Source organism: Papio anubis, chromosome 9 (genome assembly GCF_008728515.1).
Source record: "Papio anubis isolate 15944 chromosome 9, Panubis1.0, whole genome shotgun sequence".
NCBI classification, from domain to species: domain Eukaryota; kingdom Metazoa; phylum Chordata; class Mammalia; order Primates; family Cercopithecidae; genus Papio; species Papio anubis.
Genome location: NC_044984.1, coordinates 13,872,008 through 14,016,186, shown reverse-complemented (window position 1 = coordinate 14,016,186; position 144,179 = coordinate 13,872,008). Strand labels below are relative to the sequence as shown.

At 39.7% G+C, this 144,179-nt stretch overlaps 4 protein-coding genes and 3 long non-coding RNA genes across 12 annotated transcripts; 3 read left to right on the top strand and 4 right to left on the bottom strand.

Moving 5' to 3' along the window:
• Nucleotides 1-3,464: 3,464 nt before the first annotated feature.
• Nucleotides 3,465-27,400, bottom strand: PDE6H (phosphodiesterase 6H). Of its 2 annotated transcripts, none has more exons than XM_021922075.2 (4): nt 26,907-27,400; nt 8,334-8,508; nt 6,936-6,976; nt 3,465-4,456 (listed from the first exon to the last, which is right to left on the bottom strand). In XM_021922075.2, exons 2-4 carry the CDS (start codon nt 8,465-8,467, stop codon nt 4,380-4,382), a joined length of 252 nt encoding a protein of 83 aa, XP_021777767.1. In that variant the 5' UTR covers nt 8,468-8,508; nt 26,907-27,400; the 3' UTR covers nt 3,465-4,379. The 2 variants fall into 2 exon arrangements, with proteins under 2 accessions (XP_021777767.1, XP_009178547.2); XM_009180283.4 differs by lacking the exon at nt 26,907-27,400 and adding an exon at nt 13,725-14,496.
• ARHGDIB (Rho GDP dissociation inhibitor beta) lies at nt 25,042-45,342 on the top strand. 2 transcript variants are annotated; one of them, XM_009180282.3, is made up of 6 exons: nt 25,042-25,270; nt 36,146-36,338; nt 36,860-36,943; nt 38,831-38,907; nt 41,957-42,020; nt 44,638-45,342. In XM_009180282.3, exons 2-6 carry the CDS (start codon nt 36,158-36,160, stop codon nt 44,835-44,837), a joined length of 606 nt encoding a protein of 201 aa, XP_009178546.1. In that variant the 5' UTR covers nt 25,042-25,270; nt 36,146-36,157; the 3' UTR covers nt 44,838-45,342. The 2 variants fall into 2 exon arrangements, with proteins under 2 accessions (XP_009178546.1, XP_021777766.1); XM_021922074.1 differs by lacking the exons at nt 41,957-42,020; nt 44,638-45,342 and adding an exon at nt 40,269-41,670 and having other exon boundaries at nt 25,065-25,270.
• Nucleotides 45,343-47,352: 2,010 nt separating this feature from the next.
• Nucleotides 47,353-75,196, top strand: ERP27 (endoplasmic reticulum protein 27). Of its 2 annotated transcripts, XM_003906053.5 has the most exons (7): nt 47,353-48,643; nt 49,010-49,110; nt 52,073-52,210; nt 66,479-66,595; nt 70,233-70,358; nt 73,558-73,755; nt 74,466-75,196. In XM_003906053.5, the coding sequence occupies exons 1-7, from the start codon at nt 48,550-48,552 to the stop codon at nt 74,511-74,513; spliced, it is 822 nt and encodes a 273-aa protein (XP_003906102.1). In that variant the 5' UTR covers nt 47,353-48,549; the 3' UTR covers nt 74,514-75,196. The 2 variants fall into 2 exon arrangements, with proteins under 2 accessions (XP_003906102.1, XP_021777764.1); XM_021922072.2 differs by lacking the exons at nt 47,353-48,643; nt 49,010-49,110 and adding an exon at nt 51,241-51,935.
• LOC108580906 lies at nt 58,366-62,853 on the bottom strand. The gene is made up of 3 exons (XR_004176011.1): nt 62,765-62,853; nt 62,265-62,369; nt 58,366-58,474 (listed from the first exon to the last, which is right to left on the bottom strand). It is a non-coding gene; the product is annotated as an uncharacterized LOC108580906 (long non-coding RNA).
• An 11,783-nt stretch (nt 75,197-86,979) lies between the features above and the next one.
• Nucleotides 86,980-94,586, bottom strand: LOC101015861. Its single transcript, XR_002515564.2, has 3 exons — nt 93,647-94,586; nt 88,196-88,288; nt 86,980-87,222 (listed from the first exon to the last, which is right to left on the bottom strand). It is a non-coding gene; the product is annotated as an uncharacterized LOC101015861 (long non-coding RNA).
• Nucleotides 94,587-104,992: 10,406 nt separating this feature from the next.
• MGP (matrix Gla protein) lies at nt 104,993-109,188 on the top strand. The gene is made up of 4 exons (XM_021922071.1): nt 104,993-105,357; nt 106,840-106,872; nt 108,037-108,112; nt 108,800-109,188. Exons 1-4 carry the CDS (start codon nt 105,297-105,299, stop codon nt 108,939-108,941), a joined length of 312 nt encoding a protein of 103 aa, XP_021777763.1. The 5' UTR covers nt 104,993-105,296; the 3' UTR covers nt 108,942-109,188.
• On the bottom strand, nt 108,068-143,553 carry LOC108580905. 3 transcript variants are annotated; one of them, XR_004176010.1, is made up of 6 exons: nt 142,946-143,553; nt 140,898-141,030; nt 139,602-139,810; nt 137,240-137,315; nt 109,336-109,506; nt 108,068-108,166 (listed from the first exon to the last, which is right to left on the bottom strand). It is a non-coding gene; the product is annotated as an uncharacterized LOC108580905 (long non-coding RNA). The 3 variants fall into 3 exon arrangements; XR_002515561.2 differs by having other exon boundaries at nt 140,898-141,025; nt 142,946-143,552; XR_002515560.2 differs by lacking the exons at nt 137,240-137,315; nt 139,602-139,810 and adding an exon at nt 115,393-115,449 and having other exon boundaries at nt 109,336-109,521; nt 140,898-141,025; nt 142,946-143,550.
• Between the last annotated feature and the right edge of the window lie 626 nt (nt 143,554-144,179).

Genomic DNA, 144,179 nt, shown 5'->3' with positions numbered 1-144,179 from the left:
AAAACATAGTTCCTTTCCATTTCCCCCTTTAAAACAATTCAGTGTCATACTTACACAGTTCTCATTATATTAGTTTTATAGCGCTCAATCTTGTGTGATCACTTTTTTCTCTTGTGCTAAATATTGGTCTAACTGATTATTCCTCTGTGCGTGTTTTCCCTCCACTTCTTTAGTTGTTGAGAAACTCCTCCTCCTTTGTTTTATGAAATTGTTTATGATAATTTTTGCTTTCTCACAGCACAGGTCAAGTGCACAGTGGCAATTGTTTAGACCACTGTGCCTATTCAGCTAGGGTGGAGACTCAGGAGGAACGTATTCTCCTTATGCACTGCTTTTTCTGTCTGGCTGTAGTGTGACTGAGGTCTGTGGAGAACGGGAGTCACTGCCTAGCTCACCCGCACCATTAATCTCAACTTCTACCCAATGCTGAAACAAACAGGGAAGAGGTGGAGGATTAGCCAGCTCCTGCCTCCACCCGCCTCTCACCCTCCCTGGCTTCCTCCTACTCCAGTTAGAGGAGGCAGCAGAGGCCAGGGAGTGTGACACAGGCTACGGAGGGATGGTGATTGTGTGAAGCAGTGGTCATAATTGTGGTACTTGTCCTGCTCTATCTTACTGGAATTGCTTCAGTCCAACCCTTGTCTCCTGAGCTCTCTGACATCCTCTGGGTTAGGTCTCGAGTAGTGAGGCACATCTATTTTATCAGCCAACAAAACCATGTGAGAGTCAGAACACATACATGTTAGCCTTTGTTCTCCCACTTATTACATGTGGTATTGGGGGCAAGAAGAATGGGTTAAGTTGGTCACTGGATCACTGGGTGGTAACAAGTTAAGAGTTAGCTAATTCCTAATGTGTAAAAGGTAGGCTTGGATTACATCAGAGTTTTTGAACTGGCACAAATGGAATAACCTAGGGCCCTTATTTAAAAATATAGATTTCAATATCTCTCCCTTGGAAATTCTTACTCAGAAAATCTGGAGTGAGGCCCAAATTTTATGTGTTTTTAACAAGACACCCTCAGTGTTTCTTATTGTCAGAAAAATGTCTGAAGATTTTTTTTAATTCCCCAAACCCTTAAACTGTATGATAAATTATTTCTGCTATTGTTCTCTTTTGCCTATTGGGTTCTTCCTATTTAACACTGCTCTTCCTCCACTCCAGCGTTTAGGATCAGAATCAGCTGTGTAGGTTTTAGACATATGCATGCTATTTCCCAACTCCAACTAAAAACCACTGGCTAACAAATACTATCTGCTCTTCAATACTGTTGCTATAATGGAAATATATATTTTTTGCCTCTTCACATCCACTCTCCAACCCTCTCCACTTGCTCTTGGCTGAAGAAGGTGAACTTTTTAAAATTTTATTTTATATTTTAAGTTCCAGGATACATGTGCAGGATGTGCAGGTAAATGGTAACAGGTAAACGTGTGCCATTGTGGTTCACTGCACCCATCAACCCATCACCTAGATATTAAGCCCCACATGCATTAGCTGTTTATCTGATGCTCTCTGTCCCCCTGCCCCACTTAGAAGGCCCAGTGTGAGTTATTCACCTCCCTGTGTCTACGTGTTACTGGAGAAGGTGAACTTTAATGACTGCATTAAAGAGATTCTTTGCCCTCTGATTTCCAGTTGGGTTTAACCAAGGGGAGGCATCAACAGGGAAGTAGAGAAGGGGAGAAGGACAACATTGGAAGGAGGAACAACCCCTTTACCTCCTGATTACTTAAAGGATCACTGTATGTTAACTATGTCCCTCTGTTGCATCCCACAGCCTTGTCAAGGGCCCCTCCTTTAGTATTAGAAATGTTATTTCAGGGTTGCTTCAGGCCCAGGTTTGGAGATGGCCCCCACGCTGTTGCTAGCCCCAAGTTACTGTACTAGCCTTTGTAGATTGCCACTAACTCTTCCAAAGCCTGTGTAAATAGTACCTTTGTTAAACCTTTCCTCAATTACCCCGTTTGGGGTTGTCATCTCTTTGCTGCCAGGACTCAGATGAGGACAATGACTTACTTTATCTCTTTCATATGTGTTGTCTATACACTGAGGGGCTTCTTATTTCTTATTTAAAATAATAAAATGATATGAATAGAAATAATAGGATTCTAGATATTGGAAGGGCTTTAAATTATGTCTACTCCAGCTTACCCCCAAATGCTAGACCCTGGCATGAAAGAAGTTTGCTTCTTCCTGCTTCATCATTACCTTTTTTTTTTTTTTTTTTTTTAGACGGGGTCTCACTCTGTCACCAGGCTGGAGTGCTGTGGCACAATCTCGGCTCACTGCAACCTCTGCCTCCCCAGTTCAAGGGGTTCTCTTGCCTCAGCCTCCCGAGTAGCTGGGACTACAGGAGCACGCCACCACACCCAGCTGATTTTTTTTGTTTTGTTTTGTTTTTGTTTTTTTAGTAGAGACGGGTTTTCACTATGTTGGCCAGGGTGGTCTCAATCTCCTGACCTCATGATCTGCCCGCCTCGGCCTCCCAAAGTGCTGGGATTACAGGCGTGAGCCACCACACCCGGCCTTCACCATTACTTTTTAAAAAGATCTGGTGTATTCAGGTTGTTACAGCTGTGGACCATTACAACTTCTCAAATATTTGCTGGCAATGAACATTTTCTTCTCTCAGCTAAATGTTTTCAGTTCCTTCAACAATTCTTCATGTAGTGTAGTTTCTACATCCTTCTTTATGTAGCCTTTGGATACATTCTTTTGAGTGCATTCTGTTTTGTCAATGTCATTGCTTCATTTTTAAAGAAATATTTGAAAAGTGAGCCAAATGTGAACCAGTCTCACCCAGCTGGAGAAGAAGCCAGTCCTCCCTAACTGGGATGAACCGAAGGCACTGGCCGTCAAATGGAGCAGCTAACTTGAAAGGCAAGGGTTAGCTTTGGCAGGAGAGAAAACAGGTGCCTGGGTGGAGGCAGGAGTTCCTGCTGAAGGAGGAAACACACATTTCCACTGGGCCTCTTGGCACGTCATGGTTCCACTTTTGAATCTATACCTCAGTTTTTCTCTTGTACTTCTAATTTTCTGGCCAGAAGGTAACCTGATCATTCCTGCAAAATGGTTAACACAGGCCCTGTAGCAGCCACAAGTTTTTGAGTGCTGCACTCCTCTAAGACCACGAAGTCACAGAATTTATCACTACCACGAACCTTAGATTATCTGGTTCAGGAAAACTTGAAGGTCAAAAGGGTGAGATCTTTGCCCAAAATCATATTGCAATTTACTGGTAGAGACAGGATTAGAACCTGAATCTCTTGCTTCTCTATCATCCTGTCTCTCTCTTCGGTTAATTTACTCCATTCTTTTACCACAGATTTCAAAACTGAAATGAAGAAATTCATACTGTTAGTTCCAAAGCATCCAAGTCACACAGAGGCAGCATTTGAGTTGCACAATTGCCTTGAAAGTATTGGGAAAAGATAAGTATGAGCACATTACACTGACACAACTTCAGGGGTGAGGCAAACCATCATTTTATTTAGAGGGTCAACTGCCTATCCTTTGTATATGAGTCTAAACCTTATAGCATATAAATCTTTTCAGTTGACAGTTTAAAGGTTAGATTTACTACAGATGTGCACAAAGCAGTCAAGGTATGTAACTCCCGTGACTCCCATTTTAAGCCATTGGACAAAATAATTTCATTGAGGGAATGCTGTAGAAGGAAACCTTCCTCAACCAGAGTATTGAAAAGAAGGCTCACATTGTCAGAATTCCGAGTTTAAATCCCAGCTCCTCGCCAACTTAGAACTGCACAACTTAGAGCTGCATGAGACTTCTGGAATAACCTAGCTCAATAGAATTTAGACCCAGAAAGTATACAATTTACAAACTTACAGAATTCAAATCTTCACCCTATGCTGTTTTGTAAGCACTGCACTTATTTCCTGTATGACTGTGCCTTCTTTGTTTAATTGGTTCTCAGAACACAGCATCAGATATTTCCATGTAGCATTTAATACAACTTCAGCAACATTCAAGGTAAATATCTCCTTTATTAAATAAGAGGAGGTGGGGAGTGACATAAATGTAATCTTAAAGGTCTCCTATTAATCATAGTGAATGCCTAGCAAAAATAGATTTAAAGGGCTTACACATAAACAAAATGTAGAGAAATATTGATGACCTCTAACTAGCTGGTAGGAAAAGGTGGTTAAGTGTGAAATGCATCCACTATTTTAAGCTGTACTGCAAGAGAGATTCTGACAGTAAGAGAACTCTTAGTAGTAACTGATAGGAAATGACCTCGAAAGTCAACAAAACCACTTCCAATCAGCTGAATTTCAAGACTCCGGCAGATCATCAGGGCAAAAGTAACCAAAATTACAGCAGATGTCGTTGAGAGTGGCAGAACCTCTGGCACCTCAAATAATCCCAAACTGAGCGAGCTCATGCAATTCCAGGTGGCTGAATGCCTCCCACGGACAAATCACTGTGATATCTGCAAGAGATGGAAGAGTATGTAAGCCAACCTCACCCCAAAAAAAGTCTCTTCACAGAAAGATGCCGTTCAGGCACAGACACTTCACTCCTCTCTCCTGCTCATTATCCCCTGACTGAGAAGTTACCTAGAGTGGTCCTGCGGCCCAGAAAGGATCAGGCCAATTGCTTAATTGTTGCACCAGGCATCTCTGTTGGTTTCATTCTGCTTCCTCTTTGGGGGGGGTGACCCACAGCTTTTGACTGAGGGGTTCCCTGGGGGGGTACAGCCCACTGATCACACAGAGTCTCCCCAAACCACAACCACTAAGGAGGAAGCAAAAGTGGAATTCTAGTCAGGCCAAGGGTTAAGATGAAAAAGAGGAACACTTTGAATCTCCATGGTCTAGGTATCCATAGTCTTCCCTACCAATCTAGATCAGTTTCTTCTCTAATTATTCTTCTATTCCTTTACATTTTGAACTGCCTATATCCAATCACATATTGAAAAATGATCACAAGGCATCTTTTAATCCAGCTTCTTGTTTTAGAAAGTAAGATATTATTATCCTTCAGTTACAAAGAAGCTTGCTGACACCCAGAGAGATGAAATAATTAGCAAAAACCACATAGTTGTAGAGCTGAGACCAGAACCAGGTCAAAGACCTCAGACCTTCGCTCAGTATAAACCTCATTACATTATTCCAAATATACAGTTAGAGTCAAGCACATCTTCCAGATCCCAAAGCAAATTTGCTGGTCTTGCATGCACCTTGCCAAAATACAGAAGCAGTTGATCTATGAGAATAGCAAAATTGCTTTATAATGTGGCTGGAAAATTTATTCGAGATCCCAGGATTGGTATTTGGCTGCAGAAAGATACACTGAGGATTGCCTGGGAAGGACACTGATTACTACAAATGCTACCATTTATCAAAGGTGTGTTGGATGAGTTGAAAATATGTCCAGACAAAAGCCTGCACATAAATATTTAGGGCCATTTTATCCATTGTTGGCAAAACTTGGAAGCAACCAAGGTATCTTTCAATAGGATAAAAAACTGTGTTTATCTCTACAATGGAGTATTATTCCATGATTTAAAAAACCGAGCTATCAAGCCATATAAAAACATGGAGAAACCTTAAATGAATATTGTTAAATGAAAGAAGCTAGTCCAGAAAAGCTATATACTGTATGATTCGAACTATATCACATTCTGGAAAAGGTAAAACTATACAGACAGTAAGAAGATTAGTGGATGTCGAGGGTTTAGAGAGAGAGAGAAGGGTGACCTGGTGAAGCATAGGGCAGCAAAACTATTCTGTATAATACTATATGTACTACAGAATGTACTATAATGGTGGGTACATGGTATTTATCAAAACCCTTAGAACTTTACAACACAAAGGATAAAAACCCTAATACAAGCTATGGATTTTAATTAACATACTGCATCAATATTGGCTCATCAAATATAATCACACTAATACAAGATGTTAATAATAAAGGAAACTATGTAAAAGGGGAGAGAGGTGGTAGACAGGACATATAGGATCTGTACTTTCTGATGAATTTTTCTGTAAATCTTAAACTCCTCTAAGAAATAAAGTCTATTAATTTTAAAAAAATATGGCAGGGCACGGTGGCTCAAGCCTGTAATCTCAGCACTTTGGGAGGCCGAGACGGGCGGATCACGAAGTCAGGAGATCCAGACCATCCTGGCTAACACGGTGAAACCCCGTCTCTACTAAAAAATACAAAAAAAATTAGCGAGGGTGGTGAGGCCTGTAAAGATCCCAGCTACTCGGGAGGCTAGGAGACAGGAAGGAGATAAAGCGTGAACCCGGGAGGCAGACTTTGCAGTGAGCGAGATCCGAGCCACTGCACCTCCAGCCTGGGGCTGACAGAAGCGAGACTCTGTCTCAAAATGCAGTGATTGCATTCATCGTATGATACATAAAATGGTATGAATTTTTTTATAAAATATATTGCAGGCATTCACTATTTAAGATCCTCCTCTGGGTGCTAGAGGATGTGTAAAAGAGGAAATTGGTAAGGAAGTGGTCTGCCTGGTAGAGTGGAGAGATCGCCAGACCTCACCCTTATTTCCAATAGTTCACTTGGTAGCCTCAGACAAAAGACTGTCAATTCCTCTATGTCTCAGATTTCTGTCCTGAAAAATGAAGTTTGGTTAGATGAATTAGGAGAATCTTTCTACCATAAACGCCTGTAATTTATCGTTGTATGCCCTCAAAGGTTGTTCGACAAAACAAGAAGGTTTATGAAATTTTGGGCCTACCCTGATTTCTTTTAGGGGTTTCGTATCTGGGCACACATGTACTTATTTCGGAGGGTAAATTAAATCCCCACATTTCTATGTCTTCACAGATCTTCTGCCTTGGGTATTTCTCATAACTTTCAACTGCCCCTTGAGGCCTGAAGCATATAAAAAGGCAGAACTCCAAGTGCAAATTTCTCACTTAAATCAGTGGATGGCTTACCTGTTCCTAGCCCCTCCATTCCTGGAATGTCATCTCCAAATCTATGGAAAAGAATACAAGGGAAATTAGCTGAGATCAGAGCAAAAGGATTTTGGAGTCACTCACGTGGTGAGTTTCTTGATTCAAAGGGGAAGAAGGAGAGGTTTAATGTTTTTATTTGAGAGACTCCTTTTGTTTGCACTGAACTGGAGCAAAGAAAATGTCACTCAGGCAGATTTTGGTATATCCCAGTGGAGAGATTTCTCTCCTGTAGGAACTTAAGCTAAAACAACTAAGGCCGGGCGCGGTGGCTCACGCCTGTAATCCCAGCACTTTGGGAGGCCGAGGCGGGCAGATCACGAGGTCAGCAGATCGAGACCATCCTGGCTAACATGGTGAAACCCCGTCTCTACTAAAAATACAAAAAAAAAATTAGCCAGGCGTGGTGGCGGGCGCCTGTAGTCCCAGCTACTCGGGAGGCTGAGGCAGGAGAATGGCGTGAACCCGGGAGGCGTAGCTTGCAGTGAGCCAAGACAGAGCCACTGCACTCCAGCCTGGGCTACAGAGCGAGACTCCGTCTAAAAAATAAAACAAACAAACAAACAAACAAAACAATTAAGAGTCAGAAAGAACTATCAGTGGGACAACTTAGTCAAATTTCGCTTTTTATAGTAAAAATTGAAATGAGAAAGCAATACAAGAGGCATTAAAAATGATGAATTCATCCATTTGTTTACTTATTCAAAATCATTAACTAAGCATCCATTATATACCAGGCATTTTGTTAGGCACAGAGAGTTAAGAAAAAAAACAGACAAATTTTCTGAGTGGTCTTAGTCTCGGAGAATAGATAAAAATAAATAAATATAAGATACGATAATGTAAGCTATGACAGCTGCATGTACAAAATGCAAACATGAAAGTAATGATAGCTTGTTAAAGAGAGTCAGTGGTAGCTTCAAAACGAAATTAGTATATGAGCTGTGTGTTGAAAAATGAATAGGATTTAGCCAAGGAGAGGAAGAGGAAAATAAAGAACTGAGGATGTAAAATTGGAAGACATAAATATAAGCTATATTTTCTGGAAATGGTCAGTGGTTCAGTGTTACAGATTAAAGCAGAGGTTATGTTAGTAAAGAGGAGTGGTCATAAAAAGCCTGGAAGGCAAAGTCAAAGTTTATTGTAAAAAGCCTCCATTTGCCATGTTAAATTCGGCCACAGACCTGGAAGTTGCAAAGGAAAGAATTCCAGCGATAAAGACACAATTCATCAAAGATGGAGTTAGAGAGGAAAAGAGAGGATGGGATGGACATTTTTGTAAGTCTGTTTAATATTGTGAGCACTAATTTCTCAAAACAAAAGCCATCATGTGGGAAGAAAGAAAGTAATAGAAAGTTTTTCTTTTCATTTTGGTCTTACCCTTTCACACCTTTCTTTGGAGGTTTACTCTTGAATTGGCGAGTCTGCCTCTGCTTGAACTTGGGAGGGCCTTTGCGTGGGGTGGCAGGACCCTGGTTTGAAGCTGGAACAGCCAGAGCAGTGTTGTCACTCATTTTAACAGCCCCCAGGCAGCTAGCGTTTCCCCTTCAGCCTCCTTAGACAGTGAAAGATAAAAAAAAGAAGATCTTTCAAGTCATGGGGACCATTGGTTATTAGATCTTTATTTTACATTGGAGAAGAAAAGTATTTCAAAAGGAAAGCTCAGTATTTTGTATTGATACAAAAGGGGAGCAGTTAGATCATCTTTAAAAGGGATCTTTAAGAAAACAGAGTATAAATCAATGCAGGCACTTAATGTAAAGGAATGTAAACTTACACGCTGCTGTATTACTTACACAATCTATCAGTTACGTAAACAGACAATTGATACATTTTAAAACTCAAAAATCTAGGTGGATATGCTGTTCCCATAGATCTGCCACTGAAAAAAATTTTTTAAATAAATAAATTAAATTAAATTAAAGCTTCACATTAGGTATAAAAAAATTTTTTAAATAAATAAAATAGTTTTGCCACAAGTGTTCTATGTGAATTTATTATGATGCTGTACTTCTCTATGACTACCAGTTCTACCCATTATAAAGAGAGGAAAATGGACTCAGTGATATCTATAGTCTTTTATAGCACCTGCGATTTCTTTTTTTTTTTTTTTTTTTTTTGAGACGGAGTCTCGCTCTGTCACTCAGGCTGGAGTGCAGTGGTGCGATCTCGGCTCACTGCAAGCTCTGCCTCCCAGGTTCTCGCTATTCTCCTGCCTCAGCCTCCCAAGTAGCTGGGACTACAGGCGCCCGCCACCACGCCCGGCTAATTTTTTTGTATTTTTAGTAGAGACGGGATTTCACCGTGTTAGCCAAGATGGTCTCGATCTCCTGACCTCGTGATCCACCCGCCTCGACCTCCCAAAGTGCTGGGATTACAGGCGTGAGCCACCGCACCTGGCCAGCACCTGCAATTTCTTTAAGCTTTACATTTCCATCCAGCTGTAAAATAACCTGATTCTAAATGTTTATTGAGCATTTTTTATGGCCTCTGTTGTTTTTATATAGTCCTTCAAGTCCTTATAGTCTAAGATAAGATTATTTTGTTTAATCCTCACATGAACCAGAAGCTTTTCTCTAGTTCTGGGAGATGACAATGTAGTTGTCTGGACAGGAGGACCTCTGGAGCAGGGATACCAACACTCATGAATATATTCAACACATCTTAAAACACACACACATAGAGAAGTTAATGAAGGATGATTACGTAATGTATTTGTGCTTCAATTCTACATCCAGACATAAGGTTCTTCAGCCCCCATTGTTCACAAATCTTTGATGCTTTCTTCTATCCACACCATGGACCTATCCAATATGGTGTTCTCAGACTTTAATTTGGCTACAGAAATGCCCATTGCCATTCTTCAAATACAAATCAAAGAAAATTATTGAAAAAGATAAATTTAAACAATTAATGTGTCATTTTGGATGACATTATTTTCTTTCTTCTTTTCTTTCATAAGGGTTAACAAAACTTGCCCTTGGAAGGAAGATCCCGAAAAGCCCCAAAGAAATCCGCATTGCTTTCACCTCTTATCCTGAGCCCATCTCTTCCATAAAATCTGGTGTGTGCGGGCTTTGTCTCCATAAGATTCCTTATTTCACCCATTACAGATTTATGCTAATTTTTTTTTTTTTTTTTTTTTTTTTAAGAGAGACAAGTTCTTGCTCCATCAGCCAGGTTGTAGTGCAGTGGTGCAATCTCAATCATAGCTCACTATAGCCTCAAACTCCTGGGCTCAACTGATCCTCCTGCCTCAGCCTCCCAAAGTGCTAGGTTTACAGGCATGACTCATCACACCAGCCTATGTTAATATTATTAACTGCAGACCTCCCTGACAGTCTTTGGCTCATGCTAACAATGACTGTCTTTACTGGCCACACTGCATATCCCTCAAACCTCATATTCTATAACTTCCAGTTCATACTGTTTTCTTATTTGTTTCAAAATTGGGTTGCAATTATTATCGTCACCTCCAAGATTTTTCTCATATTTAAATTCTGATTATTACTAAATTATTATCCTTGCCAGTAGCAGGGATGGTGAGATTGGCCAGGACCCTGGACCACTTGCTCATGCTATGATTCCTTCTGCTGTCCCCTACTGGACTAGCTTCATGAGGCCGCCCTTCCAGTCTCAGAACCTACAACAGTGCATGGTGTATAGTAATTATGCCATATATATCATATTTGTCAAATGAGTTAATAAATTAATCTAGAAATTGAACAGGCCAGGCGCCTGTAATCCTAGCACTTTGGGAGGGCAAGGCGGGCAAATCACGAGGTCAGGAGATCAAGACCATCCTGGCTAACATGGTGAAAACCCGTCTCTACTAAAAACACAAAAAAGTAGCCGGGCGTGATGGCGGGTGCCTGTAGTCCCAGCTACTCAAGAGGCTGAGGCAGGAGAATGGCGTGAACCCGGGAGGCAGAGCTTGCAGTGAGCTGAGATCGCACCACTGCACTCCAGCCTGGGCGACGGGGCGAGACTCCGTCTCAAGAAAAGGAAAAAAAGAAAAAAAAGAAAAAAAAAAGAAAAAGAAAGAAACTGAACAAATACCGTAAACCTTAAGTCATGAGGTCCTGACCCTTTGACTTCTCCGTCAGAGCACAAAGAACTCATTAGCTTTCAGGCTTTAGGAAATGCACTGCCAGTTCCTCTGCTCACTAAATTCAGTTCCCATTCTGTGGGCCCTCTCTACCCCTGGTCGACAGGCAAACTTTGTGCTTGTCCCAAGTGTGGTTGGGACCCTGGGAATCGCTGGTGAGCAGCCAAGATCAGCGCTGTGCTGAGTGGACCACCAGTAACTGACACATCCCAGCTCTGCCAGAGTCACAGAGGGCAGCTCTCAGATCAAGGTTTTTGAACTGCCCAGGATTTTCAAGGTAGAAGAAATCAAAAGTTTCTTTTCTCTCATCTGAAGAACCTATTAGGGTCAGAATTGTCAGATTCAGCAAAAAAATAAAAAATAAAAAAATACAAGGCACCCAGTTCAATTTGAATTTCAAAGAAATAATTATTTTTAGTAAAGTATATCTCAGCCGTTTCATGGTACGTATTTATACTTTAGAAAGTCATTTTTCTCTGGAACTCAAATTTAACTGGCATCCTTCATTTTATCTGGCAGCCCTACTAAGATCCAATTATTTTGGATCCAGAGTTCTATAATGTAAGGGCCTAAAGTGACCCTCATTGGTCAAATTGCCCTTTGATGGTGACATGGTAGAGAGTACACTCTTTAGAATCAAATTGATAGAGTTTTAAGTTCCTACTCCATAGAACTGGCTATGTGACTTAGGAGAAATTTCATAATCCTCTGGGGGTCTTATTCCATCTATAAAATGAATCAAATCATACCTTCCTTTTAGGGTTATGGGGAAATTTTAGGAAGACAATATGAGTAGAGTGGTACAAAGTGTTAAAAAAGAGCAAACATATGCTAGACCTTGTGAGAGAAAAGAAAGCCATGCAAACAAATCTGTGGTCATGACACTTGCTCACCCGGACTCTGCACCTCCTTCCTCTGGGCCAACAACTAAAGAGCGCTTGCCATACACCAGAGGGGCAATTGTCTTCCGCCCTTGCTGGGTAATCCTCTGCTTCCTTCAAACACCCCAACTGTTAACTTATTTCTGGTCTTAAAATGCTGTCTTAAGAAGCTTTCCTTGAATTCCTTTGACACCCCTAACAGCAACCCCAAAGACTTTAAAAATCACATGTGACATCCATATTCCCCTGGTGATACATCCCCTTTTTTCTTGCAGGTTTCTTCTACATGTTTACGTAATTTTGAAGTTACACCTCTAGGCTTAGACAGTGTTCATGTCAGAGTTTGATGCATTATATGAAAGAAGCCTTCTCAGAAAGAGTTACATAACAGTTGCCAGGTTAATCCCTTGATCCTAATGGTGCTCAGGATTTGCACTAGGTAACCAGAACAGTCGACTAATCCCTCTGCAGTTTCTATCATAGATTTACCCTCCAATTCTCTCTGCAAAACCTTTAGGAAGGGTAGAACACTTCTGACCTTTCCCTGCATTGGAAGCCAGTCCTGTTTGCCCATAAACATCACCAAAGGCTAACCTCATCCTGACCACACTTTTCTAGAAATTCCAAGGGCATCTGGAGCTGAGTAACCCTAAATGTATTATCAGACTTGATTTTAGCTGAAAGAAGTTTCACATTTTTTTCCTCCAAAAGCATCAAGCAATTTATTCTTTTGTGAGGCAGAACATTTTCCTGTTTTTAAAGCAATGTTAGCCCTTCCCCTTTTGAAGATTACAAACTGTTTCTCTGCAGAAATAAGTGGATGCGGCAAAGTAATATTTCAAGGCATACTTTTGTAGGGGACTGGGGTTAGGGTCACCTTAACAAAATTAAAGATTTGTATAAAGCAAAAAATCATCTTGTGTTGCTTTATACAGCAAAGCCCAGCCGTATATAGTGACAGGGGATGATCCTCTGAAAAGCAGTTTTAGAAGGTTCCTGAGACAGTCTCTCTGATGCTGCTGTTACCACCTTACCCTTCCAATTCTCTGTTTCTCAGCAAAGATATAGACAAGGCCATTGTCAGTGGACTAAGGAAGAGGCTGGAAGGAGCTAGGGAGGGAAGTACTGTTGGGGTTGAGCCAATAAATATCACCCAGGGTCCTGCTGAGGCAGAGAAAATCAATAATTTGAAAAGCAAAGCAAGACCCAAACCAAAGCCATAAAAAAAAATTACCAAAAATCCAGCCCACACCCTGCTTCAGAATGGAACAAACAAACACTTTGACCTCAAAGGGAGAAGGCTCAGCCACCTGCACTGCCCTGCGGTCATTCTCACGCTCGCTCTCCGCTCCCCTTCTCCTTTTCCTCACACTCACATCAGCCTACCAGTGCCTGGGCCAAGTTTGCAAGCACATCCTTGGAGTAAAGAACTGTTTTCTCTGTGGTTATTTAGTGCCACAGATCCCTCCGTCTTCACAATACTGTTTGCTATGAAGCTGCAAACAGGGAGGTCACTATTGGGCTCCTTCTAAATGAATTCAGTAATCAAGTTTTGCAGTGACCTTGTAATAGTCAACTTTCACTTATTTGCTTGTCCCATGGCATAACAAGAAGGTCTGAGTGTATCTCCTTCATGTTCTTTCCCATTTTCATCCCCAGCCACAGCCCAGGCCCACAGGTCCAATATGTTTTCTTCTCCAATTTTTCTTTTGGAGCCTGATCAACCCCCCAAAGCCCTTCAATTACTCTGCTCAAATTCACCAGAAGTTCAGAAATACTCACGGAGCTGAATGCTGTTCCTATCAGCTGCCCCGCTGCCTTCTTTGCAAAAGACAAAAGGATCTTTGCATCCTGACTTATCTCTCTGTAATACCCTCATGCTGCCTAATCTCACCGTCATAAGCTCAGAACAGCAACCCAGGTGCAAAGAAGTTAGAAGAACACGGGGTGAGGCTGGGACAGGCTTAGGAGGTTTCTGATAATTACAGGCCCTTTCAAAACTGACTTAGGTTCACTCTAGTCAATAAACAGGTATTGTATTCACAAAAACACAAAAAGTGTTGATATCCAAGAGTCAATTTCGGTTTGTGATTTAATATCTTCTTTTAATTCTCACATTTAGTTTTCGCTACTCCCATTTCTTCCCTTTCCCTGACAAACACACACCGATGTGCACAATCACACCCACACACATACACAGGGACATAATTCTTATGGGGCTCTAGGTAACTGGAGAGAACTGAGGGAGCCACGGTGCCCCCTGCTATAGTGGGGACATTGAACATGCGGGCAGTGACATTGGGAAACACACAGTATCTCTCCCTAACTGGTATTGTGTGTATTTCCTCAGAGAGATGGAACCTCAGAGTCAAAACTGATATCAAATTCGGTGATATCTGACAGAGAAAGGGCCCATATGACAGCTAGGAATTGTTAACTGAGGACACTCATTTGAGAATCGATTGCCAGATCTTTCGTACCTAAATGTTTCAGGGTGTAGGGTCTGGGGAACAAGCCAATTTACTGAGACTCCTTGACTCGGTCTTCCTATTATATTGATCCACTAGTATTAATTATTAATAGATTAATGATTACGTATTAATTAATATGTAATTAGTATTAATTGACAATACTAAATAGCTCTCAACAGATATGCTAGTTATCAGTAAGTTATTTTGATAAATTTATCATAGAAAGATTAAGTGATGTATTCAAGGCTGCAAATAAAATTAATAGTGGAGCCAGGAACAGGGCCCAGGTCTGGAAACACCTTGTATATTCCATTGTCTTTGTACTATACTATATCAAAGCAGACATGGACCAAGATGTCTGTTTGCTGGTCACTTCCATCACTTCCATGCCTTACCAGTGAATTTCAGTGTTCCTTCCCCAGTTGTTACCTGTTAGAGAATTACACTCCATAACATTATAGAGAAAGAAGGTCAACTTATCCTTTCTAGACAGGGAGAGATTCTTAACTTGCAGCCCTAAGCAAATTACATGAGCAACTAAACAGCTCGAGAGTCATTCATATGCTCTCCCATGGTCTTTACCAAGATTCCTCTGAGTTTTGAAGGCAACGAATACCTTGCAAAGCCAGGACAGTGTTTGGTCTCTGGATGGGTCCTTCTACTCCCTCCTCTGTATCTCCATGATCATTCACATCTTCCTTTACTGTTACATACCAGGCACATGAATGTTTAGATGCTTATCTGTCAAACTTTTACGTATTCTTAATTTTCTTGATGAAAGAATACAAATTTTAAGGACAGTGGAAAGTGCCATAAGCTGAGTGAATGTTCTAGAATGCTGTTACTCAAACTGCAGCAGCAACAACACCATCTGTGCACTTGTTAAAAATGCAGGATCTCAGCCCTGCTCCATACTTACTGAATCAGAATCCGCATTTGAACAAGGTCGAAGGTGATGTGTTTGCATATTAATGTTTGAAAAGTACTGCACTAGACCCATATGCAGGCTTGGGTTTACCATTTATCTGCTATATGGAAAAACTGTCACCTCTCTGAGTTTCAGTTTCCTCATATGTAAAATGAATGATTTAAAGTGTCAGGGTCCTCAATTTTTTCTATCCCACTACACTTGAGAAAGATAATCTTGCGATTCTCAATGTTGAATATGGGGGTGGTTGTGCCATAAGTCGTCTTCCTCCAAAGGAAATCCAGGAGAGAGAAGAGTGAGAGGTTAGGGGTAGGGAGAAAGTCTAGGTGTATAGTTTGAAAAATTCTCCTAAAGCCACTCTAATATGGTTTTCAGGGGTTTAGAATTAGAAAATTCTTAAATTACTCTACAGTCTTAAAAATCTATGTTCCTTCTTGTTTTGGACCAAGTAAAGTAGACACATATCCTCTCATGCCTCTTGCTAAGTACAACTAAAAATCCTGGATATAATATATGAAAAAAACATGGAATATTTCAAAATATTTGAGAGAAGAAAAAACAAATAGAGGCTTTAGATGCAAGGAACAATATGGCAGTAAGTTTCCTGAATTTTCTTTTTGTTTTGTATATCCTGATGTAGATGCAGGAAAAGACAGTAACCCAAAAGCACCAAGAGGAGTGAAAAAACAAAAAACCTCCCCAAAAGCCTGTTTTCTCTAGACAAGTGACCAGGAGAGTAGCAAACTAGCAAGACAGAACACATTTAAACAAAAACCACCCTACTCCAGTCAAATACCATGGAAAAAAACACGACATGACTCAGCAAAAGCTGAGTGGAGAGCCAAGACTTTCATCTTGATTCAGCTACCGCGGGGTGACTTTCTCCCACCCTAGCTGAGTAGCATCAGAGAAAGCCACATTGGGATCTTGGGCTTTCACCTCCAACCAGTCATAACAAGGCCACCTTCTTCTCCCTACCAGACTGGTACCAAAGAAGCCCGAGTGGGAAATTTCACCTCCATTCAGACATAACACAGCATGTAAAAAAGCATGAAATAAAGATGTTAGAGCTGAAAAATAGAATAACCAACATAAAGAACTCAATGGATGGGTTCAAAAACAGAATGGAGAATAAAGAGGAAAGAATCAGTGAACTTGAAGATAGAACAATAGAAATTACCCAATCTGAACAAAAGACAGAAAATAAACCCACCCACCACAAAAAAAAGGAATAGAATCTCACAGATCTGAGAGACTAAAGGACCTAATATTTATGTCATCAGCATCTCAGAAGGAAAGGAGAAAAGACGTGAAGCTTAAAAAGTACTTGAAGAAATAATGGCTAAAAATTTTCCAAATGTAGTGCAGGACATAATTGTGTAACATCAAGAAGGTGGAAAACCCCAATGGGAAAAACTCAAAGAAATCTACACCAAAATACACCACGGCTAAACTTCAGAAAACTAAAGACAAAGAAAAAAATTAGAAAGCAGTGAAAGAGAAACAACACCTTATCCGTAAGAAAAATAACTCAACTGACAGCAGATTTCCCATTAGAAACCAGGGGGACTAGAAGGATATGGTATATTTTTCGTGTCCTGAGAAAAAGAACTGTCAACCCTGACTTCTATGTCATGTGAATTTATCATTCGGAATAAGGGGAAATTAATGACATCTTCAGACAAAGGAAGACTAAGAGAATCTATAATCAGAAGACCTACTCTAAAAGGATGACTAAGGAAAATTTTTGAAACAAAAAATAAATGATAAAAGAAAGAATTTTAGACTATCTGAAAAGAAAAATGGAAGATAAACTCAACCACCTTCAGCAAGGCTTGGTGGAGAATGAAACATTGTTCAAGGTACTATGAGGTTCTAAGGGTCTGGTCATCATCTTGGATCAGGGATTCATCCACTGTTCCCTGTTTGAAGTGGCTGCTCTTCCTGTCTCTACTACTGTGACTCCTACTGACTCTCGGGGGATTGGTGTAGGCTGGGCAAGCAACAACCAATACACACTGCCTCTGTTGGACGGAGCAGTTTTACCAGATACCTTCATAGCTCATTGGTTAGTCTAGTGAGGGCTGATTTCTGGTCAGTTTATCTCTCATCTTATCAACCAGGTAATCAGGCTATATGACTATAAGCAAAATGACCAATCTCAAAGGAATTCCTCCAAAAGAACTTTGGTGTGTTGAACACTCTAAGCTTTCACAGAAGCAAGAAATAAAGCTAATGGGAACCTCAATATTGATACATTCAATAACATAAATAAATCACAGAAACATTTTGCTAAATGAAAAACTCCACAGTCAAAAGGCAGTATACTGTTTGACTTCATTTGTTACATTCTAGCAAGCCTAAACTATAGGGTTGGAGAATAGATCACTGATTGCTAGGGACTGTGATTGAGTGGAGAAGTTGACTCCAAAGAGAAAATTCGAGAAATTTTATGAGCAGTGATGGAATTATTTGAAATCCTGATCATAGTAGTAGATACACAACTCGATGTATTTGTCAAAACCCCTATGTCCATCACAAGGAGTAAGCTCTACTGTATGCAAATTTTACAACTAAATATAATAAAATGATTTTTTAAAATCTGTATTCCATAGCTCTATAACTTTTGGTTCTTGATCCCTTCTGGCAGATGGAAAAGTATTATTAATTATATATTGGAAAGTAGAGTGCAGGTGCTAAGTAATTAGAAAGTAATTAAAAATTTAGCTGTCCTTTAGCTGCTTATGCAAGTGCTAATCTCTAATCTTTCTTTAGTGCTTCTTAAAATACCAGTGAGTGGGAAGACACATTAAAGTCACATTTCCTCCACATTTGGAATCTCCTAGACTGAACTTTCCACTCTGACTAATGCATAGTGGACTCCAGAGGAGAACACACTGGACATGAAAAAGGAATGTACAAGTCTGGCCCCTCTTTCCCTAAATACCCTAGGTTTGATTCTCCAGAAAAACACTAATCTTGGAAAAGACTTATGAATTAAAAACACAATATTCTTTTCCAGAAAACAGATAAGAGGAAACACTTCCCAACTGATTTCATGAGACTTATTTCACCCTAACACCAAAACCAAAGACAATTAAAAAGGAAATTACAGGCCAGTATGTCTCATAAATTGAGATGCAAAAATTCTTAACAAAATATTATCAAATTAAATACAGCAATGTATAAAAAGAATAATACACTAGGGTCAAGTGGGATTTATTCCAGCTTGAAAGGCTTATTAAATATTAAAAAATTAATCAACATAATCCATTATATTAAGCTAAAGAAGAAAATCGTATGATCATATCAATTGATGAAAATATGATTAATAAAATCCAAAACCTATTAATGATAAAAAAAAAACCTCTCAGCAAATTAGGAATAGAACTAGGAATTCTATGAGAATAGGATTCTCACTAAGAAAACTATGAAAACCTACAGATCAATGAAACAGAGTAGAAAACCCAGATATAAACCTACACAAATATGCCCTATTAATTTCTGACAAAATAGACAAAAGCAATTCAATGGGAGAAGGATGGTCTGTTCAACAAATGGTGCTGGAAAGCATAGACATTTTGTCTATGGATATCCATGAATCAAGAGGAGGAGGAGAAGGAAGAGGAGGAGAGGAAGAATCTTAAACCTCACATATTATGCACCCCCAAAACTTCACACCTAGTACAGAAATTAACTCAAATGAATCACAGACTAAAATATAAAATGTAAAACTATGAAACTTTAATTTAAAAAATATGAGAGAAAATCTCCAGGCCCTTGGACTAAGTGAAAAGTTCTCACACTTGCCAGTGAAAACACAATCCATAACCGTAAAAACTGATAAATTTGACCTGATTAAAATTAAAAATATTTGCTCTGTGAGAAACTCTAATGAGGGAATTGAAAGACAAATTACAAATTGGAAGAGTGTTTGAAAATCCTATACCCAACAAGGGATTTGTACCTCAAAAATGTAAAGAACTCTCAAAACTTGAGATTAAAAAGGCAACCAATTCAATTAGAAAATGAACAAGAAACATGTGTAAGCATTTCACTGAAGAGGATATGTAGATTACAAGCACACACAAAGATATTCACCGTAATCATCCATTAGGGAAATGCAAATTAAAACCACAATAAGAAATCACCACACACCTATGATAATGACTAAAAAAAAATAGTGTAACACTAAATGATTGCACAGATATAGGAAAAGATGGATCACTTGTGCATTGTGAGTGGGAGTGTAAAATGGGACCGCCACTGTGGAAAACCATTTGGCCAGTTTTCCTAAAAAGAAACATGGATTTACCATGCAACCTAGCAATTGCACTTTTGGGTGTTCGTCCAGGGAAGTGAAAACTTGTGTCCTCAAGTGTTTACAGCAGCTTTGTTCATACTAGCCCCAAACTGGAAACTATCCAAATTTCCTGTAATGAGTGAATAGTTACACAAACTGTGTTACATTTATACCATGAAAACACTGCGCAGCCGTACAAAGAGATGAACTTATTGACACCTACAACAACTAGTATGAACCTCAAGGAAATTATGCTAAAGGAAAAAAGCCAATTACAAATGTATGTGTGATTCCATTTACATAATATTCTTTTTAAAAATTTTTATTTTAAGTTCAGGGGTACGTGTGCAGGTTTGTTACATAGGTAGATGGGGGTTTGTTGTACACATTATTTCGTCACCCAGGTATAAAGCCTAATATCCATGAGCAATTTTTCCTGATCTTCTCCCTCTTCCCACCCTCCACTCTCCAGTAGGCCTCAGTGTGTGTTGTTTCCCCCTGTGTTCTCATCATTTAGCTCCCACTTATAAGTGAGAATATACAGTATTTGGTTTTCTGTTCCTGCATTAGTTTGCTAAGGATAAGGGTCTCCAGTTCCATCCATGTCCCTGCAAAGGACATGATCTCCTTTTTTATGGCTTTTTTAATGTTCTTTTTTATGGCTTCATAGTATTCCATGGTGTATATGTACCACATTTTGGTTATCTAGTCTATCCATTTATATATTTTTAAAATTAAAAAATGTATAGAGAGGGTGAACAATTTAGTGGTCACCAGGGGTTAGGGATGGGTGTGAGGAGGTGGGTGTGGCTACAGAAGGATAGAACAAGTAAGCCTCACGGTGATGGCCTGTGTCTTCGTCGTGGTGGTAGTTAGAAGAAGCTTCACATGCAATAAAATCGCATAGGACTACACATACACACACACACACACACACGATTGCATATGTAACTGGAGAAATCAGAGCAGGTTCTGTGAATTGTATCAATGTCAGTTTCTTGGGTTGATATTATACACATTTATGCCAGATGGTGACATTGGTGAAGACAGGGTGAACATTTCTTAACAACTTCCTGTAAATCTATAAGTATTTCAAAGTATAAAGTTAAATTTGTTATTCAAAAATTCATAAGAAGGATACATAGCAACTTCAACATATAGCAATCAGATAAATATTTGTTCAAAGCTGAAATATAGGTGACCTGACTCAGCAGGCAGAACTGTTTCCCGTCTTCCTATACTCCCCTCTCAAGCCATTCCTCCTTTGCTTCCTTTGTAGGCATCTCTCACTTCATCTTTTCTAAATGCTGAGGTTTCCTAGTATCTTGGCCTTTCTCGTTAATTCCATTGGTATTTATTGACAGTATACTATGTTTTTAGTCAGTGCTCTAGTCTCTGGGACACAGCAGTGAATAAGACAAGGTCCCTGACCTTATAGAGTTCACAGCCTTGTGGAGACATGGATAGCAAACAGAAAAATAATACATGGGAAATATGTCAAGGGATGTTACATGCTAGAAATAAAAATAAAGCAGAATGATGAAATAGAGGCACTATTTTAAATATGGTGGTTTAAAAAGACCCCTCTGAGAAACTGACATATCAGCAGAGATCTGAATAAAGAAAGAAATGAATCAGGTATGATTATTTAAAGGAAGAACATTTCTGCAAAAAGAATGATCTCTAAAATGGGAACCTGTTTCTCATGAAAGGATTAGCAAGAGGGGCAAGATCTGGAATGGAGGAAACAATGGCTAAGCGTTAGCAGATGAGTCTGGAGGATTGCAAGTGGCTAGATCATGAGTATGTTAGAATTCTAGTGCTACATGACAAATTACCCCCAAATTTAGCAGCCCATAACAATAGATATTTCTTATCTCCCACAGCTTCTATGGGTCAATCAGGAGTGGCATAGCTGGGTGGTTCCTGATCATATCTTCCATGAGGTTACAGTCATGCTGTCAGTCAGGACTGTCATCATCTGGAGCTGAAACCTTCATTTCCGTGATGGTTCATTTAGACAGCTTTTGGTCCTCACCACATGGACTGCTCCACAGGGGGTTTGAGTGTCCTTATGACATGGAGCCCTGCTTCCCACAGAATGAATGATCTAAGAGAAATCAAGAGAAAAGATACAATGTCTAACAGCCTTGGAAGCAACATGCCATCATTTCTGCCATATTCTATTAGCCACACAGAACAATCTTGATACAATGTGATCAGGGTTGAATACCAGGATCACTGGAGGCTGCCTTGGCAGATGGCTACTAAAATAAGCCAACTTTCAGCTATGGGTGAAAATAGAATTTTATTTTAAGTGGATGAAAGATCCCTAGAGGTCTGAAAACCAAGGAATGATGTGATCATGAGCATGCTTTTTACTCTGTTATGAGAATAAAGGGCAAATGAGACTATTATGGAAATAGAAAACATATAAAGAGAATGCTATAGAAGTCCAGTAGAGGCACAATGATGGTAGGCTAGGGTGCTAACCAAGGAGGAGGTAAGAAGTTGTCAGCAGGTTACTCACTAAAAGTGAAGCTAACAGGATTTCCCCATGCTTGGCCAACTTCTCTTTTTACACTCCTTCTGGGTAATCCCATCACTTACATGGTTTAAACCAGTGTTTCTAAAACCTCACAGTTTACCTGCAGAGCTTTTTAAAACATAGATTTCCAGGTTCAACCCTGGGGAGAGATTCTGATGTAGGAGGTTTGGTTAGAGACTTTGCATTTCTAAGGAGTTCCTAGGTGATGGTGGTCTGCTGGTACACAGGCCACACTTTGGGTGACCTGGTTTAAATTACTATCCATGTAATGGATGATACGTAAATTCAGGCTTATATATTTCACTATCTTTCAGAAATCATCTCCGACAAATGATACCATTTTTTTTTTCAAACTCAGGACAAGACACGTCCAAACATATGTCCTTATTTCTCCTAATACATCTATTTCTTCTTTTGTATTATCTATCTCACTTGGTGGTACCCCCAAGGACCCAGTCATTCTAGCAAAAAAATCCCGAAGTCATTCCTGATTCCACATTCCTCCTCATCTGCATCCTTCACATCCCACCAATTACCAGGGCATGCCAATTTCACCTAAATATTTCTCAAATCTGACCATTTCTGTCTATCTCATTGTGAATGTTCTACTTCAAGCCTAAACAGTCTTCTAATAGATTTTATTCACATCAAATCCAACCACATCAGTTTACCAGAATAAACTAGTGAAATGCAAAACTGATCATATCCATCCTTTACTTTCAACGGTTCTCCATCACTGATACGATCTAGGCCGTGGTCCTTATTAACACGGTGTAAGAGGTCCATGGTGATCTGAACCCTGTGCCTGCCCTGCTCCAGGTACATTTCCCATTCCCATGTAACTTCCACTTTACATTCCAACAATCTTGAGCTGCTTCCTTATAATACCCTGTGTATCCCACATCATTTTGGGAAGCCATGGCCATGTTGCTGCTCATGTTTCTCCTCTACCTCAAGTGCCTTCTCTTCCACTCCCAACCCTTCGCACACCAACTACTCAACACGTACTCTCCCTCTTAACTGAGCACAGTGGTCACTTCCTCCAAGAAGCCTCCCTTGGTGTCCTTACATGTACTCTCAAAATACACCATGTGTTTCTTCTTTTCCTATGCTCACACACACACACACAAATTTGTTTACTTCTGCCTTCCCCATTACATCTTTCAGCTACTTGAGGTCTAGGACTGTGTCTTGTTTATTTCTGTACCTTTCCATGGGTCCTTGCATATGACCAGGAATTATTAAGTATTTTTTGATAATTAGACTCTTTTTAGAACTTCCTAAAATTATGAATGCTCTCCCATCCTCCAGTACATACATTGATCTATAATAAAATCTGTAAAATATGTACTGATTTTACAGATTTTTCTGGGAAGGGGTGCTTCCATACCCTCCAATATACACTGGGCTCGTGGTAGGGGGTGGGGGGGAAAGCCAGGTTTGCCTAGTGAGGTGTTCCTTAATAGCATGAAAAATGAGTGATGGGATATAGACCATGAATTTACCATTTTTGACTTTTAAATATTTCTTGTTACAATTAATGTATTCTGCCTATGTTACTTTCATTGTCTCCTCGGTAGAACATAAGTTCCCCAGGGCAGCAGAGATGTCGCCTGCGGTCTATTGCTGCACAAGGGAACTAGAACAGTACTTGGAAGAAAAGAGGTGCTAGGTAAATATTATAGAATGAATAAATGTGTGCCCTCTTGAGGGTGCAGAGCTATAGAATGTACTGCCTTCTGTGTAAGTTAGGGTTTGCTTTGTTTTTACAATAAAGTTATCTACATTGCTTCAAGGGCTATATTGTGTCTATATTATTTTAAAATTTATAAAATGAAGTGGTATTAGGTTTTTAGTATTTTTGCTCATTTTAATTATATACTACTTTTCTTTTCATATTTTTCTAGGCTAATCTCTTTTCTCGCATGAAATGACTACCACCACGCCCCTTGATTATTTTGATTTCATTGACTCTAAGGAGAAGGCAAACCCTGTGGTATCAATTTACAAAGGGAGATGAAGAAGATGCAGTACATTTAGGTGAAAACAAAATACATGTCAGTTTCTCCAAATTTGTGTGCTTAGTCAGTTCTAAATATATTGATGTAGTGTAAATACTGAATATTGAAATATTAACCTAAATAAGCATGTATTATTGTTAACAGCTCCTGGAATAGACAGCACAAATGTGACTTGGCTGCTTAAAAACTGTTCCTCAGATGATTTAAACACGGCCTCCGAGACTTGTTCCCATTTAAATTACTTCATAAACCATTTCCTCAAATATGGTACAAAGTCTATTTTAGCGCTTGTTAAATTGTCACAAATTCTGAGTTAGAAGACTATGAATTAATGAAGTTTTACTTCCTTTTGCAATTTCCTAGGTTTCATCAAAGATAGTACTTTCGCTTGCTTGTTTCATTTGAAGAAAAATCAGCAAAAACTATTAGAAACAATATTTGATTGTTTGTAGTGCAAAACGAAGCTTCATCTTGAAATTATAACCAACAAAACTCCCAAAATCTGTTTAAGGACACATTTTTAAATTTAGGACCAAGTACATGCCGTTAACAATCATAATTTCTTAACACTCTACATTCACTGCCAGCAAACTTTCAACATATTGGTTGATAATGAAGCTGGCGGGTACCGAGTGGGAACAGAAGTGAGAGGTACAAAGTAGAGCGCGTGTGAATTTATTGCTACTGGTTTCAGGCTCCTTGCCTCCGTAGGCTTATGCACTGAAATGACCTGATTATCAGACATACCCTCACAATTATTCATAATACCCATAGCTATAGGCTCCACAATCTTGCGTGTACATTCATGCATCTCCGCGTCACACGGGCTGTCATGCTCGCACATGTGCCATTAATTGACAAGAATGCTGCTCAAGTTGGCTGATCAAGAGATAGGCAGTGCAAAGGAACAGGATTTGAGACAGCCCAGGGTTTCCTCTTCAAGTAGGTCTAAAGCATTTTTTTTTCTCATTAACTTCCTTCCTGTTCTAACTGCCAGCACTCAGAAGTCAGAGTTGAGAGACAGAGGCACCCCGGACAGAGACGTGAAGCCCTGAATGTAAGTTCAAATACCTCGGGCTGGGGAGGCTTCAGGTGGGCGCAGAGCAAAGTCGGAAACCTCTCGACGGGGCTACAGCCCTGGACAGTTTATTATTTTTTTAGACGGGCGGTTCTGCTTTAAAACAAACTTTATGATAAGAAATTGCTAAGGAGGCTGCAGAGAAGGGGAAGTTAGAGCAGGGAAGGGTAGCAGTGACTCAGGGGAGGAGGCTCAAAGAAGGAGGGTACAGGGTGCGCTGCAGCCCGGGAGGTGCAATCCTGAATATTCTGGAGAAGGGCTCTGAGAACACCACCGGGAGTGCCTGGAGGGGTTTCCTGCAAAGTAGGAGCAGGCACCTGGCCAGGCTCGGAAGAAAAAGACTGTAGATATAAACTGATACGGTCTGTGCTGGTGGATGATCTGGGGTGGAGATATGTGGTTTCCTGTTTTTAAGCAGGCAATGTAAAAAGACTGGTTGAAAGAGAAAAAAAAAAGTTCGAAGCTGTCAAATATTAAACTGTCTTCCGCTAAAGAATTTTCTGGTGATATAAGAGAAACGCATAATGAAATCCTCCCTTAGAGTGCAGGGAATTTAGCCCTCCAAGAGGAAGTATGGTATAGCACATGGTTCTGTACTCATGAGTCATACAGTGATAGAATTTCTACCACTGACAAAGACTGTGTATTAAATTCCTGCAGTCGGATAGGCAGAAAGATTGCTGCTGCTGTTGTCAAAAATAATAATAGGGCTGAGCGTGGTGGCTCACGCCTGTAATCCCAGCACTTTGGGAGGCCGAGGTGGGTGGATCACCTGAGGTCAGGAGTTCAAGACCAGCTTGACCAGCATGGTGAAACCCGGTCTCTACTAAAAATGCAAAATTAGCTGGATGTGGTGGTGCATCCCTGTAATCCCAGTTACTTGGGAGGCTGAGGCAGGAGCATCGCTTGAACCCAGGAGGTGGAGGTTACAGTGAGCCAAGATCACGCCATTTCACTCCAGCCTGGGCAACAAGAGCGAAACTCTGGCTCAAAAAATAAAAATATTAGTAATAATAATAGCCCTTTACATATGAGATAACTAAAAGCAAACATGGAAAACACCAAATCACATATTAAGAGACAGGTTTTAGAAAAATTCAAGGAGGCCCAGCTAGGACAGCTTATCAGTGGGCCTTCAAAATGTCAAGGTCTGAATTTCAGCCACCATTAGAAGAAGTTCTTTAGGTATGACCTGAAATACTTTCTTCCCTTTTAGAGGACTTCCCAGCCAGCATGTTTCATAAACATAATCTATAATTAAACTCTAGACCTATGGTAACTTGGGGTGTGGGTCCGATAAGCCCTGGGCAGTTCTTCATTCAGAGTGGGGAAAGGCAGACTGCTCTCACCCAGAGGGCTCATGGTCACCCCTTCACACAGAGACCTAGAGCCACTGGAGTCAAGGTTGGCCTGGCGATCCTCATTGAAGGGACAATCAGGCAAGGGAGATCAAGAGGACCATGTCAGTCTGTTGGTTCGGGGAGACGGGGGCAGAAGTTCAGTCCCTAGCAGGCATCGTGAATCTTGCCATTGGCTTTGTGTTTTTTTTAATTTGTAAGAATATATTCCCTCCCAAAGCAGATATAGCACAAGCTTAGTATCAAAAGCATCTTACTCTTTTGTGAGATGTGTGGGAAATTCCAAGAGAAGAACAGTTCTTTCTCCATCCATGCTTCACAGATGCAAAACGTGAGGACTAGCCGTGCTGTCACTGAACAGAAACAGGCAAGCATTTTTCAGGCCTCAACTGGAATTTGGTCCTTCCTTGCTTTGGAGAGAGAGCATGAGTTTGTCGCTAGGGAAGGAGGCTCTGAGCAACATCAAGGTTCTGTTTTCAGTAGACGCTCAGCACCACAAAGTCATTCTGAGGGAAAGATGTGGGTCTGAGCTCATTTGGGGGAGCACAGTACATGACAAACATCAGCTAGCAGGAAAAGAGAAGCCCTGGGGAGTCGAAATTATGCAGCTAGAAAAAGAGAACCAACATTTGTTGAGTGCCTTCTATGTGTCAGGCCTGGTGATAGAAACTTTCAAATTTTGTTCCTGAGAAGAATGCAGAAGTGTTCAATAATTTGACTAAAATTACATATGGATACAAAAAGGATCAATAGCCACAATGCCTCTGAATTGCAATTCACAGGGCGTGGTGGTGCGTGCCTGTAGTCCTAGCTACTCAGGAGGCTCAGGTGATTCTCCCACCTCAACCTCCTGAGTAGCTGGACTATAGGTGCGCATCACCACGCTGGCTAATTTTACCATTTTTAGTAGAGACGGAGTGTCTCCATGTCGCCAAGGCTGGTCTCGAATTCCTGGGCTCAAGCAATCTGCCTACCTTGGCCTCCTAAAGTCCTGGGATTAAAGGCATGAGCCACAATGCATGACCTATTACTATTTTTCTTGAGACGGGTCTCGCTCTATCACCCGAGCTGAAGTGCAGGGGCATGAACACAGTTCACTGCAGCCTCAACCTCCTGAGGCTCAGGTGATCCTCCCACATTCTTAGGAAGAATCACATGGAAGAAATTTTCTCCAATTTCACATTTTGAGAGTCCTTATTCCCGGTTTGTGTTATTGTTGCCTGGGATCCTGTATTCAAGTCTACACTGGCATACCCAGAGATGAGTCTCATGTTGCCCATGAAACGTCAGCAACATTTAGCCATGCAATAAGCACATCCTGAATCACTCTGTGTCGTGTTACTCTCTGGTGTCCTCAGCCAGAGAGTGCATTTTACCACTGGTAAAAATTCACTTGGGCTTTCTTAAAGAGCCTGATAATCTTAGCACAAATGGTCATAAAAAATTCTCTCTCACTTCTGTCTAACTTTTCATGCTAATTTAAAACTTTTGTGAATATATTGAGATACCAAAGGCAATGGCTTCCTTAATGCACAGTTTTCTTTGAGGATTATTTAAAATAATATTTGTATGGCATGACTTCACACATTGGGCACTCAGCAAAGCTCACTGGATCTCTTGAGTTCTCTCTCTTTGTGCATGCGAATGTGGGTTAGAAAAACATGCTATGAATGCACAGGCAAGACATAATAAGTTGTTTCTCTCACAAAGAGAAATGGTAAGAAATTACATTTCTACTAATTTGAGCCGTTCTCTGGACTGATCACAATATTTATTGTCTCTTACAAAATAATCTTGTCTTTGGTTTTTCCCATCCAGTTTTGAAGTTTTCGTAGTCCTTCATGGGGCGGAGGTGGTAGAAAGCAGCACCGCAAAGTGGGGAGTATGGATTCCTCCATGTCACCAGGGACAGGGGCGGTGGGGAGAGGGTGGAATCCCTAACCAAGAAGGCTTCTGGTGTCCTGAGAGACAAACTTGCAATCCCATAATACGCCAAATCGCCAGGCAAGCAGCACAGCACATTCAAATCCTTGACTACCTCTGAAATGTCACCAGTGTTTTAGAGATGGCTCCAGACCTGCACTGGACCCACAGCCCATTTTGGGGGAAGTCAGACATATCCTAGTCAGCAGGGAAAGTGGAGATAACAGGAGTTACAGAGAATGCTGATGCTCACATAGGAACTTCTCTGATAGAAATCCCCTACTTCTGGTACTTCCACATTTCTCTCTCTCTCCCCTCTTTCTCTTTCTCCCTTCTCCCTCCTCTCTCTCTCCTCTTTCTTCTCTTTCTCTCCTCTCTCTTCCCCCACTTCTTTCTCTCTCCTCTCTCTCTCCTCTTTCTCCTCTTTCTCTCCTCTCTCTTCCCCCACTTCCTTCTTTCTCTCGCATCTCTGTCTCTTCTACCTAATACGTGAATACCCATGGCCCGTGTGTCTAGATGCATAATCCAGTACAATTTTGCAGATCCAGCTTTGGGCCGTGAATTAAGTCTCCGTGGTATTTTGCTCCAGAGCCAGAGGGAATTCTCTTAATTAGCTGTGCCTGTGTTCACTGACGTTTCTCATCATTCACAGAGTGACCTCTGGCTTCAATGGAGAAAGGGAGCAATAAATAAAATCTAAAATTAAATTGTTTACATGGAAGTTTTTAAAAGAAATATAATATAGTCTCATTTTAGGGTGATTCAGTTTTTAAACAATCCTTGCAATTCCCCAGAACTTCTTGTCTCTTTAATACTCCTCAAAGACAAAAATCTATTTTTAAGGAGGAAGGAGTGGGGACAGAGTCAGCTCCCATCCAGGGGAAAGCATTTGGTGTGGAAGCAGTTAGCTAGCTTCACTGAAGCCTTGTGACAAAACAGACCACATCAGGGCAGGGAAGGAAGAAGAGGAAGGGAACAAATATTCATGGAACATCTATTCTTGATCAGTATAGTCCTATAATTTTTCACATGTCTTCTCCAATCTTTCATCCCCATAAAGAAGAATATCCCCATTTTACTGGTGGTAAAATTGAGGCTCAGTGAAATTAGCAACTTGCTTGAGTCCTGTAATAATGCAGAGCCTAGTTTTGAATCCCTGGTGCATCTAACTCAATCTATGTTCTATGAGACATGAAAGTCGCCTTTCTCTGAATTACCCAGGTAATTTGTTTAATCTAAACTTAGGAATTCTACCTTTTCTTGTCCTCAGTCCATTTAGAGCTGCATTAATGAAACAGATGATGCTCTATCCTGACATGGGTGTAAATTTTTAAGTGTAATTCACTTGCAATGTCTTGGAAATTTCACTGAATTTGCAAGCAAAAACATTGATTTGTGTTATGTCATATGCACACTGTGAGTAACCATCCTAATTTAATTTGACATTTTAATTGAGGCTGAGGAGATTAAGTCCCCATCTCAGCACATCTAATGCTTGCCAGTGCTTTGCTGAATAGCGAACATGGGGATGTGAGGGCTTCACTGTGAAAGTTAATCTGTGTGGGCATCTGTGAAGCAGAAAATAGAGAAAACTGGAGTAGTAAGCCTGTGGGAAAAAATAATATGGGCTTTGGGGCCTAACAAATGGGGCCCACATTAATCTGGTTAAACATATAGTTGTTAATTCTCCATTTCATTTTTCCTGTGCAAAGGACCAAAGTCAAAAACAAACAAAACCCAACTCTGTCCTTTGTAGAATGGGAGATGAGCAGCTGAGGAAGGTGAGGAAAGTCCATCCAGAAGATTCTATGCTGATGGGCTGACTCCTCCCCAACCTCCCTTTTACTTCCTCTTTTCTTTTCTCATTTCACAAGCTTCTTTAAATTAGGGAGCATTCGAGTCATTAAATTAAGAAGGGGCCTCAGAGATCTTCTCATGCCACGGCTTCATTTTGCAGAGGATGAAACCGGGGCCCAGTGAGGTTAAGCAACTTGCACGAGTTGCGCTGAAACATCCTTATCTGACACTTCCCTGCTTTGTTAAAGCTGTCTCTGCAGAGCTTGCAAAGAAGCACTGACCTCTGCTTGTGCAGCTCCAGGTAGATTCCCAAGATGACTAACAAACTCTAATTTTATTATAACTTCTTAAAGACAACTGAAGCAATAGAGCATAGTGCCTAAAAGTCAGACAACCTGGGCTCAGACATTAATTCTGCCTACCACATAGTATGTCTTCTTTAGGCAAGTTACTTAACTTGAACTTTAGTTTCCTAGTCTGGAAAAGAGAATGATGATGCCAACAAAGTTATTGTGAGAACTACATAGACAATCCTCTAGAAAGCACTTAGCACTACATGTGATTACTATTATAATTTGTATCAATAATATCAATATTATCAATAGGAAAATCAGTTGTCCTTTAGATGATGGGATTGGAAAACAGTCTGTAGAATTTTCATAAAATTCCTATTCTCATTTCAACACGCATCCATAAGATCGGAGGATAAAAAGAGAAAATTTTTGTTTGTGGTTAAATATGCGCACAGATAATTTGAGAAATCATTGTCAAACTATATACGCCATTTATGGCTGGGGCTTCGGGAGCAACAGAGGTTACCCAGAGATAATGTTAAAAATGCAGTACAATGCTTAATATCTACTGTACTTGAGTTTTTGCTGAAGAGTAGATTTTAGGCACTCTTGCCACACACACACAAAAGTAGGTGAGATGATGGATACGTTAATTTGCTTGACTATAGTAAACTTTTCACTATCTATGTATCCCAGACATATTTTACACCTTAAATATATATAATAAATACCTTTTAAGAAATGGATTCATAAGAGGTATTTATGTATTCCAGATGTTAATCTCTTGTTAATATATGCATTGTGAATGTCTCATTTTTAGAATCCAGACCATTACTCTTTTCACTATTTATAGGGTGATATTAGGAAAATAAATTTTAAATGCTTGTGTAATTGAAACATTTAATATTTTCTTCTATGTCTCAGTTTTTGCACTTGTAAAATGTAACTGACTGTGCCTATCGCACAGCATTGCGATGACTGAGTGAAGTAATGCATGCAAAGCACTTATCCCATAATAACTGAGTTTTTGGCTTGTAAGTGTTCAGTAACAATTTGCTGTTACTATTATGGTACCCTTTATTATGCAAAGACCTGTTCGGTGAAAGAAAAATAATTTTATGTCTGGGAGAAAAATAAGTAAAATAAAATAAAATAAAATATGCAGCATCTTTTGGGGATTCACATACATTTTATTTTTTAATTTTTAAATTTCCTTTTAAAGATGAATTCTATTGCATGTGTTTAAGGTTTACAGCATAATGTTTAAGGATACACATCGATAGTAAAAATGTTACTATAGTGAAGCACATCAACATATCCATCATCTCACATAGTTACCCTTTGTTTGTTTCTGTGCCAAGAGCAGCTAATGTCTATTCATTTAACATGGGGATTCACATACATTTTAAATAACAAAACACAGACAGATATTCTGTCATATTCACAGGTGAAATAAGGTAACTGAATGGTAACTTAGCTGACACATGACTGCAGGTCAGGAGAAATATGCAGAGGCCTTAGAAAAGTAATCATCTAAAGTTGATGTGCTCTAATCCCTCATCTCCCAAGATGAGGAAAGTCAGATCCACAGTGGTTGCAACATTCAGTTAACAGGGAAAAGCTAGTTAGTAGGAAAGCCAGAATCCAAACCCAGGCATGCATAACAAGGCCTAGTTCAGTGAAGAGATCGTTATCCAAAATCAAACAGAATGACCACGGAATTCTCCTAAGGGGCTATTTCCTGCACCCATGTGCACCTGGGTTTCTCTGCCAGGCTTTGTGGTCATGTGCCCTCAGACACAGGTGTCACCTGATATCTTCTGCTTCAACATATTCAACATTTTGAGTAGGTGGACTCTCAGTTTGAGACAAGTTGTGTCAATGATCTGGTGGAGCTCCAGGAAGAGCAAGCTTCTGGCCAGGCACCTGTAATCCCAGCACTTTGGGAGGCCAAGGAGGGTGGGTCTCTTGAGCTCAGGTGTTCAAGACCAGCCTGAGCAACCTGGGGAAACCCCATCTCTACCAAAACAACAAAAAAATTAGCCAGGCAGGTGGTACGTGCCTGTAGTCCCAGCTACTTGGAAGGCTGAGGCAAGAGAATTGGTTGACTCCAGGAGGCAGAGGTCGTAGTGAGCCAAGATAGAGCCACTGCCCTCCAGCCTGGGTGACAGAGTAAAACGACGTAAGGAGGGAGGGAGGGAGGGAGGAAAGGAAAAGAGAAAGAAAGAAAGAAAGAGAGAGAAAGAAAGAAAGAAAGAAGGAAAGAAAGAAAGAAAGAAAGAAAGGAAGGAAGGAAGGAAGGAAGGAAGGAAGGAAGGAAGGAAGGAAGGAAGGAAGGAAGGAAGGAAGGAAGGAAGGAAGAAAGAAAGAAAGAAAGAAAAAGAGAGAGAGAGAGAAGGAGGGAGGAAAAGAGAGGGAGGGAGGGAAAGAAAGAGAGAAAGAGCAAGCAAAAGCAAAAAAGCAAGCTTCCTCTGTAACACGCCACTCTCTGCTTCATGCTTCCACAGTTTCAAGGTTATGTTCCTAATCTGGAGATCTTGAACCCCAATAAGTCTACAAAGGACTTCAGGGGTCCACAAACCCCTAGATCATATGCGCAATATCATGGGTTTATCTGGTTTTTTTTCCTTGAGATAATTACCATGTTTATCAGATTTTTTAAAAAGAGCACTCTAATCTCCAAAAAAAAAAAATAAGAAATCAACCAAACCGGGAGGACCCTTTAGTATGGTTAGATTGCCCAACTTCCAGCCTCTTCTCTACTCTGAAGAGCAATTTAAACTGGCTAAAGTACAGTGTCTCGTAAACAGTGGGTGCTCACCAAATAATCATAACCCTAATTTTGCTTTAGAAGACTTTCTCTGAGAACTGCTCTTCCTGTCGTTTATTTGCTGTATTATTACTATTTCTAATCAGCTTTCTAGAATGAGCTAGTTTGGGATCACCTGGTCTCATATCCCTTTTTCTTATGCTATAATTAAACCAAATGATTTTAATGTGGCCCTGAACTTCCCCCTTTTGACTGCAACAAAATTTTATGCAGAAATCCCACAGTGTCCTCCAATGAATCAAAAAAATATAGAACATAGGCCTCAGATTTACTAATGAGAAGATCAAGACCTAGATGTTAGATAAATGGACGTGCCGATGGTCACACAGTTAGAAGGTGGCAAATCTTGTCCTATACCTAATCCTTCTCTCTCCCTCTCTCGCTCTCTTTCTCTTTCTCTCTCTTTCTCTTTTCAACATTGAGATTTGAGGCTGCATAGTTACAATTTCCTGGAGGTTACTGAAATCATCTTGAGCCAGTGACTGGATGTAATGTTACTATCTGATGGTCAGGTTTCATTCAATCAGGAGACTTGTTAGAACCAAGTGATATAGTTCAGAAAGGCCTGACCATGGGGGCTGGGATGTCTTCCTCTATAAATAGTTGTTCTGATGCTTGGTCAGCAGGTTTGTTATGTGGCCCCCATCCTCCGGGGGTCACCAGCGTTCTGGATAGGCCCCTGTCTCATCTGATTAGTCTTATCTGGCTTGCTCTTCATCTGCCCCTTAATGATTCGCATTAAACTACCCACAACCTACAACATCCACACGCTGCATCCTTCATTTTTTCCAACCAGTTCATTCACTTTCCCTGAGTGTTGTTTGGAACACGAATTGCGTTAGTCACTATGTTTATTCTGCTGTGCTCTAGAGTCTCATCTTTGAGTGGTGCTGGTTCTTCAGCTGAAGCAAGAGTTGCCATAGGAACAGGACTACATGTTTTCTTCCTGTACAGGAAGTGAACCTGGGCATTGCAATGCTGTTTTCAGAGTTGGTCAAGGCTAGCTCATAATGTTTGGCTGCTTATTTAGATGGAAGAGACTTGATGAGCCAAGGGATATTATTTCTTTCTTTCTCTCTCTCTCTCTTTTTTTTTTTTTTTGGTTCCACTAAAATTGCTCTCATTTGGCTTTACTTCCAGATTATTTTTCTTCCTCTTGCCAATAATAGTGACATTGAAACTCAAAACCAGAACTGATTTTGGCCAGAGATATCCTCACTCCTGGGATACTTTATTAAGGTTTGCAGAGCCACTCAGGATGTGATGTGACAGATATCTTCTTATAGTTGTGTCACTTAGGAACAATGAAGTCTTTAACCACAGGCAGGGAAAAGAGTTACCCTCAAAATAGAATCCAGAAAATCAGAAAACGATCTCCTTGCCCAAATAACTCCCTAGCAGCCATCTCCTATGGCTGTCAGCCACAGGGCCTGAAATTCTTCCCAGAGGGACTTCTTCCTCTTGGTGAGTATACTGCCTCTCATCCAGCTGTGTGAACCTGGGCAATTCTCTTCACTCTGGATCTCAATATCCTCAATGATTACATGAACCCCAATGGTTCATTTCAGCTCTGAAAAGCTGTGACTGTACATCCTCTAAGAGGAATAATTTTTGAATCTACTATTCAGTCATTAACCCTTAACAAGTGAATAACTTGCCTAGATTTCTCCTCAATGTTTTAACACAAAACAAGTAAATATAGATAATGAGAGATGAAGGAAGACCCCAGGGTATGCCCAGGTGGGGCCTTATAAGGTCAATGGAAACCTGGGAAGGGGAGAAAGAGAGAGACTGAAAGGGAAGTGGATCTAGAAAAGGGAAATCGATGGACAAATGCTAAGGGCAAATTTGTACTTAAAATTTTGTCTGGAGGAATTTAGTGTCTTTTGCTATTTTTTGTGGCATTTAAAAAGAGCAGAATATCTTTAGATATAAAAGCTTATATATCAATCAAGGAAGTTTTATGAAGTGCCAGAACTATGCAAGTGTTTGGGGGGGAATTCAAGAAAAACAGTGAACCTAGTACCCACCCTTGAGGGGTGATTAGCAGTGTTGGGTGTGAACCATGCAGGCACCTGGGGCAGGTATCATAAAGGTCAATGGTTCCTCATGAGTCACCTTTGAGGCATTGCTGGAGTTCAGAGATAGATTCCATTAATGGGGAGAAGCCAACCATTTCTTTGGCAAGTACTCCACCTCTCTCCTCTCTCTCCTGCCTCTCTCCACCATTATCACTCAGACTGTGCATGCTGCAGGCTTTGATGCTAGCCAGGCTGGCTGGATTTGGAGGACTGTGATAACTCCTACAGCTTTTTGACTGGGCTTTTGCTTCGTTTGTTCAGGAGTCTTTGTACCATGTTGCTTCACTCATAGTATGTTATTCACATATGAGTGATTTCTTTCTTGTCAGTTTTGTTCAATGAATAGAAGATACTACAATGAGCACAGAGAAATTCAGGCAGGTCAGAGAAATGACTAGAATACATTCGATTATTATTTCGTAAAATTGAATGAGATTGAATTAGGAAAAAAATCAGGAAAGTGACTGATGATCACAGAAGTCCATGAGGGTAAGGAGGCTGCTAACAGCAGCCCCAGAAACATCTTCTATATCCATGACTTCTGACTAATGGACGGTCATTCTCTCTCCCAGAAATAGATCAAAATGACTGAAAAAGCCCCAGAGCCACATGTGGAAGAGGATGACGATGATGAGCTGGACAACAAGCTCAATTACAAGCCTCCACCGCAGAAGTCCCTGAAAGAGCTGCAGGAAATGGACAAAGATGATGAGAGTCTAATTAAGTACAAGAAAACGCTGCTGGGAGATGGTCCTGTGGTAACAGGTATGTGTGTACAGAGAGCAGGGTGGGTGGAAGGTCCCTGAGAAGAAAGAAGACATTTCGGCTGCTCAGGAGCAGCAGCAAAGGGAAGAGGACCAATTGCTTCCAGGAATAAGTGAGCAAGGCACAATTTGTATATGCTGATTAAAGTTATGAACTGTGTAATTAAGTCTTCTTAAGAGATAAGATGCAAGTCAGCCGTGAGAGAGGCACACATAACACACAGCAGGGATTTAGAAAGAATTCCAGACTACCACTTAGAATTGTATTTCCCTCTCTCCATTTTCTCTCTTTCTTCTTTTTTCTCTTTCTCAGTACCTACCTAACCATTCATCTCTTCCACACACACTATAGCAGAACAAGACATGGCCCGGAGATATAAATGGGCAGTGCCCAGTTAGCAGGGTACCTGACCCATAGCCACTCAGGAAATGTTGGATGTCAATAATTAGTGCAATACAAATGCACACACCCACTACACACGTGTCTCTTCTTGGTACTTACATTCCCTTTTGATCCTGCAGATCCGAAAGCCCCCAATGTCGTTGTCACCCGGCTCACCCTGGTTTGTGCGAGTGCCCCAGGACCAATCACCATGGACCTTACTGGTATGTAGACACATCTGTACTGTTCGGAGGGGGCCTAAGATATCACAAAGAAAACTTGGTCTCTGTCTCCTGTTCCAACAAAAAGAAAAAAACTGGTGAATCAGAGAGGTATATATGCTAGGACCAGTTAACAAATCATTGCTCTTAGAGTGCCCAGTATTTACCATATTTCATGAAAAGCCCAATCTTTATCTCTATTTAATTGAAGAGAGTGCAGGCATGCACATTTGATACAGTTACAGATTTTTCTCTCCACATGATAGTAAACTGAGAATTGTTATTTATGCAATAAACACTGCTGATGGAAATATTCAGAAACAAATTGTGTGCTTCTGAAATTGTAAGGTTTATACAGTCTGAACATCAAAGTATTGATCTTTTATCAGCTACAAAACTTACCGGAAGGTGAGAAGCAATCCTGAATTATGCTAGAAATTCCACCGATATAGATTGAATTGTTTTAGCTTGAAACTCTGATTCTTGTTAAATAAACAACGTCCCTTACTAAAGGCGTACAAATGAAGATGTTGTTATTTTCTTTCACCTTTTTGTAACTAAGGCTCAAGTCTTTCCCTGAGACTTAGGGCTTGAGGAGAAGGAGAGAGACTGGGAAAGGGGTTATTGTGGAGGAAATGGGTGTCAGAGGGGAAAGAGAGGAGAATCATGAAGCCAGGAGATTGGGGGCATCAGAGGCAAGTTTTTAGTGGGGAAAAAAAAATAGTTACCAAATGAAAAAACTGGACTGTTGTGGGACAGACAAAGCATAAGTCTAGAACAGTAGGCTCAGCTAGCAGCAGAGTAGTTCCCCTCTCACAGGACATAGCCAGTCTTTACCTTATATGGGCTTTTTTGTCAGAGGGAGGAAATCAGAGGCTGAGAAGACACACTTCCTGTTCAACTGAAATCATTAGAGCAGGCACACACACGAATTCACTACCCCCACACGCTCGCATCTCTCCAGGAGAGAAACTCACACTCTCTCACCAGAACTCAGAGTCTTCCTAATATTACCAGGTGCAGCTGCCAGTTTGCAAGATAAGGTCTGAATTAGCACTAAAGAAATCTGTTCTGTTCAGCAGGGCCTGGTGGTATTGCAAGGAAAACTTCGTCTCTGTCCCCTTTCCCAGAAGAGGAAAACCAAATTTGGTTTTCTGTCACAAACAAGCTGCTATGCATGAAGAAAAGCATAGAAAGCGATTACTTCCTTAATCAGGGTACAGGAATTAGGGACAGATCCTGGTTGTATGGAATCTGAAGCTTTTATAACTTCAGTGATATTCCTTAAGAAAAATAGTATGATATTGCAAATGAAAATACAAGAGTAAACACAAAGGTGAATATTTATTTAAAGTGATGAATAAAAACAAGTAAAATTTTAAAAACTAGAAAATGCCACAAACATCACCAGATCTATAAAAACAAATAGCTGACACTCCTAAATAATATTTTTATCGTATTTTTTATTTGAGGGGTAGGGGGATATTCTTTAATAACCTCTTCATTTGACCAGTAATATAATTCTCAATGAGAGAACAAATTGACCAAAAAAAGATTTATCTTCACAACTCATTACTGGTAATGTCTTGTATATTTTTAGCATTGTCATCAAACTTGGGGGCAGGGAACCTCTAATGTTTTTCCTAACAGAGCTGTAAGATTTCAGGCATTACGTGTGTGTGTGCCTGTGTGTGTGTGTGCACGCACATGTGTGTGTGTGCTTGTGTGCACATGCACGCGCAGGACTAAACTCAAATACTCTGTGAATTGAGGGCCCTATGAACCATGTTGTGCTGGTAGGCCCAACAAATTTCTCCGGGGCTTAAAAGTCATTTATTAACTTGTGTATCTGCTTTTAAGGATAAACTCTCTCTAAATCTTCCTCTACAGGAGATCTGGAAGCCCTCAAAAAAGAAACCATTGTGCTAAAGGAAGGTTCCGAATATAGAGTCAAAATTCACTTCAAAGTAAGTATCCTGCCTTGTGTGCTTTTGTAAAGTTAAATCTTTTCTTTAATCAGCGACTAAATTTCTTGCATGATCATGTTGAGGTACCTTTTATTTGTTTCTCCCCCAATACCCCCAAGCCAAGTCTGGAATGTTCTCTTCCTAGCCCTGAGGGCTACCTGTTGATACCCACCCTTGCTTCATACCGTTTCCTAGCCATGACTTCTTAAACTCTTCATTATCGCTTAAGCCAATGGGATCCCTCTGTCTGTGAACTCCAAATACATCCACGAGGCACATGCTACTTTGTGTTGTACCACCTGTGTCATTTCTCCTTCATACAACATAAGCACCTCAATCTAGGGTAAAATTGTACATCCCTGTTTCCAATATTTCACACAAAACTTTGTAAATAGCAGATAGTTCAGGAATATATATTGAAAAGTGGACAAATAAGTGAATCAACCAATAGGAAAAGAAAATGGAACAGAGAGGGCCTCAGTTCTAATTGCTCAAGGATTATAAAAATCCAGGGTGTGTGATCTTTGCTAAAGAACTGGAAATTACAATTACAGTTGTGGAACAGGTAACCAGGAAAGAGGAAACTAAATAAGAAATAAACTGACATCTAGTAAATAACCATATGTCCCAATGAGTAGCCAAAGTCACAAGAAAAATAACCTTGACTTTGAAAACAAATAAGTTAGAAATGCAGTGTTTGCACTTAGTGGTTTATGTTTGCTTTGGTGGCCTCTCATTCCCACTTAGCCTCAGTTTCCAGGGCCTGGGCTCCACCAAGGAAGACTCCATCTGCTTTCTCTATTTGCACACTGGGAGCTTCTTTCCCCAAGGTACAGGATATGATTCAGAGTCCATGGATGACCCCTCCCTACCCCATACAAATATGCCTGAAAATAATTTCATCCTGGAAATATTTGTGGATACCTACTCTATAATGGACACTGAACTAGGGTTCACTTACTTGTTTCCTGTCATATTATGTATTATTGAAGCACCTGAGAGTTTGGTAAGGCATTATATCAAAGTATGCCTAGAATGGGTTGCACATCAGTTTCATTTTTAATGATTGATACTGTTGCATTAATTTGTCTATTTGGTAAATCGGTTTTTCTCAAATGAAATGTGACAGGTAAATTTTGATGTGAATAAGATGAGACGGAAAACTCTGGAACAGGGCATTCTCTTCTGGGTGGGAAGGCGGAGGAGGAATGTGGTATGTGGGTCTGTGTGGTCAGGTTTACACATTAGGATGATGCAGGAGTAGGCCACAGAAAGGGGCTTTTGTGTACTCTCTAATTCAGAGGTTTGATGGCTCTCTGAGTAACCTACATAAAGTTGAACCATCCTGTGTCTTCTCCCAGCATGATGCTACAGTTAGAAGAAATGCCAGATCAAAGGTGAAAATCCTTGAAAAACAACTTAAATCTTCATTGAAGTCTCCTGCAAAATGTCCAAGAAAGTTTGCAGTTATAACGTTAGTAACACCTGCTAAAGTCCTCTTTCGCGATCTCTGTTAGTTGCACTCAATGTTCTTTTTCTCCTCCCAAACTTCTTAGCATTTTCTAAAAACCTGGCCTAGGGTTGTTCTTTTAGGTTCTCCCCAACTTTTTTCCTACCTCCCAAGGAAATGTGGTATCTCTGACTTCTACAGCTCTCACTTTGATTCACAACACCAAGGCTGTTTCTCCCTGGAGTGGGAGACACAATAGGGATGGAGATGTGGCCAGAAGAAGAGGATTCTATGAATATTCACAGTTTTATTTCACCCACCCCAAATGTATTTATATTAAGTGGACCCACTGTAGAGCGCTGGTGAGATGGTAGGCTCTTTGTCTTGAAGTCCTTATTGCTACACCAATATAATTCTTCTTCTTAGGTCTTTCTCCCACTAGGTGAAAGAGATAAGCTGGGGACATCTAGAAAGATGCATTTATTTTCCCTATTCCTATGAGCTACATTTGAGACTCAGAGTAATTAGAAAGTCTGGGCTTTATTTTATCACAGTCTCTTTGATGATGCTAATTTTTTTTTTTTTTTCTGACAGCTCTTCATAGATTTATATTACAGATTTACCCTGTGACAGTCAAGAATCTAAGCTGGCAGTATTCACTGCTCTGCCACCTCCCTGCCAAAAAAACAAGAGATAGCACTGGTTGATTGGTTTAACTATTTGTGTCCAACACAAAAGGCCAGCTATAATTATTGTTGAAGAAAAATTATTTGAAGATGCTTTAATTCTTCACGTTGGTGAACAGATAACCAAGCCCTTCGGCTAATGATGCAATGTCCACTTTAATTTGTTTGTATAGACATAACCACTGTGTAAAATTAACAGACAACCCAGGTTAGTCCCAGGTGAAATGAATCATGGAAAAACAAAGTTCTTCGGCTGTCTACATTTTCATTCTGCGTTACTGAATTTTCTTTGAAAGGCTTGGGGAAATAGCAAGATCTCAGACAACGTCTGAAAATGACAGACATCCAAAATATTTGCCAGATACAAGTGAATTTCACCCACTATTTCAGTTATATTGCAGGCACAGCCATCTTCTAGACGTGAGTTTTCCATTACAGCTTTCCTCCTTGTTATTTGTTTTTTATATGGTAGGTGGATCATCTCTGAGGTTGTAGTTTTTAGATATTTACATAATGTGCTCTACTGGTATCTTCATAACTTTTACTAAGACAAGGATGGTCTCCTGGTCACTAGTATTGGAGAGGGAAAGCTCAAGGCCATTCTTGGGACCTTTGAGAAAGGAGAAATACAATGAAGAATGTTGAGACAATATGAACCACTCCTCTCTCCCGAAACGGTAAAAGTCAAAATGTTCGAAAATTAAACCAGTTTGGCAATGTTGCGTTTTATGATTTCCCCTCTCTAATCTTTGCTTCACAGCCATGCTAAATAATTATAGAAACGCCTATTCTGAACTAAATCTTTAGTTTTTTCATTTTCAGAGAAGATTTAGCTAGGCAGGATCAGCATGAAGGATGAGAAAAAATGAAAGACCCTCTTAATCTGAACAGCTTGGTTCCTTCCCATCTGCAGGTGAACAGGGATATTGTGTCAGGCCTGAAATATGTTCAGCACACCTACCGCACTGGAGTGAAAGGTAAGGGAACCCACATTTCCACACTGTCCCAAACTGCTTCTCATTGATACTTTAACTTCTGGTTATTAGCCATTTTTAGCTATAGACTCAGATGAGAATATGATAAAAGCTGTGGATGCTGGCCCTAGGAAAAGGCACAAATACACCTCTGCTCTAGACATTGACAAGTCCAGGGCTCAGGGGACCTCATTTAGACTGCAGCAGCTGCTGACCTTCAGCAATCAGCTTTTTGGATTCAACATTATCACTCATAAAGAAGAAGAGTCACCAAGATAGGTTTGAAGGAAATAAAGTATATAAAAATACTCTACAAAGTAAGAAGAAAAAAAAAAAAAAAAAAAAAAAAAAAGTTCACAGGTACAGACCAAGTGTCAGAGAAACCCAAGAAAGAAAAAACTTGCCCGGTGGTGTGTGTATTTGGAGTGGGAGCAGGTGGGGTGGCATTGGAGGGAAGGGGCAGGCAATGCTCAGTTTTCTAACAAAGAAATAGAAAAAAAAATACTTTCTAGGATTGAAAAAGCCTGTCTAATTAAAATAACATGACAATATTACTTAATCTGCAATTCTTCTTGACATACCTTGGGAACCTGCCTTCAATTTTCTTTCATTAATATGGGCAGAGAGAAATGAGAGGCAGGAAGGTGATGGAGGCACTTTACAGTTCCTTTCTACCTGAGGGTCTGTCCTCTCCAGAGGCGAGAAACAGCAAAGCATGTCTCAGTTTCCACCAAATTAATAAGCAAGATAGGGGAGAAATTATCTGATAAATTTGTATGACATAGAGGACCAGTCAATTTCTCAAATCCCAGAGAAGACCATTGATCTGAAAGATATTGATTGGCCTTTCCAATACCTAGTCTCATGAAAAAAAAAAAGTTTAATTTCCTATTTTCCTTTGGGCACAAAGCCCATATGACCTCATTTCAACAAAAGGACAGTGACATGTCTGCAGCTGTATTTTCAAACTTATTAACAACATTTAGCCAACTATATGCCACCTATCTGCCTATGTATGCTTTTCAATGCCCAACTATTCTTAATATATATTCCAGTTCACCTGCAAATCAACTTGATTGGCTATTTTCGCCATTTGCCCTAGTTTTTCACTTTTTTTTTTTTTTTACCAACTTACTGCTGTTCTTGTTCCATCCAATTATTCTATCCATGAATTCTGATCACCATCTGTTACTTTATCTCCCCCAACTGATATGCTCATAGAATGATAGTTTGTAGATAGAAGATCCTCAAAGTCCATCATACACACAAAGAAATGGAGGCTCAAAAATGACTTAGGCCATTGCAGGACTGAGATCAGAACTGCGGTCTCAATTTGTCTGAGTTGTTTAAATGGTGTAGTCTGCTATATCTCCATTAAAAAAACAAAAAAACAAAAAACAGGCTTAATCCCCATTGATTTAGGGCACTGGTTCCCCAACTTTACTTCAGAATCAACTGTGTAGTTTTTTAAAAACACTGAGCCTTGGGACCCACAGAAGGTTACTGAACCATAGCCTTTGGAAGTAGGACAAAGGAAACTATTATTAAAAGGCACTCCAACTTAAACAATGTTTAAAGAATCATTTTTTTTTTAATTTATTTATTATTATTATACTTTAAGTTGTAGGGTACATGTGCATAACGCGTAGGTTTGTTATATGTATACTTGTGCCATGTTGGTCTGCTGTAACTTTCTTCCATCAACTCGCTGGTTTACATCAGGTATAACTCCCAGTGCAATCCCTCCCCCTCCCCCTCCCTCCCCATGATAGGCCCCGTGTGTGATGCCCCCTTCCTGAGTCCAAGTGATCTCATTTGTCTAGTTCCTCACCTATGAGGAGAGAGAAATTACGCGTGTGTTTGGTTTTCTCTGTTCTTGTGATAGTTTGCTAAGAATGATGGTTTCTAGCTGCATCCATGTCCTTACAAAGGACATACAACTCCATCCTTTTTATGTTGCATAGTATTCCATGGTGTATATGTGCCATATTTCTAATCCAATCTGTCACTGATGACATTTGGGTTGATTCCAAGTTCTTTCTTTTTATATTAGGAATAAAAAGGCAATAAAACATACGTAGTGTGCATGTGTCTTTATAGCAGCATAATTTATAATCCTTTGGGAAAGAATCATTTTTTTAAAAAGATGCCTCAGGGCCAGGTGCGGTGGCTCACACCTGTAATCCCAGAACTTTGGGAAGCCAAGGCAGGCAGATCACCTGAGGTTGGGAGTTCGAGACTAGCCTGACCAACATGGAGAAACTCCATCCCTACTGGAAATACAAAATTAGCCAAGCATGGCGGTGCATGCCTGTAATGCCAGCTACTCGGGAGGTTGAGGCAGGAGAATCACTTGAACCCGGGAGGCGGAGGTTGCGGTGAGCCGAGATTGTGCCTCTGCACTCCAGCCTAGACAACAGGAGCAAAACTCCGTCTTAAAAAAATAATAATAAAAAAATTTAAAAAAGAGATGCCTCAGGTAAATCTCATGTTTATTTAGGCTTGGAAACTATTGCTCTTGGCTTGAATCACTGTAGGCTGTACTCCAGATTCTCCAGTTTGCAGTGTGTGTTTTTCCTCTGTCAGGCTCTTACCCTAATGAACTCTTCTTTCTTCCTAGTGGATAAAGCAACATTTATGGTTGGCAGCTATGGGCCTCGGCCCGAAGAGTATGAGTTCCTCACTCCAGTTGAGGAGGCTCCCAAGGGCATGCTGGCCCGAGGCACGTACCACAACAAGTCCTTCTTCACCGACGATGACAAGCACGACCACCTCAGCTGGGAGTGGAACCTGTCGATTAAGAAGGAGTGGACAGAATGAATGCATCCACCCATCCCTTTCCCCACCCTTGCCATCTGGAAGAATCCTCTCAGGCGTGTTCAGCACCCTGTCCCTCCTCCCTGTCCACAGCTGGGTCCCACTTCAACACTGCCCACATTTCCTTACTGATGCATCTTTTCCCACCCTGTCTCTCAATGTGGTCCCTAGCACAAGAGGCATAAAACCGGGCTTTCACCCTGCCTCCTCCCTCCAATCCTCCGTCAGGGCCAGATCTTCCACGCCTCCATCTCAATACACAATCATTTAATATTGCCCTCTCTTACCCCATTCGAGCAACTAGAGGCCAGGAAATGGGCAAACTATCACTAACAGGTCTTTGACTCAGGTTCCAGTAGTTCATTCTAATGCCTAGATTCTTTTGCGGTTGTTGCTGGCCCAATGAGTCGCTAGTCACATCCCCTGCCAGATGGAGTACTTCTTTTGTGAGAGACACTGTAAACAACACAAGAGAATAAGAATAAAACAATAACTGCATGTGTTCTGACTGAGACCTTCATTTCCCTGCTTTCTTCCTTTGAACAAATATGATAACTGGATGGTTCACGTTCATGAGTTCCCCAAGAGGGGATGGGGATGAGGAAAACACACAGGAGGAGATATTTACATCATTGGGAACAAATTGGTCCCATATTACACTGTAATAGGTAATGTGCATTCAGAATACCGCCAGTGGGAAATCTGCATTTTACTTATTTAGTTGGTTATTTTTAATTTCAACTTTTATGTTAGATATAGAGGGTACATGTGCAGGTTCGTTACATGGGTATATTGCACCCAAGTAGTGAACTTAGTCCTAAATAGGTAGTTTTTCAAACCATGCCCCACTCCCTCCCTCACCCCTCAGGTAGTCCACAGCATCTGCTGTTTCCACGTTCATGTCTATGTGTGCTCAGTGTTTAGCTCCCACTTATAAGTGAGAACATATGGAAGTGGGTTTTCTGTTTCTGCATTGCTTTGCTTAGAATTATGGCCTCCAGCTTCATCCGTATTGCTGCAAAGGGCATGATTTTACTTTTTTATTATGACCATATAGTATATCATGGTATATATGCACCATATTTTTTATCTAATCCACCACTGATGGGCAACTACATTGATTCCATGTCTTTACTATTGTGAATGGCACAACAATGAACATACATGTGCATGTCTTTTTGGTATAACAATCTACTTTCCTTTGGATATATACATAGGAATGGGATTCCTGAATCAAATGGTAGCTCTGTTTTAAGTTTTTTGAGAAATCTTCAAACTGGTCACTTTCCATATGTTAGTAAAAATATTATGCCTTGGAATGCTAACGTTACTCCTAAAAATTGGAGTACTCTCCTTGGCCTTAGTATAGAGATAAAAGGTATGGATGCCCTCATTACTTAGAGTTGCTTTCCACAGTGACTGAACTACTTAACTGCTTAAGTTACATTCCCATGAATAGTGTATAAGCATTCCCTTTTCTCTGCAGTCTCACCAGTGTCTGTTGTTTTCTGATTTTTTAATAATGGCCATTCTGACTAGCGTGAGATTGTATTTCATTGTAGCTTTGATTTGCATTTCTCTGAAAATTAGTAACATTGAGCATCATTTTTTGTGTGTGTTTATTGGCCTCTTGTGTATCTTCTTTTGAGAAGTATCTGTTTATGTTCTTTGCCCATTTTCTAATGGGGTTGTTTTTTGCTTCTTGATTTGTTTAAATTTCTTATGGATTCTGAATATTAGACCTTTGTTGGATGCATAGTTTGCATATATTTTCTCCCATTCTGTAGACGTCTGTTTACTCTATCAATAGTTCCTTTTGCTCTGCAGAAACTCTTTAATTAGGTCTCACTTGTCAACTTTTGTTTTTGTTGCAATTGCTTTTGACGACTTAGCCAAAAATTACTTGTCAAGATTGATGTCGAAAAGAGTATTTCCTAGGTTTTCCTCTAGGATTTTTTATTGTTTGAGGTCTTGAATCTTTAATTCATCTTGAGTTAATTTTTTCATATGGTGAAAGATAAGGGTCCAGTTTCATTCTTCTGCATATGGCTAGCCAGCTATCACAGCACCATTTATTGAGTAAGAAGTCCTTTCCCCATTGATTGGTTTTGTTAACTTTGTCAAAGATCAGATGATTGTAGGTATATGACTTTATTTCTGGGTTCTCTATTCTGTTCCATTGGTCTATGTGTTTGCTTTTGTACCAGTACCATGCTATTTTGGTTACTGTAGCCTTGTAGTATAGTTTGAAGTTGGGTAATGTGATGCCTCTGGCTTTGTTCTTTTTGATTAGGATTGCTTTAGCTAGTCAGACTTTCTTTTGGTTCCATATAAATTTTAGAATAGTTTTCTTTTCTAATTCTGTGAAGGATGACATTGGTAGTTAGATAGGAATAGCACTGAATCTATAAATTTCTTTGGGCAGTATGGCCATTTTGAAGATACTGATTCTTCCTACCCATGAGCATGGAATGTTTTTCCATTTGTGTCAGCTCTGATTTCTTTTAAAAGTGTCTTGTAGTTCTCCTTGAAGAGATATTTTACCTCCTTGGTCATCTGTATTCCTAGGCATTTCATTTTATTTGTGGCTATTGTAAATGAAATTGTGTTCTTTATTTTACTCTCAGCCTGGACATTATTGGTATACAGAAATGTCACCGAGTTTTGTACATTTATATTTTTCCTGATACCTTACTGAAATCATTCATCAGTTCCAGTAGCCTTTTGGCAGGGTCTTTAGAGCCTTCCAGGCATACAATCATATTGTCAACCAGGAGAAATAGTTTGACTTTTTATTTTCCTGTTTAGATGCCTTTTATGTCTTCCTCTTGCCGAATTGCTCTGGCTAGGACTTCCTAATTTCTTTTATAATATTTTCACATGAAAATTCTCCTAAGCTAAAGACTACATATCCCAATGCCTGTGGAAAATCTCATCTTGGACTTCCTCAGACACTTGTGAGCAAAATCAAACTTTATCTATTTCTTCTGCTTAAGACTTTTCAGGGGTTCTCATCACCTACAGAATAAAGTTGATGCTCCCGTGCTTAGCGTATCATATAAGGCCTGCTGTGAGCTGGTCCCACATGCCTTTCTGCCCACATGTATCACTTCCTTCCTTTTCATCATTCTCAATTACTAGTAATTCTGTCACACATTATATTTGCATCTCTATGCTTTGGTTCTTTACATGAAACTCCCTTTCTACCTTGTGGTTTCTGGCAAAATCTTACTTACCCAGGACTCTGCTTGGGCATCCTCCACAGGAGGAACACTTTCATTGAAACCTAGCATTGTCCCGAATACCCTTAATCTGTACTGTCATAGCACCCTATGAATTTTTCTATATCACTTTCCATCTTATGTTTAAATAATCTTTTTACTTGCCTATCTCTCCCACTGACAATCTAAGCTGGCAGAGGCTGGATCAGATCATAATTATCTTTCTATCCCTAGTGCTAGGATCAATACCTGGCATTGAATATTTACATTTTTTATTTAAATAAACTGACCTGAGTTTCTTCTGGTTGGTTATGTTCTGAGTCCTGATTACTAAACTTGGTCTTTTATCTCAGAAGTTGAAGGCTCTCCGGGAGCCAGCTGCAAAGTTCCCAAAGCCCTAACAACCTCACAACCAATCAGCTACAGAGCGGGCTGCCCTAAGTCGGCCTCCCAAACACAAAGTCCAGGGTTGGAGCAGGAGAAGGAGAGGGGCAATGGAAGCTGCCCTGTCCAGATTCATGTTCTTCCTATTTCTCCTCACGTGTGACCTGACTGCAGAAGCTGCTGCAGAAGTTGAGAAATCCGCAGGTAAAAGAAAAATGTAGTTGGGTGGCAATAGTGTGAAAGTGTTATTAGGAGAAGGAAAAGGAGCATCATGGTGGTTCTCTGGGTACTTTTCCTCCACACCTAGAAAGCTTTCCAGGAAATCCTGGATACGATGCATTTTGTCTAGCGGAGAGCAGGAAAGTCTGGCAGTATCCTTCAGAGACAGACCATCAGCAGGGTCACCTTCCATATGTTAGTAAAAATATTATGCTTTGGCATGCTAACAGTACTCCTAGAAATTGTGCTTTTCTTAGCCTTAGTATAGAGATAAAAGGTATAGATGCTCTCATTATTTAGAGCTGCTGCTTCTCACCTCAGTACCCTGACATCTTCTACTTCTCTCTCTAGATGGTCCTGGTGCTGCCCAGGAACCCACGTGGCTCGCAGATGTCCCAGCTGCCATGGAATTCATTGCTGCCACTGAGGTGGCTGTCATAGGCTTCTTCCAGGTTAGTTCAGATACCCTACTTGCAACTCCCCGAAGAGCCAGAAATGTTCTACCTCAAGGGAACCACAGCAGCCAACTGCTGACAGATGACACTGCATTAGAAGTGGGGGTAAAGGGAGACAGCCACAGTTTGCTTTCATCTTGTCCATTGGGACCTCTTACTTTTAAGACATTCCCAGTCTCTAAATTATATCTTTCTCACACTTACTTCTTTCTGAGCCTGTGGGCTGCATCTCCTCATCTATGGATGCTTTGGAGCTCAAGTCAGGATCTGCAGAAAGAATGCCTTCATGGAACCCTACCATTGTCCTAAACGCATTTGGTCTGTACTCTCATAGCACCCTATGAATAGGCAGGGGCCAGAGTGAATCCAATTTATATCATCCAGCAACACTGTTTACAGGATTCTGAAGCTCCTGGACATTAGTCAGTGCACAGCCTTTTAAGGCCTTTCCCCCAGATAATGTGGACTCTTATTCTTCTTTCTCTTTGCCTTGTCTGAAATGTTGGAAAAGGATGGCATATTTTGTATATTCAAGGTGTTAACCTCCACCTTCCAGATTGGCTGCTTGGTTAATAAAGGCAGCCATAAATGAGACTCCCTCATTCCAGCATTTTCATCTTTCCCTGGTGGTAGCATCTGGAAATCGTCACAGCTGATTAAGCCCCTACTCTCTCATAGCAGACCTTCTTGTCTGTTTCCATTCACCAATTACAACTCCTGATTACCCTGTCGGTTCTGTGTACACAGCTGGAAATCACTGCAATGAGAGGCAAGTGGGGGAGAAAGACAGGGAGTACATTTTTCAGGAATGAGAAATCTGAGCTGTAGACAAAAACACCCTCAGAAAGACAGGGAAGGGGCAAGAGCATGGACCTGGAGAAGTGTGCAATAACTTAAACAGCCGCCAGATGCCATCATTTTATCCTTGAGCAATTCCATCTGAAGGAGCAGAGTAAGAGAGGAGGCCTCAATTAACTATTGTTCACAGCCTCTAGAAGAGTAGATATCAGCTTGCTCTGCTTGATCCCAGATGCAAGACGAGTGTGTTAGCCCATTCTCATGCTGCCAATAAAGACATACTCAAGACTGGATAATTTATAAAGGAAAGAGGTTTAATTGAATCACAGTTCAGCATAGCTTGGAAGGCCTGAAGAAACTTACAATCATGGCAGAAGGCACCTCTTCACAGGCCGGCAGGAGAGAGAATGAGCACAAGCAGGGGGAAGGCCAGACACTTATAAAACCATCAGATCTTGTGAGACTCACTCACTATCACAAGAACAGCATGGAGGAAACTGCCCCCATGATCCCATTACTGCCACCTGGTCCCACTCGTGACATGTAAGGATTATGGGGATTATATTTCAAGATGAGATTTTATGTAGGCACACAGCCAAAGCATATCAACTAGCCATCTTCTTTTCTCCTTGCACATCTCCTCCTTCAGCCTGGAGACTTGCAGGGTAGAACATGTTTGTTCCTGTTAATTTCCCTGAGCTCCTACGGATAAAGGTCCTGTGACAGCAGGGAAAATGATGCCAGCCTCTATGGAAGGCCTGGAATCATTGCTTGGAAGTGGCTTCTCTGCTCCCTCCTGCAGGCCTGGGCTGCAGGGTTGGATGCGTGAACAGCATCTTCATGTGCAAAGCTCAGGCTTATCTACAGTGGCAAGAGAGGGACTGTCCTTCCATACCCTGCATAAACTTTTGTTAAAACTTCCAAGCTTTCATTTTAATTATTTTCTTTTTCTTCTTTTTTTCTTTTTTGGCCCTTTTGATGGCACCTATTTCGTATTTTTGCATTTTTTCCTTTCCTCCACAAATGTAACCAAAGCCAAAACTCAAGAGACAAGAGCCGGTGGGAGGAAAAGCCGGTTTATTTGAAGATCCAGTAAACCAAGAAGACAGTGGACTAGCATCCTAAAGTACATCTTGGCCAGGCACAGTGGCTCACACCTGTATTTCTAGCACTTTGGGAGCCTGACGGGGGCAGATCGCCTGAGCTCAGGAGTTCGAGGCCGGCCTGGGCAACATGGCGAAACCACATCTCTACTAAAAATACAGAAAAAAATTAGCCAAGTATGGTGGCGCACAACTGTAGTCCCAGCTACTCAGGAGGCTGAGGCACAAGTATCCGGGAGGTGGAGGTTGTTGTGACCCAAAATTGCAACACTGCCTGGGTGATAGAGTGAGACTCTGTCTCAAAATAAATAAATAAAGTACGTCTTAAGTCACTACCAATTTTAGGCTCTTTGTACATTAAGGGCAGGGCGAAGAGGAGGGAGTTGGGATCAAGCAATAACCAGCAACCATACGCATCTGGGCACCAGCAAGGGTCTCAGGAAGTTGGGAACTTCTTTGTCCTTGGTCAGGTCACAAGGCACCTATAAATCTTTAGCACAACATAGTTAGTTGTTTACATACTTTTCCTTTAATCCTAGAGTTAGTTTTAAATACCATATAAACTGCTAATTTTTGCATATTATCTCAGTGCTTTAAAATTATTCTAACCTACATACAGGTATTAGTAAATAAATGCCATTTCAACAAAAATAGAATTGATTATGTTCGTTTGTTTGCTGTTTCACTGTTAAACAAATTGTTCCCAGAACAGTTGCTTCTCATATATATCTACAACAGTGCAGCCAAACTAGGCAGGCCTTTATGATTTTGAGGCCTCTCTCAGTTCCTAGTAAACTTCAAGCTCTATGACAAGGCCTGACAGGAGTCTCAAGCTCAGCTACAATTTCGTGGTCACCTATTAACTCACAGAGCCTGGAAAATTCAAGAATGTTACTGACAATTAAACCTGAACTGTTAGAGGTAAATCATGTGTTACTGGGCGGTAAATCAAATCTATGATTTCTGGTAAAGCTTCGTAGCATATTTCTTTTCCATATCCTTTGTCTCTGCCATTCAATATAATCACTGTGGTATTATTTTTTTTCTCTTGTTTTTAGGATTTAGAAATACCAGCAGTGTCCATACTCCGTAGCATGGTGCAAAAATTCCCAGATGTGTCATTCGGAATCAGCACTGATTCTGAGGTTCTGATCCACTACAACATCACTGGGAACACCATCTGCCTCTTTCGCCTGGTAAGTTGGATGGGTAGCTTGAACTTTCTCCCAGATTTTCATTGGGTTGTGGACTCATAAACTTGTGAGACTGGGAAGGACTCTATGTCTTTTACACTAATGATGGTACCAAATTCAGGGACATTGTTGACAAGGATGAAGACTCAATTCAAGCTTCCCAAGCAGGTACTGTAATGAAATGGAAAGAGGACAGGACTGAAAGCCAGGAAATGGAATTTTGGTACTGTTTTGTCGCTCAACAGCCATACGACTTCGGGCAGTCACTTAACATTTTTTATCTCCAATTCTTTCCCTTCTAAAATAAAAGAGTTAGACTGTATTATCTCTAAGGTCACTCTGAGCTCCAAAAATTTTATATTAAATATTTTGAGGAGTTCATTTTTGTTCTTCAAACATTTATTACTTCCCATATGCCCTATGCAAGATACTGATAATAAAAACATATTAAACATATTCTCCAGTCTCATAGATCTTAAAGTATAGTAGGTATTGTAAACATAATATGCAAGTATCTATAATACAAAGAGAATCACTATGGGTAAAGTTTTATCACAGTTCAAAGGATAAAAGCAGTGTGGGAATTCTGAAAAAAAAAAAAAGAAAAGAAAAAGACAACAGAATTGGAACTTAAAGGATAGGTAAATTTAGACAAGGCAAAGAATTCATGGCCAAGGGGGGAAAATCTCAGGAAACAATGAAGAGGCCAATCTGACCGGATCCCAGGGTACATATTGGGGAAAATGAATATCAGAGAGAGAAACTTGATTAAAATTATATTGTGGGGAAAATATAGAATACCACTTTAATGAGTTTGTCCTGAATCTGGTTGTCACTGGAAAGCCCCTAAAGCCTTTACATCAGGGAAGTAACACGAACAGGAATGTGTTGTATTAGATTATTTTGACAGCAAGGCAGAGGATGGATTTTCAGGTTAAAAGGCAAGAGAAGAGGGAGCTTTTGTTAGGCTAGCAAAATAGACCATGTGAGAAGTATTAAGAGTCTGTAGTAGAGAGGTAGCAATAGAAATTAAAGAGCAGGAAGATCCTGTGATCTTTAGATATCACGGTTATGGAAAAGAGGCAAAGCTTAAAGTCAGGGTGTCTAGGAATAGTGAGGTCATGTGCAGAAATGGGGATTTCTGATGCTTTCATTGGTCGTTGAGTTCTACTTGTTGGTGGAACATCAAGATAAAGATGCCAAGAGTCCACTGAAAAAGAAAAATTGATGCAAAAGAAAGTTTTCAATATTTCAGGACTGAATGTCGTGCCCCTTCTAGTTGCCACCCTTTCTTTCTTTTTCATTTTTCACTGAAACTTCTTTTAAGCATATTTTTTACTGTCTTTTCCTAAGCTAGACACTACAATCTAGCTTATGTCCCATCACACCATTAAAACTACATTTATCCAGATCTGCATGGCTTCCTTGTTTTACTCAACATTTCTGTCATGTTTGATGTTAGTGGCAACTTCTTTCTTTTTAATGTTCTCTCTTTCCTTGGATTCTAGGAAATTACTTCTCCTGATCCTCCCGCTGCTTTTATAGTCTCTTTGAGATCTTCTCTTCCTGTATCTACAATGCTGCCTGACCCAACACTTTTTGTCATCTAGGTCATGGGACCCATGCTCTGTGAAGGCAGAGACTGTTCTGTTCAGTGTATCCACAGAGCCTAGAACAGTGCCTGCTATGCTCATTAAGTATTTGTTGAGAATGAATATATGAATGAATCAATGAATGAATGAATATGTTTTTCTTAAGAAATACAATTCTTTTGCATATTCCACTATTATGTGCTTGCTGAGCATTTAGAATATTTTATCTCTAGTCTGGACTTCTCTCAAGATTCAAACGTTTGCTGGGTATAAGCATTTTTATACCCTCATAAGCACTATACACTTAAAATGTTCAAAACTGAATTTATTGTCTGCACCTGCTAATCATATTCCTCCATCTAAGATACTATTTTATTAAACGGCTATGCTCATTTGGTCTTACATTTTTGCCAGCTGTGTCTTCTATCTTGAATCTATATTCTCCTCCACTCCTTCTACCTCATTCTGTATTTAGGCTCTTAGCCTAAGCACAAGCAATTTCATTAACTTCTTAACTGATCTCCTTTTACTACTTTATATACAATTTCTAGAATGGTATCACAATGATGTATTTAAGATAGAAAATTGACCATGGCACTCCTCTCTTTAAAACTCTTCAATATTTCTCATTTCTTAAAAAATCAAAAACGAGATATTTAATGTTACAAATAGGCTTTGCCAGCCTGCCCCACTGCCTGCTTCTCTAGTCCTTTTTCCATCCAGCTTCGACCCTGGGCTTTACCCTCTCAGTAGCCAACTATACACATAATTATCATCCAATTCCATGATTTTGCCTAGACTATTCCTTCTGTCTAGGTCACCACCCACCAAGGGTCCCCTTTCACCTAGCCTTACCTGAATGACTCCTTCTCATACTCCAGTGAATCAGTTCAGGAATGTTACCCTTCAGGAAGCATCCCTGGAATCTCCAAATGGGCCTAAGCATTCCTCTGTATGTAATTCCCGATCTCTATTTTCATTTATCACTTTATAGTTCATATCAGTTATTTATATATCTGTCTCCTCTATTACCCTCTTAGGCCATGACCTATTCGAGGTTGGAAACTATGACTTATTCATCTTTGTATTCAAAGGGCTATAATACACCTCTGGCTCCTTGAAGGCACTTGGAAGGTGCTTGGGGAACTGAACTCACCTCCAAAAGCATCTCTGAGGTTGTGTGAGCTCCCTTCAGCAACCCCTTTCCCACCTGCACAGTGGTTGCTGGTTTGCATTCTCACCAGTGTGAAATAAGATTAAATCAAATTCTTCTGTGAAAAGCTTTGGTAAGGAATATACAGAAGGTTAGGCAAATGCCTTTCATGTTGCCGTTGAACCACTGGTAGAAATCCTTCAACAGAAAAATTCTAATAAGCTTCTAAATATCTCGTTTTTGATTTTTTAAGAAATGAGAAATATTGAAGAGTTTTAAAGAGAGGAGTGCCATGGTCAATTTTCTATCTTAAATACATCATTGTGATACCATTCTAGAAATTGTATATAAAGTAGTAAAAGGAGATCAGTTAAGAAGTACTTCTTTCTCAGGTTTTTGTTCATAGGTCTTATAAAGGCCTGATTTGAAAGGCTTAGTACCACCAAGATACGCATATGGGGAAGAAAAACAAGCGCTGTTGCTTTCACCATCTCTACAGACTTAATATCCTCTAATGGGAGCATTGGTGCTGCTTCCAGTTCATTCCTCATAAAGCCTCCTTGATGACTTCTCAGTTTTTCACTCTTCTTTAACATCTGTTTTTTGTTTACCACTAGTGACAGACCTACTCTAAATGAACTCTTGGGACCTCTGTGGGCAAGATTATTTATGTGCCATACCAGAAAACAAACAAACTGGTTCCTGCCCTACTTCATTGGCAGGGCTGGAAGAAGCTCAACTTCTGTCATGCCAGCTTTCAGATAAATATTTTTTTCACTGTTTACACTTTCAAAAGTTTAGTACATATTTTAATAGGACCATTATTCAAGAGTTTGGAGTAACTTTTTTTTTTGAAAAGGGAGCGTCAACCAAGACAATCCTATTTTACACTGGAAAACGTGAACCTATTGAAAAATTTTCTGGGACATTCTTTCTTTTTAGATCCAGTTTGTTCGGTTTGATTGTTTGTTTTCAGAGCCTAATCTACGATAGGCACTATTACAATATTTGACCATTTAATGCACACAAGAATCTGATGAAGTAATTTTTATTATTCCTGCATTTTTAATAAGGAAAGTTCCATGAGAGATCGGTTTAGTTGCCCAAAATCTCACAACTGTGAAGTAACAGATGTCTGATTCGTACCCAGCATTGCTGACTACAAATCATACCCTTTTTACTATACTATAGTGGCTTTCTAAAGGACTTCACCCTGAAGAAAAACTTTGTTTGTACACTGAATTCTATCTAATGTCCCTCATTCTAAAACCTACTTTTTTTTCTTTTAACTATTTTCTCTTAAATTATTCCTCTAGCCTCCTACCACTCCTTAATCAAACTGCAGAATCATTTATCAAGATTTAATCTAGACATTATATATTGTCTAAATTTACAAAATTTTCCATTTTAAGAACATATTTAGAAGTAAGCCGAAATAATGATTAACTGAAAAAATAACAGTAAATTGATATTACTCTTGCTTGAAATGTTGGAGCAATAAAAGGCCAGCCAATGCTGTATTTATGCAACGTAACATTCTTCAAAAATAGTGCAGGCCAACTATATAAACGTAATCAGGAAGAATTTAGGTAAAATTCATGAAACCATAGTAAGATGCATATAACAATCTTGCTGTTTGAGGGCGCAGCCTGTCTTTTGTGAGTGTAATAGCAGAGAAACTCTCAAATTTTTCAATAGGACTCTTATTGTTGCCCTAGCAGAGATGGAATTTCCAGGTTAAATAAACTATGAGCTTGTTCTAAAATGGAATTTGAAATATTATTTGAATGTTTACCCTGCTTTGGATTTTTTTCAATCATTACTATTTTAAGAAACATAATTAACCTAACTTTGACCTAATGGGATGGTAATGAAAACACAGTGCAGTCATTCTTTATTCCTTTTACAGTTATTTATTGGGTGACTATGATAAGAAATACACCTCACCGGACAAAGAGAATCACAAGAAACTAGTCCATGAGATAAACTGATAAGAAATGGACAAAGAGAATCACAAGAAACTAGTCCATGAGATAAACTGATAAGAAATGCAAGAAGATATGTCAGATTATGAAACTTTTTTATTTTATTTTATTTTTTTTTTGAGACCGACAGTTCGCTTCAGGGCTGGAGTGCTGTGGCTCGCCTGGGCTCACCTCAAAGCTCTCCGGCCCCGGGTTCACGCCTATTCTCCTGCCTCAGCCTCCAGAGTAGCTGGGATTACAGGCGCCCGCCACCACTCCCGGCTAATTTTGTTTTTGATTTTTAGTAGAGACGGGGTTTCACCATGTTAGCCAGGATGGTCTCAATCTCCTGACCTCATGGACTGCCTCCTCTCGCCTCCCAAAGTGCTGGGATTACAGGCGGAGCCATCATGCCTGCCCGGGTCAATATTTTTATCGGCTCCATTTATTTTATTTTAAGTTCCAGGATACATGTGCAGAACATGAGGGTTTGTAATATAGGTATACTTGTGCCATGGTGGTTTGCTGCACCTATCTACCCGTCATCCAGGTTTTTAGCCCTGCCTGCATTAGCTATTTGTCCTGATGCTCTCTCTCCCCTAACCCTCCATCCCCCCGACAGGCCCTGGTGTGTGGTGTTACCCTCCCTGTGTCCATGATGAAACGTTTTTTTAAAGTATGTATTTATTAAATATACAATAAGCTGAGCAGCTTACAAAAACAAACCGAGGACATGAGGACCTTTGTTTAATAAACGATTTCTCAGTGCCACCAAAGACATTTAATACTATAACCGTGGTGTAAACTAAGACAATTTTAATACATTTTATAAAAATCTGGGTTGTTAGAAAAATCCATGGGAATTCAAATGAATATAACTGAAACACTAATGAATGAACAGAAAATGAGTGATTAAATCTCTTGGTATGATACAGTGTCTATAACAAAAAAACTCCTTCAGATACTCTTGAGGAAACACAAAATTATATTTTAGGGTAGCAATCTTTCCAATTTACTATTTCTGTTTTTCTTCTGGTGCCTCTTTTCTCTGAAATAAAAATATGATATTTTAAGTAAAATTCCTTCCATAAAACTGAAAAAAGATATTTTAAAAGGTTTTTCTAACTCTTGGTTCCAGGGTTGGATTTTCTTTCCAGTGCACTATGCAAATAATTCCCTTTACAGAGGGAGATTTCCTGTTCAAATGTTGCTTCCAGAAACCCTAAACATGAGTGTTCCAGAGTTTATTAGTTTAAGAAATAATGAAAGACCGGGCATGTTTTCTTAAAAGAAGTACAACAAACTAGAGAGACTGCAGGACGATGGCTTTTATTAAAGCTCTTTTGCTTCTTACAGAATGTTATCACCACTTAACATCCTCTGCCTCCAATTTAGTGCATTCTTTAAGTCCAGAAACAGCCAGAGTAACTGGCTTTTCCTGTTCTCCCTGTTCTGGGAAGTATGAGGGACTGCCAGGAAAACAGTACAGAGATGGGGGAGATTCTTGGTCCATGCACAGCGATGTCAGCTGAGGCGCATGCGCCAGGCCTAGGAGTTCCTAGAAAAAATAGGAAGCATTTAGACACATCAAATATTAAATGAGTCCTGATTGTGATGATAATGATGATGATTTTGGCAGTTGCAATAGCAAAGCCTTAAGCACAAAGGAGACATGCCAGCTGGAATACAGGTCAGTAGCAGCATTAAGGATCCAGAGGAGCTGCAAATATCAATTTTTTATGTGCTCACTTTATTTATCTACTCATTCTTCCTGATACGGGCAAGGGAAGGAGAAGGAGGTGATAGGAGGGTGGGCAAGGATCCACCTAAGACCTTTTCTCTTGCTTTCATGTTTTTTGTTTTTTTTCCCCCAAGCTTTCCAAAACTTTGTGAATTTTTAAACAATTAAATATACACAAGGAGTTCATTTTTACCCTGTGGTTTTGATTTGTTTCAAAATTCTTTTTTAGAAATGCAAACTTTTCTGTACCTCAGCATTTATTTATTTCATAAACTTAAATTGTGTAAAGCAATCCTAAAATAAAGAGTGCTTACATTGCCATCTGAATGGATGGCTGCAATTTTGTGCCTCAGTGCATATAGCAGGCACTCAGCAAATAATTATTAAACAAATGGATTGTAAGAGAATGACTAGATCTATCCAGAATTAAAATTAACCATAAGGGGTGCATTGTGCATCTCCAAGGGTTTTACTGCTTTTAGTTACCCCAATGGGAGACCCTCTTGAACAAAAGAGATGAAATAGGAATCATCACCGGGATGACAATAAAGAGCAATCTTGGATTCTTGCTATTTAGTGAATTTAATTTCCCTTTGCCTGAATTCCCTCCTACATTAACTAACGTGAGATTTGCTTCTGATTTTACTGGGTAGACTAGAAGAAAGTACCTTGGGGACAAAAGGGTGGTTCTGATCCAAGGCAAGATCTGACTGGGCAGGACCTATACAGACAGCACATGGAGGGAAAAGGGTTAAGGAGACGTCCAAGGGCAGGTGGCCCAAGGATCTCAAAAGTGATGCAAACTACTGTAGGAAATGGACACAACTGTTCAAGAACTGACACTAATAATTTTATCTATAGGCCTGGATCTATCTATGGATGGTGGAGGCACTATCTTTGTGTCTTTATAGGCATGAGTAGACTGGGGAGAAGAAATAGAAAACTGAGAACAATGATTGGAAGAATGAAGTCCTATCTTTCAGTATATCTGAGCGTGGTGGAAAGGTTGTTCTGAAATACGAATCTGGGATAATGGATCATGTAACCAGACAATCCTTTCTACCAAAGACTATTTTTAAAAGTTAAAATATGTGTGTCTGAATGTGTGTGTGTGTAAGTGTGACTGTGTGTGTGTGTGTCTGAAGGCATTAAAGAGCTAGTAAAAGAGGGAAAATGTCTAGCTCCAGATCTAGAAGAAGATGAAAACCCAAAAAGATGAACCCTGCATTGAGGACTGCTTTTTGTCTAGAGGGATTTGGTCAGTTCCAAAAGCAACCAAGAAGCTAAGAAATAAATTTGCATTTTGAGATCCTCAGGAGTTGAAAATTAAATGTTGGAGTCCAGGCCTCACAAGGGGAAATAGGAAGTGAATCTAGTACAACACCTTTCACATCCCCTTTGAATCCTACACAGCTGTACCTAAAAACAGGGATGAGTCATAGTAGATAAGCCCTCTCGAGGGCTGCAACACAGATGCCAATCATTTCAACCCCTGAAATTGGATTTCAACCCCTGAAATTGGATTAGAGTGATCATATGTATATGTACACACATGCACACACACATACACACAAATATACACACATATGCCTACACATATGCAAATATATATACATGTGGAATATGTATAATACACTCTTAGCCCTGCCATAGTACATCTAAAACTTCACAAAAGATAAAATGTTAAAAGAAGTCAGAGAAAAGAGAGATTATCATCAAAATAATCACAAAGGGACAACCATAAGCTTCACAGCTGACTTCTCAATAGCAACAGTGGAAGGCAGAATACAAAGCATTATATCTTTCAAATACTGAAAGAAAATAACTGCCAACTTTATAATTCTACCCTCAGCAAAAACAGCCTTCAAAATTAAACAGAATATAAATGCATATTAAACAGCCAAATTGGGAGGATTTGTCACTCAACACATCCATCTCGTACTGAGGAAAATAGTAAAAGGTCTTCTCTAAGCAGAGCAAAGAAAACCCACATAGAAGCTAAAAAATGCAGGAATAAATAAAGAGAAGCTAAAATGTAAATATGTGCATAAATGTAAGTGTATGTTGAAGATATAACAAAACGAATAATATCCTGTGAGATCTGGAATTAAAACACGTGACACTAATCCTGTGTGAGTCTTGAATGTAGAGCCAGAAAATTGAATTTAAAAGAGGTAAACTGTATTTGAATAATCTAATGTCTGCATTGTCTAAGAAGAAACTGAAATTGCCAATTAATACTAGGTTCTGATAAGTGAAAAAAATGCATGTTATAATGTATTCTGGCAATCCCTGAGGAAATAATTAAAGCCTATGTAACTTCTAAGCCAATAAAGGGAAAGAAGAAAATAATATATAGTACTCAGTCAATTCAAAAGTAGGCCAGAAATAAAGAAAAATAGAATTTGGAACACATAGAACCAATGGAAAATGCATAATTAAATACATCAGTAATTTCATTTCATGGAAATAATCCAATTAAAAGACAAAGATGATCAGGCACTGGATTGAAAAATGCAACTATGTGCCTTCTATAAGTGACACAAGTAAAACACAGGATGGAGCTATACCATGCAAACACTTCCAAAAGAAAGATATGAATATATTAATACCAAATAAAGTAGACTTTCAGGCAACAAGCATTCCTAGAGATAAAGAATAACCGTTCATAATGACAGTTTCAAGTTGCCAGTTTTAATAATTCTAAATTTTGCATTTATCAAATACATGTCCTGATACTATATAAGCACAAAATGACAAAATTGAATGAAAAGATGGTTAAAGCCACAACATAATAGAAAAATTTAACACCCTTCTTTTTTTTGTTGTTTTTTTGGTTTTTTGATACAAAGTCTTGCTCTGTTGCCCAGGCTGGAGTGCGGTGGTATGATCTTGGTTCACTGCAGTCTCTGCCTCCCAGGTTCAAGTGATTCTCCTGCCTCAGCCTCCTGAGTACCTGGGACTACAGGTGCACACCACCATGCCCGGCTCATTTTTTGTATTTTTAGTAGAGATAGGGTTTCACTATGTTGGCCAGGATGGTCTCAATCTCCTGACCTTGTGATCCGTCTGCCTCGGTTCCCAAAGTGCTGGGATTACAGGTGTGAGCCACTGCGCTCGGCCCCAACACTCTTTAAAATAAAATAAGTTGGTTAAAAAAAAGAAAGCTATAGAAAATTTCAACTATAAAATTCACCAAGTGACCTGATAAACATTTATAGAATACTGTATTCAAAAACTGCAAAATATACTTAATTTTAAAGACACAAATAATAAAAATAAAATATAAAAAAAGCTAAAAATCAATAAGAATATAACCAGAATATCTTACAGTTTAAAATTAAGAAATACACTCCTAAATAACTAATAGTTTAGAGAAGAATTAAGAACAAAAAATTAGGAAGCATTTTGAACTGAATGATAAAAATTCTACATATCAAACTTATGAGTGCATTTAGAGCCTTCTAAAGAGGAAATGTGTAGATTTCTATATATTTTTTGCTACTTTCAAATTTAAAATTGGCCAAATAATAGGATTTGATATCTTGGAAACATAAAAACATGGAATGGCCCTTAATTCATGATGTAACTGGACCCCGTAACTTACCCGAAGTTAGCCTTTGGGTCAGCGGGTTTTCTCACTATAGTTCCTTCCATGGTCTTCAGAAAGATGTTAGGTCCTGATCCAGACCTCAAGAGAGGGTTCTTGGATCTTTCAAAAGAAAGAATTCAGGGTGAGTCCACAGAGTAAAGTGAAAGCAAGTTTATTAAGAAAGTAAAGGAATGAAAGAATGGCTACCCCATAGGCAGAACAGCCCCAAGGGCTGCTGGTTGTCCATTTTTATGGTTATTTCTTGATTACATGCACTAAGGAGTGGATTATCCATGCCTCACCTTTTCAGACCATACAGGGTAACCTCCTGACCTTGCCATGGCAGTTGTAAACTGTCATGGGGCTGGTGGGAGGGTAACACGGAGGACAGCCAGAGGTCATGCTCATCACCATCTTGATTTTGGTGGGTTTTGGCCACCTTCTTTACTGCAACCTGTTTTATCAGCAAGGTCTTTATGACCTGTATCTTGTGCCGATTTCATCCTGTGACTTACAATGTCTTAACCATCTTGCAATGCAGCCCGATAGGTCTCAGCTCATTTTTCCCAGCCCCTATTCAAGATGGAGTTGCTCTGGTTCAAACATCTCTAACAACGATAAGCTCCTTCTGGGGAGAAAAGGAGCACATAGGTCGGGTCAGGGGTGGCTTTCTACATGTTTTTTAATTAAAAACTGGAAAACCACAATAAGATATCACCTCACCCCAATTAGAATGGCTATCACCAAAAAGACAAAAAGTAACAAATGCTGATGTGGATGTGGAGAAAGAATTTTTATACACTGTTAATGGGTATGTAAATTAGTATAGCATTATGGAAAACAGTATGAACGTTCCTCAAACATTTTAAAATAGAACTACCATATGATCCAGCACTTTCACTATTGGGTATACATCCAAAGGAAATGAAATCTATAGTCTGTCAAGGAGATATCTGCACTCCCATGTTCATTGCAGTACTATTCACAATAGCCAAGAAACGGAATCAACTTACATGTCCGTGAGCAGATGAACGGAGAGAGAAAATGCAGTACATATATGCAATAGACATTATTCAGCCATAAAAAAGAATGAAGTTCTGTCATGTGTAGGAGCACAGATAGACCCAGAGGACACTATGTTAAGTGAAATAAGCCTTGTACAGAAAGACAAATATCACACGATCTCACTCATACAAGCAATCTAAAAAAGTGGATCTATAGAAGTGGAGAGTACAATAGTGGTTATGGAAGGCTGGGGAGCGGAGGCGGATGTGGGGAGGGAAGAGGGAAGTGGGGATGCGGAGAAATTGGTTAGTACAAAATTACAGTTAGATGAAAGAAATAAGTTTAGGTATTCTATTGCACAGTAGGGTGAGTAGAGTTAACAATATTGTATTGGAATTTCATAATAGCTAGAAGAAAGTATTTTTTAATGTTCTCATCACAAAGAAATGACAAATATTTCAGGCAACAGATATGCTAAATACTATGATATGATTATTTACACAATGTATACATGTATTGAAACATCACACTGTACCCCATAAATATGTACAAATCTGAATAGTAGGTTAAAAGTAAAGCATAATAAAGTAGGAAAAAGACTTCAAACACTAAGAAAAGTTTTCACCAATTTGTCAATAACAATAATAGTAGTAAAACTAATGGCATAGCAGTATTATTTGCAATAGGATTGGTTCTGTTTTTCTGTTTCTTTGTTCACCAGAGAAACAGAATCAACAGGAGATGATAGATAGATAGATAGATAGATAGATAGATAGATAGATAGATAGATGATAGATAATAGATTATAGATAGATATTACATAAATATTTATTATTATAAAATAATAATACAAACTACATACATGTTACATGGCAAAGATTGACATATGAATATACATAATATTAAGACTTTTAATAAGATAATGGCTCAATACAAATATGAAGGCTGAAAAGTCTCTTACCATCTACTGTCTCAGAGCTGGAGACCCAGAGGAGCCAGTGTTAGAAGTTTGAAGGCCTGAGGGCTGGAAGCACCAATGGTGTAGATTCCAGTCTGAATCTCGGAAGGCCTGAGGAACCAGAAAAATCCCCAGGACAGGAGAAGACCAATGTCCCCAATTAATGCAAGCAATCAGGAAAGAGGAGACTTTTAATACTCACTTAGAGAAGAGTAATACAAAAATCAAGGATCTTAGCATCCTTTTTGAGACAGAGTCTTCACCTCCACCCAGGCTGGAGTGCAATAGCGTGGTCTCGGCTCACTGCAATCTCCGCCTTCTGGGTTCAAGGGATTTTCCTGCCTCAGCCTCCCGAGTAGCCGGGATTACAGGCATGCACCACAACGCCTAGCTAATTTTTGTACTTTTAGTAGAGATGGGGTTTCACCATGTTGACCAGGCTGGTCTTGAACTCCTGACTTCAGGTGATCCGCTGGCCTCGGCCTCTCAAAGTGCTGGGATTACAGGCGTGAGTCACCACTGCCGGCCTAACTTGCATCCGTTTTAAGAAGAAAAATGAGTTCCAAGTGGATTTTAGATCTATTGTGAAAGACAATGTTGAGAAAGGAGAAAATATAGGAGAATATCTTCATGACCTTTGTGTAGTCAAAGATTTCTTAAATAAAACAAAATGAAAAAATACACACTAGCTATAAAGATGAAAACCTTGACTATGTTTGAATTACCTTCTTTCATATGCAGTAACCATTAAAAGAGAAGCCCTAGTAAGAAAATACATGCATTACAGAACCAACAAAGGACTCATATTCAGCATATATAAAAACACATTCAAATCAGAAAGAAAAAGATAGACAAAAGAAAAATGGGCAAGCAACATGAATAAACACTTCATAAAGAGGATAGTGAGGGAAATTATCTTTAATTGTCCTCATATCCTTAAATTATTATTAACTGTTAATGAGAGAAATGTAATTAAAACCACTGAGATATAACCATATCCACCAAAATCAGTAAAATTAGAAAAACTGACAATAGCAAGTGTTGACAAGGATGTGGAGCAATGGGACCTTTCACACACAGTACTGATGTGCACAAGTTATTATCCACTTTGGAAGACAGCTTGGCATTTTCTACTAGTTAAATATATACATATTCTATAATCAAAAATCCCAATCTGAGGTATATGCTCAGTAGATACAGAGGCATATATGCACCAAAAGTCAAGAAGTGTTCATTGCAGCATTGTCTTAATGACTAGAAACAATCAAAATGTTCATCAGTAGTAAAATGAAGAAATAAATTGTGTTTATTCAGACAATGGAATATTATACAGCAAGGAAAATGAACAAACAACAGCTACATGCAATAACATAAATGACTTATAATCAAAATATTAAGCCAAAGAGACAAAAAAATGGTTTGTTTACATGTATTCAATGTTAAAAAATAAGGTAAAACTAAACTATAGCATTAAAAGAAGGATCTTTAAGTGGTAAAGCTATAAAGAATGAAAATGGTCAACATAAAAGCCAGCATACCTTTGGCAAAAAAAAAAAAAAAGGATGAATTATAAATTAGAAGGAAGCGCCAGGACTTCAGGGGTTCTAGCAATATTCTGTTTCTGTACCTGGGTGGTGATTCTACAGTAGTTTTCTCTGTGATAATTTGCTGAGCTTTACAGCAAATGTTTATACTGTGTTATACTTTTCTCTACATGTGTTTTATTTCACAGTAAAAGAGTGCATAAATATAACACAAATCTGACCTTGCCAATGGCCCCCCTTGCCCTCAGATAGAATTTAATCTACTTGCCTTGGCTTCCAGACACTTCCAGATTGGCTCCTCCTTATCCCTCTAACCTTGTCTCTCTGCAACTCTGACATCACATCTGCTAGGGTCACAGTGAACTAACGGCAGCTTCGAGAGCACAACCTCTCACATCTCACAGTATTTGTAAATACTGTTCTCTATTTAAAGCTCCTTCCTTATCCTCATTTATCTGATGAAGGCTTAGCCACTTTTCAGGAGTAGCTTCTTCCTTGAAGCTTTTCTGCTCTTCCTTAGGTGACATGCGGGCCTGTGATTATCCTGTGGTGACACCTGGATTCTACAGGACAGTTTGTCCTTCTAGGGCAGGGAAACTTTCTTACTTATCTTCTGGTCTTCAGAGCTTTAATCAGTGCCTGTCACATGGGGGTCCAAAGACATTTATCAATACATGAAAAAAAGATGGAATAGTGACTTTATTCTTTTTATTGTTACCCAGGTAGACAATGAACAACTGAATTTAGAGGACGAAGACACTGAAAGCATTGATGCCACCAAATTGAGCCGTTTCATTGAAATCAACAGCCTTCACATGGTGACAGAGTACAACCCTGTGGTAAACAATATTTCCTGTTCTCAGCCCCTTCAGAACCTGAGTCAGGAAAGGTACTGGTCTTCATAACAGAGGTCTCTTCCTCCCAGAGTTCCAATTCTTCGACCAATAATGACAGGAACTGCCATTAACTGAACACCTACTGTATTGTTTATGTTACTATCCTTCCTACACCTTTTTAAGATTTAACTTGTTCCTGTTAAACAAAAAACAGAGAAAAGTTAAATGAACTATCACACTGCTAGTAAGAAAGAGAACCAGAATGCAAAGTTAAGGTGACTGACTCAAGGCCAGGTGCAGTGGCTCACAACTGTAATCCCAGCACTGTGGGAGGCCAAACCGTGAGGATTGCTTGAGCCCAGGAGTTTGAGACCAGCCTGGGCAACATAGCGAGACCCTGTCTCTACCAAAAACTTTAAAAATTACCAGGTACGATGGTGTGTGCCTAAAATAAAATAAGAGTAAATGAAAGACAAACAAAAAAAATGTTAAATGAAGCTCACTGATCACATATTTGGATGTCACAGCAGTGTAAAGTTTCTATAATTGTTTCTAAACACACATTTCATTTTCTGTATGTACCTCCTTATAGACCAGTAACAAACAGCTCCTGGTCTGGCAGCAGCTGCAAACCATGCATTGACTAGCACGTGCCCACACCCTCACCATGCCTCAGCCTTCTCTCCTGGTGTGTCTGCCTCTGGTGTTGCATGCTGCATGCAGTCTGGATAAAGGTGGTGCTCTACCTGTCCTGATCACCATCTGGCCTTCTAACACTCGCTATAGACTATAACACAGTCCACAGAATTATCTTGTGTCCCATCCTTATTTTCCCTGACATAGATCATAGAATCTTACAGAGTATTAATTTCTAGTGATCTACATCAGCTCAAAACACTGTACCTTCTATTCTCTAATAACAGTACTTTACATGCATGGTATGATTTTTGAGAACTTACAGAGCCCTTTCATCCTCATTTTCCCATTTATTCCTCACATTGATTTTTGTTGAGGTAGAAGAGAGGAAATTATTGTGCCCATTTTATAGAAGAGAACATTCAAGATCCAAGTGATGACATTATTCAAGGTCACATCATGAGTAAATAGAAAATGCATAATTTAAGGGACAAAAATGTAACTGAAGCATTAGCACATTTTGCCAACTTCCATTTTACAGTAGAGGAAATGGGAGTTCAGAAAATTTAAGTAACTTCTTCAAAGCCCTATGGCTAGGAATTTGAGCTTCAGAGACAGCCTGTGTAGCTGCCCTTGTTTTTTTATGACTGGTCCCTGTGACTGAATCCTGTAGTTTGTCTATTACCCTACACTGCCTTCAACAGAAAACACCCCTTTTCTTGTTGAATAAATTCTGGCCTACCTCTCACACCATCTTTATCTCTCTGGACTTGCTGATTCTATTTCCACTTCTGCTAAGGCTCCAAACACGTATGCCCCTGGGGTATTGGCAGCAATAATCAAAAAGGTGTTCTTCTCTATGTGGGGCCAGAAAAGATGATCTTTTCGTCCCTGGGCTATGGCCTCTGTGTCATGGCATTTTGCAAGCTAGCTAAGGCAGGGGCACGCACTGACCTTCCTGGTTTCTTATGCCTGATCTGTCTCTCATTTTGCACAACAATGACATATTTTTTAAGTTCCATATTAATTGGTGAAGGCAGATTATATCAAGAGAAAATTCAGTAAGAATTTCTTTAAAGAAGCAAGTTCAATTTCTATTGTTACTTTTTTTATTCCCTGAAAGTAATATTTTTCTCATTTGGAGAACTGCCCATTCTACTATAGCTGTTTCTCATCTGCTTCTGGTGCAAAGGTTTGCACCAGTAGCAACTGGGCAGAAAATCCCAGCCATGCACCTGACCTGCCATGCACTTTTAATGCACATACTCAGTACTTGGCGTCAACGTGTCTGTTAGGATTAAACTAATCCATTCGGCTATGGCCAATCCCTTCTGCTAAGATAACTGTACCTTTTGATGTACTCGTTTTTATTTCTTTACTCTTCCCAGGAATTATCCTCCATCTCAGCTTTAGAACGGTGAATGAATGCTCTAAATTTAAGTAGCAGGATTTAGTAAAATAAGAGTAAATCATGTATCATCCAATCTCCCAAATGAAAAATCTAAAACTTGATTTTAAAATCCATGGAGAAGTCTTTAGGAAAAGACCCATTTGGCCCTCCTTGCCTACATATTGTAGGCAGCCAAAAGAGCTGGACCATCTCTACAAGAGTGTGTATCTTCAGGAAGAATTCTGCCTAGCTGCTCTCTTCCTCCTAAGACTCTGCCCAAAGATTTGTTAACTCACCATGTTCTGTCTTCCTGCGTACACACTAGTTTTGTAGCAATGCGTTCTGAATTTAGGAGAGGTGAAAAGAAATGAGATTGGTTTAAAATAGACTTGCAGCATTATTTCAGGACAATGAAATGAAGGGAACCAGTGCCGTGGATTCCTCTCTTTTTCTTCTCCTGTCTCTGGTGGCTGTTCCACTCCTCTAAGTCATTGACAACTTCATGGAAAATCACCATCTCTAATTAGCAAAACAAGGTCAATGCTTCTGGTCTCCTGAAGAGCTCACCTTCTGTTGACCTTTGGTACAATGGTTCAGACACATTTGGGACTGAGTTGGTTTATATGGGGTTTTACTATCCACTGTGCATGAGGCAGTTCATCCTGATGATCAAGAGCATGAATTCTGAAGCTAGACCAGCTGGTGTGAATCCCTGTCTGCCATTTATTTGACTCTGAATTACTTAGTCTACCTGTGCCTCAGTTTCCTCATTTGAAAAACTGGGACCTTGAAGATTAAATTACTTATTATTCATTAAGAGTTGGAGACAGTGCCTTCCACATAATGAACACTCAATAAGTATGAACTACTAATATGTACTCAAAGGCTACGTTTTAAGTGTCTCTGACTAGTCTTAAAACAAGAAGCAAGGCTGAAACAAAGTGACTAATATGTTACATAGTGTATTAGTTGTCTATTGCTGCAAAACAGATTACTCCAAATCTTAGGAGTTTCAAATACAAAACATTGATAATCTCATACAGTTTCTGCAGGTCATCCAATTTGGGGTGGCTAGGGTTAGGTGCTTCTGGTTTGAGGTCGTCTCTTGGGAGGTTGCAGTCATTGCTTAAGGCTGCAGTCATCTGAAGGCTCGACTGGAGCTTGGGATCTGCTTCCAAGATGGCTCCCTCACATGACTGGCAAGTCAATGCTGGTTAGTAGCAGAACGACTTAGTTCCTTGCCATGCGTTTCTCCTCAGAGGACTGCTTGAGTACCCTACATTGGGGCTGGTATTCCTCAGAGTGAGAGATAGAGAGAAGAGCAGAGACCGTAATGTCTTTTAAGACTCACCTTGGAAATCACACTCCATCATTTCTGCAACATTGTCTTGGTTACTCAGTTCCACCCCATTCAGTGTGGGAAGGAAGGATTTACACAGTTGCATGAAAACAAGACCGTGAGACTTACTGAGAGCCATCTTGGAAGTTAGTTCCATTTGTGTTACCAGTGGCCAGCTCTCATTTATGTTTCAATCTACCTATTCACTCCTTCCCAGGTACTAATGCATTCTTTCTCTCTCTTTCACTCTACTGTAACACATTTCAACTTGCCAGACTGTGATTGGGCTATTCAACAGCGTGATTCAGATTCATCTCCTCCTGATAATGAACAAGGCCTCCCCAGAGTATGAAGAGAACATGCACAGATACCAGAAGGCAGCCAAGCTCTTCCAGGGGAAGGTAAGGCAAGAATGGGAATATTCTATTGCATACACACCACTAGGACACTAGGAAAAGGGAGATGGGGCTAGGAAGCAGAGATAAATGAGGAAAACAACTATGGTTAGAGGATAGCAAAGCAAGAAGTAGGACATAATAAATCACATTATTCAGAACTAGAGATGTTGTATTTTATCACATTAAAGGCATATGTGATTATATCTTCCTGTAGTGATTAAGTCTGGGTTTTTCCTGCATTGATTAGTAGAGAGAAAATAGAGATCCAAAGAGACTGAAAATAAATCACCTATAAGTCACCATTTGTTTAATCTTTCCCATAATTTCATAGAGATTTAGACCTCAGGGCTCATTTCTCATATAAAACACCTATCAAGTACCTGGTGCCTACTCAATATACAATGAATATTTCTTTCTTTCCCTCCCCTCCTTTGTGAAGTTCTGCTTGATATCACTGAAATAGTAAAACTTCAACTACCTCAAGGTTACTGTGCCTAACTAGTGACTGTTCTAATGATGAGAACTGTCTGGTAATAAAATAAGCTGCCTTTCTGATGGTTGGTTCTCTAACACTAGAAGTATTTAGTGTTACTGAAAGTAGACAGTCATCTGATCAGAATACTATAAAGAAGATTTCTACTTGGGGTTGAAGGTTTGATTTAATAATATAAAATAGTTTACATTTATCAAACACTTACTATATGCCAAAAGCTGAATAAAAATATTAATGCGTTACCTCATTTAAGTTCCCCCACCAAAAGCCCATTTTGCCAATGAGAAAATTGCGTCTTGGAGAGGCTGAGTAATGTGCCCAAACTCACGTAGCTAAAGAGTACCAGAGGCAGAATTTAAAACGTGTTCTCTGCTCCAGGCTATACTTCCTTTCTTAGATAATCACTAAAGTATTTTCCAATTCTATATTCTTAAAATTGAATCAATCTCGTCAAAGCGATAAAACACGAAAACAACACAAAATAATAGGAAATTCATTTTTTTAACTTTTATTTTAAGTTCAGGGGTACATGTGAAGGCTTGTTATGTAAGTGAACTTGTGTTATGAGGCGTCGTTGTCCAGATTATTTCATCACCCACGCATTAAGCCCAGCACTGAATTGTTATCATTTCTGCTCCTGTCCCTCCTCCCACTCTCCACCCACAAGTAGACCCCAGTGTCTGTTGTTCCCTTCTTTGTGTTCATGAGTTCTCATCATTTAGCTCCCACTTATTATTATTTGTTTTTTTGCAAACATCTGCTTTTTTTTTTTTTTTAATACTTTAAGTTCTAGGGTACATGTGCACAATGTGCAGGTTTGTTACATATGTATACATGTGCCATGTTGGTGTGCCTCACCCATTAACTCATCATTTACATTAGGTATATCTCCTAATGCTATCCCTCTCCCGCACTCCATACAATAGGACCTGGTGTGTGATGATCCCCTTCCTGTGTCCAGGTGATCTCATTGTTCAATTCCCACCTATGAGTGAAAACATGCAGTATTTGGTTTTCTGTTCTTGTGATAGGTTGCTGAGAATGATGGTTTCCAGCTGCATCCATGTCCCTACAAAGGACACGAACTCATCCTTTTTTATGGCTGCATCGTATTCCATGGTGTATATGTGCCACATTTTCTTAATCCAGTCTGTCACTGATGGACATTTGGGTTGATTCCAAGTCTTTGCTATTGTGAATAGTGCCGCAGTAAACATACTTGTGCATGTGTCTTTATAGCAGCATGATTTATAATCCTCTGGGTATATACCCAGTAATGGGATGGCTGGGTCAAATGGTATTTCTAGTTCTAGATCCTTGAGGAATCACCACACTGTTTTCCACAATGGTTGAACTAGTTTACAGTCCCACCAACAGTGTAAAAATGTTCCTATTTCTCCAGATCCTCTCCAACACCTGTTGTTTCCTGATTTTTTTAATGATTGCCATTCTAACTGGTGTGAGATGGTATCTCATTGTGGTTTTGATTTGCATTTCTCTGACGGCAAGTGATGATGAGCATTTTTTCATGTGTCTGTTGGCTGTATGAATGTCTTCTTTTGAGAAGTGTCTGTTCATATCCTTTGCCCACTTTTTGATGGGGTTGTTTGTTTTTTTCTTGCAAATTTGATTGAGTTCTTTATAGATTCTGCATATTAGCCCTCTGTCAGATGAGTAGATTGCAAAAATTTTCTCCCATTCTGTAGGTTGCCTGTTCACTCTGATGGTAGTTTCTTTTGCTGTGCAGAAGCTCTTTAGTTTAATTAGATCCCATTTGTCAATTTTGACTTTTGTTGCCATTGCTTTTGGTGTTTTAGACATGAAGTCCTTGTCCATGCCTATGTCCTGAATGGTATTACCTAGGTTTTCTTCTAGGGTTTTTATGGTTTTAGGTCTAACATTTAAGTCTCTAATCCATCTTGAATTAATTTTTGTATGAGGAGTAAGAAAGGATCCAGTTTCAGCTTTCTACTTATGGCTAGCCAATTTTCCCAGCACCACTTATTAAATAGGGAATAATTTCCCCATTTCTTGTTTTTGTCCGGTTTGTCAAAGATCAGATGGCTGTAGATGTGTGGTATTATTTCTGAGGGCTCTGTTCTGTTCCATTGGTCTATATCTCTGTTTTGGTACCAGTACCATGCTGTTTTGGTTACTGTAGCTTTGTAGTATAGTTTGAAGTCAGGTAGCGTGATGTCTCTAGCTTTGTTCTTTTGGCTTAGGATTGTCTTGGCAATGCAGGGTCTTTTTTGGTTCCATATGAACTTTAAAGCAGTTTTTTCCAATTCTATGAAGAAAGTCATTGGTAGCTTAATGGGGATGGCATTGAATCTATAAATTACCTTGGGCAGTATGGCCATTTTCACAGTATTGATTCTTCCTATCCATGAGCATGATATGTTCTTCCATTTGTTTGTGTCCTCTTTTATTTCACTAGTAGCTCCCACTTATAAGTGGGAACATGCGATATTTGGTTTTCTCTTCCTGTGTTAGTTTGCTAAGGATAATAGACTCCAGCCCCATCCATGTTCCCACAAAAGACATGATTTCATTCTTTGTTATGGCTGCAAAAAATTTATTTTAACTCAAGATTTCAATTGCATGGTGCAGACCATAAATTCAATCAGTGTAAGCTGCAACAATTACAATGTATCTCTTTATCCATGGGCCTCAGATAGAACTTTTTCTTTCAAACTTCCCCAACTGCAGATTCTCTTTATTCTGGTGGACAGTGGTATGAAAGCAAATGGGAAGGTGATATCATTTTTCAAATTAAAGGAGTCTCAACTGCCAGCTTTGGCAATTTACCGGACTCTAGATGATGAGTGGGATACACTGCCCAAAGTAGAAGTTTCCATAGAGCATGTGCAAAATTTTTGTGATGGATTCCTAAGTGGAAAATTGTTGGTAAGTGTGAGACTGCAGGTAAAGCAAATTGTTTTCCTTCTATGTCCCTTTTATTTCCTGTTGAATAAGAATTCTTTGGGTTCAGAGAGGGAGGAGAGCCAAATGTTGGTTAATGGATACCAAGTGCAGCTAGATAGGAGGAATGTCTAGTGTTCTGTAGCACTACAAGGTGGCTGTAATTAAGAACAATTTATTATATATTTTCAAATAGCTAGAAGATTAGATTTTGAATGTTTCCAACACAAAGAAATGATAAATACTTGAGGCAATGGATATGCGAATTGTCCTGATTTGATCATTACACGTTGTACATATGTATAGAAATATCAATCTATACCCCATAAAAACATAACTATTGTGTCAATTAAAAACAAAAATAAAAGCAAAACAATTAAAGTTAAAAAAATTATTTGAGCTCTACTAGATTTGATTAAAAGCAAAAGTCTATGAGGATACCGTGGCCAGAGTCAGGATGCTTGTTAGGATATAGTCGTGAGACACGAACTAGAAAAGCAAGTTTGGAAAGGCCTTGCATATTCAGAGGCTGAATTTTGGACTTCAGCATTTAGTTTAAAGTATTAATGGGCAACAAATCAAATTTCATATAAAAGGGTTCATGAGATAAAAATTAAAGATGGATTTAGGACTTCCAGGAGTAATTAAACAGCTCAGTTTACTAATCTAAGTATCATTGTTATAATGTTTTCCAGAAAGAAAATCGTGAATCAGAAGAAAAGACTCCAAAGGTGGAACTCTGACTTCTCCTTGGTGCTGCATATGACCAAGTACCTACTTTATGCAAAATAAAAAGGCACAACTCAGATCTCAGAGACACTACACAACAGGATCACCAGGCCTGCCAACCACACACACACACACACGTGCACACACACACACGCACCCACACACACATACAGAGCTTCATTTCCTTTCTTAAAATCTCACTTTCTCTTCTTCCTTCTTTTAAATGTCCTATCCTCACTCCCTACCCAATTTCCTTACTATTGTGCATTCATCCTCTGTAAACCCATCCATAACACACCTACATGAAGGCTTTAAGAGACTCACTGTGATGCCTCTATGAAGGAGAGGCATTCCTAGAGAAAGACTGTTCCAATTTGTCATTTAACATCAAGTTTGTGTACTGCACATGACTTACACACAACATAGTTCGTGCTCTTTTAAGGTTACCTGAGGGTTGAAACTCTACCTTCTTTCATAAGCACATGTTCGTCTCTGACTCAGGATCAAAAACCAAAGGATGGTTTTAAACACCTTTCTGAAATTGTCTTTTTGCCAGAAGTTAAAAGCTGTCTCAAAGTCTCTGAACTCAGCAGAAATAGACCATGTGAAAACTCCATGCTTGGTTGGCATCTCCAACTCCCCATGTAAATCAACAACCTGCATAATAAACAAAAGGCAATCATGTTCTAGGAAAAGACTGGCATCTCTTTGCAGGCCAAACCTTTTGTAAATACCCAGCTGCCCAACTAAGCAGCATGTTCCTCACTCTGCAGTGCCCACTGTTTAGTGCCGGGCCATAAGCCACTAACATGTTATTGTTCACGCTGTGGGTGGGATGGGTGGAAAATAGAGACCATTCTGCATAAGGATTGGAACAAATGTGGCAACGGAGCTAGGAAGCAAATTAGGTGAAAGGTTGAGGAGCAGATAGGAGAAGCAGGGCACTGGCAGTGGGACAGGCTGACACTGACTAAGTCTTGGATTATTGCAGGTAAGGTATGCGATCCAGCTCCTGTGGGGCAAAAGGAGAGCTTGGCTGAGTGACTCTGGCCCACAGGCTGTTACTATCAACACACAGATGCTGCATTGTTCCCAGGAGGCCCTTGGCTCAGGAGGAAAGTGCCTAAGTGCTGAAGAGCTGAAAAACCACAGATGTACCTAAGGACTGGTCCAAGTGAGGAACAGGGAGTGAAAGGCTCAGTTGTTCTTTCTGTGGGGAAAACTCCACAGCCCCTGGGTGGGAGTCAGCTGCTGGCAACCACACTGTGAAAGCCCCAGTGTAAGGCGTGCCCTTCAGCAACAAGACCAAGGGATTCTGTGGCGGTCACCCAGTCCATCCCAGAGCTACAGAAAACCACCCAAACAGCTTCTCGCTTGAGGCTAAAAAATACTCCTAAGATAGGCATATCCCAGAAGGCTCCTTTTGATCCTGTAAACGAGAACTCTTGACATTTACGGTCAGGAAATTCTTCCTGATATCCAGCTGAGGTCCTCTGGTCATGCAAGCTATTTCTTCTTGCCCACCCTTTGTGGAAATTCTTAACAGCTTCCAGATGCCCTCCTCAAACCGCGCCTTTAACCCCTTGCTGGCTGCACTGAAGCCCCTTTATCCAGCCATCTTTCCCCCACACTCACAATCTGACTCTTACCGTTTGGTTTTTATCATTTGATTTACCTCATTGTTTTTCTCTCCCCATTCTTTCCTAACTTTTCCTCTTTCTTGCTTAAATTAGTTGGAACCCAAACTGTAGTAGGACCCATAAACTACATTTTGTTTAATATTGTGCTAATTTTTCAATTATTTTTCTCGAAGTGTTCGCCTCAAAAACAATCATCAATACTGACCACGTGGGTCTTAACATCTTTACAATGCATTTCTCTACTTGCTGACATTCAATAACAATTTTACTATGTTATTTTATATGCTTGTTTGGATGTGTATAGTATTGAATTGAATTATTCCTTCCCATCTTGTGGTTCTTCATAACTGCCAGTTACTTTTGCCAGTCTTCTTCATAGGCAGTCCTGTTCTTTGTAGCTCCGGGGGTCTCATAACCAAAGAATGGGATTTCAGAAAGAAGAAATTTCTAAAGGTTTTCACCCATTTATTAAAGATCAGATCTTTAGCTGGGCGTGGTGACTCACACCTATAATCCCAGCACTTTGGGAGGTCGAGGCAGGTAGATCACAAGGTCAGGAGTTCAAGACCAGCCTGACCCACATGGTGAAACCCCGTCTCCCCTAAAAAAAAAAAAAAAAAGTGGTACAGACTTGTAATCCCAGCTACTCAGGAGGCTGAGGCAGGAGAATCGATTAAACCTGGGAGGCAGAGGTTGCAGTGAGCCGAGATCATGCCATTGCACTCCAGCCTGGGCAACAGAGTGAGACTCTGTCTCAAATTAAAAAAAAAAAACAAAAAACAAAAAAACAGATCTTTTAAACATCTGCAATTTTTTCTCTGTCTTGAGAATCTTTTGCCATGTCTACATCCATTTCCCCAGGGCTATGTTATTGTTGAGGTGTCTAGATACATTTCAGCTATTTTTCATTGTGGAATCATTCAATGGCTCTCACTGACAAGACTGCCATGCTTTTTCTTTAGAGTACGAAGGAAGTGATAATACTATACAATATAAATTTGAAAAAGATGTTAGCATATTTGGAAGACTATGATGGAAGAAGAGGGACTGAAACAGGACTCAAAGGAATGGAAACTGGAAAGTTTGGGTTTGAGTCTCACCTCTTCTATGTATGTGCCTCTGTGACACTGGAAAAACTACTTTTATCTTTGAACTTTAGTTTATTAAGGGTAATGTAGTAATTCTTAGTATTGCTTGAGATCCCAGGGTGATAATCCATATTAAGTAAAGTTTGACTATTACTTTTCTCTTAAGTTAATACTACATTGCCTTCTCTGGGAAATAATAAGTTCTCTAATTGTCAGAACTTATGGGAAGGCAGAGACTTCATTCAGGCTGTCTCTTTGAGGCTGAAAAAGTATTTGAGATAACAGATTTTAAATGTAGGTTTTATTGTTTTCTAGGTATGGGCTGGCCAACAGATCAAAAAAGATTGCCATTTGAAAGATAGTTTATTATTCACAGTTCCCAAGATGAGGAAGCATGCCATGCTGTGCAGGGCCACAAGGGGAAGCATCAGGGTCAGTCAGAAGGCAGAAGGAGTAAGGGGGATATGACAAGGGCCTTTATTATGGTTTCCATTGGAAGAAATGGGAAAGGGTTAGGAGGGTAAGGAGGCTTAGGATTGGCTGGTTTTGATAATTTCAGTGGGCTCTGGGGCATAGGAGCTTCCCCTTGTTGCCTGGAACCTGGCCCTGGGTTGAGTGGCTGGGTGGTAGCCCAGCATGTGAGAGCCCCGTCAGAGTCCAGTAAGGAGATAGTTGGGGTATGGACTCTGGACTGGTTGGTTTGCATATAAAAGCTATACTAGCAGATGAGTTTATTACTATCTCTAGGAACTGGCTATCTCTAGGAGGGAGGGGCAATCACTCCAAGGTAAACAAAGCCCAAGATGTCAAAGCATTAGAAATACATAGACAGTAAAATAGCTCCAACCTCCACTTGTCAGGGGGTTCCTCTCCTACCTCACCTATTGGGTCATGCCAGAAGGGAAGGCTGCCTTCATCAGGACCATCTTAATACACATATACCTTGAGCAGTCAGGGGTAGAATGAGGACTATGTAGCTTATTGAAAGAGAGTAATTTATTTATATACTCATTCATTCATTTAAATATTCATTAAACAACTATGAGTGTGCCAGGCAAAGCTGCCCTCTGAGAGAGAGAGAGAGAGCAGTTGGTGATGACTGGATGATGAGCTGTAGGACAGAGACATTTCAGTTGTAGTGACAACAGGAAACATGGAAGCCACCGGAATGGTTCTGGGTCATGGACAGAAAGCAGCCAAACAGGGAAAGCAATACACAGGGAAAGAGGTATGTTGTGGAGGGAACTCGGCAGGAGGTTGGCTGTGGGCTGAGGGGGCCCCAGAGCTGGGGGAGGAGGAGCCACAAAGGAAACAGTCCACAAGCTTCATTAGCAAACTTTATTTCACAATTGAATTTGGAACCAGTCCTATTTATTTCACCTTTCTGAAAATATCTGGTTTTCTAAACAGAGAAAAGTAAGACTGGAAGTGGTCTGGATCTGACCCATGGCTCCTAATTGCAGAAACTTTACATGGAGAGACCTAGAGAATAGGAAAAGGAGGAACTTAAACACAAACACCTTTTGAGTGTTGAACCTTTGGAGAAAAGGTACTCTGGAAATCAAAGAAGCAAGTGAATTTTAAAATCATACCTATGTAAATTTGAAGGTGATTCACCCTTCTTCAAATCACTTCTAAGACAGGCCTCTCTCTTCTTTCTGTTCTGGAACAAGAAGTCATTGTTTTTGGAGGCTTGACAATGAAATATCTGAGTCATACTAGGGGTGGAAGGATATGGGTGAGTAAAAGATGAGGGTGTTAAGCCACTTCTATAGGTTATGAAAAGTTGTGTGGAATTCAGGCTTTAATGTTTAATTATCCAAACAATTGCAGTGAATCTTAATAGCAGGATTTAATTTCTACATTAGCCCACTGGTCTCAAAATGGTAATATGGGGTTAGCCTACACTTAAGGAAGTAAATATAGAGCATGTTTGACATAATTCAAGCTGTGGTGAAGTAACAATTTTAAAATTAACATTGTATTACAGGTCATGTTTTCCAAGAAGACTCTGCAACTAAACTCCATTGCAAAGAGTTTATTGGGGAGCTCCTGGGGATCTGTGCAGAAGTAAAGAAAGTAAGGTTCCACAGAAATATGTTAGACTGTGATGCTGTCACAACAAAGGCTTAGATTGTCCCACGTGGATAGTTGGTGCTGAGGTTTCCTTGTAGTGTGCCCCAAATTGGAGAATGAGACCCAGGCCTCTATACCCCAACACTGAACATTTGATGAGGCCAGCTGTGCATAGGAAAGGTGCATGCTGGTGGGCAAGATGGCTCATTTGAGCAGAGGGAGATTTCTGGGCTGCTTGGTGGGTTGGATTCAGCTAAGAGTTAGCTGTCAGCATATTCAGAGCTGGAAGAAGCTAATGACTTTGGGGTGATCTGTGCAGCTCACCACAGCATCCACTACACATGCCTAAAACAGTTATCTTCTTTTATACCATCATAGTTACTGCACCAATGCTATGCGAAAGAATAAGGAAGGCATGGGCCGGGCGCAGTGGCTCACGCCTGTAATCCCAGCACTTTGGGAGGCCGAGACGGGTGGATCACGGGGTCAGGAGATCAAGACAATCCTGGCTAACGTGGTGAAACCCCGTCTCTACTAAAAGTACAAAAAATTAGCCGGGCGTGGTGGCGGGTCCCTGTAGTCCCAGCTACTCAGGAGGGTGAGGCAGGAGAATGGCGTGAACCTAGGGGGCGGAGGTTGCAGTGAGCCAAGATTACGCCACTGCGCTCCAGCCTGGGTGACAGAGCAAGACTCTGTCAAAAATAAATAAAGAAAGAAATAAAAATAAAGAATAAGGAAAGGATGGATTCATTTTATGAAATAAAAAATGTAGCACCCTCATTAAGTTTGTGCTGGGGGAGAACACGTCTATATTGTCTTCACTAAAAGGTAATCCTGCCAGGGGCAGTAAAAAGTATTCACTTTACAATCATTCACTCATTCATTCCCTCACCAAGCATTTATTGAGTGCCTACTAAGAGATAAAGATCTATCAGGAAATAGATCTGGCCAGGTGCAGTGGTTCACAACAGTAATCCTAACATTTTGGGAGGCTTAGGTGGAAGGATCACTTCAGGCCAAGAGTTCAAGTCTAGCCTGAGAAACATAGTGAGACCCTGTCTCTACAAAAAATAAAAAATGACCAGGGTGTGGTGGCATGCACCTGTAGTCCCAGCTACTCAGGAGGCTAAGGTGGGAAGGTTCCTTGAGCCTAGGAAGTCAAGAAAATAGATCAGACTCACAAAGCATAACGTCGACTTCATATCTTCTCCTCTCCAGCCATCTGCTTCCTTAGTGTAAGATAATGATGAAGTTCACTGGGAACTTGAGGAATGGCCTGAATTTCTAATGTACTTAGTAGATACTCAAATATTTTCATAATAATGATGATGATGATGTATACATAATATGTAACTTGGGAGTTATAGTAACTTGGGAGTAGCAACTTGTAAGTAATTTGGGAGCGAGCAAAAAACGATGTTAGATTTAACTCCAAATTCTGACCTTAAGGCTTATTTATGCCAGCTAAATTTCATGGAGGTGATCTTGATCTTATTTGTTGTTAAATATCCCTTGCCTTTATGTCCAGAGTTGATAGTGCCTTACCTTCCTGTCTTCATTTCCTGCTCCTCACTCCTACCACATCCTCCTTTTTGCTAATAGTTTCCCACCCTGTGGTCCATCCTTTACTACTTTCCTACCAGTTAGTTCATGGCCTCTATCTCTACTTCGCCCTCCATCTCCATCTCTTCCAATAATGTTGCTCTAGGTCACTACATGGGACAGAAGTTCAGGCAGGTTGAGTGATAATATGAGGGCTGAACACAAAGGGGAATGATCAGGGAAGGAAGTCTCTGGAAGGAGGTGGATACATATTGAACAGTATGCTGAAAGTTCTGGCCCTGTCCTGCAGTCTCTACCCTGTATGCCATGACCATCAGAATCGTATTGGTTCCAAAGGGCACTCCTTTGAGACCTACATACCCTTTACTCCACCACACATTGGCAAACGTGTCACGGAATGAAAATGGGAAAGAATGACTACTTGTGATCTAACTCCTCAGACCTGCAGCCTCTCTTGGATTGACTCATTCTCTTCACTCCACACTCTTTTTTCCCATAACACCACTAATAATATACCAAGGCTGAAGAAGGGAAGAGGCTAAGTCAGCCAACAAGCGGTAATGTTAGGTGTTCATGGGAGGGCAGGGTGGTTTGTGGTAGGATATTTACATGATTGTGAAATACAAGAATGGTGGTGGGCGATAATATGATGTTGACTTGTAAGGTGAGTGCTGATCAGTCAGAGAATCACTGCTCTGTTGAAGCCAGCTGATGTTTAGGAAAGAATGGTAGCCAATATAGTTAAGGCTGGAGATAATTATGCAAGCCAGACAGTGTTAAAATGGCAATTTACTAAAGGCTATTTATAGTTTGAGAACTGTCTTATGACCCTCTAGTTCTCCACTTTCTCATTTTTCAATTTTCTAAGTTGAAAATATTCAGGTTCCTCAGGGTTTCCTCAAGAAGATTCACCATTTCTGTTTGTGTGATTCTAATTACAACTTTGTATCTTAACTTAGCTGTTTCTGGAAAGCTCAGTCACAAAGCACAATTTCTACATGCCTCTCAAAATGTCTGATTTTAAGTTCAATGTTATCAAATTCTAAGCAGAGATGGAAATTTTAGGAAAGAACTTAAAAGGACTCTGTAACTTGATAACTAACGAATGAATGAGGAAAGCTGTGATAACCATCAAGCAGGCTCTTAAAAGAAATGTATTTGGAAGAGCCATTATTAGTTATGATTCTTAGTCATCAAAAACAGAATAGAACCCAAACCACAGCAAAGGCTATTTTGTTCATAGAGCTAATATTAACTTCTCATCCTCCTCTATAAATTTCTATGGTTCTGTAAAAGACACACCCCTTAAATAAAGATACTAAAACATCCTTTGAGATAGTAGGTTTTATTTTATTTTATTTTTACTATAGAGAGATTGAGCCTCTAAGATCTGAACAAAGTGGTCGCAGTTGTATGAAAGGGAGGAAATTTCAAGGGAATGGAGAAATCTCCTAAGGATAAAGTCACTTTTCTAAGCAGCCGTTGTCTTCACCAATTACGGTGCTCAGCACTGAAAGGACTGTTAGTGTTTGGTTTAATTGAAACGTCTAGTCTTTCGCCGTCTGCCATTGGAAAATGATTGTGCATTGGAAGAGTCAAGGAAGGAGTATCATTCATCATGAAGGGGCCCGTGAAAGAATTTGTCTCTTTAGGCATGAAGAGTTAAATTTTAAAACAATGAGTCTTAGAAATGAAGTGACTGTTCTGGTTCCAAACGTTGTACAGCTCCAAAATTAGCCCAACGTGTTGAAGTAAATTAACTAGAAGCACCTTTTGTGAAAATGAACATAGTATTTAGTATTCATTTACTGTACAACTTCACTACATTTCAGTATTCATTTACTGTGCAACTTTCCATTGTACATTTCAGGATTCATTTACTGTTACAACTTCTCTAATTCCTATTAATGGAGGGGGTTGGTGGGAGATCATGGCCCACTCTAAAGAAAATTAGAGGAGGGATATTTGGGTTCTAATCCTGACTTCCCTGTGAAACTCACTATGCCATTTTGGGAATATCACCGTATCTCGTTTTCTCCACAGGTGAAATAGAGTTCAAATTAATTTTCTTTTCTTTTTTTCTTTTTTTTTTTTTTTAACAATTTTTGTCACAAGATAGGGTCTCACGCTGTCACCCAAGGTGGAGTTCAGTGGTATGATCATAGCTGTAACCTTGAACTCCTGGGCTCAAGCAATCCTCCTGCTTCAACCTCCTGAGTAGCTGGGACAACAGGCACTTGCCACCACATCCAGCTCAAATTAATTTTTTGTCTCCTTAAAAGTATACTGTAGGGATTAAGCGAGATGAGGAATGGAAAGCATTCTGAAATGTAAAAATACACGTTGACTTTGGCTTGGACTCAGACATTCCTTAAACGCTGATTAAATACACACCTACCAGCTGGGCGCGGTGGCTCACGCCTGTAATCCTAGCACTTTGGGAGGCCGAGGTGGGCGGATCACGAGGTCAGGAGATCGAGAGCATCCTGGCTAACACAGTGAAACCCTGTTTCTACTAAAAATACCAAAAAAAAAAAAAAAAAAGCCGGGCTTGGTGGCGGGCACCTGTAGTCCCAGCTACTCAGGAGGCTGAGGCAAGAGAATGGCGTGAACCCAGGAGGCGGAGCTTGCAGTGAGCCGAGATGGCACCACTGCACTCCAGCCTGGATGACAGAGCGAGACTCCATCTCAAAACAAACAAACAAACAAAAAAACACCTACCTGCATCTAAATGCTGAAGCACTACTGAAGGCACCCTAAAATGGCTGAGGAGAGGGGAGAAGCTGGATCATCTCCAAATACAGAGTCTACCAATTACTAAAGAGTTGACTGTGGGCTGGGCACCATGGCTCATGGCCTGTAATCCCAGCACTTTAGGAGGCCGAGGCAGGGGGATCACAAGGTCAGGAGTTCGAGACCGGCCTGGCCAATGTGGTGAAACCCTGTCTCGACTAAAAGTACAAAAAATAGCCAGGTGTGGTGGCAGGCACCTGTAGTCCCAGCTATTTGGGAGGCTGAGGCAGGAGAATCACTTGAACCCAGGAGGCAGAGGTTGCAGTAAGCCAAGATCGTGCCATTGCACTCCAGCCTGGGTGACAGAGATGACGTCTCAAAAAAAAAAAAAAAAAAAAAAAAAAAGATGATTGTGAATCTATGCTCAACTGTGTGCAAATTGAATTGTTGCCACATTTATGTTCCCAACACACAGGAGCCAAATCTAAATGTCCCCATTTGTCGGGGCTGTCAGGTAATTTAGTGATACATTGCTTTAATCTATGGCTGTGAACAGAAGGTGAAAACATCTAACTTCTCTGAGACTCAGTTTTCTCCACACAAAGTGATGGAGAAAATGCCATAAGGGTCCTTCCTATCTCTAATCTCCTGAGTTCTGAAAACTGAAGGAAAAGGAGTTCAGAACTGATGGACTAACTAGTTCACATCCCAGGCACCAGGCCAGACATTTTGCCTCTCTATTGTCTCCTCATAATGAAAATAACTTCAGTTCAGTTAAGGCCAATGCAGCCTTAATCTACTGCTGGTTTGTAAATCCGTCACTCGCCCCAACTCAAGAGCAGCTGATTCTATTTCTGTCTGACTTTCTGTGCCAAAACTCAACCCCCAGTTTGTTTGGTTTTAATAAATTTATTCTGTTGTTACGGACATTGTGTAAAATGGAAAAAAACAAGTCTAGACTGGTTTTAGTTCAGGAAGTTAGGGCAGGGTCTCTTTATTAAAAATAAACATCCTCCTGCTTGCTTCCTTTTCACTTTTCTCACAAATCTGTTCCCAAAAGCCCTTGGAATCCGGGACTCCAACATGCAATGATTGCCCCAGATCTCTGTACTACACCTGACCCCTTTCTGAAATATTTGAAGCCGAGAACACAGGAAGTTCTCAAAGGCAACAATACAGGTTGTATGTGACACAAAATTAATGACCTGATAACTACCCTGATAGGATCTTTTGGCTTCCTATAATAAAACTTGGCACAATCATCCCAGCAAATAAGACACATTTTCAGTCTGAATCTCCTTGTGTTTTGGCACTCCCCGCCTTTCTAATTAAACATGGCGGCCTGCAACACTTCCTGTCCCTTCCAAACAGGAAAAGTTCCCTTGTCCGCCTCGCAGGGCGTGCGATGGAGGTGTGGCTCGCTTCTTCATTGTCCCGCTGCTCAAACCACTAGGGGAGCGTGAAGACGGGCAGGTTGTGGGGGTCCGGCCCCATGGCAGTGTCTAGGAGTGAATGTTTACAGCTCCTGAAGCCCCAGTGGGTGTGTGTTACAGGGTACTCTTTTAGTTTAGCCATCCGTAGTCAGCTTGCGTTAGTTCAATTAGACCCTCTACCTTCTCGCAGACAGAGGGCTTTCTGCATCCTGGGTTCTTGCCTTGGTGTACCACAAGAATCAGATCACACTTAGGCTTGGAGAACGAGTGCAAGGTTTTACTGAATGGGAGTAGCTCTCAGAAGATGGGGGAGCCAGAAGGGAGATGGTTTTCCCCTGGAGTCAGGCTGATCAGTGGCCTGGACTCTCCTCCAACCCTCGAAGCCAAATTTGTATCATTCTGCTTCTGCCAGTTGGTGACCTGCAGGTGTGCCAGTGCCAGTCAGTGCATTCCTCTCGACGACCAGCTGCCTCTGGTCTGCCTGCTAGGGTCTTGGGCATTTTTTTATAGGCACAGGATGGGGGCGTGGCAGGCCAGGGTGATCTTGGGAAATGTAACAGTTGGGCAGGAAATGCCTGTCCTCACCTAGGTCTGTGGGCATGGAGCCCTAGGAAGGGACCACGCCCTCCTCTACCCAGCACTTCCATATCACCAATAGGGTATAACTCAATTCAGGGTTGAGTTTGTTTTCAGCCCTTGTCTTTTCACCTTTAGGATTTTCCTTTTTTTGGTGGGCCTGCCTCTTTCTTTTCTCCTCAGGGGATTTTGTGAAGTGTCATTAAAATACAAAAGTTTCTGATTAGTGAAGGACACAAATGGCCTGCAAGAAGAAATACATCAATAAATATTTATTGTTCTTCAGCAAACACTTGGAAGAGCATAATGTGGCAGTTAGGCCCAAAGGCTCTGGGATAGAGAACCTGAGTATTTACCAACCGTGTGAACCTTCACAAGTCTCATTTCTCTGTGCTCCAGTTTCTGCAGTGTAAAGTGCGAATAGTAACAGAACTAACCTTATAGGCTTATTGTGAAGATTTAAATAAACAATACAAGTTAAGCACTTAGAAGGTGACTTGGCACAGAGCAAGCCTCAGTTATTACACTTGAGGAATATCCCAAAGTGCTCAGAAGTCACATACGTCTCAAGCTTTCTGTGTTTTTTCTGTTTCTGGTCTGTGCTAAGGCACTAGCTGTTCATTCTACCTAGAATACACTCCCCACCTTCCCTCGCTGGCAGCCTCTCATCAGTCATCAAATGGGTCTCTCTGGAAACTCTCCATGCTCCTGGGCTCCCCTAACACATGGTGATACACCTGACTAATACAGAATTAATCACATCTTATTACTACCAGTAATTTCTATATTTGTCTATTTAAAAAAAGCATATAGCACATATTGGGAACTCAATATATAGTTTAAATATCTCTGGGGTACATCCAAACACTAGTTCCCCATAGCTTCTTTCTGCCACCCTGTTCATGCTGATCTGAAAATGTGTGAACACGTGATAGTGACCAGCCAGAAAGCACAGAGCTGTCTGGGGCATGAAGAAGGTCTTTGAGCACAGAGCTGGGGGACAGCAAGTGGGAACTTGAGCCTCAGGACCAGAACTGAGCAATTCAAGAGACTCCACAGAGTTTATCTTTTCAGTTTCAAAACTTAGTTTACTTACCTTCATGAATGAATTTGTCATAATCTATTGGTTTTCTCCCCTAAGAAAGTGTGTGTGTGTGTGTGTACGTGTGTGTGTGTGTGTGTGTGTGTGTGTGTGTGTACATGTGTTTCCCTAGGAAGACCATACAAATTAGCCCCCTATGGGCCAATTAACGTTTTGGAATTTAGCTAGTTAACTAAAGAACCTTTGGGAATTGTAAGCTTAGGTTAAAACAAGGCATTTACTCATATAAGTAAACAATATGAGAAAATAAAAGTTTTTTATAAATGAATGTTTTAATAATGAATAAGAATACAATAATAAATAAGAAATGAATAAGGAACAGGACCAATAATTAAAAAGGCAAAAGAGAAGACAGATAAAAACAAAAGTAAAGAGAGAAACTAAAGCTTTTTTCCCTTGTGAAGTAACAAGGCACAAAATGTGGTTTCAATATCTCCCTCTCTCTCTGTATCTCTTTCCTCTCCTCTTACCGGCTCCTAGCTAGTGTGGCTCTGGGGATGATCACAGAAGCCCTAGGAGGTAAAGGACATAAACTATGTAACCAACAATTTAGACTAATCAAATCAACAAATATTTAAGGCAGTGTGGAGTCATGAAGAGAGCTCAGATCTGAGTTCTGATCATCACCCCAGCATGTATTGGTTCTACCTCTGAGCAGGTTAGCCTTTCCAAGCCTAAAATGGAGGTAACACCCATACCTGGAAAGGTTTCTGTGAATACTAGAAATAGTATAGGTAAAGTAATTAGGCATTTAATAAATAATAGATATTCTCATTTTATTAGCCTAACCAAGTATATAAAGCAATGCAAATAAAACACGGTTCCTAACTTCAAGCAGGTTCACAGCCAATAAACATGTGATGCATTGCATTTAAAAATAGGAGTAAAACACCTCAGGTAACTGTTCCCTGAAAATCCATTAGAAATTTTTCAAAAGCAAAAGAAGAGAAAGATTCTTTAAACTTTCTGAGAGGAGGGGGCAAAATGCTTAAGACGCATAAAAGGTTGCAAAATTTGCCTCCTAAAACAAACATGCTATAATGACTTGGCATTTTGTTAGAAAATAGACTTTTACCCAAATATTTCTCAGGCTAATTAAATGCTGTATCAGTGGTCACATCTCCACAGAAAACAGAATTGATACTGGCAGGCAAAGGCGGGAAAAGGCATTCCAAAAGAATGGAGTGGTGTAATGCAAAGGACCCGGGTGTCTGAAATGATCCTGAGCTTTTAATCGCATCCCCCACAGCTACCCAGCCCCACTGGAAGAAACTCCTGACACTCTTGTTTATTTGGAGCTACCTTTCGGACTTTTTTCCATTTTCTTAAAACCTTGCACTAGGCCTAGAGGCCTATTGCTGATCTCAGCTCTCGACTTCCTGCCCCATTTCCCATCTACAGTCTCACACTCTAAGATCCAACATATAATATAGTTTCCCTGGTTCTATTCCTTGGTCCCCTTCCTTGACAACAATTTTCACTTACCTCTTACATTGTATCTGTTTCTGGTCCCTCCAGAGGACTCAGCCTGATCCCTTGAGACTATTAGGACTAGAGTTCATGTTGAATCCTTGGTCCCTAAAGAGAGAATGGAAAAAGACATGGAAAATACAAGATATTTGTAAATTAATTTGCCCGAAGCAGAGTATTTGGGAAGTTGAGTGGTTAAAAACATTGGCAACATTTTTTGCAAAATTACAGAGTTCTTTCCACATTGCCTCTCTCATAAAATGCTTCGTGTTTGCCAAATTATATTAGCTGAGAAGACCCATGGCCCACCAAAGGCACAGTGACAGCCTGAAGCTGTGGATCTGAGGTTATGCCGGGTCACTGAACTGCCTGTGTAGCCAAAGTCAGCCTCCAGGGTGAGAAGGATTTTCTGTTGTCTGCTTAAAGAGGAGTACAAAAGTATTTATGGCTACAGTCATGTTTCTGACAACAAACCCAATTATAAGCCAACATTAAGGAAGTGATTTAGCAATACTTTTAGTGTGTCTTGGTCAAACAACAAATATGTATTGATCGCCTACTCTGTGCAAATCAACCCAATGGACTTATGTGGTTTAAACTCTATATATATCACTCAATTTTACTGATATTGTGCAATACATTGTTTGGTCTTATTACCGTTACTCGTGAAAGAGTCAAAAAAGAATAAGCAAAGGGAAATCATGGTCATTTCCTCCTAAAGGCTCATTTCTTTCATCTATCCCTGAATACCAAACGGTTGGTTCTATGGTGGAAGATAGGTGGGAACCATTTGGGGAAAAGGGTATTGCCATTAATTTTGAAAAAATAAATCGAAGTGTTTTATTTGCATGGGATGACGACTCTCAAATTTGTATTTTCAACTAAGATTAAACACGGAACTCCTACTGCTTACTTTTTCTTTCTATCTAGATATCACAGAAACATCTCAACTCTATACTGGCTTATCTGTCTCCCTGCAAACTGTGAACTGCTCTAGATTAGCATCAATTGTGCAATCCAGAACAAAGTACCCATGCTTGACACCAGACCTTTACCCCTGCATTCGCTGGTTCACCACCACCTTCTAGAAAATTTCCATATTCCTCTTCTTCTTTCTTCCTCTTACACTTCATCTTGGTGTAAGTCATGATCACTTCTTACCTAAGCTGCTGCAATTCCCGACCCCTAGCTGATCTCCCTACATTAACTCTTACCACTCTCTAATCTATTCTCCGCAGTGCTTCCAGATTCATTTATAAAAAACACCATCTGTTTATGTCTCTCTTGTCCTTCTTAAAGTTCTGAATCATTTCCAATCACTTAAAGATCTGTTTAAAAAATCAGTTCTTTTGCATTTTTACATGGACCTGCCTAAATCCCCTGCCTCATCATGTGTCTTTTAATACTTTGAGCCTTGTTCCACCTTACAGCTTACATAATTACTGTTCCTTCAGCCTGTAAGACTCTCTCTTTCTGGTCTTACTTCCCCCTTTATCCATTCAACTCTCATTTATTCTTCAAATTGCAAATCAAACATGCTTTTTAAGAGTTTTTTTTCTAACCCCCTAAACTAAGTCTGGATCCTCTGTCATGTACTTTCCTAACTCTCTATACTTTTCCTTCATTAACTTTATCAAATTTCATAATTGCACATTTTTATGATGATCTCATGCCACAAAACTGGGTGTCCCACCAGGGTAGTGATCTACCCATCTTGTTCATTAACACAGTACAGCACATAGATGAACATCTACTGGGGGTGGGTAGGGTAAGCTAATCCAGACAAACATCCTAATAATAAGTGAACTGAAGATTATGTGGAATCGGTGCAGACCCTCAGAGTAATTCCTCTGATGCTTCTGTTTTAGCATCTGCCACTACCTCATATAAAATTATTTACTTATTTTACTACTTTAGTGTTTGTCTCCTCTATCAAGCTGACTTCAGCTTTTTGAAACAGCATTAGAAGAAACCAGAAAATCGTGAAAAAGACACTTCAAAGTATGAGGGAAACCAAGTTTCAAACTAAAATTGTATTTCTAACTAAACTATCATTTCAGAGGAAAGACAAAATAAGTCTATTTTTAGACAATTATCGTGATTGCTTACCACTCACAAACCCCTGTTGATAGAAGCTTTACTTCAGAAAATTGTACAATGATAGAAAAAATTGAATGCAAAGAGATTGTAAGCATGCATGTAAATCAAAGCACATGATGACTGTATAAAGTATTAAGGATAATAGTGAGTAATTACAGCAGTGCTTTAATTGTCATTAAAACATTTAAACTTTCTTGTATTGCTCAAGGGGTATATAGAAATATTGATTAAATTTTTATTGTGTTAAGAAAATATAGATGTTAATAATTCAAAGAAACTCTCTTAAAAATTGATAAGCTGGGTGTGGTGACATTCACCTGTGATCCCAGATACTCAGGAGGCTGAGGGGAGGATCCCTTGAGGCGAGGAGTGCAAAGCTGCAGTGAGCTATGATCACATCATTGTACTCCAGCCTAGACAGCTGAGCAAAACTTTGTCTCCAAAACAAACAAAGAAATAAAAATTTAGCGATTCCTCAAGGATCTAGAACTAGAAATACCATTTGACCCAGCCATCCCATTACTGGGGATATACCCAAAGGATTATAAGTCATGCTGCTATAAAGACACATGCACACGTATGTTTATTGCAGCACTATTCACAATAGCAAAGACTTGGAATCAAGCCAAATGTCCATCAGTGACAGATTGGATTAAGAAAACGTGGCACATATACACCATGGAATACTATGCAGCCATAAAAAAGGATGAGTTCGTGTCCTTTGTGGGGACATGGATGCAGCTGGAAACCATCATTCTCACCAAACTATCACAAGAACAGAAAACCAAATACCGCATCTTCTCACTCATAGGTGGGAATTGAACAATGAGATCACTTTGACACAGGAAGGGAAGCATCACACACCGGGTCCTATTGTGGGGGCGGGGAAGGGATAGCATTAGGAGATATACCTAATGTAAATGACGAGTTAATGGGTGCAGCACACCAACATGGCACATGTATACATATGTAACAAACCTGCACGTTGTGCACATGTACCCTAGAACTTAAGGTATAATAAAAAAAAAAATGTAGATATTATATGTAAAATTTACAAATTAATAAAGGGATACAATTAAATAAAGAAGTCTCACATAAACCAATAGAAGTATGAAATTACTTTTTTAAAAAATACGCATTAAAGGCTTAGCAAATAAAAGCACAAAATAATATCTTAGAAATAAACCAAAATATTATAATGACAATAAATGTAAATTACCTTGATTTTAAAATTCTATTGATAAGCATTAACAAGACAGTTAAATAAGATATAAGGATTTATAAAAATATAAACAAAAGCGTTAGAAAATAACAGCAACCAAATACTTAGCTAAAGAAAATTGTTAAAGTGAAATTTAATTAATATAAGTTACTATAAACTTTAAGGGAGAAAGCACTGTTATAGAGAAGAGACACATTGAATGACAACTGAAGGAAAAATTAACTGGGAGTCCATAAAAATTCTCAATTTATATGTAGTACCTAAAAATATATCCTCAAAATATATAAAGCAACATTGGAAAAATTGCAAGATTTGAAAAATCTATAATTAGAACTACAGATTTTAATCATTAATGAGCTAATCAAGCACACAGAATAATTTAACAAACCAAGGAAGTTTTGAGTAATACAATTAATTAATAAGCTTGCCGAAATAAGCATTTATACAGTTTTGCATCCAATAATTAAAGAATAAACCTTTATGCAAATATGAAAACTTTATAAAAATTGACCATGTATTAGGCCATAAAAAGCCTTGAAAAATATCAAAGAATAAACTTAATAATCATCACATTCTCTAACTAATATGCAATAATTCTAGGAATCAATATCAAAATATTTTAAAACCCATGCATTTAGCAAGTTATAAACACAAACTAAGTCATAAAAGAAACAATATTTAATATATTTTTTAAATTTAAAGATTTCCCTTTTATATAAACTGTACCAGAGAATAGAAAACAGAAGAAAGTCTCTGCAACTGATATTATAAGGCTAGCATAATTTTCCTATCAAAATAGGCCAAGAATAGTATAATAAAAGAAATTTATTTCAAACCTTGCTGTATCTTGTATCTTAAATGTTTCTCTTAGAGACCTCATATTAGACCTCCCCACCTAAATGGTGAGTTTGGCCCATTTACATGAATTAGAATTGCCACTATATTAGGACTACTTTCTGCAGTAAAATACTTTTTACATCATTGATGAAAGATTTTCCCATGTACTTATAATTATTTGTTTATAAGACTTTTTATCCCTCTATCAAGGGTAATTTTCTTGAGGAAAGATATCAACTCTAACAGTGTTTGGCATACAATAGACAGTTTGTGTTTGTAGAATACAGCAAATGAATGAAATATTATGATTACGCTCAGAAATTCCCATCATGGATACGTTAACTTGTTTTTATAAATTCAGTTTAGCAAGTAATTATTAAGTGCTTACTATTTGCCAGGCAATGTAGCATGTGTTATATTCGAATACAATTATGAGTTGAACATAATCTTCACTCTTTAGATATCTATAATCTAATATAAACAATCTATACACAAACACATAAAAATATGCACACAGAGAACTAGTCTAAGTCAAGTAAAGTTCAAGGCATGAAAGCCTCTAGTGTCCCTCTGGACAAAATCAGTTGACACCTCTAAGCCTCCATTTTCCCATAAGAACTTTATAAAAATAAATTATATTATTTATATCAAGGTAATACTTTAAACTATATTTTATAGTCACGTGCATGTGTGAATTTTTATTATAGATTTGCTCAGTTGTTTGCATACGTTTTATTCCTGGTCCTCTTCAAAGATGCCTATATAAGTAATAGAAATTGCCTTCTTTTATGCATGTATTTTATTTTTTAAATATCCGTGCATGCTGTTAGTAATAATTTTTTGCCTTAAAACATCTTTTAGGCCCTAGATAGTTTAAAATAATATGCTATGGCCTATATAAATTTATTTAGAGAATCACTGAAGTGTTTTAATTTCTTTTTCTTTCTTGGTCTTTTCTTTCAGGACACTTGAAACACCTTAGGGTTCTTTAACTGCCATGTGTTTGAGCAATTAATTCTAATCTTACACCATATGGAAACCATTCCTACCAGTCAGCCTTGCCAGACCTATTCATGGCAGCTTATGCTGTTGCTATCTTTTTGTGCAACAGAAAGACACGCTGGCAAGATGAGCAGTGAGTCAGATATTTTACTTATCTTTAAACCTACACAGGAAAAATCCCAGCCAGATAAACTGTGTCTGGCCCTAGAAAGGGTGAGTCCAGCCACAAAGCATAATTTAGAGATCAAATGTAGGCACTGAGAAATCCAAACAAAATTGCCAGATTAGCTAAGGTCAAAACTGACCTCCAGTTGTTCCAGGAACATTTTGATTTTTGCACCATTGTCCATTTGATTTATTTCTGGCAACAAAACGCTAAGTGTTGAAGCGCTGCTGTTCTCAAGAGTCCGTGGTATAGAGATGAGCCAGTATTTGTATCGGAGTTCGTACTCCTTCCCGAGAACCACTGGCTTGGAAACACATATCCCCAGAAATCTTCTACCTCCCGCGCTGACCCTGTGAGAACCATCATATGGCATCGTCATCTGAGGATCAGAAGAAAGTACTGAAATGTATTCCAACAAATACAGCACAACTTCTCGGAAAAGGAAAAGTGATACAAAATCCTCTTCCTTTCAGCTATTTGGTAAATGTTCTGCAAACATGCAAAATTTGCAGAGAGCAGTCTTGGGATAGCTATACTCTTTTTCCCAAATTAACTTTTTGTTGATTACTTATAAAGAATACATACATACTTTTCTTTTTCCAACTAAAAATTGTGCTTTGTTTTAAGCAATCTGGCATAGATAAGAGGCTTGTTTTGATGGACCAGAACAAAAAGTGGAGAAAACAAAGAAATAAAACACTACTTAATAAATATTAGCTATTCCTATTACTGTCATGAAAAAGTTATTAAATCAAGTAATTCTATCCCTTGGCAGTCTTTCAAATATTCTTGTTTTATTTTCATTGAACTTCTAATATTCACAACTTGTTTGGTGCCCTACTCGGGGTAAGCTTCTTTACACAATTTTATATGGCATGTATACGTCCACTCCTGCTAATCAATATGTGAAAATACAGATGCAAAGAAAAACACATAAGGGGACACTTTATATCCACACACAGTGAGGGACTGTGTTTCTTATTTTACCCTTCCAGAGGAATTATTGCTATTCAAGTTGTTTCACTAAGATTTTTCTTTTAAAAGAGTGAATTTTTACAGGTATTTTGTCATAATTTAATTTTTTTTTTTTTTTTTTTTTTTGAGACGGAGTCTCGCTTCACGCTCAGGCTGGGAGTGCAGTGGCCGGATCTCAGCTCACTGCAGCCCGGCCCCGGGTTCACCACTTTCCAGCCTTCTCAGCCTCCCCGAGTAGCTGGGACTACAGGCGCCGCCACTCGGCTCAAGCTAGTTTTTGTATTTCTTAATAGAGACGGGTTTCTCACCTCTGTTAGCTGTGGGATGCATTCCTGGATTCTGACCTCGCGGATCCGCTTCCGCCTCGCCTCCAAAGTTGGGATTACAGGCTTGAGCCACTCACAGCCGCCATAATTTAATTTTTTATGATAATATCTGAAGCTTCAGGAATATTATTGCTATTTCATAAAAACGATAATCATTTAATTTAGCAGTTTGATTGCTGCAAAAGTCAAGGGTAAAAAATAATAGTGAAATAGCATTTTTCTTTTATTTGACATACAATGTAATGATTTAGCATTTCAAATTACAGCAATTTCCTATCTTCACAAAAGGCAGAGATGTTTCCGTTAAAGTTCTTAGACTGCTGTAGTGGGTTGTTAAGGGTAACTTCATTGAGCTTTTGTGGTGTTTAAACACTGCACTGGGTTTGTAGGATCAGCTCAGTTCAAGAAACATAAATAAGCACTTACTGTGTGCCAGATGATGTGTAAGAAACAGAGAATACAAAGATGAAAAAGATACAATCCCTGACATCCTTCGTGGAGCTTAACATTCTGCATTGAAATCCAGTAAGATCAATGAAAAAGTATCATGACTAGTATGAGAAAACTGAGGCATCTAACTGAAAATGCAATTCAGCAAGAGAATTCTCTCTTCTTTCAGCAAGAAAGAAGTCTTTCTAGAGATGACAGTTTCCTAGATAATGAGTCAGAATCTTTTGGGTAAATGAGTATGGGGTGAGGAAGAAGAGGAGACAGGTGATTGTACCATGAATAGCTGGGAGGAGTGTGTGCACAAGATGGGGCACAGAAATGCCTGTAATTCAAAAAAGAAAGTATGTGCCAGTAAAGAAATAAAAGTGCTAAGGGAGGCCGGGCATGGTGGCTCATGCCTGTAATCCCAGTACTTTGAGAGGCCGAGGCGGGCAGATCATGTGAGGTCAGGACCAGCCTGACCAACATGGTGAAACTCCATTTCTACTAAAAACACAAAATTAGTCGGGCGTGGTGGCGCATGTCTGTAATCCCAGCTACTCAGGAGGCTGAGGCAGGAGAATCGCTTGAACCGGGGAGGTAGCGATTGCAGTGAGCCGAGATCGCGCCATTGCACTCCAGCCTGGGCAACAGAGCAAAACTCCGTCAAATTTAAAAAAAAAAAAAAAAAAAGTGCTAAGGGATTTTTTGAAGGAAGGAGAAATAACACCTGGTTGAGAAGCTTATGTAAGACATCATGTAGCAGGTGGTATTTGAGCTAAGCCTTAAAAGATACTCAACGTTCCTGTAGACAGAGACAGGGGGGTAGAAAAAGAGGATACCAGAAAATGAGCAAACGTGTGATAGCAAACACTGAAGGGTGTGGCAGGAACAAGTTGCTCAGTTTGGCTAGAGGATGGGTTACATGAAAGGAAATCGTGAAAGAAATGAATGGGAAAGACAAGTGGGAAGTAACAATTAATGAGCACCTACTACATCACAGACACCTGCTGGGTATTTTACAAAGACTTCCTCATTAAATCTTTACAACAATTTACAAAAGAATTATCGCTCACATGTTACAGTGGAAAAAATGACTTATTCAGGGTCATGTAATTAGTTAGACACTGCAATAATAATAATAATAGCTACTTTCATGGAATGTTTACTACATGCCACCACTGGGCTAGCCAGGCTCTCACATGAATTATCTCACTTAATCCTCATTACAACTCCGTAAGCTACTTTCCATTATTGCCCACATTTTACTAGATGAAGAAAATGAGGATTTGAGAGACAGTGGAGATCATTCAGTGACAAATGGACTGGCATTCACACATTTTTTTCCACTCTCTCATTATGGCACCAGAGAATTTAGGATGCTTGTGAATTTGAGAAGGATGTCAGCTTAATTCTGTAAGCAATGAGAAGTTGTTGTGTGTCTTCATAAAAGATGACTAAGAGCCAGAGGCTAAGCTCAAAGAATGTGCCGTCTGGTAGAGGAGCAAGACAAACAAGCGTTCGTATCAGATTCTCATCCTTCCTAATCCCTCACCCCAGCCCATATCCATTCCCCTGCCCTCCTATTGCCATCCCAAAATAGAATAAGACCAAAAATTACATCTTGTTCCCTTCAGCTTATTATCTCTTCCTTTTGATTTTATTCTTTTTCCCACTGGTTTATGGCTGACCAAAAGACAAAGAACCCCAATGAAACCTCCCTTTATCCTCTCAACAAAATAAAAATGTCTTTCAAAATTCCATAAATGGCATGAAAAAAATTAACATGGGATTATGAGAAAACAGAAAACACAGAGACTGATAGATTAGAAGAATTGGAGTCAGAGCAAGGCCCCTGAGATTCAGACGAACTCTGGTGACAGGACCGCTTAAACAAACGCCAGCAGGCGGGGCTGAAATAGATTTCCACAGTCAGCCCAGCCAACATTTCACTGCATTTTTTTCCATCAGGGAGAAATCAGATGTGGAAACAGTCTCTTATTGCACAGCCTGTTCACTTCTTAGCTTGATCAGGAAAGGCATTCCCTGTGCTGTTCTCTCTCTCATGTTAATCTGGACATTTTTCCTTTGTGTCCTCTCTAAATCCTTTTGTGAATTTCATTTCCATGGTTTGCTACGACTAGGCAAGGAGACAAAGGAGAGGAGTCGCAGAGTTGCTGATCCCTTCCACGAGGGGGACAGTTTTCTCTCACTGACAAAATCCTGGCTGAAAAGATTGACTTTCGGCCGGGCGCGGTGGCTCAAGCCTGTAATCCCAGCACTTTGGGAGGCCGAGACGGGCGGATCACGAGGTCAGGATATCGAGACCATCCTGGCTGACACGGTGAAACCCCGTCTCTACTAAAAAATACGAAAACTTAGCCGGGCGAGGTGGCGGGCGCCTGTAGTCCCAGCTACTCGGGAGGCTGAGGCAGGAGAATGGCGTAAACCCGGGAGGTGGAGCTTGCAGTGAGCTGAGATCCGGCCACTGCACTCCAGCCTGGGCGACAGAGCGAGACTCTGTCTCAAAAAAAAAAAAAAAAAGATTGACTTTCTTCTCCTAAGGACTTCAAAGTATATCAGCATCCAACTCGAATGAATGAAGTTATTTGACTACAACTGGGAAACAACAGCAGACATGGCCTTTTGGCAGGTAGTTATTTGAGTGCAGCTTTTAAAAGGCATCTTGCTAGTGGTTTGTTGGCTGAGGGGTGGACATCCAAACACCAATCAGCCCTAGAAACACTTGCAAAATTGCATTAAGAACAAAGCGTTCCTTCAAACGCTGAATTATATAATTTCTCTATCGGGTTTATTCATTTCAAGGATGAAATAATTTACAAGCACAAAATTATACAGGTCTATTCCAGCTCTTCTGTTTAAAAAGGCAAATGGCAAAAAAAAAAAAAAAAGGGCAAATGGCTCGCTCAACAGGAACACAGCCATTGGGTGGCCGTGTCAGAACTACGCTGAGCTTCAGCCAGTTCTACAGTTCCCACTGGACAAAACCTTGCTGATTCAATCCCTCCCACGTTTTGCATTCTCTCCTCTGCTTTGGTTTTCAGCAATCTATTCCCTTGATACTGGGGAAAAGTGGAAGTAACACTAGACCAGTGGAGTTGAACCCATTTTTTTGAAGTACGATTGTGTGTGTGTGTACTCCACGGCATTACATGTATGTAGGCCATTAAGCTAGGAGCTCTGCAGGTATTGCCTTATTCAATTCATCTAACAGTCCTCTGAGTTAGAGTCCTCTAACATGTAGTGAGCACACCTACTATGTTGCAGACACTTATAATCCCTACCTGTGTCACCGAGGCTCAGGAGCTTAAACAACATATCAAATGCCACACGCAGAATAAGCAGCAGAGGCCAGGGGCAGTGGCTCACATCTGTAATCCCAGTACTTTGGGAGACCAAGGCAGGCGGATCACTTGAGGCCAGGAGTTTGAGACCAGCCTGGCCAACATGGTGAAACTGCGTCTCTACTAAAAATACAAAAAATTAGCTGGGTGTGGTGGCACGTGCCTATAGTCCCAGCTACTCAGCAGGCTGAAGCAGGAGAATCACTTGAACCTGGGAGCTGGAGGTTGCAAGGAGCAGAGATTGTGCCACTGCACTCCAGCCTTGGCGACAGAGCAAGACTCCATCTCAAAAGAAAAAAAAAAAAAGAAAAGAAAAGGCAACAGAGCTTGAAGTCAAATCCAGGCTTTCTGATCCTAAAAACTACATCCTTTGGCCAGCTTCTACAGAGCCTGTCTTTAGATTCCTATCAAGATTATGTGATGATTATTTGTTAGGGTAGCTACCAAAAGTATGGAGAGAATACCTAGATGAAGGGAAGCTGGGGAATACTCACTCCCCTCCACCATCTGCTTTTTTGTTGTTGTTATTGTTTTTAGAGAACAACAGAACAGATGAACCGGGTGCAGGCTGGAATATGGAAGGAACATGGCCGATTTGACTCATAGCTACCAGATATTCTTCTAATTTATTACCTAAACTTCAAATCACCCTAAGTAAGATTTAAATTTCCATTTCAAGGAAGTACCCTTAGGTTAGACACGGGGTCCATTCAGATACGTACCTCTGACTAAAGGATTTCAAAGACAGCATATTTTCATTTCTCATGTCAGTATTAAAAGTTATCATCGACTCTTTTTAACTTCATTTGGTAACGAATGTTATGTTTACTTAACTTTTAAAAATTATTCTCTGTTGTTTAAAGCATTACTTCTATCTTCCCTAAAACTACTTCTTATAACTCATACCAGTGCTATCAAGTTCTCAGGTACTGTGATTTGATGAATTAAGCTATCATTCTCTCTACTCCCTTCATGTCTTCACAAGTGATAAACATAATCCCACTCTGCTTCCATCTCACTCCTAGAGACATCATGTCATTGTTCTCGTATCCCCTCTCCTCACCAATCCTACCTTTAGGATCCTGTTTCTGCCAATCACCAATATCCCCTGCAATTCCTGCAAGTTACTTGACTCTGTTTCTTGGGGTTGTAAATGTCCTGAATATAAAAAGGAGTATTTTTATTTTGGTGATTTGAAATAATGAAAGGAGATTATGAGGATATCCCAAAGTGTGGGATGACAGTAGAATAGATATAAAAGGGCGCCTTCCTTTTCACCTGGGACCATGGTACTGCAGGAGAAATTCCTCGGACTTTGTCTTGATTGCACCTCATCCAGAAAAGGCAGCAAGAGTCTGATGAGTAAATAGCCAGCCTTTAGTCAAGACATCTTCATCTTTAGTCAAGACAGGAGACATAGAACCTGCTCTCTATTTTGCTTTGAGTTGACAGAGCAGTTTATAAATTAAGCCGAGATTTCCACTTTTCTGGGGTGGGGAGGTGGGGTGGTCTAAGTAACTATAGAAATTGGCCTTGTGGGTACTGAGAGACGACATTCTTAATATGTCAAATATATCAAACCAGACGAAAGCAAACATCGGCGTTCACAGACTGCATGAGACTTGGGGATTCCTGAAGGAAGCTGAAAAGTTTTAGAAAGTACTATATTTAAGTTGGAGCTTGTTTGGGCAGATGTTTAGTGTGCAGTATACTGGAGAGAGAAACAGGGGACTTAGGATCCAATCCTAAACCTATCCCTGTCTCCGTTTTTATAAGTCATTTAACTTACTGGGCTTAAGTGTATGTAGATCTTTAATTCGTATTGCACTATTTTAAAGGATATTGACAAAATTATCATTTTAAATGCGTATATCTTAATTTTGTGTAATTTTGTCTCTAGCTATGAAATTGGAAACTCAAGGGACCCTGTAAGATGCAATCACAAAATTATTTAAGCAGGTGTCAGAACCTGGAGGGATCTTGCATGGTTGTATCATTATTAAAAACATATGATTTGACATCAAATAGTCCTGTGTTTTGATCCTGTCTTTGACATTTAGTTGTTGTGTGACCTTGGATAAACTATTTTACCTCTTTGAGCTTCTATTTTCTTATATATGAGATGTGGGTCATTATACTTAGCTTATAGGATTATTATGAGAAGTAAATAACAAATAAAAAGTGATTATCAGAGCATCTAATATATAGCAAGCATTTGACTTATGATAATAGCACTTGGATAGATGTATAATTTTTATTTGATATTTGCTATCTTATTTAAAAACTGAAGCTTTTCTTAAGAAGGAAAATGTAGAGGAAATAATCGATATGGGAGGGAAAAAAAAATCCCAGCCATTCCAAGCCAAAAGTTCTCCACCTCTCAGACTTCTCCACCTTTATTTTGTTTAATAATCAGGCATCTCCAGCTTTCCCTGGAAGTTTCAGCCCATGAGTCCCCAGATGCTCCTCCTGCCTGAGTTTGACAAACTCATGCCTGAGTTTGACAAACATTTATTCTCACTTAGTTTAACTAAGACAAATTAAGGAAAGGAAAGAAGGATTCTGTCTGTGCCTAGGAAGTTACATCAGTTAAGGAATCTGACACACAGAATCCTCTCAAGGGGCTTCCCTTAAAAGAAAAGAACTAAGAGCGTGGCACTGCCCCACGACATTGGCCGGGCTTCTGTCTCCCAGTTCATTGTTCTCTGATGTCCTAGAGAGTGATTTCTGTTTTTGTCTTCAGGGCTGCTTCTTCCTAACTCTTCTTTCATTTGTGCTTTTCCTTTAATGGCAAAGGCAAGGACTTTAGTGTTGCCAGTTCAAAAAAAAAATTATAAAATCAAAATTCAGTAAATAAAGCTGAATTTCATGGAACAGCAAAAAAGAAAAAGAAATCTGACTGGAGCCAGGAAAATTCCTCAAAGAGACAAAATGCCTAGCCATCTGAAAAAGAGTTAGTTAAAGGATAAGCAAGGACAGAAAGAGAAGGAGGTAGAATTGATAGGGAAATATATTACACTTACTACCTCTGTGCCGTTATTTTAGTCACAGAAATACCATGTGATGGGGATAACTATTTTGGTATATTCTCTGGCAAATACACTTTTCTGAGAAGCTTCTCCCCACAGTAATTCTCAGCAGCTCTGCCAATGTTCCTCTCCTGCATTCCCTGCCTAAATTCAGAATTATCTGAGCTGGTCATTAGCACCTTTCTTGATGCTTTGGAAACAGAGATACTCCTGAGTGCCCATAAGAAAGGTCAACCCAGTGAGAAAGCTCATCACTTAGTCTCCTTTAAGGCCAGTTGGCTGCCTAACCATTTTTTAAATAAAAGGAGCCACTATTAAATTTGTGTTCAAAGAGCATACTTGATGCATGAGGATAGAGCCCGTATCTGTATTTTTCTCTACTGTATTTCCAGCCTAGAGTTGACACGCAGTAGATGCTCAGTACACTTGTTGTCTAGATAGATAACTGGATGGATGGATGGATGGATGGATGGATGGATGGATGGATGGATGGATGGGAGAATTATGAAATCATGAAGCTCCTTCTGGCCCTGACAGGCATGGTCATTCTTCTCTTTTCTGCCTAAGAGTAGGTGGAATAGGAGATCTGTATTAGTCCATGGCTTCTCTTGCTTCAGTTCCCACGTTGCCAACCTCGCATGAGGAGATTCCTATACATTTTTAAAAACTGGCAATCATATCACTGTCTCATATTTCTGTTATCACTTCTGGGAGTATCTTAAAATATTCTCTCCTCTGAATAACACTTCTCTTTTGTTAAGGGAAAATGTCTATATAAGTGTCTTTCATAATTATCTAAAATCTAACTAGAATTTAGAGTTTCATGTGGTCTTGTCTTGACAAGATATCCCAATTAAGAAAATGCAAACTAGCTGGCAAAATTAATTTGTTTAAATTTCAATATTTTCTGAAAATTTTCAGACAGTGTTCCGCAATCTCAAACAATGCTATTCCTAACCAAAGCAGCTTTTATGTCTCTGTTCCCATGTCTTGCTTTTAATATGTCTCACCTTCTCCAACTGCCTCCGTTTTTCTCTGTCACTCAGTCTCTACCTAAAACTCACCCAGCAAACCAAATTGGTAAGCCTCTTCTCATTTCCCCGTCTCCGTTTTTTTTTCCTACCTCCATTCTTTTCTTCTGTCTTCTCTCAGATTAGTCAATCTTGGTCCTTTCTAATGCAAAGCTGCCATCCCTGCTTTATGAGTTAGTCCAAGTCCTCATCATAAAAACATATGACTGGAGTTGGCATTCACAAAGTTGTCTTTGAAATGGGGAGTAAGGTGACAGAAGAGAAAAAGAAGGGCTCTGGATTCTCACACATGTTAATAATTTTTGCAGATCATATATAAATGGGATTTTGCAGAGAAGAACCTAGAAAGAAATGGAGAGAAATAGACAGGAAAGGCAGATGAAGGACCGAAGAGACACAGCTCCCAAAAGAAAGTTAGCCTTACAAAAACCAAGACGATAAAAAGAAATGCTTAAGTTTAGGGAATCCAGTGGAAGCAGTGATTTAAGGTGAACAAAAAGTGAAGCTTAAGTTGAAATGAGAAGTGTAGGATTTTCAAGTTTAGTTTCTGGGAGTGTAAAAATAACCTAACAATTGTGATGTCAGAGGCTGAAAGATTATAGTTGTCATTTGACCTTGGGGATAGAGGAGACATCTATAACTTGGCTGGAAAAGACACAGCTAATTTACATTGCAAAGCACATACTTATAGCAGGAAAATGGGAAGATTTCTCTTTAATTCTGGAGATGGAGTGGGGACGGGAAGAGTAGACTACTCATTTTAAGGGTGAAACATTGGAACTCAGCTTGTTTGATGTTATATTAATTGGGGATTAATTACTAAGCTAAGTACATGCAAAACTTTTATCTATGGCTAGTTTGTTCCCCCAAAATCATGCAATGTAGTGAACTGGCTTTCACACTTTAAATTATTCATTGATCGTATAATGATTCAGGTGATTCATCTTGCAAGATTGACGTTGAAACTAACACTCAGAGTAGGTTGTGGTTTAAAGAGCGGAACAACTGCCAATCTCATTAGTGGAAATTGTGAAGGTTGAATTTATCAAGTATGAACATATATGGTCTTCTTTCTGAGATTTTCTTTAAGATTTTCTCACAGAGAATCTATTTCTTAGGTTTTGGAGGGAAAACTTGAATTTTATTGATCCCTCAGAACTCAATCTTTCAGATTTCAAAGTAGCTATTTCTTTTAATGGGGACTCTATTAATATTTATAAAAGCTCTTCACAGGACGGAGGGTGGGAGGGAAACTCCATCCCAATAAGACAAAAAGAATGAAGCACGAGGCTCCACCTAGTTCATCACTGCTCCTTGAAATACATCAGTATTGAAAGATACATCCACCCCATCCCCAACCCAGCCCTATTGCTGTTGCAGTTCAAGAGTCAGAGGTCCCGAAGCTGTAGCTCTTCTACAATCTGCTGCTCTGTGACTCAAGTCTGTTGTCTGCAAAGAAAACTATTGGGTTCCCAAGCAACAGCGGCACATCTGGTAGGACAGATTTTGTGATTGCAAAAGAAGGGGAAAAAAGGAAGAAAAAAAAAGAGCTCTCTATACAAGATAACCAGCGGCATGAAACTGAAATCCTCCTGTGGGAAACTAAGCTAGCACTTCTGGGCCTGACGGTGTAGTGAAAACCTATGCTTAAGGATACATTACAGTGAAAGAGCAAAGTGAATAGTAAGTAGCTATTACTTACTTTCTTAGGGAGGTGTCTTGTTTGTCTGTACATCCCCCACAACACCTAGCACATCTGCCACTCACTAAAAAGTCTATCGCATTAGTTAATTATCGAGATAATGCCCTCGGGAATGAGAGAACAGTGCCCTCTTATCCTTGCTGCACTTTCCACCACTGATTCGCTGCCTAAGAGAGGACTAGGTCACAGGTTTGAACTAATGTCACAAAACTGAATGGGCAAGTTACAACGGTGTTGATTAAGGAAACAGAACTCATGGGGCATTGGATATCTCTACCCTGCTGAACCCTTGGAAAAATGCCAAAGATGCATATTCCCAGTCAAATGCCTGATTAGTCTGGGATTGATAGATTGGTCTAGGATTCAGCCCTACTGGGAAGATGTCTAAATTATAATCAGCATAGAAAGTGAAGTCCTCCCAGAAGAAGAGGCAAAGGTTAAAAAGAAGAAAAGAAAAGAAAGTAAAGTCCTTTTTCCCCGCCAAAACCTCTCATCAATCAATCAGGGTAACAAACAGAACACTAGGGCTCTGTCTGTGGACCAAACCCAAAAGGCCTGGCCAGGAGGATAGATCATGTGTTCGTGGCAACTCCCTCTGTGGGCTTTTGTCCAGGTCTGTCCCCAAGCATACGATGGCCACAACTTCTGCACCAGAGCAGCATCCTGCTGTAGCACAGTCAGGTCCAGGAGTGAGGGAAAACTGCCCACTCAGAGTAGATAATATCTGGAAGGAATGACTGTTTGGGAAAAGTTCCAATGCTAGTTCAGTGCCAACCCTTCCCCACCTTCTCCAGCCCTCTCCCACTGGTTCTTCCCCTCCCAACTGCTCTGGTTCTTATAAAAACCTCACAGCCTTCCACTAACATCCTGTAGGAGCCTCTCTCCCTACTGCTGCTACACAAGACCCTGAGACTGACCTGCAGGACGAGACCATGAAGAGCCTGGTCCTTCTCGCCATCCTGGCCGCCTTAGCGGTGGTAACTTCGTGTTATGGTGAGAAACTTTTCTCCCATTTCTCTGTATTTACTTTTCTGCCTCTGACTTTGGCTTACTTCTATATTTCCTCTCCCTCCTCCTCTTCTTCCCCCTTTCTCTGTTATAATCTTAAAGTACCATTACTTTCACATTTCCCAGTCTCCACGGAAACTGATCTGTTCTATTAAGTCTTTTTTATATCCTAAATATCCAGAGTCTTGTGCAACTTAACAGGCAAACCCGTTCAGTGGTAAGTCTCTGTGTATCTAGAAACTCAGATCTTTCAGAAAGAAGATATCAAATTCCCAGCCCCCTGCATCCTTCTTTTTAAGGATATTTATTTAGACTTTGGTATCAATGGGTTAAGGGCATTGTTTAAACCACTTGCCTGTGAGAAAATCAATTTTCATGTGAAGTATTAAGTATAGCCCTTTCTAGGGACTGGACAATATCATGAACTTATGATGTTTGTTCAGTTAATGAATTTTAAAATAAAGTTTTACATCAAAAAAAGTTTAGAAAATAATCATTTTCGTAACTTCTGTTGTCAGAAAATAAATTTTGCCTGTTTCCTATATGTTGTTAAATATACCTGCATTTGTTCAAAGCTTATAAAAGGAAATCTGAAGCAAAGTTATTTGCTTATTTCAGTCTTTTGCTTCAATTATGTGAATATTTTCACTGTTTTTAAATTTAAATTGCATTAACAAACAAAGATTATGCTTCTCACTCTTATATTCACAAATTTTCTATATCAGAGGATTTCATTTCTTCACCTTCTTTTTGACTTTTGAAGAAAATTCACTTGCCGGCAAATATTAATAGAAGCCTCTTATTCCAAAATGTACCTGCCGTGCTCAGGAGAGTGGCAGAAAGAACAAAGCTTCTGCTTTGATATCATTTCAGTTCTCTCTCTGAACTGGCATCGTGCCCAGGGTGAGCTGTCAGCTGGAGCCAGTGGTTTCTGTGGCTGCCAATTTAACACAGGTTCTTAAGAGGCTTTCGGAACCCTCTTAGAAACCTGTCCTGGTAAGCCCAGCAGAGCAGCTGCCCTGTAGTTCTCTTGCCTGGAGAAACCTGGCTGTCTTCTGGATCCTTCTTAATCCTCTTTGACCCTGTTCTCAAACAGCCTCTGAATAATCCAGAGAAGAAGGTTCTCTGGAGACTTCTGTACAGCACTTAAAGTGTCTTATTTTGCTTGTCTGAAGACGTCATAGCCCTTGGGAAATTGTAGTTGAAAATGGCCACTCCCTCCTTCAACATCAGAGAAACTAAAATACAGAGATATCCACAGCAAGGCCAGAGCTAGAGAAAAACCTCACAAACCCCAAATTCCTGAAATCTGTAATAACCACACTGCCAAATATATTCTTCACATTTTTACACTCTTTCCTCTCCTTCCATCCCTATATTTAAACTATTACAGTGTCTAAACTGATAAACAATGATATAAGGAATCATTGCTAAGCAGTGATATAACGAATTTTTTTTTAATTCCAGAATCGCATGAAAGCATGGAATCTTATGAACTTTGTAAGTGAATATTTAAATTCTTTATTTAAATCTCTTGCATTAAAGAACCTCTCCCTATTTTTAAATAAACAAGATGGTAAGATATATAACAGGGAGGGAAAAGGGGGCCTCTTTTGAAAAACTAAAGTAAAGTTTTAAATCTAATGACTATAAAAATTGCCAAAGGAGCAATTTTTTAAGCTTGAAGTAGTGCAATATGGGATTTAAGCTACAGGCAACATATTCAGAAGCCATAAAATCTCATTTGGAAATTTTAAATTGGCACCATGTCAACTGCACAGATGGAAAACGAGGAGTAATGACAAATGGTAAAGCACAGAGTTGGACGCCAAGTCAGCTGGGAGACCACAGGCGCCACGTTAAGCTGAGTGCTGTTTTGTTTTTTTAGATTTTTGGCTTTTTTGTTTTTTTTTGTTTTTGTTTTTGAGATGCACTCTGTCACCCAGGCTGGAGTGCAGTGGTGTGATCTCGGCTCACTGCAAGCTCCACCTCCCAGGTTCAGGCAATTATCATGCCTCAGCCTCCCGAGTAGCTGGTGCATGACAACATGCCTGGCTAATTTTTGTATTTTTGGTAGAGACAGGGTTTCACCATGTTGTCCAGGCTGGTCTCGAACTCCTGACTTCAAGTGATCCACTCACCACAGCCTCCCAAAGTGCCGGGATTACAGGCGTAAGCCACCATACCCAGCCAGCTGAATGCTATGGAATAGCTGGATTTATAAAAGACTGAGCATAGGAGGAAATGGCACATCACTCTTGTTTTTAATTTATTCATTATTTTTATAGTGTTTAAACTGTTCATGTACCGGCAATCTAGAGTTATGCTTCATAAATCCTCAGGACAGAGAATTTCTCCTCAAAAGGAATTTAAAACCTACCAAGTAGAAATACAGAAATTAAGAAAAGCAAAGTGATCGTCCAAAGGCAAAACCAACAAAGTCCATATGACAAGTCTCTAAGACACATAGATTGATTACTGATTTCATTTGATCAGGAAGTTAATGAAATCTACTATATATCCTCCTTTCATTTTTGTCAATCTCTGTTTATATGAGTTGCAGAAATTAAGGCACTTACAAATATATTTGGGTCAAAGAATATTCATGGAAATATTTTCAGCTATGTGTCACTAAAACTGCATTTATTTATTTTCTGTTCTAAGATCCCTTCATTAACAGGAGAAATGCAAATACCTTCATATCCCCTCAGCAGAGATGGAGAGCTAAAGTCCAAGAAAGGTCAGTGACGAACTTCATGAGGAGCGCTCATTTTTCCCAGTGTAGATCACAGATCTGAATTGGAGTGGGAAACAGGTTTTTCATTATATACATTATTCCTAATTGTACTTTAAAATCAAAAACTTAAAAACAGTATACAGAAAACAACTGAATTATTAGAAAACTATTTGGGGAAAGATCTGGAAAGGAGAGGGAAGGAGGAGAGAAAGGAGGACAGAAAGAAAACTTCTATTGTCATTTAAAAAAAAAAAAAATCCGCTGTTCTGCCTTCCCTCCCTGGTTTTTTTGGTTGGTTGGTTGGTTGGTTTTTCTGAGACAGAGTCTCACTCTGTTGACCAGGCTGGATTGTAGTGGCACTATCTCATGCCTCAGCTTCCCAGGTAGCTGGGATTACAGGCACGTGCTACCATGTCCAGCTATTTTTGTATTTTTAGTGAAGACGGGGTTTCGTCATGTTGGCAGGGCTGATCTTGAACTTCTGACCTCAAGCAATCCGCCCGCCTCAGCCTCCCAAAATGCTGGGATTACAGGCCTGAGCCACCACACCCGGCCTCTCCCTGTTCCTTAAATATCTCTTAATATAGGTGGGCATGGAGAGAAAGTCTCTCCAATATTTTCTTCTTCTTTCCATTTTCTTATTTTTCCACTTTATGTTTCTCAATTTTGGCCTCTTTTTCCACTTTCTAGGATCCGAGAACGCTCTAAGCCTGTCCACGAGCTCAATAGGGAAGCCTGTGATGACTACAGACTTTGCGAACGCTATGCCATGGTTTATGGATACAACGCTGCCTATAATCGCTACTTCAGGGAGCGCCGAGGGGCCAAATGAGATTGGGGGAAGAAAAAAATCTCATTTTTTCTGGAGTCTGGCACCTGATTTTGTATCCCTTTGTAGCAGCATTACTGAAATACATAGACTCATATACAATGCTTGTTTCCTGTATATTCTCTTGTCTGGCTGCACCCCTTTTTCCCACCCCCACATTGATAAGTAATGAAAGTGCACTGCAGTGAGGGTCAAAGGAGAGTCAACATATGTGATTGTTCCATAATAAACTTCTGTTGTGATACTTTCACTTGTAAATCTGGTTTCTTTTGGGAAAATACTGAGATATTTAAATCATGGCCCACCTTACCCAAAATAGGAGATTATTTTCATCTCATATCTAGTATTGATTAGAAAAATAACTACATGAAAAGACGGAAGTTTGGAAAGCACTCACCCAGCCATAAATTCTCTAAACCCTCTCTCTACTTTGGAATCCGTGAATGGAATCTGGTATGATTTTTCCAGGACTTTCCCGTTTCCTATTTCACAATTTCAAATTGTGGCAAATACAGGGCTCACTTCATTTGTCTTTTTCATCTCTTATGCATCAAAGTCAAAAACGTTTCTGAATCAAGATAATCTAGAAGAAGAGAAAAAAGGAGGGAAAGGAAAAGAGAAAACAAAAGGGACAAATAAAACACAATTGGCAAAAACTGTCAATAATAGTTTATATACCTAACTATATCAATAATCACATTATATGTAAATAGTCTAAACAATCCAATTATTTTTTACTTCTACATATGTTCTATTTTTACTTCTACGTTTATTATAGGTTCCACGCTACATGTTTATTATTCATGCTTTAAATAATTTTAATAATTTCTTTTAAAGTTTAGATAATAAGAAAATATCCCAGGCCAGGCACAGTGGTCCATATCTGTAATCTCAGTAGCCATGACCATACAAACGCACTCCAGCCTGGGAAACAGACGGAGACTCTGTCTCTACAGAAAAATAAAGAAGAAAAGAAAGAAAAGATCTCATATATTTACCCACGTAGTTTTCATTTCCTGTTTTCTTCATTCTTCTTTCCATCTGGTGTCATTTCCTTTCTGCCTCAGAATTTCCTTTAACGTTTCTTATAGTTCAGGTCTGCAGGATCCTTTAAGTTTTGTATTCTTGTTTTTATTCTTGAAAGATATTTTCATTGTATATTGAATCCCAAGTTGCCACATTTCTTTTAATTATTTTAAGATATTCCGCTGAATTCTAGCTTGCACAGTTTTTTGATATAAAATTTGTTGTAATTCTTATCTTTGTTCCACTGTATATACTGCGTCTTTTATCTCTGGCTGCTTCTAACATTTTTCTCTTTATTAGTGCTTTCGACCAAATTGATTCACACCTATCTTGATTTTTATTATTTTTCTTGTTCTTGAGGCTTATTGACCTTCTTGGATTGCATAAAATTAGAAAAATTTTCAGCCATTATTTTTTCAAATACTTCCATCCCTCACTCCTCCTCTCCTTTAGAGGGTCCAATGACATGCACATTTGACCACTTGAAGTAATCCAACTCTCTGATGTTATTTCAATGTTTACAAAATGCTTTTCTCTGTGTGTTTTATTTTTGACACTTTCTATTAACGTGTCATCAGGTTCATTAACCTTTTCGTTGGCAATATCTAATCTACTATTAATTTCCTCTAGTGTATTTTTCATCCCAGACATTGGGGTTTTAATCAGCAGAAGTTTGATCTGGATGTTTTCATATCTTCCATACCTCTGCTTATCTTTTTAAATGTCTTTGATACATTTAAATTATTACAATAACTATTTTAACATGATGTCAGTTATGGGTTGGTTTGATTGGTTGATTCATTCTACTTATGAATCACAATTTTCTACTTTTCTGCATTCTTGCTTAATTTTATTTGATGCCAGACATTGTAAATTTTACCTTTTTGTGTACTGGATATTCTTCTATTTCTGTATGCGTTCCTGAGCTTTGCTTTGGGATTCAGTTAAATCATGTTAAATCGTGGATAAAATTAATCAGTATTTAATCTAAGGCTTCAGTTAAATTCAGTTAAATCGTGGATAAAATTAATCAGTATTTAATCTAAGGCTAATTATTTCCCTACACTGAGGCAAGACCTTTCTGAGTACTGCGCCCAATGTCCCATGACAATAATCGTAGCCCTGAGTTAACAGCAGCCACTGTTTCCTCTATGCCTCTTAAATGGTAATCTCCCCACACACAAATGCCAATCAGTCCTCTATGTGTACACGAGAGTGCCCTCCACTGATATCCAGGGATCCCTCTCGCTCTCTCCTTTGCAGTATTTTGCCATGTGAAATATAGTCACTATGTTTTTCTAGAATTCTCAACTCCATCTCAATTCAAAATGTCCACTGGACTCCACCCTGGTTCCCTCTCCCTAAGCCATGGCCTAGAAACTCCCTTAAAGCAATAGGCTGGAGAAGTCATAGGACTTACTCTGTTTTCCATCTCATAGCAATGGCCATCTTTAATCGCCTCATGTCCAGGGTCTTGAAAGCCATTTTTTCATATGTATTGCCTGTGTCTTTAGTTGTTTCTGAAGAGAAGGTAAATCCCCCCTCTTTCTCAGATGGAGCCTTAGTTCCGTAGACTCCATCTTAGCCAAAAGTCCATTAAAACAGGCAGGACTATTTAAATGGTGATCCCAGCCTCAGAGTTCACCAGTAAAATTGGCTCAGACATATACTGCAGTTACATCACAGTTCAAATGCTCACTCTGGTTAGCCCTACTTTCCTCACCCCTCTCATGTATTGTTCCCCAATAAACCACCCGCACACAAATCTCTAAATCTTAGAGTCGGCTTCCTAGGGAAACAAATCTGTGACAGTCATTCAGTTGGTAAATAGTGAATAGTCAGCCAGCATCTTCTAGCTCCAGAATCTTCTCGCTCCAGCTTGTTTTATTCATTATGTAACACTAGTTTTATAGTTTTTGAGTTGGCAAGAGGTTCAGCAATAATCTATTTAAATCCTCTAATTTTCAGTTGAAGAATTTGAGAGCTTAAAATCTAAGTGACTTAAGTGACTGTCCCAAGGGCAGGAAATTCTATTTTCTTGAGCAATTTACTTATAGTGACCTCATAAAATCTAATTCTTTAAGCCAGTTTCTTAAAGAGTTGTGTACAAATAGCCCATATATTTTTACCAGCCTCCCATTGTATAGTTACACTTTCCAATCTGATGAAGATGTTTTTAATGTAGTTTCTACCTTAGTCAAAATTTTATCTATCTACCATCTCAGCTCTATAATTTCTTTTTTTGATATATCTTTGTTTTTCAGAATTAAGACACACAAAATAGCATGTTACAGGTCTTACTCGCTTCCCCTTTTCTCATCTTGGTAAGGTTTTTCCATAGATTAATTTAGCCTGAGAACCAAAGTGTTTAAACATAAGCAGATTACTCTGCCACCACCCATAAAAGCAATTTGCATCGTAGAACAGTGTCTAAGAATAAGTACTTTGTAGCTAGGTCTCCCAGTTTTTAATGCCAGCTCCACCACTGAGAATGTGTCAATCTTGGGCAAGTAAAGTAATCTCACTGGGCCTCAATTCCCTTATCTATAAAATAAGATTATTCTAGTACCTATCTTAGAGTTGCTGTCAACATTAAACAAGTTAATATATGTAAAGTGCACAAAACACTGCCTGGCATGTAGTAAGTACTCAATACTTGTTAGCTATTTCTATTGTATTGTACTATTATTACTATGGTCTGGATATTAAAAATGGCAAGACAATGACTCTTTGGAGACTCACACTTATACCTCAAGTATCTATAATTGTCTATGAAGAGCAGTCTGCAGGATTCATAGCCAAACGCTGTAAAGAGCACTGGCTAGTTTGTACTCACTTCACTCTTCCTGTCCTCCACAAGGCCATGGCTACCTATGTTAAGCAGCATGCAGTTTCAAAAAAGACTAGAAAATTAATTATCTTCATTTTTGTACTCACCTGGGTTTGAAATTTTTGTAGCTAAAGTAATTCATACTAGAAAGGAGCTAAACTTACATTCTTACATAGTAGTACTAGTAGTAGTGGTAGTAGTAGTAGTAGTAGTAATAGTAGTAGTAATAGTAGTAATAGTATATGCAAGCACCATGTACCCTTACCCTTTCAATGGAGGGAATCTGTAGGTAATCTGTTGCTATATGTATCTTAAGTTCTTGATGTCCTAATTATCCATCATTAGTAGCCTTCCCATCAGTTCTTCAATTTTAATGCTTCCTTGTCATAATACAGAACTCTAATGAGAGTGAATTCTATCCTAAATTCATGTTGATTTGGAACCCTGAAGCTTTGCCTCTATTGCCTCTGCTTTGCCTCTATTTGCCTCTGTTTATGAACTAGGGTTCTATTTTATCCTAGGTGGCCCTCCTCTGGAACCCAGACATTGCTACCCATCTGATTATTCCTAGATATACCTTCTGCCATGTCCCTTCCACCAGTAAGTATCCCTGGCCATTGATGTCAGTCCAGAACAAAACAGATTAATCTACTCTGCTTCACTGGCAAGAATGAGACACCATAATCCAGGATGTGTTACATACCCTAAACTACCAAGCATTGCATAGGGCTGTGTTCCCAATAGGTAGACTATATGTGTCCAACAATAATGTGTGGAAGCAGGAGTGACCTTACTTGTCATCATTTGTAAACCACATGAGGAATTTATATTTTAAATTCCTATAATTCTAACCTATAGGCCTGGAAATTGTGGTTTAGGAAGAGGAAATATTTTCACCATGAAACATAGGAAGAGTCTCATTTACGTTCTAAAGCTTCACAGTAACTTCAGGCTCTTCATGCCAGGCGGCAAATGAAGGAGTCATCTTCCTAACAGGGGTAATGGACTTCAGGAGAAGGTAGGGCTTCCTAACAGGGGTAATTGACGTTGGGAGAAGGTCATTTTATCAGGAGAAGGTAGAGCTTCTGCTACACAATCTAAGGAGGGAAAGTGAGTCTGATATCACTGAAACATCTCTTGATACGCCTGTGCCCAGTCATGATACTAAATGGACAGATGTATCAGCCATGGTCTAGAAGAGCATAGTGCAGGAGCTCCAACTCTCAAGAAAGGAGCTCTAACTCCCTTACCAGTTAGACATCAAGACCACCAGATATGCTATGAGTGAGCGAAATCTAGAATGGGTAGTTTTTAAGAGGGAAACAATGAGTATTAGCAGCGGCCTTGCAACTATCTGTACCAACACAGGCTATAGTTAATCCCACTAACCTTCATACGTGTTCTGGCTTGACCCTACAAGTGAATTAGACCTCAAACATGAGAATATACCAAAGGATCAATTATGCAGCTGGGAAAGATGAGATAGTCAGCACACTAAAACTGGGAAATACATTTGCATAAAACAACCACAGTATCCAGGAAAGTAGGACTAGAACCTCTCTATTAGACCAATCAGAATCTTGAAGAAGCTGTTCCTGGAACAGTTTGCATGAAACAAGTTCAAGCATGATGGGTGGGTATAATGAATGATGTGGTGCATTGCCCAGATCCCTTCAGGACTGAAGCACTCATTTTCTCAGCTGCCTGAGTCTCTTTCCTAAAACTGCTCTTAGCTGAAGAAAGTCATCTTGCCCCAGTTTGCATCTCTCTCCAGAAGCAGCCCATATTCAAAAACTGGTCAATGCAGGGATATAAACACCTAGCCCTCTTCCCCTGACATTGACATTTTTCAGTCTTGTGATTGCATCTTTCTTATCTCCCCTTCCCCTGCCAGCTCCGTGTTGAAAAGCCAGGATCTATCATGACTTAACTGCTCAGTTTGTGACTGTACACATTCTGAGTAATGGGAAAGCAGAAGCAGGACATAGGAACCTCTCTTGGTGGTCTCTGAATTCATCCTAGGACTGAAATTGGCCCCGATATTTCTGAATTTAAAATGAAACCCCTGGTCCATCCTCCAGAATGTTAAAACCAGGGACTACATTATGAGATTCATCTGTTAATTCCTTTAAAGAAATGAGCTGGGTGACCTGTTGGGGGATTTTTCCATCTCTAATTTTTCTGAATTCAGGCATTGAAAGCTAACCAACAATTAAGAAAGCCAGAAACGTAAGTCATCTGGGGTTGTTCAAACATGAGGTTAAGCTTTGAAAAATACTGTTCAAGAAATGTGCTCTTTGCTCATTTGGTTAATACAGGAGGCTTTTATGTTGTTTGCCTAGAAACCCTCTGACTCCTTTACTTTGGGTAGAGCAATACATGAAATTTGTCCCTACCCATTTCATCTAAGGATAATGACTACTCCTTGTGACCACAAACCTATAATAAATAAAGTAGGAAAATAATTTGCGTACATTGATGTTGTTAAGCATTCTGAGAGAGAATTTTCCTCCTTATGAGGAGTCTTGGAAAGGCCTAAAAGATAATAATTTAGTATTATAAAAGTATTCCAAGAAAATCATAAATGTTGGTACTTACTCCTAGGAGTGAATTAGACTTCAAACACGAGAGTATACCAAAGAAGAAATTATAGAGCTGAAAAAGAGGAGATAATTTTTTCACTATCCTGGTTAATACAGTTCTATAGAACAGCCACAGGATCCAGAAAGATGGGTCTAGAACTACAAAGTTTACTAGAAGCATATGGGCAATCTGCACCCATCTCTTTGAAAACATAAAAGAGAATTGGAAAAAATATAAAGCAAATTTAGTTCAATGTTCCACAAACAAGTATTCTAAGTGATAATACTCCAGTCAGTGTGCTGCCAAAATTGTTCTATGCCCAGACAAGTTCTATTGTCTTTATACAGCTCCTCTTAGAAATACATATATAATATATGTTTAATATACTAAATGTAATATATCAAACCTTCTGTGTGGTCCATCAGTAAAGGAATTTGTTTGAGTCTGTTGAGCATAGGGGTTTGCAAGATACTTTGACAATATAATGTTGTTTTCAGGGGGCATTGGCCAAAATCTTGCAGAACACTATTTAGAACCATTAATCAAGCCCAGCATCGCACTATTTCTTTCTACAGCATTCCTAGCATTCCACCTACATGTATGTAACATTTAACAAATATTTATCATATGCCTACTCTATGCCATATGATGTGGCCAATGTAGCAGATGGTCATTCAGTTTGTACTTGCAAACATGTGTTATGAAGCACTCTAGGCCACATGATATCCTAGTTTTTGTATATTGAATCAATTTAAACATTTTGGCCTTACTTCTTCTCTCTCAAACAAAACAGAACGAGTCTATTCTACTCAATTCTCTGCTCTTCTTTTCAGTCTTCCACATTGGATATGTTGCTCAGACACCTTCACACACCCATGCATCTTTTTCTGATTATATCCTAATTTATCAGCATCTGTCTTGCAGGACCCAATGTGAAGCACAACACATTTTCTGATAGTCTCAGAGTGCAATTAATTGTGACTGTTCATGATCCAAATCTTGTTGCATCTAAGACTGTATTTGCTTTTCTCATAGTTGCTTCTCACCAATGGCTTTGTTAAAACCTTCAGGTGTTTTTAACATAAAGCACTAGCAAGTCACATCTTTTGCCATGCTGTACTTGTGAACACATTTTGTCATCTAAATGCAAAGTGTATTTTATCACTATCTAAATGTCATCTTGTTAAATTCAATAGTTAAGATAATTTCATCATTCATTTTATTAGCTGTCTGTTAGAGATATGAATCTCCTGAAAATTTGATGACAATACCTTTGTCTATGTGCCTTTGAATAAATATGTTGACCAATAGGGATTAGAAACAGATATATCAACAAAAGAGCCAAAAGGGCAGGGTGAGGTAAGGCCTGGGAAGGTAATGCCAGGGAGAAGTGCTTGGCACTAAAATTCACTTCAAAGTTAGTTGTATTCACTGCTCTTTCACATGCATCCTCATTAGTCTGCTATATCAGAAATCCCAATGCAGATTTAGGAAGCCAATAAATTTGTCACATGCGCTATGTATGGTCAGTCAATTGGCCCTACTAGCTCTGTTCCCTTATTCAAAATGCCTAACAACTTTCCAGGTGATGCAAAATGATTAGTTAATATATTACCCAGTATAAAAGCATCTAACTGGACCAAAAGGACAGAAGGTAGAAGAAAGCTCATTAAAAGCTTACAGTGAATCAGATGCAGTGTCCTGTATGCAATGCTACTTATAGGACTTCCCAGACCAGGCTTCCTCACTCTTTCCCACCCCAGAGATTTGAGTCCGTGTTAGGCAGGTTCTATCATGAGCTTTGGCATAGGGGGCCTGACATCAGGTCAGTCCGATATAGACTTATGACAACCAAAAAAAATAAAAAATCTTGTCTAATCATCCAGACTTTCTCATTCTAGTAAAAAAACAAACAAACAAAAACAATGTAGATACATTAAATTTAGCAGAGTTTATTTGAGCAAAGAAACAGTTCATGAATCAGGCAGCATTCTGAAGCAGTAAAGGTTAAGAAAGCTCCATCCAGCAATATGAGCAAGCAGTATTTATAGACAGAAAAAGGAAGTGACGTGTAGAAATAGCCTGACTGGTGACAGCTCTGCATTTGCCTTATTTGGACATGTATAAGCAGTTTACAGGCCCTGCTTGGCTGAAAGCTCAGCTGCTATGATTGGCCAAAACTCAATTAGTCATGCCAAGAATATACTAACTGCAAGTTACGTTGTAGTGTATTTACATATTAAGTTAGGTTACAGTTTGTTACATATGGAGGCAGCTTTAGGCCAAATTTCATTTAACACTAGTGTCTCTTTTTCCATCTACTCCCTCCCCACCTACAGACCAAAACAAGCTGCCTTAGTCTTCCCAAGGAAATGTCTGCTTTGTAAAAATGGAATTTGGAGAGAACCATGTTGACACAAAGAAGTTGGTGTCAAATAGTGAACCTAAAGCTAGCGCAACAAGCTCTGGAACAAGAATCTTTGGAGCATAGGCCTTCAAGTATCTTTCAAATCATATTATAAAGTAGCAACCTAGGCTACCAACTCATAAAGAGGTTCTTTGCTGGCTGAACAGCAATCCAGGTTTCTCAAGCTGTCAATCAAATGTAAGAGAAAAATAGACCCAGACCAACGTGGTTTCTGAGAGATTCCCCAAATGAAGAGAAGCTTGAAGTTTATGTGGACCCCTCAGAATTGCTAGTTCCTGAAGAACCTGCATTTGTCCAGGACTGGATTGAAGGAGAAGCACGCTAGGCCTAACCACTAGAATGTCAGCAGCAGACTTGGAACTAGATTAGAGATGAGGTGTACATGTGTGTTTGCAATGAGAGAAAGAGGAGACACCATGTCAGTGCAGTATAACCCTCCTCTGACCCAGCTCAGTGAACACCCAATTCTTCACACAGACTCTACTCTTAATTCTGCTCTAGCAGCCCCAGATGTATACTGTTAATTTCTTATTTTTAAAAACGTATTTATTTTTAGTGCTGTCACATAGACACTTTATTTCCACTGGTTCTAACTGCATCTATGGGGAGCAGGAACAATATTGTCTGTAGTCAAGAGGTGTGGGAACAAAGTCAGGTAGGTTAAAGTCACTAAAAGCATAACAAGCACTGGAACTCAAATGTCAACACCTAAACACACCCTTTGCTACTTTTAAAGGTAAGAAGCTTGGAAAGTCTTTTTGCAAAAGGAAGACCAGGGACACACAGCAATGTGTGCAAACTAATCAGACTTGAAATCATATAGAAAAGAGAAGATCCAACCCTAATGCTAGAAAATGTGTTGAGAATGAAAATCTCCTTTGCAGTCATCGTTCATTTTCTAATAAGACTTCCTTGGAAATCACAAAGTCAAAAGTCATAGAAGTAACATTAAGTTCTTTTTAGAATGAAATCGGTCTAAAAAGCATTTTTGAGTGGTAGAGAGTCAGCCTCTTGTCTAGAACAAATTAGTTCCCTTGGATAAAAGTAAATAATTCAATTTTAATTTTGCAAGAAGGAAAAATAAACCTGTGCTTCAAAAATATTTGCAGGGTTTTTTTTTTTTATCCTTTGCACTCAGTGACCTGGAAGATGAAAAGAAGGCCCTGAGCCAAACCAAAATATGTCCATGGTTTTCCACAAGCTGGACTGGGTTTGTAAATGTTGCAGTGAGAAAACTTCAAAGTCATAATTTAGGTCTGTGCTGCTTGATATACACATACCTTGCAATTTTAAACAATGACATGATTTATTTCCTTCATGTTAAAAACAGATATTACTTGTAGAGTCTAAAAAAGATCTTGATATAATAAAGTGAGTTTTTAGGTATTCAAACTCTAGAATTGGCCCTACACAGTCTACAGTGTTTTTCTAGTATCCATATTCATAAGCCTCTAGGTTTCCAGGATCTTTCATGAGAGGCCACCCCGTAGCACAGTTAGTATATCTATCAAAGATGCTTTCCTGGCTTTGCTAATGCTGGTACACACAAACCTGGACTTTCAAAAAGAAGTGACAAACTGCCTTCCTTATGGCTTCAACTGCAAAACGACCTGCAGAATAAGTTAGGAAAGGTGGATGCACTAAAATGAAGGCTTCTCGATGTTCCCCATTTGATGGTGACACTCTGCTTTTTTTCCACAAATCACTGACAGATGTTCCACTAAACATGCACTCTTTGAGAAGGATGTATTGGAATGGTTACTCTTTCCTGAACGGGCATGAAATGTAAGTCACCTTCATCTCCCCTTATACTTCTCTAAACCTAATCGGGACTGATTTTTAGTATCTCTTTTCATGTCTTCTCCTTGTGCCCCAGTCACTGGAACCAAAGAGGGCCAAAATTGGAAGAGTAGACCCTTTCATTTGTTTAACACTTTCTCACACCATGATCTCATGTAACCCACTTCTCCCCTTTAGAAAGCTTAGGTGCACGTGTCTCTTAAGTTAGTATGGATATATATATACATCCTGCTCATTTCATGGCTCCATTTTACAGCCTGGAGATGGACTCTGGAGACCAGGGCACTGACTGTATCTAGAGGAGAATAAATACAAAAAGGAAAGGGGCTTAAAACTAAGCTCCATGACCAATGGTGAAAGAAATGAATGATATTTGATCTGGAGCAGAGAAGACATGTGTGCCTCAAGGTACAAACCTACAAAGGTCTAACATGTGGAAAGGAAAAAGATATACTACCCTAAGAGTAGCACTACGAACAAAGGATAAAAATTACAGAGAAGGATTTTGGTTCAACGAATGAAAAATCTAAAGAGAAGTTCAATTTGAAAATGCCTACTGGAGTAAGCTTATCATCACAGGATGATGTTTAAATAAGGGGAAACACCACCTGACAGGGACAGAGAAAAGGGAATTCCTGGAGAGGATGGTCAGGCCAAATGAAACGTCAAACCTTAGAATCCTGTGATTCTTATCTATGCCTAAATAGGAGAAACACACACAGCCAATACTTCTGTTCATAAAAACAGCTGTTAGTCCCTTCCACCCAGGACAGGGAGAGGGTTAGACAGTATGTTAAGATACAGAAACAGGCTGAAGGAATTTAGGCACTCCAGGAAATATAGAATGAGCATGTGAGAGTAGGCAAATAAGATGATTATAACTATGTTAGATGGGTGAGTAGTCATAGAAGTAACATTAAGTAAGGAGCAACTGTCTAGCATTTTAAACCTCCATCCTGACTCTTCCTTAATTTGCAGAGATAACATATATTTGAGGTAGGCATATTTAGGGCTTGGTTTTTCTTTTTTGGATAACTGATTTAATTCTTGAGGTCTTATCGAAACCATAGCCCTGAGTTGTGAATTAAATGTGGTCAGAAGCAGATAGGTAACTAAGAGCTTGACAATAAAGGAAAGAAAGAAGGAGTTTCTATTATTTTCTAAGCGTCTCTGTGACTCATAATCTTAAGTGTAATTAAACTAATACAAGCACGTATTACACATTTTATTTTGCTATGGTTTGTGTGACGTACTAGAAATGAAACTGATGGGGACGGGTCAAAGATGGCCAATTAGAAGCAGCTGCAATACCTGACTCTCACAGAGAGGAATGAAAGGAGCAAGTGAATACCCCATCTTCAACTGAAATATCCAGGTACTCGCAATGAGGCTAATCAGGAAAACAGCTCGACCCACGGAGAACGTAGAAAAGCAGGGTGGGGTGATAGCCTACCTGAGAGCAACACAGAGCCAACGGAACCTCCAACCCCAGCCACAGGAAGCGGTGAGTGAATGTGTGATCCCAGGAAACCAGACTTCTCCCACAGATCTTTGCAACTCTCGAATCAAGAGATTCCCTTGTGAGCCCACACCATAGGGCCTTGGGTCTGACATACAGAACTGTGTGGAGTCTCAGCAGAGCAGCTGCTCAGGCACACACAGCGACCCAGGAGCTTTACCTACTCTGGCTTTGGGATCCTCGGCAAGGCAGGAGACCCATATATACCCCTAGGAAGGGAGCTGAATCCGGGGGGGCCAAACAGTGTCAGTCTGTGGGCCCCATTTCCACGGCACCTCACAAGATAAGATCTACTGGCTTGGATTCCAGCCAGCTACTAGCAACAGGGTGGAGCCTGCCTGAGATGGGTCAGAGCCCCAGGGGACAGAGGCAGGCCACCATCTCTGCTATTTGGTCAATTCAGCCATTCCAGCCTATGAGCTTTGGAGAATCCAAATGGTCCAGACAAGGAAAGATCCCCACAACACAACATAGTTGCTTTGCCAGAATGTGGTCAGATTGCCTCTTTAAGCAGTGTCCCAAAACATTTCTCCTAACTGGGCAGGACCTCCCATCTGGAACCTTTGACCACTCCTGTCCATTTTCTATGGACAGAATTCTGATCTCTCCCTGGGGGAGACATATGGGCCACCACCTTGGTTGTTTGGACAACTAAGCCATTCCAGCCTGCAGGCTATGGAGAGTACAAGTTGACCAGCACAGAGGCAGCCCCCCAGCACAGCAGAGCTGTTTTGTCAAGGTGTAGCCAGACTGCTTCTTCAAACAGGAACCCAATCCACTCCTCCTTGCAGGGCAGGTCCTCCCAGTCAGGGTCTCTGGCTACCCTGCTCATATTCTGTGGACAGAGGTGTGATTTCTCCCTGGGATGGGGTGCTCAGGGGGAGGAGCAGGTCACCATCTTTGCTGTTTGAGTGACTCAGTCATTCCAGCCTGCGGGCTTTGGTGAGTCCAAGCTGACAGGGCCAGAGATGGTTCCGAGGACTCCATCATCCGAGGATTTGTCTTGTTAAGGTGTGGCCAGACTGCTTCTGTAAAAGGGAGCAGGATCCATTCCTCCTTGCTGGGCAGGGCCTCCCAGCTGGGGCCCCTGGCCACACCTACCCGTGTTCTATAACCGACAGAGTTCTAATTTCTCCCCAGAATGGGAGTGCCCATAAGATGGGGCAGGCTGCCACCTTTGCTATTTGGGCATCTCAGCTAGTCCACCCTGTAGGCCTTGGACTGGAGGCAGAAGGGATCCTCAGCACAGCACAGCTGCTCTATCAAAAAGCAGCCAGACTGATTCTTTAAGCAGGTCCCTGATCTCATTCCTAGTGACCCCAACCAGGGTCTCCAACCACCTTGTACAGGCACATTCAGTCCAGCAACAGATTAGTAGCCCCCAGGACAGAGCTCCCAGAAAGAGGGGCAGGCGGCCAACTTTGCTGTTTTGCAGTATTCACTGATGATACCTTCAGGTACTAGAAAAACTGAGGTGACTAGGGTCTGGAATGGACCCCAGCCAAACACAACAGCCCTACAGAACAGTGGCCAGGCTGTTAAAAGAAAAACAAACAAAGAAAAAACAACAATAACAACAACAACAGAAAACACAAAAGAACCCATCCAAAAGTGAGCAACCTTAAAGATCAAAAGTACATAAGCCCACAAAGATGAGAAAGTATCAGTACAAAAACACTGAAAACTCAAAAAGCCAGAGTGCCCCCTTTCCTCCAAATGACTGCAACACCTCTCCAGCAAGGGTTCAGAACTGGGCTGAGGCTGAGATGGCTGAAATGACAAAAGTAGTCTTCAGAATGTGGATGAAAACAAGCAAACAAACTGCTGAACTAAAAGAGCATGTTGTAACCCAATGCAAAGAAGTTAAGAAACATAATAAAACAATGCAGGAGTAGACAGCCAAAATAACCAGTACAGAGAGGAACATAATCGACATTATAGAGCTGAAAAACACACTACAAGAACTTCACAATGCAATTCCAAGTGTTAATAGCAGAATAGACCAAGCAGAGGAAATAATCTCAGAGCTTAAAGACTGTCTTTCTGAAATTACAGACAGACAAGAATAGAGAAAAAGGAATCAACAAAACCTCCAATATGGGATTATGTAAAGAGACTAAATCTATGACTGATTTGGGTACTGAAAAGAGATGGAGAGGCTGGAATCAATTAGGAAAACATACTTCAGGGTATCATCCCAGAGAACTTCTGCAATCTAGCTACACAGGCCAACATTCAAATTCAGGAAATGCAGATAACCCCAATAAGATACTTTACAAGATAATCCCCAATACACATAATCATTAGATTCTCCTAGGTCAAAATGAAAGAAAAAAATGTTAAGGGCAGCCAGACAGAAAGGCTAGGTCACCTAATGAAAGGAAGCCCATCAGACTAACAGCAGACCTCTCAGTAGAAATCTTACAAGCCGGAAGAGATTAGAGGCCAATATTCAACATTCTTAAATAAAAGAATTTCCGGATTCCATTCCAAGATGGCCGAATAGGAACAGCTCCAGTCTGCAGCTCCCAGCGTGATCAATGCAGAAAACGGGTGATTCCTGCATTTCCAACTGAGGTATCTGGTTCATCTCATTGGGACTGGTTGGACGGTGGGTGCAGCCCACGGAGGGTGAGATGAAGCAGGGTGGGGCATCACCTCACCTGGGAAGTGCAAGGGGTCGGGGGATTTCCCTTTCCTAGCCAAGGGAAGCCATGACAGATGGTACCTGGAAAAATGGGACACTTCCGCCCAAATACTGTGTTTTCTAATGGTCTTAGCAAATGGCACACCAGGAGATTATATCCCATGCCTGACTCGGAGGGTCCCACGCCCATGGAGCCTTGCTCACTGCTAGTGCAGCAGTCTGAGATTGACCTGCAAGGCAGGAGCCTGGCAGGGGAAGAAGTGTCCACCATTGCTGAGGCTTGAGTAGATAAACAAAGTGGCCAGGGGAAGCTCGAACTGGGCAGAGCCCTCTGCAGCTCAGCAAGGTAGACTCCACCATGGGGGCAGGGCATAGCTGAACAAAAGGCAGCAGAAACTTCTGCAGAATTAAACATCCCTGTCTGACAGCTCTGAAGAGAGCAGTGGTTCTCCCAGCATAGTGTTTGAGCTCGGAGAATGGACAGCCTGCCTCCTCAAGTGGGTCCCTGACCCCCATGTAGCCTAACTGGGAGACACCTCCCAGTAGGGGTCGATTGACACCTCATACAGGCAGGTGCCCCTCTGGGACGAAGCTTCCAGAGGAAGGATCAGGCAGCAGTGTTTGCTGTTCTGCAATATTTGCTGTTCTACAGCCTCCACTGGTGATTCCCAGGCAAACAGGATCTGGAGTGGACCTCCAGCAAACTCCAACAGACCTGCAGCTGAGGGCCTGACTGTTAGAAGGAAAATTAACAAATATAAAGGAACAGCATCAACATCAACAAAAAGGACATCCACACCAAAACCCCATCTGTAGGTCACGAACATCAAAGTCCAAAGGTGAATAAAATCACAAAGATGAGGAGAAACCAGAGCAGAAAAGCTGAAAATTCTAAAAACCAGAGTGCCTCTTCTCCTCCAAAGGATCACAGCTCCTAACCACCAATGGAACAAAGCTGGATGGAGAATGAGTTTGATGAGCTGACAGAAGTAGGCTTCAGAAGGTCGGTAATAAAAACTTCTCCAAGTTAAAGGAGGATCCCATCACAGGAAAGCTAAAAATCTTGAAAAAAAAGATTAGATGAATGGCTGATAAGTACATTCAGCAAAGTCTCAGGATACAAAATCAATGTGCAAAAATCACAAGCATTCCTATACACCAATAACAGACAAACAGAGAGCCAAATCATGAGTGAACTCCCATTCACAATTGCTTCAAAGAGAATAAAATACCTAGGAATCCAACTTACAAGTGATGTGAAGGACCTCTTCAAGGAGAACTACAAACCACTGCTCAATGAAATAAAACCTCTTTCCACAAACAAATGGAAGAACATTCTATGCTCATGAATAGGAATAATCAACATCGTGAAAATGGCCACACTTCCCAAGGTAATTGATAGATTCAATGCCATCTGCATCAAGCTACCAATGACTTTCTTCACAGAACTGGAAAAAACTACTTTAAAGTTCATATGGGACCAAAAAAGAACCAACATTGCCAAGACAATTCTAAGCAAAAAGAACAAAGCTGTAGGCATCAGCTACCTGACTTCAAACTATACTACAAGGCTACAGTAACCAAAACAGCATGGTATTTGTACCAAAACAGATATATAGACCAATGGACCAGAACAGAGGCCTCAGAAATAATACTCTACATCTACAACCATCTGATCTTTGACAAACCTGACAAAAATAAGAAATGGGGAAAGGATTCCCTATTTAATAAATGGTGCTGGGAAAACTGGCTAGCCATATGCAGAAAACTGAAACTGGACCCCTTCTTTACACCTTATGCAAAAATTAACTCAAGATGTATTAAAGCCTTAAATGTAAGACCTAAAACCATAAAAACCCTAGAAGAAAACCTGGGCAATACCATTCAGGACATAGGCATGGGCAAGGACTTCATGACTGAAACACCGAAAGCAATGGCAACAAAAGCCAAAATGGACAAATAGGATCTAATTAAACTAAAGAACTTGCGCACAGTAAAAGAAACTACCATCAGAGTGAACAGACAACCTACAGAATGGGAGAAAATTTTTACATTTTATCCATCTGACAAAGGACTAATATCCAGAATCTACAAAGAACTTAAACAAATTTACAAGAAAAAAACAAACAACCCCATCAAAAAGTGGGCAAACGATATGAACAAACACTTCTCAAAAGAAGACATTTATGCAGCCAACAGACACACGAAAAAATGCTCATCATCACTGGTCATCAGAGAAATGCAAATCAAAACCACAATGAGATATCATCTCACACCAGTTAGAATTGTGATTATTAAAAAGTCAGGGAACAACAGATGCTGGAGAGGATGCGGAGAAATAGGAATGCTTTTACACTGTTGGTGGGAGTGTAAATTAGTTCAACCATTGTAGAAGACAGTGTGGTGATTCCTTAAGGATCTAGAACTAGAAATACCATTTGACCCAGCAATCCCATTACTAGGTGTATACCCAAAGGATTATAAATCATGCTACTATGAAGACACATGCACTCATATGTTTATTGTGGCACTATTCACAATAGCAAAGACTTGGAACCAACCCAAATGTCCATCAGTGATAGACTGGATTAAGAAAATGTGGTACATATACACCACAGAATACTATGCAGCCATAAAAAAAGGATGAGTTCAACCAGGTGCGATGCCTCACACCTGTAATCCCAGCACTTTGGGAGGCCAAGGCAGGTGGATCATGAGGTCAGGAGATCAAGACCTTCCTGGCTAACATGGTGAAACCCTGTCTCTACTAAAGATACAAAAAATTAGCCAGGCATGGTGGCAGGTGCCTGTAGTCCCAGCTACTCAGGAGGCTGAGGCAGGACAATGGTGTGAACCCAGGAGGCAGACCTTGCAGTGAGCTGAGATGGCACCACTGCACTTCAGCCTGGGCGACAGAGCAAGTTTCTGTCTTTAGGAAAAAAAAAAAAAAAAGGATGAATTCATGTCCTTTGCAGGGACATAGATGCAGCTGGAAACCATCATTCTGAGCAAACTATCACAAGGACAGAAAACCAAACACTACATGTTCTCACTCATAGATGGGAATTGAACAATGAGAACACTTGGACACAGGGCAAGGAACATCACACCCAAGGGCCTGTTGTGAGGTGGGGGACAGGGGGAGGGATAGCATTAGGAGAAATACCTAATGTAATTAATGAGTTAATGGGTGCAGCAAACCAACATGGCACATGTATACCTATGTAACAAACCTGCATGTTGTGCACATGTACCCTAAAACTTAAAGTATAACTTAAAAAAAAAAGAAAACAGAAAATAAATAAAATAAATGAGGAAAAAAAAAAAAAAAGAAAAGAATTTCCAACCCAGAGTTTCATATCAGGTGAAACTAAGCTTCATAAGCAAAGGAGAAATAAGATCCTTTTCAGGCAAGCAAATACTGAGGAAATTCATTACCACCAGACCTACTTTACAAGAGCTCCTAAAGGAAGCACTGAATATGGAAAACAAAAACTGTTATCAGCCACTACAAAAACACTGAAGTACACAGACCAGTGACAATATAAAGCAATCACATAAACAAGTCTGCTAAATAACCAGCTAGCATCATGTTATGTGTCGATCAAATCCATACATAACAATACTAAAAGTAAACAGGCTAAATGCCCAATTAAAAGACACAGAATGGCAAGCTGGATAAAGAACCAGGACCCATCGGTATGCTGTCTTCAAGAGACCCATCTCACATGCAAAGACACACATAGGCTCAAAATAAAGGGATAGAGAAAAATTTACCAAGAAAATGGAAAACAGAAAAAAGCAAGAGTTACAAACCTAGTTTCTGATAGAGTAGACTTTAAACCACCAAAGACCAGGGCTGAGCACAGTAGCTCATGCCTGTAATCCCTGCACTTTGAGAGGCCATGGTCGGTGGATCACTTGAGGCCAGGAGGTTGAGACCAACCTGGCCAACATGGTGAAACCCTGTTTCTACTAAAAATATAAAAATTAGCCGGGCGTGCTGGTATGTGCTTGTAGTCCCAACTACTCAGAAGGCTGAGGCAGGTGAATCGCTAGAACCCAGGAGGCAAAGATTACAGTGAGCCAAGATCATGCTACTGCACTCCAGCCTGGATGACAGGGCGAGACTCTGTCTCAAAACAAAATGAACAAACAACAACAACAATCACCAAAAAAAAAAAAAAATCGAAAAAGAAAAAAAAAAATCAAAAAAGACAATAAAGAAGGGCATTATACAGTGGTAGAGGGTTCAATTCAACAAGAAGAGCTAACTCTCCTAAATATATATGCACTCAATACAGGAGCATGCAGACTTATAAAGCAAGTTACTAGAGACTTTCAAAGAGACATAGACTCCCACTCAATAATAATGGGAGACTTTAACACACCACTGACAATATTAGATCATTGAGACAGAAAATTATCAAAGACATTCAGGACCAGAACTCAGCTCTGGATCAAGTGGACCCAATAGAGGTATCTGCAGAACTCGCCACCTAAAAACAACAGAATATACATTCTTCTCAGTGCCATAGGGCACTTACTCTGAAATTGATCACATAACTGGAAGTAAAACACTCCTCAGCAAATGCAAAGAACTGAAATAATAACAAACAGTCTCTTAAACTGTTTGCAATAAAATTACAACTCAAGATTAAGAAATTCACTCGAAACCATACAACTATGTGGAAATTGAACAAACTGCTCCTGAATGACTTTTGGGTAAATAATGAAATTCAGGCAGAAATCAAGAAGTTCTGTGAAATTAATGAGAACAAAGATACAACATACCAGAACCTCTGTGATGCAGCTAAAGCAGTGTTAAGAGGGAAATTTATAGCACTAAATGCCCACATCCAAAAGCTAGAAAGATCTCAAGTTAAAAAACTAACATCACAACTAAAATAATTAGAGAACCAAGAACAAACAAACACCAAAGTTAGCAGAAGACAAGAAATAGGAAATAACCAAGATCAGAGTGGAACTAAAGGAGATAGAGACATGAAAAATCCTTCAAAAAATCAATGAATCCAGGAGGTAGTTTTTTGAAAAAATTAATAAAAGTAATAGACTGCTCCCTAGACTAATGAAGAAGAAAATAGAGAAGATTCAAATAAACACAATTAGAAATTATAAGGGGGATACTACCACTGACCCCATAGAAATACAAACTATCAGAGAATACTATAAACACCTCTCTGCACATAAACTAGAAAATCTAGAAGAAATAGATAAATTCCTGAACACATACACCCTCCCAAGACTGAACCAGGAAGAAATTGAATCCCTGAATGGACCAATAATGAGTTCTGTAATTGAGGCAGTAATAAATAGCCTACCAATCAAAAAAAGTCCAGGACCAGAAAGATTCACAGCTGAATTCAACCAGAGGTACAAAGAAGAGCTGATACCATTCCTATCAAAACTATTACAAAAAAAAAATGAAAAAAAGGAACTCCTTCCTAACTCATTCTTTGAGGCCAGCATCATCCAAAACATATCAAAACATAGCAGAGTTAAAAAAAGAAAAAAATTCAGACAAATATCCCTGATGAACGTCAGTGCAAAAATCCTCAACAAAATACTGGCAAACCAAATTCAGCAGAACATCAAAAAGCTTACCCAACACAATCAAGTAGGCTTTATGCCTGATGTGCAAGGCTGGTTCAACATATGCAAATCAATAAATGTGATTCATCACATAAACAGAACTAAAGACAAAAATCACATGATTATCACAATAGATTAAAAAAAGGCATTCAATAAAATTCAACATCCCTTCATGTCAAAAACTCTTAATAAAGTAGGTATTAAAGGAACATACCTCAAAAAAATAAGAGCCATATATAACAAACCCACAGCCAATAACATATGGGAATGGGCAAAAGCTGGAAACATTCCCCTTGAAAACGAGCATAAGATAAGGTTGCCCTCTCTCACGACTCCTATTCAACATAGTATTGCAAGTTCTGGCCAGGGCAATCAGGCAAGAGAAATAAACAAAGGCGTTTAAATAGCAAGACAGGAAGTCAAACTACCTTTGTGTGTAGATGGCATGATTCTGTATCTAGAAAACCCTATCGTCTCAGCCCAAAAGCTTTTAAAGCTAATAAGCAACTTGAGCAAAGTCTCGGGATAAAAAATCAATGTGCAAAAATTGACAGCATTTCTAGACACCAAAAACAGGTAAGCTCAGTCCCAAATAACGAATGAACTCTCATTCACAATTGCCACAAAAGGAACAAAATACCTAGGAATACAGCTAAAAAGGGAAGTGAAGGACTTCTTCAAGGAGAACTACAAACCACTGCTCAGAGAAATCTGAGATGACACAAATGAAAACATATTCCATGCTCACAGACGAGAAGAATCAATAGCGTGAAAATGGCCATATTGCTCAAAGCCATTTATAGATTCAATGCTATTCCCATTAAACTACCATTGACATTCTTCTCAGAATTAGAAAAAAACTATTTTAAAATTCATATGGAACCCCCAAAAAATCCCGAATTGCCAAGGCAATCCTAAGCAAAAAGAACAAACCTGGAGGCATCACACTACATGACTTCAAACTACACTACAGGGCTACAGTAATCAAAATAGCATGGTTCTGGTACAAGAACAGACACAGGGACCAATGGAACAGAATAGAGAACCCAGAAATAGGACCACACACCTACAACCATCTAATCTTTGACAAACCTGACAAAAGCAAGCAATGAGGAAAGGATTCCCTATTTAATAAATGATGCTGGGAGAACTGGCTAGCTATATGCAGAAAATTGAAACTGGACCCCTTCCTTACACCATATACAAAAACCAACTCAAGATGGATTAGACTTAAATGTAAAACCCAAAACTATAAAAACCCTAGAAGAAAACCTAGGCAATACCATTCAGGACATAGGAATGGGCTAAGATTTCATGATGAAGATGCCAAAAGGAATTGCAACAAAAGCAAAAATTGACAAATTTTTGCAAAAACAAATTGCAAATTTTTTGCAAAAATTGACAGACTATCAACAGAGTAAATAGACAACCTACAGAATGGGGAAAAAAATTTGCAATCTATCCATCTAACAAAGGTCTAATATCCAGGATCTATAAGGAACTTAAACAAACTTACACAAAAAAGACAACCCCATAAAAAGTGGGCAAAGGACATGAACAGACACATCTCAAAGGAAGACATACATGCAGCCACAAATATATGAATAAAAGCTCAACATCACTGATCACTAGAGAAATGCAAATCAAAACCACAATGAGACATCATCTCCCACCAGTCAGAATGAATGGCTCTTATTGAAAAGTCAAAAAGCAACAGATGCTGGCAAGTTTGTAGAGAAAAAGGAACACTCACTGTTGATGTGAGTGTAAATTAGTTCAACCAGGCTGGGCACAGTGGCTCACGCCTGTAATCCCAGCACTTTGGGAGGCTAAGGCAGCCAGATCACTTGAGGTCAGGAGTTGGAGACCAGCCTGGCCAACATGGCAAAACCACATCTCTACTAAAAACATAAAAATTAGTCAGGCATGGTGGTGCCCAGCTGAGGCACAGGAATCGCTTGAACCTGGGAGGTGAAGATTGTAGTGAACCCAAATTGCACCACTGCACTCCAGCCTGAGCAACAAAGCAAGACTCTGTCTTAAAGAAAAAAAAAAAAATTAGTTCAACCATTATGGAAGACAATGTGGTGATTCGTTAAAGACCTAGAGGCAGAAATACCGTTCCACCCAGCAATCCTGTTGCCAGGTATAGTCCCAAAGAAATATAAACCATTCTGCTATAAAGACACTTGCATGCATATGTTCACTGCAGCACTATTCACAATAGCAAAAACATGGAATCAACTTAAATGCTCATCAATAATAGACTGGATAAAGAAAATGTGGTACGCATACACCATGGAATACTATGCAGCCATAAAAAGGAATGACATCGTGTCTTTTGGATGTCCTGAATGGAGTTAGAGGCCTTTATCCTTAGCAAACTAACACAGGAACAGAAAACCAAACACTGCATGTTCTCACTTATAAGTGGGAGCCAAATAATGAGAACATGTGGACACATGGAAGGAACAACACACAATAAAGCCTGTCAAAGGGCAGGGGATGGAAGATGGGAGAGGATCAGGAAGAATAGCTAATAGATGCTGGACTTAATAGCTGGGTGTTAAGCCCAGGTATTAAGATGGGATGATCTGTGCCACAGACCACCATGGCACATGTTTCCCTGTGTAATAAACCTGCACATCCTGCACAGGTACCCCTGAACTTAAAATAAAAGTTGGAAATTTAAAAAAGAAAGAAAGAAAGAAAGAAACTGGGCTTAAAGACACTAGACAGTAGATGTAAGTCTTACACATAGTCCTAACACATACTAGTCATGTGTTTCTTAACAAAGTTACTTAGCTGGCCAGGCACAGCTCACGCCTGTAATCCCAGGACTTTGGGAGGCCAAGGCAGGAGGATTGCTTGAGCCCAGGAGTTTGAGACCTGTCTGGGCAACATGGTGAAATCCCAACTCTACAAAAAATAAAAAATAGCTAGACATAGTGGCACATGCCTGTAGTCTCAGCTACTCAGGAAGCTGAGGTGGAGGGATTGCTTGAGCCTGGCAGGACGGTGCAGTGAGCTACGATCATGCCATTGCTCTCCATCCTAGGTGACGGAGAGAGACCCTGCCTCAAAACAAAAACAAAAACAAAACAAGGTCACTTAGCCTATTTGCCCTCAATTTCCTTACCTGGAAAATAGGGCAAACACTGTCTATTCTAACTACTTTTTAGGTTACTATGAAGATTACATTGAAAAATGAGAATTTTAAAACTGTGAAGTATATATTTAGTATATGAAAGAAGAAAATATGTATAAAAAGGAGCTAGGTTAGATATTTTTATCTACACTATTACATACTTCTTGTTCTAGAACTTATAAAAATGTATACATCCACCACTTGTTAGCAGAATATAAATCATTTCCTTTTTTTGTTGTTTTAACTTCTAACACCAGTCTTTAAAATAGAAGTTCCTTATATGTAATACTCAGAAATGTGAAAAATGTATTAATTTCTGTATCTCCATATTTTCTAAAAATTCAACACTTTTAAACTAAATGTGAGAATGGGAAACTTTTCATTATACAAATAAGTAATTTAAAGTAAAATACTAAAATAGGTTTGTTTTCCTAGTGTCTCTCATTTCCCTTTTCTTTGCTCTTCCTTTCACCACCATCCATTACTTGCAGGTATAAAGTAACCTTGTGTCAGCCCCTTTGACTTATACCCCAGTAAAAAATCTCCTTCGGGAGTAATCTGCAGTCATGTGTACCCTGATACATGAAAGTCCATGTATGACTTTTTCCGTAGATAATTGCTTTGTAAGGTTCCTCTCTAGCTATACCCTGAAAGCCTAGCCCCTGTTTGGTTTAGGGGACGTCAGGCATGAGTGAGCAAGTAGAGAAAATCGTGTGCTTAGCTGCCCAGCTCTTCTGCCCCTACTGGCTCTGGAAACTTGCAATTCAAATTATTGACAGAACTACAGTAAACTGTTCCGCTAGGCCAATATGTAAACAATGCTGTTTTCCTGGCCATTAGTCACAAAATGTCAATGTTTATGTAACTATGGTCAAGATCCAGAAGCAGCAGCTTGACCAAAATTTTCCTTTCTCAATATTACAGTACAGTTCTGCTTTTGTACACAACTCACACAAATGTAGAACCGTGTGGTTATATTAAGTTGGCCAGCAAATTATGTTTTCCTTGACAGCAATTAAAGTTTTACCCAAAGATCTCCCAGTCTGAAACAACTTCTAAAGGCGTATTTTTTTAATTAAGGAAAAAAAAGATATAAATGATGCAGTAAAACCCTACACCAAGTCCAGAAAACTTACATTATATTTCAGCTAAAATATCTTTCTAATTCTTCTCTACATTTGGACAATAACATGTTGCCTTTCAACTAACATTTTTATCATTAAATATGTTAAACATCCATTGAATTTACAAACCATCAACTTGAGAAATGTACAAAAGCTCTTATCGGTATTTTCTTCTATTAAAAAAATTAATTCTTAACAATATCCATGCTTGCCTAAAACAGGAAAAACGAACATAAAAAATGGTAAGCAGCCCAGTACGGGGCTCATGCCTGTAATCACAGCACTTTGGGAGGCTGAGGCAACACAGCAAGACCCCATCTTTGCAAGATAATGGAAAAATTAGCTGGGCGTGGTGTGTGCCTGTTGTCCCAGCTACTTTGACAGCAGAAGAGGCAAGATGTCTTGAGAATTCGGGGCTGCAGTTAGCTACAATCATGCTGCTACACTAAAGCCTGGGCAACAGAGACCCTGTCTCTAAAAATAAATAAACAAACAAACAAAAAAAAATCCAAAACACGAGCTGTTGCAAATAAAAAGAATTACATAATTTAAAATTTTTTTAAAAAAGGATCTTTATTTAAATTTGAAAAAAAAAATCCTAAAGGCCTCTTATCTGATACTTAAATCTCTTTCCCATCTACCCACTCCCCAAAGTCTTTGCTAGGCAGCCACTCAACTAATTAAATTCAACTGAAAACATGGATATATGAAAAGTGAGGTACATTTGTCAAGAAACTGTTGTGCATTTAGATGATTGTGACTGATTTTATTAACTTACTGGACTATAAGGCTAAGAACACTGAATGTATCAATTTGGATCTGGCCAACCTCCTTCTAAAGAATAATAATCATAGTATCAAAAACAATAATAATAACTGCCATATTTAGTGAGCACTCCCTAGGTAGTAACAGACACTGTCCTAAACACTTTACGAACTTTATTCATTCAGTTCTAATGACCATTTGAGACAGATAATGTTATCTCCATTTTCCAAAGCGTAAGCTGAGACTTAGAGATGTTAAATAATATGCTCAAAGTAGTTGGACTAGAAAAAGTAGAATCAGGATTGAAGCCTGAATCTGCCCATCTCCTGAACAACTGTGTCCTTTGATCATGCAGGGACTTGAAAAATATAATTTTATTGAGGATCAAGACTAAAGGGCTTACCAAGAGATGCTAAAACCATGTCTGGAATTCATCTAGACTGGAGCAGAGAATCATAAACATGCACATGAGGGCCTATAACTTGAGCTATGGAATTCAGAAAAGTAAACTTAATCAGAAAAGAGCCACTAGGTCCAACAGTTTATTTGAAAAAGAACCAAACACAGAAAAGTCGGCCAGCTAGAAAAGAAACAAGCCTGTACCACCACTTCCGGAAAATAAATTTCAGAGCATGTGCGCTCATCAATGCAGGTCAGGGGAGTAAGGATAAAAGGGACAAACAGCTCCCCACTCACCTCACCCCAACAAAGGATATGGAAAACAAGAGACAACAGAGACAGGGTAAGAAGGCTGAAAGTTATTTTAGTTGCTTTAATCCTCAGTTCATCAGCCATTAGAGTATTGATTATACTATTTTAAAAAGGGTGGTTGGGGAATTGAATGAGATAAAACATGTGCAGTATTTAGCACAATATCTGACGTAAATATTAATAGCAGTAAATATTAGCTGCAGTTAGTATTGTTCTAGAGAATCTCCTACAGCTAACTATAGTGTAGTTTCATGCAAATAATCATTGACTGCAGTCAGAAGACCCGGTCTGGGCCCGATGCAGTGGCTCACCCCTGTAATCCCAGTAGTTTGGGAGGCTGAGGTGGAAGGATCACTTGAGCCCAGGAGCTCAAGACCAGGCTGGACAACAGAGTGAGACTCCACCTCTACAAAAAATTTAAAAATCAGCTGGGCATAGTGACATGTGCCTGTAGTCCTAGCTACTTGGGAGGCTGAGGTGAGGGGATTACTTGAGCCCCAGAGTTCGAGGCTGCAGTGAGCTGTGAGCACATCTTTGCACTCCAGCCTGGGTGACAAAACAAGACCCTATCTCAAAAAGAAGAAGGAGGAGGAGGAGGAGAGGGAGGGGGGAGGGGGAAGGGGGAGAAGGAGTATGTGGGGGAAGGGGAGGGGTAGTGTGTGGGGGACGGGGAGGGGGAGTGGGAGTGGGAGAAGGAGAAGGACAAAGAGAAGGAGAATAAGAAGGGGAGAAGACCTGGTCTGAATCTTTTGTTTGCTTTGTGTTACCTGGAGCATTAAGCAAACATGATGATTTAGCATGAAGAAATTTAAGTTAATAGATATTATAGACCAGTTTCTAATGAAGTAAACTCCAAGAAGTTAAAAAAAAAATGGCCAGAACTACAGATACCGATTCTTAAAATGTCAACTGCTTTAGGAAAATTAGAATATGTTAAGTCTAGATTTTAGGAAAGCATTTGACAAACTTTCATAATGACTTTAACCCATCAACCACAGTCATTTTAAAGTCCCTGTCTAATGTCTCCAATCTGGACAGTCTCTGAGTATGGTTCTGTGGATTACTTTATCTCTTGACAATGGATTGTTTGTCTCGTTTTTGTATGAGCGTCATAATTTTTTCTTTATTTGAGATAGGGTCTTACTCTTTTACTCAGGTTGGAGTGCAGCGGTGAGATCATAGCTCACTGCAGCCTTGACTTCTTGAGCTCAAGGGATCCTCCTGTCTTGGCCTCTCAAGTAGCTGAGACCACAGGTGTATGCCACCAAGCCTGAATAATTTTTAATTTTATTGCAAAGATGGAATCTCACTATGTTATTCAAGCTGATCTCAAACTCCTGACCTCAAGCCATCCTACTGTCTCAGCCTTCAAAAGTGCTGGGATTATAGGCATGAGCTATAAGTCCCGGCCCATAATTCATTATTAAATGTTGCATGCTGTGGGTAGAAAAACAATAAAGACTGAAGTAAGTTGTATCTATACCCTGAAACAGACACATACCTTCTTCTTTCAGGCAATTAGTATGGGAGTTGAGTCAATCTAGTCAGTAGGTGGGCTGGGTTTCGGTTTTGTTTGGCTCTAGTTGCCTTCAGTGCACCACAGCTTCAAATTCCTCCAGCTGCGGGTTGCTTTTGCCTTGTGTCTATTGTGGAGTCTGAGACACCTGAGGGCTTTCTTCTGTTTCGGGTCTGTGTTCAGCTTGCAGCAGGCCCAGCATGCCTCTCCACAGGCATACGCGTCCCTCTGCAGTAGTCTAAGGTTGCCTGCTTGTTACTTGCTGCCAGGCTCCTTGTAAGACAGGGCAAGGGGTTTCCCTGGTATAGCCTCAAACTCAGGAAGGACTCTTGTGCCTGGGCCATGGCCTGGGGCTTTCTCAGTACTCCTCCCCCTCCTCCATCTTCCCTTCTCATCCCCACAGCAAACTCCGCCTTGTGTCTAAGAAAGGTCTTGCGTGGAGAGTTTCTACTCTCCCCTGGTGGCAGCTGACCTCTCTGCTTTGTTTGATTGCAGGTTGCTGAACCAGACAAGTGCCCTTGGCCCTCCCCCAGGGCACATGGCTTTTGCTTCGAATAACAGCAGAGACAGAGAATAGCGAAGGCTTTGTACCTGCTTTCATCTCAGAAAAGGAATCTCTCAGGTCTCCTGCCTGTCTCCAGTCTTTCTTGTGAATTCCTCATGGAGCCTTATGGAAAAGGATTTGAGAATGAGTGTCTATTCTTCTTGAGTCTAGATCTCTAGAAGATTCTGAACTGTCTCACTAGCCTAACACTGGACCTTTAAGAATTTGTTAAAATTTTAGCTGCTTATTTTTTACCCACTCTTAAGACAGCTGCCTCTTTCTCTACTTCCACAAAGATGTAGCAATTCATGTGCCCCATCTCTCCTCAGAGGACCTGTTGCCCTTTGAAATTCAGTTAACCTGGTTGTCTTGTGACCTCAGCTTTTTCACAGATTCAAGAAAATTTTTTGATTTTATAAGTTATATAGCTTTTCCTCTCATTTTTAGGCGAGGGGTGACATGCTTTAAAGGTTTCTATACCCTAAGAGGAATGATTCGGATAGGGCTGGCAAACTCAAATGCCTACAAAGTTCAGGTGGAGAATATACGTGATCAAACTAGTCTAAGGGTGAAAGGTGTGAATTATGAGTAAATGAAGAATGCTTGACTATCTGAGGGCACACAAATATTTTTTAAATGATGCATGATAAACCAAAAATGTCTTTAGAATTCAACTGACAAGTTGAATTTCCTAATTAAGATATTAGCAGAATTATGTGTTCAAACCTGGTTAAGCAGAACTGGTTGATCGATAACTAAAAAGAGCTTTAAAATGCATCATTTTCGACCTAAAAGGAAATTCTTATTGTCATGGCCAGAAATCTCTACTTAGTCCTGTGCTGATTTTAATATTTTAAGGTTTGGAATGAAGATATAAAAAGAAGAGTATTCTGGTTTTCTTTCATGAAACTAAACCAAGAGTTATTGCTAATATACTTCATATTAAGATTCATGAGGTGCTTGACAGGTTAACATAAAGAGACTTAATATGCATAAATGTAAGGTTCTAAAATTGGGCTTAACAAATCTACTTCAAATTTACAGGTGCATAGAATTGGTGAGAGCTGACTTACTAATAGAAGTTCATATGGTAATGACTGATGATTTTTATCAGGTGCAAATTTAGTGAGTCAAATGATGACATAATTGCCCCCAAATAAGCTGCTCTGCCTTAGGTTATAATAACATCAGTGGAAGCAAAGTGTTCAGAACAAAGGAAGCCTTTAGTCCCACAGATGAGACACATGTGGAGTGTCTTGTTGCTGTATTTTACAAGGGTCATTGGCTTACTGGAATTCAGAAAGAGAAAGATGGCCAGGATGATAGTCTGGAAACTGTGCCCTCTGAGGAAAAGTTGAGTCAGAATGTTGAGTCTGGAAAGGGAAAACTTGGAAGAACAGAATAGCATCTTCAAACATTAGAAAAGAGCAACGAGAGAGACTTGGCCCCCGCAGACCAGAAACATTCTAAATAACAGTGAATGAATTTGGATTCAATGAAATTGATGTAGTAAGTGTTATTTGATATGTTATTACTTTTGGGGTAAGGTGGACTGAAACATTTTCCCCTCCAGTCAGTGAAAACAAAAAAGTAGTGATTAGAGAAATGTGATTTATGTTTGTACCATTCATTATTAGTGAATGCAAGAAGACTGTGACGTGTCGGAGCAAGGTAGGAGCAAAATCTCTGTTAGCAGGAAGCCAGGGTTATGAATTTTATAAGAATGTGATCAATTTTATGTTTATGAATGTAATATTAATTTCTCAAGTAGACAAGAGTTTTTTAAAGAAAATCAATCTTTAAACTGGTAGAATGGATTTAACTTCAGATACTCATGGAACCTAAGAGGAAAACAGCTATAGTACAAATTTAGAACCCACTGTATCCATAAAAAGGTAGCTCACTCTTCCCACCTCCCCAGGAACAGTAACAGACATTGAAGCCATGCTGTGTCTTCCTTCACAAAGAAGCTATAGCTGGGTGGAAGAGAAAAGCCATCAATTTCTAGTAGTGAACAGAAGCTACAAATTGTTCAAGATACAGTCAGGACAAAGATGCTAAAAATTAACTTTATTTCCAGGGAGTAGCTTTTGATCCCAGGAAAATAGGGAATGGGGCAAGAGCTATTAAGTTTGGCGGGATAATAAGTTAGAAAACCTTCAAAAGGCAGACTTCTGAGCCACACGAAGTATTTACTCGCCATGATCTATCCAGAGAAAAGCGAGGTCCATCCTCACTGAATTGTGCCCCTCTGTCCAGTATAGTAGAGACACATGGAAATAAAAGAAGGGGTTTGACTACACAGGGTGCAGATAAAAAATCTGGTAAAAAGGCCTTCAGTTCATTGCCTCTTAGTGAACAAAATAGAAATGTATAAACAAAGGATTATTTAATATAAAGCCATCATACCCGAAGAGAGGTAGCTTAATTTCTAATTAAGTCTGGGTGCTAACATAAGTGTAGAAGTAAATTTACAACCACTAATCCATGGAACATAGAGAATTGCTGCTGCTGCTGCCGCTGCTGCTGGTGGGAAACCTTGGTCTGCTCAGCAAGTTCAACATACATGAGAAACAACCAAGGATTCCACCAAAACGAATGCCAAAGTGGAGGAGATGCTGAAAATAGAAAAACACAATGCAATAGAAACTCCAGATTTTGAAGCAATACTTGCCCCCCAAAGACTATATTGTCACACATACATGTGCACGCGCACACCCATACACACACAAAATTTTTTTTTTAAACATAGAAATGTAGGAAAATTAACTAGAAGGAGATTGCAGGGGTGCTCACGTCATCATGCTACTCTTCCCTTGCTTAATCTCCCGTTTCTGCCATCTTGTTTCCCAAAGACGGACCCACTCATTCCACCTCTAAAAGCTCAGCCCTGCCCTGTGTGCAGACGGCCTCACGTGAAGCCTCACATGCCCTCAAGCCTCAGCAGGAGCTGGGCCCAGTGCCTGGGCATTGCATGCTGGGTCCTCTCAGTCACTACTCTTTTCATTGAGGAACATGATCCCAGACTTATTTGGGATCACAGCTCCTCCCTAGAAATGTAAGTAACTTCCAGTTCTCTTAGTCCTGACTATGCCTCGAAAAGCTTAGAGCTTCTACTCTCCACGAAAAATGGATGATTTGGAAATTAAGATCCCATTTCTAATCCCCATTCTCCAGCAAATTAATGTGCCTAGTACTCTCTTTTTTTAAATTCCCTTTGGGAAATGGAGCTTTTTGCCAGAATCTCCTCCTAACTGCTAGGCCCCTGTTACCACGAGCTGACGTTCTAAATTGCACAGATCTAAGTTCCTAGAGAGCTAGGACCATATCTGGTTGGTTATAGCTGAATCCCCAGAGCCTCATGCACAGCTCATGCTCAGCAAATATATTGTTTTCAAATGCGTGAAAGGATGGCTACTCCCTTGCCTTGTATTCCCAATCACTCTGTTCTACCCAAGTGCTGAGACGATCCCTGAGTTAAGTAAGATCTTCTGCTGCCCATTGTGTCCCCAGGATTTGGACAGACTCTGGCATAGTCCTTGGGCAAATGTCTTTTCTGTGAGCCTGGGCCTCAGAACCTCTTATGCACCACTAGAAATTCTCCTGTATCTCTCCCAGAATAAATGGCCTTCTTGGTGATGGTACCCAAGCTACTGAAATTTGGAAGCATTTATCCATTCACTCATTGATTCAACAAACACTTACAGAATGCTAGCTGTTGTGAGGGCACATGCAGCAGAAGTTGCTCTGTCAACAATGTTGAGGAGGAGATTCACAGAGGAGTGGTGGGGGGGACAATAAGGAAAACAAAGCTCTTTCCTGATGCTAAGATCCTGTGCTTTTAAAGAAAAAAGTGAGAAAAAGGAAGGGTAAATAACATGATCTGATAATCAATATAAAACGAAGCAACCAGATACTATCATAAAGCAATTGCTTTCATAATTATTATTGCAAAATGTATGAAAACAATAGATGCAAATGTCTCCTGAGAATGGTAAAACATCTCCCTGTGATTTCCCTGCCAGAACTGCATAATCTGAATCTAATTACCAGGAAATAATGTGCAAGCCCCAATTAGCAGACATTCCACAAAATAACTGACCGATGTTTTTCAAATCTGCCAAGGTCAAAAGGCAAAATAAACACTGAGGAAGTATTGCCGCTTAAAGAGACTACAGAGACTCGACAACTAAGTGCAAATTGTGATCCTGGGAAGAGCCATAAAGGACGTTATAGGAACAGTTAATAAATTTGACTATGAACTATGGATTAGACAACAATATGATATAAATGATATTTGTAATTAACTGTGGTTATATAGGAGAATGTCCTTGTTTTATGAAATAAATGCTGAGGTATTTAAGGGTAAAAGAGCATGATGTCTGCAACTGATTCTCAAGTTGTTTAGATAAAGAGAGAATGATAGAGCAATTGGGGTAAAATATTAACAACTGATTAATTTGGATGGTATATCAGAATTCCTTCTAATCTTGCACCTTTTGTGTAGGCATGAAATGTTATCTAAACAAAAAGTTATAAAAGTGTGAAATCACTCAGGGAGCTTTGCTCACTTCTGTAAGAGTGTTAAGAGTTAAGGAAGGACTGATAAGTTAAAACGTAGATAACTCCACAAACCCATTCTGCCTACCAAATTATGGGGTCACTATCAAACAACTGTCCTGTGAATAACAAGTACTTCTGGCAATAAAACACTCCTATTAAATTTAGACACAGACCTGAAGGAGTTCAACAAGATCCAAACAGGAACTACTAAAGGTCATTGTCAAACCTTAAGGCTGGTAGCAGAAGGTAAGTTTCTTCCCTGGGCAAGGCTGTCTAGTGAGTACTGCAACCCATTCTCTGATAGAAGGTTTAGAAAACCAAGCTAGAATGTCTAGAATTTATTCCAGAAAACAGATCTGGAAAATTAGCAAAACCTCTTCTTAAACAGTGGCTTTAAAAAAATTAAAATTAACTTTCACTGTGTTGGACACCCTATGAGTTGTTGGTCTTTCATTTCATTGTCAACAGAGCCCTGCAAGACTGGTGTTACCGTCTCTACTTTTACATATGAAGAAAATGCAACTTGAGAATTAGTGTAATTCGTTCTAACTCACAAAGGTAGGAAGTGATGGAAGTAAAATTCCAACACAAGGTCTGTGCTACTTCAAAACCCAACCCATCAAGACAGCACAAATAAACTGCATTTTGAAGAATCAAGTTTCATTAAATGATAACTGAATGCACCCCAAACTCTAAATTAACTAATATTAAATTATTACATGAGAATCTTAATAAGACAGCCCTTAAGGCAAAAGATGACTTTTTATTGACTCCAAACATTGTCAGAAAACTTTTCTTTTCATTTTAATTCAAATATGTTCACATATACACCAGACCTTGGGCTTTTCCCTACGCCAGTGGTTTTCACTGATGGTTCTCTCTCTCTCTCTTTCTGTCTCTCTCAATCTCTCTATCTCTCTCTCCCGCTTCTCTCTCTCCCTCCCTCTGTCCCTCCCTCACTCTCCCACCCCCATCTTTCTCCCTCTCTCTCTCTCTTTCTCTCTCTCTCTTTCTCTCCCCCTCCCTGCTCCCTGTCCCATTCCCTTGTCTTTTCTCCCTCTTTTAGACTGAGTGGTATAAAGAGTTACAAAGTTTTCTGCTGCCCTCCAGTGGTCTTATCCTGGAAGTGGCAGTCACGATAGGAAAAATAGCAAAACCTTTATAGAAGATAATAATAAAATGACACTTACACTCTTTTAGTGTTTTAAGATCGTGGGCTTCAGGGGACAGCACCTGTGGTTACTGAAAAGTTATTTAACTTCACAGGGCCTCAACAACCACATTTATAAAGGAAAAGTTAAAATATCTCCTCATGGTTGTCCCGTGGGTTGAGATAACATGCAAAAAGGTTTTGAAGTACAGTACTTGCTCAATAAAAGAAAAGTTTTACCTTATTTAAGACTGACAACTTTATATAAGGTTAAGGAAACTGATGCTAAGCATAAATTACTTGTTTTTTAAAGTTACTTCAGCCAACATTGTGGGTAGAACTAGACCTATAATTCAAATTTTCATATTCTAATTCTAGTTCTCGTCATGACATCTCAATATTCCAAAGTAACAATTGCTAATAAGGAATCTTAAGAATTTTTAAAGTCTTAAAGGGATATTTTCACACACTGCTAGTGGTTACCATTAAATCTGAAAAACATGCATTCCATTGATCAGTAGTCACATCTCTAGAGCTACATCTTAAAAATTGTGAGACACACACAAAGATTTATGTAGTTTTTCCCAGCACTTTGGGAGGCCGAGATGGGCGGATCACGAGGTCAGGAGATCGAGACCATCCTGGCGAACACAGTGAAACCCCGTCTCTACTAAGAAATACAAAAAATAGCCGGGCGAGATGGCGGGCGCCTGTAGTCCCAGCTACTCGGGAGGCTGAGGCCGGAGAATGGCGTGAACCCGGGAGGCGGAGCTTGCAGTGAGCTGAGATCCGGCCACTGCACTCCAGCCTGGGCTACAGAGCGAGACTCCGTCTCAAAAAAAAAAAAAAAAAAAAAAGATATTTATTAAATAAACTTTGGTGCAAATAATAACAATTGGTTTTATTTATTGGAAAAGTTCTAGATGCCAGATGCTGTTCTAAGGGTTAAGAATGTATCAACACTAAAATGAAGTTGGTACTATTGTTATCTCCATTCAACACATGAGGAAACAGAGAGACAGAGAGGTTAAGTAGCTTGTCCAAGATCATACATTTAGGAAGAGGGAGTACCAGGAATTGAACTGAGATGTCTTATTCAAGAGTCCATGTTCTAGTCACTTATCAATCTTTTTCTGAGACTGTACAGTCCGTGGATCCACCCATGCTATTCCATTATGTGGCAGCACCTATATAATGGAATACAGTGAACCTTTTTTGAAAAATATGTTTCAATGGGTATTAAATTATATAGGGACATGCTTACAATAAAATAT

What these genes read in the sequence shown, in the direction of transcription:
- PDE6H (XM_021922075.2), bottom strand. Translation starts at nt 8,467, where the DNA reads ATGAGTGACAACACTGCTCTGGCTGTTCCAGCTTCAAACCAGGGTCCT. An exon ending in CCAAAGAAAGGTGTGAAAGG is followed by an intron (nt 6,977 to 8,333) that starts GTAAGACCAAAA and finishes TCTTTTCCATAG; the next exon opens with ATTTGGAGATGACATTCCAG. An exon ending in AATGGAGGGGCTAGGAACAG is followed by an intron (nt 4,457 to 6,935) that starts GTAAGCCATCCA and finishes CATCTCTTGCAG; the next exon opens with ATATCACAGTGATTTGTCCG.
- ARHGDIB (XM_009180282.3), top strand. Translation starts at nt 36,158, where the DNA reads ATGACTGAAAAAGCCCCAGAGCCACATGTGGAAGAGGATGACGATGAT. An exon ending in GAGTCAAAATTCACTTCAAA is followed by an intron (nt 38,908 to 41,956) that starts GTAAGTATCCTG and finishes TCCCATCTGCAG; the next exon opens with GTGAACAGGGATATTGTGTC. An exon ending in CTACCGCACTGGAGTGAAAG is followed by an intron (nt 42,021 to 44,637) that starts GTAAGGGAACCC and finishes CTTTCTTCCTAG; the next exon opens with TGGATAAAGCAACATTTATG.
- ERP27 (XM_003906053.5), top strand. Translation starts at nt 48,550, where the DNA reads ATGGAAGCTGCCCTGTCCAGATTCATGTTCTTCCTATTTCTCCTCACG. An exon ending in AGAAGTTGAGAAATCCGCAG is followed by an intron (nt 48,644 to 49,009) that starts GTAAAAGAAAAA and finishes TTCTCTCTCTAG; the next exon opens with ATGGTCCTGGTGCTGCCCAG. An exon ending in CTGTCATAGGCTTCTTCCAG is followed by an intron (nt 49,111 to 52,072) that starts GTTAGTTCAGAT and finishes TCTTGTTTTTAG; the next exon opens with GATTTAGAAATACCAGCAGT.
- MGP (XM_021922071.1), top strand. Translation starts at nt 105,297, where the DNA reads ATGAAGAGCCTGGTCCTTCTCGCCATCCTGGCCGCCTTAGCGGTGGTA. An exon ending in GGTGGTAACTTCGTGTTATG is followed by an intron (nt 105,358 to 106,839) that starts GTGAGAAACTTT and finishes TTTTAATTCCAG; the next exon opens with AATCGCATGAAAGCATGGAA. An exon ending in CATGGAATCTTATGAACTTT is followed by an intron (nt 106,873 to 108,036) that starts GTAAGTGAATAT and finishes TTCTGTTCTAAG; the next exon opens with ATCCCTTCATTAACAGGAGA.